This window comes from Micromys minutus (genome assembly GCF_963924665.1).
Source record: "Micromys minutus genome assembly, contig: SUPER_22_unloc_1, whole genome shotgun sequence".
In the NCBI taxonomy this organism is placed as follows: domain Eukaryota; kingdom Metazoa; phylum Chordata; class Mammalia; order Rodentia; family Muridae; genus Micromys; species Micromys minutus.
The window spans coordinates 2,352,769-2,467,354 of record NW_027667990.1 but is presented as its reverse complement, the minus strand read 5'-3'; the positions used below and the strand labels follow the sequence as shown (position 1 = coordinate 2,467,354).

At 43.2% G+C, this 114,586-nt stretch overlaps 1 protein-coding gene and 1 pseudogene across 2 annotated transcripts; one reads left to right on the top strand and one right to left on the bottom strand.

Moving 5' to 3' along the window:
- Positions 1-27,034: 27,034 nt before the first annotated feature.
- LOC308435388 (putative sperm motility kinase W) lies at positions 27,035-96,706 on the top strand (the record flags this gene model as incomplete). Its single annotated transcript, XM_080942641.1, has 4 exons — positions 27,035-27,118; positions 31,397-31,477; positions 95,399-95,590; positions 95,702-96,706. The coding sequence occupies 4 exons, from the start codon at positions 27,035-27,037 to the stop codon at positions 96,704-96,706; spliced, it is 1,362 nt and encodes a 453-aa protein (XP_080798767.1).
- A 2,279-nt stretch (positions 96,707-98,985) lies between these two features.
- LOC308435387 (cyclin-dependent kinase 4-like) lies at positions 98,986-102,602 on the bottom strand (annotated as a pseudogene). Its single transcript has 2 exons — positions 102,509-102,602; positions 98,986-99,899 (listed from the first exon to the last, which is right to left on the bottom strand). The product of its transcript is annotated as a cyclin-dependent kinase 4-like (transcript).
- Positions 102,603-114,586: the final 11,984 nt, after the last annotated feature.

The following is a 114,586-nucleotide window of genomic DNA, read 5'->3' as shown; positions in this document are numbered from 1 at the left end:
CTAGGGACCTGACTCAAGGTTAGTTCTAATTAAAACACACCTAATACAAAGAACCTGAATCTGACAGGCACTTCACAGTAAGTTGGATGTCTGTCCTACTGACTTCTCCATTACTGTGGTAAGATCTCTTGGCAAAAGACACATGGGAGACAAAGGGTTTGTTTTAACTAACAATTCTAGCTTGAAGTCTATCATTCTGGCAAAGTTTCGGTAGCAAAGGCTTGAGACATTTGGTGAGGCCGCATCCACAACCATGAACAGATAAATGAATGTGTGTAGGCTCAGTGGCTTCTCTGATTGTTTGTGCTCAGTTCAACTTCTCCACTTACGTAGTTCATTACCCTGTGTATATAGAAAGTTGCTACTGTCAGTGAGATGAATCTTCCTACAGAATTAATTTAATTAAAATAATCCCCTTTAGTCATGCTTACAGGCACAACCAATGTAGTCAGTCCCTTACTGATATGATGCTCTTTTTAGGTGATTCTGGGTTGTGTCCAATTGACAAGGCTAATTACTCACCATGATGACATTATTTTGTAGGTGAAGGACACAAAGCCTGGAGAAATAATGGGTTTTAGGCCAAGACTGCACAGGGAGCCCTCATGCTATGACTATAAACCCTCTTGCTCAGGGATTATCAACATTGTTTCCATAATACTGGTTGTGGTAGATGGAATGAAAATGGCTTCTGTTACCTCACATGTTTGAATTCTTAATTAACTGTCAGTGTTACTATATAGGAAGGATTAGGAGGTGTGGCCTCGATTGAGACAGGATTACTCTCGGGGATTGTCTTTTTAGGTTCAGAAAGACCATGCCATTCCCAGTGACCACTGGCTGCCTCCCAATAGTTTAAGCCCTCAGCTCCTGCTCCAGCACCATCACTGTCTGATTTCCTGATCTCATGCTTCCCACCATGAGGGCCCTGGACTATAATCCTATGGCACCGGATCCCAAATAACTCTTCCTTCTGTAAGTTTCATCGGTTGTGATGTCTCCACAGCAACAGAAATGTGACTAACTATGATGCAATATCTAGCTGCTGACATCCTGGCTACTCCCCTGTCTGCTTATTTAGTTGGTTGAAAGGAATTGAGGAATCCATGCATCTTGAATTTTAATCGGGAAGGTGCTTAGAATGTACAGCCAAGCATGGGATTGTGTTCCTGTCAAAGTGTTTTCATCTCCTGACCCACAGGATGGGGCCCTCCCCTATTTACCTTGCTGGAGCTGATTCTGGCTGAGACCTGGAGAAAAATTTATTAGGCCTTGAGTGTGACACGATCATCTGAAGCTTCCATGCACCATAATGATGAGCAACGCCCTCTGTCATCTGCCTCCTCTGAGGAAGAATGCAAGAACTCATAAACTTATTTTACTGGTTGCCATGGGAAATTTTTGCAGTGTCAGCAGAAATGCTCCACAATACACAAAGCTAGCAAAAAGCTCCCCCAAGTCTCTAGCTCAGTATCCCCCTCAGCCCTAGACTGAAGCACAGTATTGCAGAGCCTTTACTCTGTTATTCAAGAAACAAAACATACACTATGAGATTCTTTGCTATCAATCACCTTACTAGGGTTCAGAGGGGAAATAGATTGTAACCACCTGTCCAAGTGGAACAGGCATGGGAGTAGATGGAACTGAAAATTATTTCCCCGCTGACCATCTTTGAATAGTCTCCAAAGCTCTTTGTTTCTTTATCTCTCCAACTGCTAAAGTAGTACTAATCCCTCAGAATGGGGATGATGTGTGTTCTCAACAGCATTGTATTCCATGCTTAGCAATTTGACTGTTTTTAATTATGTGTAACTGTGTGAGCACATATTACTATGAGCATGTTATAGATGACATGTGGAGTTCACAGGATAACTCGGATGCTGGTTCATTTTCTCCTTCTACATTGTTTGACCCAGGTCTTTGTTTTCTTCTGGTGCACAAAGGCTAGTTTCTGGATATTCTTCAGAATTTACCTTTTATCCTGCCTTTCAAGCCCGAGAGTTACAGGTGTGATACCAAACCTGAACTTTTACATTAATTCTGAGGATGCAAATATAATACCTCATCCTGGTACCATTAATCCATTTTGCCATGTTATAGTGCATCTTCAATCATGTAGAGCTATTAAAGAAATTTTGAAAAATTAAGCCTTCCAATCATCTAAAAAATCTTGCTATGTATAGAAAACATAACAGTTCTACCCTTGCTGACAAGCAAAGCTGAGATATACCCCAGGAATTCCTGACCTGTAGGGAGTTAGAAACCAGGCTTTATCCACATCTTGATCAGTAGCAAACTATTCATATTGAATGTGAAATACTTGCAATATCTAAACTTTACACTAAAGAGGTTTTTCTCAAGAATAGTTTGTTATACAAAGAGCTAGCTCACTTCTTTTAGTCCTGCTAAGAACAGTATATCTGGGTTCTTTTCAAATACAAATATAATTTTCAAATGCTAATACTACCACCATCTTTGGGCGTCATATTTTTGGAATGATGAAGGAGTGTACACACATCTGTTATCATGTGTAACAGATCCGTGTTCTGCACTGTTCACTTGCTGTTGTATGAGGCAATCTTTTCTCCTGAATCCATCAAGGTCTTGGTACAAAGCAACAGAAATGGTTGGGTGACTAATACAAGACAGTGGATGCAAGCAGAGATGGAGATTCACTACAGAAAATGGTAGGGTGTGGTACAGGAGTAACCAGAAGGATGAGCCTTGACATATTGGCAAAAACCATGGGAGCCATGGATCTGACCCCCATGAGTCAGAAGTACACCGTTTAGTCTTTTATAATGCCACAGCTGTCACTGTCACACAGAGCAACCTCCTGTCGAAATTATCCTTCCTGTGCTACTTAGACTAGCATTTTGTGCTGAGACTAGAGGTAAATGGTAGATGGGGAAACTATGGAGAGTTCTGACCTGGGGAGTTGCCAAGACGTTACTCCTTGAAATTTTACCCCCATGAAGATGCTGAGGTGCAGGGACTGGAGATATGGTCCAGGGCTTGGGTGTGTTGTCCGGCTATAACAGAGGCCTGAGCTCAGTTCCATGCACCCAATATGCAGGTTCACAACAGCCTGTAACCCAACTCCAGGGAATTCTCTTCCTCTGGTCTCTGCAGGAACTCATGTTCACAAGCCTACACACACATAACTAAAAATAAGGAAATCTCTTTTTAAAAATATGTGGAAGGAAAAGTAATTGACATTTCTAGAAAGATATCTTTTACCTGGTCCTCATTTGACTGCTGACAAAGTTTCAGAATCAATAAATTGGCATGGTTCACCTCACAAGATCTTGTACAACTTACAAGACCAAGCCAGTGATTTATGAAGTCTTCCACATTTTCTCCATATTTAAACACCCTTTGAGGTGAGAACAGTAGGAGAAAAGGGATTGCTTTTTCTTGGTGTGATGACTGTTGCAGACCCTTTTATTATGCAGATTTAGTAGATGAAGATTAAAGTGCTAGGTGACACTTAACTTCGTGCATGGCAGATGAATATCATGAATGCAAACTTTTTGATGATGTATACTGAACACTGGCCACCATACACTGATGTTTCCATGGAAACCACTACAGCTCCTGCATCTAACCTCTACCTTTTCTTATTTATCGTGCAATAAAACATGAATACTTGGGCCGTAATTTGCTTGGCTTATCATCTAAACCTCTGTCCCACTCCTTCTTTCGTCATAAATGTAAGGTTCATAAAGTCATTGTCTTTAATAGCTGAGTAGTAATCCATTGTGTAAATGTACCACACTTTCTGTGTCCATTCCTCTGTTGAAGGACATCTGGGTTCTTTCCAGGTTCTGGCTTTTATAAATATCACTGCTATAAACATGGGGGAGCATGTGTCCTTGTTAAATATCAGAGCTACTTTTGGGTATATGCCAAGGGGTGGTATAGCTGAGTCGAAAAAATTACTATGTCCAGTTTTCTGAGGAACCACCAAACTGATTTCCAGAGTGGTTGTACCAGGTTACAACCCCCCAACAGTGGAGGAGTGTTCCTCTTTCTCTACATCCTCGCCAGCATATGCTGTCATCTGAATTTTTGATCTTAGCCATTCTTACTGGTGTGAGGTAGAATCTCAGGATTGTTTTAATTTGCGTTTCCCTGATAACTAGGGATGTTGAGCATTTCTTTGGATGCTTCTCAGCCATTTGGTATTACTTCACGAAATTCCTAAGCAAATGTGATTCATCATGTGAGTGAGCTAACCCAGTCAAAAAAGTACACACATGAAATGCAGACTGATAATTGGATACTAGCCCCAGAAAGCTCTGAGTACCCAAGAAACAATTTACAGACCTTATGAAGCTCAAAAAGAAGGAAGGCCAAAATGTGGAAGCCTCAGTCCTTCTTAGAAAGGAGAAAAAAACACTCACAGGAAGAGATACAGGATTAAATGGAAGAGCAAAAAGGATCTTTCAGGGGCTGCCTTACTTGGGGATGCACCCCATGTGCAGCCTCCAGGCCCAAGCACTGTAGCTCATGTTGGGCAATGCTTGCTGACAGAAACCAGATAGGGGTGCATTCTCAGGGTCTCTGCCAGAGTCATGCAGCTGAGTATGCTTACAGCTAACCATCAAACTGAGCACGGGGACCCCAGTGAGGTTGTTCGGGGGGGGGGGGGAGATAAATGAGAGGGCTGTGCCCTCAAGGGAAGAACAAGATTGTTGACCAACCAAATTCTTCACAGCTCCAAATAGACTAGAACACCAACCACTGAGCATGCGCTGAGAGGCCCAAGGCTCCAGTTGCATATGAAGGGCACATTTTCCAAATGTAGAAGAAAGCCAAGGCACTGAGGAGGAGAGGGTGCTTGGGAGCTAGTGTGCCTTTGTGAGGACATGTAGAGGGGGGAGGGGAGCAGGGTGGGCAAAGGGGATAACATTTCAAAAGTAAATACAGAGACTATCTAATAATTTTTTTTAATTTAAGGTTCTTTAGAATTGTCTGTCCTGGCAAGAATTCTGCTTCCTTTTATCCCGAGCATTTTTATTTATTTTGAACACCAGTAGTGTTTTTTAAAGTAACTATATTTATAGGTTTAGATGTTGAAGTTAGAGGTGGAATGGTGGCACATGCCTTTTAAATCAGCATTCAAAAGACAGAAGCAGGAGGATCTCTATGAATTTGAGTCCAGCCTGGTCTACATAAAAAATTTAGGCCAGGCAGAGCTACATAGAGAAACCCACTCTCATAAAAAACAAACAAACAACCGTAGAAGACAGAAGAGCTTTGATGGAGATCTGCTTTGACCTTCTGAATGTCCCTGAGGCATAGAATAGAACAAGAGACAAGGACCTGCCAAGTGTCCCCCCTGTCTGTTCTGGTTAAGCTTCTAGGTTGCCTTGTTCTCCAATCTGGATGTCCTTTAACCTTGCTGTCTTAATTCACATCTCACACATCTCCTCTGTAGAGAGTCCTGGCATAGTCGTGGCATCCCTTTTGTCGTCTTACTCCACAGCCCTCTCAGCTTACAGCAGGCTGACATTATCTTTGTATGTGTACTTGTATGTAATCAAGTCCTGCACGATCCCCACGCCAGGGTAAGAGCTTAGCTCCTTGTTGCTTCTTGTGCTTGTAGTCCTGTGACATTTGCTGACAGCAGGCTCACTGGTCTCTCAGAATCTCCTACTAAGGACCAGGGAAGTCAGGTGAGTTTCTTCGGATTATTTCTTTCTAGGATACTGAGCTTGATTATTGACACTCCCTGAGGGGCAGAGCTCCGGAGCGCCTAGGCTTTCAAAGCTTTGACTTCTGAGTTATTTAATGCAACATCCAGAAGTGTCCAGGGAAGAGCATCCTCTGGGAAGCTGAGACCACAGCAGGTGCTGGTGCTCTGCACTGAATCCCAGCACCTGCTTCATGCAGGACCCTCCGGACCTGTTGTTGCCCTGGGTCTGTGGCTCAGATCTCTTGTGTAGTCTTCTATTTCCAGCTATCCAGTGGTGAAGAAAGAAACCTTGAAGGGTTTGTTTCTCGGACCAGACAAGGAACAGGGACTAACACAGATGGAGCGCCCTGGTTATTTATTCATTACTTCCTGGGCTGGATGCCAGACACTGCTCAGCTCTAGTGGCTTAAAGAGAAGCTCAGGAGTTCTTGGGGCCCAACAAGGATGACAGGATAGGAGGGATTGCAGTGTGGTGTAGAGCAAACTGAAGAAGTGGGTGGTTCATGATGCAGCCTGGACACCTGGGTGGTCTCTATTCAATGCAGACAGCAGAAACTGGAGAGTTTGCCAGCCTGAAAACTGGGGAGGCAGGGCCATCGGTGACAGAAGAATTTCAGGTAGATTTCTGTAAGTGCAGATGAAAGAAGTAAAGAAGCCAGAATCTCAGTTGATAATTAAACAGCAGACTACGAAGTATGACCAGGACTTTCAGTAGGACATAAACTGCAAGGTGGAGGGGCTAGCCAAAATGTGCACAGGTTTAGAGATCCATGCAGCCTCACAAGTTTATTCTAGAATGAAGAGGGCTGGGAAAGAATTCCGGTTGGTCCCATGGCCACCCTACTAGTTGGGAACTACAAGTTGGTAAGCTGTGAAAAGCTGTTTTTCAGGCAACATAGCTGCAATGACTCTGGCCACTTAAGGCAAACTATCCGGTCAGGGCCCTGTAACCCTGGCTTCTGGATATGAATTCATGCAGGGAGATGCTACCATGTGATGCTTGCTTCTGAACTTTGTGTCATTGTATTGGTAGCTGTGACCTCTATCTTATCAGGGATAGCCCGAGGGGAGTGGCATAGAGCACCTGTGCTTGCTTTCTGATGCCTGATTCCTGTGTGAGAACTTCTCCCTTACCTGGTCTTATCTTTCTATCTCCCAGGAACCAGTGGGTATGGTGGGGGTTGCCATATAGAGCCTGGTATAGCAGCAATAACAAAGACTCATGGGAAGTGAGACCAGAAAGTCATTTAATCTGTTTGCCATAAAGACTTTATCAGCCTTGTGATCTCTCTCTCTCTCTCTCTCTCTCTCTCTCTCTCTCTCTCTCTCTTTCTCTCTCTCTGTCTCTCTCTCTCTCTGTCTCTCTCTCTCTCTCTCTCTCTCTCTCTCTCTCTCTCTCTCTCTGTGTGTGTGTGTGTGTGTGTGTGTGTGTGTGTGTGTGTGTGTGTGAACTGTCGGGTCTATGTCAAATATACTGAACAGTCCCATCTATTATGACAACATGCTTCCTGCACTTTTCACAAACATCTCACCTTTGAAACCTGTCAACCATAGATCTGATCTCTATCACCATGTTCTGTCTCCACAATTATGTCATATGCAGAGACATGTCTCAGTCAGTAAAGTGTGTTCTGGGCAAGCAGGAGAACCTGAGTTTGGATTCCTAGCAGAACTCTACCACTATCAGCATGACTACCAAAAAAAAAAAAAAAAAAGCTTAGAAAAGCAGTATATATCTATAATTCCAGCAATAGAAAGGAGCTGGGGAGGGTCATACAGATCCCTGAAGTTTACTCACCCTTCAGTCTAGCTGAATTGGTAAACTCCAGGTACTGTGAGAAACCATGTCTCTAACAAACAAACAAAACTGTGAAGACAGATATAGGAAGTAATGTGACATCAACCTCTGACCTCTGTCCTGCACATTTGCATACAATCACCTGTGCACACTGACACCACCACCTGTATATATGTATAGCACAAATCTGTGAGCATCTATGTGCAAACACAGAATTCTGGATTATTAGGACATGTGCTAAGGCTATGTGTAAGTTTGTGAGAAAATGTTAGCTGTTTCCCCAAAGGAGCTGTGCTGGTTTTCAGTCAATTAGCAAGGCCTGAGTATTCCAAGTAATCTCTATCCTTGTCAGCATTGGTAACGACTATTAATTATTTTGGCCATTCTACTAGCTCAGTGCTATCTCATCATGATTTGAATTCCTACATTTTGCTAGATGAGTTGTATATCTTTTCATGTGTGTGTTTGCCAATCTTATATATCTTATATATCTTTTATCCTGGATAAAATTTCTGCTATGATCTGTAACTCTGTGTTTTTTTTCTATTTGTTTTCAATTGTTTATTTTTCTTCTTGTTTGTATTTATTTATTTATTTGTTTGTTTATTTATTTATGTGTGTATGAGTGTGTACCCACAGAAGCTAAAGAAAGACATTATCTTTTGTGGCTAATTTAGAGGTGTCTTGTCTGACATGGGTGCTGGAAATGAAACATGGGTCCTCTGGAAAAGCAACCAGTTCAGCCTCTGATCCATCTCTCCAGCCCTACCTTTCTGTTTGAGATAATATCTCTCACTGAAAGTAGAGCTAACAGATTAGGTTCAGCTAACATACTGTAGTGTGTACTGTTATGTCTGACTTTTACATAGGTCCTGGGACCTGAACTTGGGTCTTTTTGTTTGTACAAGAAGCACTTTGCAGACTGAGCCCCACGTTTTAGTATTCAATAGATCTCTTGGGTGTGGTTGATTGGTCTGAAGCTGCTTGTTTTGTAATGATAAATACTGTCCCCTAAAGCCTGGTTACTCCAGAGAGGAAAGAATCCATACATAGATGTAGATCCAAGTGGTGCTACATGTCCTTGCCCTCCAAGTTATTCTTGATTGGTGAATAAGGGTACCCACAGCCTATAGCTGGGCAGAATTGAAATCAATAGAGCATGAAATTTCTGGCATTGGGGTTGGAATAGAACCAAGAAAGGGAGGAAAGGAAGGCAGAAAGAAAAGATGCCATGGTAAGACCCTTTAAATCATGGCCATGAGGGCTGACCAATTGCATTTCAGAGCAACCCAGGTGGAGCATAGTAAGTAATAGCTCAGGGTTATCAAGAGGAAAGTAAGTGTAATAACATAGAGGGTAGATATCTGCCTATCTTTAGTGGTGATAAAGGCTTTTTATAGGTTAAAGGTCATGTGTATGTTTTATCTGGCAATTGTATAACCAAAGGGGGTGGGGTTACAATCCCTGGATTGAGATTAAATATTCGACAACATGTTGGCATCCAATGGGAAGCTCAAACCCATGACCCTGAGATTAAGTCTCAGGCAAAGGCAGGATAGAAGCCCTAGATAGAAATGAACTATTTCAACAGCACTTGGGTTTCAGTGTTTTCTTGAACAGTGACTATCAGGTTCACAGCATTTTTTTTTTTTTAAATCACAGTATCTGCCAGAAAAAGCTTAAAGGTTTCTTTCAGCTCATTGTTTTCTAGGGTTACAGTCTGTCATGGCAGTGGGCACATGGGAAGAGGCTGCACATAGCAGCAGATCAGGCAGCAGGAACTAGGTCAGAACCAGGACTGGGCTCACCTTTCAAAGCCCACCCCTAGGGACCTACATTAGCTAACCAGGCCCCACTTCCTAAAGGCTACCCAGCCACTTGAAATAGCAACACCAGCTGGAAAATAAACGTTCAAACCCTGAGCCTACAGGAAAGTGTATCAGGATTCTCTAGAGGAACAGAACTGATGGAATGAATATGTATTACAAAGGGATGCATTTATGAGGGCAGCTTACATGGTATGTGCTAGGGAGTCCAACGGTGGCTGTCCTCACTCTGGAGACCCTGAGAACCATGTAGCTCCTCAGTTCAGAAATGCTTCAGCACTCCCACCCTGGTAATTCAGGTCTGGAAGATTCTTGAGGAGACATTGGTCTTTAGCCCACATTGGAATCCCAAAGAAGCTGGAAATTAGGGATGCACATAGTGACAGCCTCAATAACAAGATCAACGACTATTGGAAACACGGTGAGTGAACTTGCTGGTGAAGAATTAAGCCAAAGAGCAGAACTTTCCCCCTCTGATTTCCTTTTATCTGAACTGCCGTTAGAAGGTACTGCCCATATTTAGAGTGGGTCTTCCTGCTTTAGACAAGCTGATCCAGACCACCCCTCACAGGTGTGCCCGCAGCTTGTCTTTTAATGGATTTCATATTCAGTCAAGTTGACCACTGAGATTAATTTAAAACTCACAGAGACATTTCAGATTCAAACATGAGCAAGGGATCTGAAGCAATGGTAGCAATTCATCAACGCCTCAGTTTTTAGCAGGGACTTGCCCAGGTAAAATGTTCCAAGCAGGAGGTCCACAGAAGTGTTACTTGTGCATTCAGAGTCTAACTTGATAAGGGCATCAGAGAAAGACCTCCTGCTATGACAAAGGAGCTAGCTGCATGTGGCTGGCATGTGCAGAGCTTGGCAGAACACTGTTCCTGGTACCACTTGCAGCTTTCCATGAAGTGCCTGACAGACTCAGCACCTCCTTTTCACACATCATCCTTCCTACTCACTAAGGGTGCCAGAGCCATGCTGTAGAGTAGCTTCTGGTTTCTAACTCACTGTCTGTATGGAAATGGTAGTTTGTATGGGATCATCTAACTCTTGCTAAAATCCAGGAGATGACCTAGAATTATTATCCCTGTTGTGTGATGGGTGAACTGGGGTACACCTCAGAGTATGAGAAGAAAGAAGGGAGGACCACGAGCCATACCTTGGGGAGTAAGGAAGTAGTTACTGAGGACCTTCACTGTTTTATGCTATTTATAAGTCCCCCCACAATGCAGACACTATTTCAATAATAAAAGCAAGGCTTGAGGATCATAAGTTTTGGGTTCATCTCTAAGCAAGTTCTGATGCTAAGAGAAAGGATATGGAAATCAAGCAAATAAGACAACTTAAACCTCACTGTCATTATACCCCTTTTGTCCCCTTGTGTGTCACTATCCCTGGGGAATTGTGAACAAATACCCATCTCTGATAGGGAAGCAATGACAGACCAAAGTATGGATAATCCCAGTGTCCAACTTTGTGAACCAATGGATTGTTTTGGCATTATATACATTAGCAGGATTGACTCCCAAGACAACCATATCACCCAACATGGGTAATGGTTCATGAAAGCTGGAAAGCAGAAGTGCACTACAAAATTAATTGAAATCTCAGCAGGTTAGAGTCTCTTTCAAGCAGTTCAGCTCTTACATGCTCTGCTGGTCTCTGCTTCTTCCAACCTGGTGGGTCTGTTTAATTTCCTCTAGGCTACTTGGCTTATCTGAGTGTCTCAGCAATCCCCATTGCTTATATATGTATGAGGAGGAAGGGCCAGGTAATCTGGTCAATTTTAGGGACTTCCTGAAAATTTTGAGTTGCTTGGTTCATGAGCTGAAAAAGTATTTTTTTATAGAAAAGAATGGTTCACCTTCATTTAAAGCATTTTGTGCCTTAATAAACTTCTCTCCAAGATGGATGTTTTTATCCAGGAAAAAATTATGCAGTACCCTCTCACATCACCGAGGTTTCACTATTCCCTCTCCCTTAAGATCTTTTTTCCCTCTTCCCATCAATGAATGAACCCTTTCTTATTTTCTGGATTGTACAGGTACTCCAGTTTAAACTTACAAATCTAAGGAGTCAGTGTGAACATCCACATGTGAAGCAAGAATATTTAACATTTGTCTTTCCTGGTCTGAGTTAAATCAGTTAGTATAAAGCTTTCCAGTTTCATTCATTTATCTTCAAATTTCATTTTACTTTCTAGATGAATAAAATTTCGTTATGTGTATGCACCATATTTTCTTTAATCATTCATTAGTTGATGGATATCCCAGCTATTTTCATGTTTGATTTGTTGTGAATAAAATCACCTATGAACATAGACAAGGATGTGTGTCTGCAACAGGAAATAAATGTGTTTGGTTATATGCTCTGATATTAGATGGCTGTGTCATGTAGTGATTCTGTTTTTAATGGTCTTGAGGAACTGTCACAGATTCCACAGTGGCTACACTGATTTACACGCTGCTCCCACCACCAGAGCCTGACAGAAGAGTATGATTCTCCCTAGAATGTGTTTTCATAATCTTAGCCATTCTGGCATGTGATGGTTTATATATGCTTGGCCCAGAGAGTGGCACTATTAGGAATTATAGACTTGCTGAAGTAGGTGTGACCTTATTGGAGTAGGTGTGTCACTGTGAGTGTGGGCTTTAAGAACCCTGTCCTAGCTGCCTGGAAGTCAGTCTTCCAGTAGCAGCCTTCAGATGAAGATGTAGAACTCTCAGTGCTACCTGCACCATGCCTACCTCGATAATGGACTGAACATCTGACCCTGTAAGCCAGCCCCAATTAAATGTCATCCACATAAGAGTTGCCTTGGTCATGGTGTCTGTTCACTGCAGTAAAACTCAAACTAGGACATAGAAACTCACAACTGCTCAAAGTACAGGGAACAAGTGCCTATTAGGTGCTCAACTATTAATAGGACATCAGCATCAACCCCCTGCACTCATACACACACACACAATGCTCAGCACCATTGTGGAAGAGGGAACTGAAAAGTTGTAAGAGCCAGAGGTCAAGATGGATTTAGCTAAACAGTGTCTTCTGTACATGTCAATAGTGACACATAAACTCATAGCAGCTGAAAGGACTGGCACAAAATGAAGCTAGTGAACTATCATGGAGGGGAAGGAGCTCAGGAGCCTCCACCCGTAATGGAGGAGCTATTGGCAGCTAATGGCTTCTATGGGAGGAGAGTCAAGTATTTTTAGAAAAGATATAGGCCCTAGGAGGTGGACCACACTCTCTGACCCCATATGAACAGCACACAATGGAGTTGGTGGATTAAAAAAGACGTGAAGTTGTGAGGAGGTAAAGAGGAAACGGTAGATTTAGCAGGAGTTGTGAGAAGTAATGGAGGATGAATGTGATCAAACACATTGTACATGCATCTAATTCTCAGTATTAATAAAATGCTACATTTTAAAAAGAAAATAAGTCCAACTGGGTGTAAAGGAGAGCTGGTGGGAGGATGTTTTGGCGAGGGCTGGCCTCAGAGCTGCTGTTATTGCAGAAGCCCAGGGAACAGCTGCCAGGTGGCCGTCCACTGAGGAAAACCCCACTAGTCCATTAGGGACACTACTGGGGCTGCTGGGAAGATCTGACGCCAGGATTCCAAAGCTCCGTCTACTCTGCCTGTGGAATCAATCGCCTTTGCCCTTAGGTGTCACAGATCCCACCTGGCTGAGGCTCAGCCACGTCTGAGCTGGGAAGCCACTTGTAGGAAGGGAGGTGTCTGGAGACAGTGAGCTCCCAGTAAGAGGGCACAAATTTGCCCCTATGTTCTTTAACTTACCTACTGAAAAGGCTTTTAATGCGGTTTATTTTAGTTGCGATTTTTACTCCTATATTTTAATCTATATATTACTCCTATATTTTAATATTAATTTAATTTAATGTCTCCACTCATTATTATTATTCTTTTATAATCCCCTACACATTTTCTTATTGATATTTCCAACTACAAGGAGTGTTCCCTGCTTCATGGTAAGGCAAGAAATTCAGACAGCTCCTCCTCTGGCCCCCAGGAGGCGCTGTTTCCAAGGAAGGGTAGAGGAGCAAGAGGTAACTGAACAAAATCTAAGGACCTAGACATTGGATCCCAGCAGCCTGGTTGAGCTATGAGGTGGCTTACGTTTCATTGGTTAAATTACAAGTCCTGCTGAGATGTGGCTGCCTCTGCATAAAATCACGCAGGTAGAACCGTTTCCATCTGCTTGTTAGGAATTCATGGGAATGCTTAGCTAAGCCCTCCCCCCTTTTCTAAATGGGACAATTAAAAATAATTTCAGTAAATGTCACTACTAATTTAATATGATAAGTTTTATTAGAAATAAATATAAACAAAGGCAGAGAAATTAATGTCTTTGCTGTGCTTGGCTCTGGCAGTTGGGACTAAGAAAGACTTGCATGAAGTCTTCATGATGGCCTTTCATTTGCTGATACAAAAGAAGCTTGCAGGGTAATGGGGTAATTTGCTCAAAGGGTGGAGCAAGAAGGGGAGGAGCTTATAGTCAGAAGCCAAACTATCTCTCTTGGCTTTAGGGCATTGCCACTGGGCAAGTAGTTCTCCCTCTTCTAGCCTTTCTTCTATCTGCAAAGCAAGGAAAATGATGAAGCATTGGAGAGGAGGGCAGCACTGCCCCTGTCAGCGGTGTGAGCTTTCACAGGGGTCAAATATCAGACATCCTACATATCTGATATTTACATTATTATCCATAAGGGTAGCAACATTACAGTTATGAGATAGCAATGGAGTCAAGGCAACATGAGTCAGTGCCTTGGGCAGGTTGATCACTGCCGTCAGTCATCTCTGGGCCATTTACTGGGACCATATACTATCAAAGGACAGACTATCAGAGGAAAACTGCGTCTAAGGCATTCAGTGCACACAGACACTTCATGCAATCTTCCTGTGGTTCACCTGAGACTGTCTCATTCTAAGTGGGACTATGACACTCCTGTAAGAGTGCTTTGGTTTTCTTCATGTTTTTCTTTCTTTTTTTCCAAGCTAGCAGGGTGTGTTGTGTTCTTTTTCCATGATGCTGGGCTGCTGCAGCCAGTGGTCCAGGCAGTGTGTGGTCAGAGGCAGCGTCCCATACCCTGCGGTGTTGCAGTGTGCAGCATGGCTGAGGAATGGTGTGCACTTGGTCTGGCTTCTCTGCATTTTCCCCTTCAGATATTTTCAACTCACATTGTAGCTGTGGATCACAGCAGCGCAAGCACTCAACTGCGAACTTGATCAACTCTGAAGGGTAAATGGACCCTGAACCTTAGAACATCGAAACGTAAGAACAGAGATGTCCAGAGAACTGACAACACAGAGGAAAGGGGCTGGGTTTATCAGACAGCAAATAAGTGGGAAACTAATAGAAAAAAAACTACTTAGTAAAAATCTTATCGGAGAAATTCCTACTGTGCTGGGATGGGTGCTAAAGGATCGATGTTGTCTGGAGCAATTAACTCATGTCCTTCCTGGTAGAAATTGAGACACAGGCACTGGGGTGCCCTGGCTTTAGGCAAACAACAGATAGTAAGGTCTTCCTTTGATCTCTTTTTAAATTTACTGTGTCTATTTTATTTTTTTTAATTTTTTATTGGATATTCTCTGTATTTACATTTCATATGTTATCCCCTTTCCCCTCAGTCACATCCCCCCTCCCTTCCCATTGCCTCCAAGAAGGTGCTCCGTCTCCCAACTACCCTTTCCACCTCAGCACCTTGGCATTCCCCTACACTGGGAAATCGCACCTTTACTGGACCAAAGTCCTCTCCTCCCATTGATGCCAAAGAATGCCATCCTCTGCTACATATGCATCTGGAGCCATGGGTCTCTCCATGTATACTCATTGGTTGGTGTTTTAGTCCCTGGGAGCTGTGGTGGGTTTGGTTAGTTGATAATTTTGTTTTGCCCATGGAGTCACAGACCCTTTCAGCTGCTTAATTTCTTTCTCCAACTCCTTCATTGGGGTCCTTGGGTTCTGTCCAATGGTTAGCTGAAAGCATCTTCCTCTGTATTAGTATGGCTCTGGAAGAGCCTCTGAGGAGGCATCCATATCAGATTTCTGCTAGTAAACACTACTTGGCATCAGCAATAGTGCATGGGATTAGTGGCTGCATATGGGTTGGATCTCCAGGTGAGACAGTCTCTGGATGATCTTTTCTCCAATTTCTGCTCTTTATTTGTTCCTTCATTTTCTTCCATGAGTGTTCTGTTCTCCCTTCTAGGAAGAACTGGGGCATCAACCTTTTGACCATTCTTCTCTTTGAGCTTTATAAGTTCTGTGAATTGTATCTTGGTTATTCCGAGCTATTTGGGCTAGTATCTGCTTATCAGTGAGTACATACCATAAGTGTTCTTTTGTGACTAGGTTACCTCACTCAGGATGATAGCTTCTAGTTCCATCGATTTGCCTAGGGATTTCGTAAAGTCATTGTTTCTTATAGCTGAGTAGTAATCCATTGTGTAAATGTACCACAATTTCTGTATCCATTCCTCTGTTGAAGGACATCTGGGTTCTTTCCAGTTTCGGCTATTATAAATAAGGCTGCTATGAACATGGTGGAGCATGTGCCCTTGTTAGATGTTGGGGCTTTTTTGAGTATATGCCCAGGAGTTGTACAACTGGGTCCTCAAGTAGTACTATGTTCAATTTTCTGAGGAACTGCTAGACTGATTTCCAGAGTGGTTGTACCAGCTTACAACCCCCCAACAGTGGAGAAGTATTCCTCCTTCTCCACATCCTCACCAGCATCTACTGTCACGTGAATTTTTGATTATATCCATTTTGACTGGTGTGAGGTGGAATCTCAGCGTTATTGTTTGATCTTTCTTAACTTCATCTCAAAACAGTATTTGAGCCTAAGTTGCATATTCTATTCCCCTGCAACTATTAGGACTGATGAGTTTGTTACACAAAAGAGACTTGGAACAGGACATAGCACTGTCTAAGCTGCTGCTGTTTACATTGTCAGTGCCATCGTCCTTCTCATGAGAATGAAGAGCCTGTGGCACTAACCAGCCCAGTTCTACTCCATCACATGCATGCATGCATGCACGCACACATACACACAGTGTGTGTGTGTGTGTGTGTGTGTGTGTGTGTGTGTGTGTGTGTGTCTGTGTGTGTGTGCCTATTTCAGTTCAGAAAGGCAGTCAGCCTGCAAGATGAGAGTGTGTCCCCGATGTTGCAGCTGATTGGGTCATTCTTAATCCAGTTCCCAGACTTGGGCTTTCCAAGGTGAAGGACAAAGCAGAGCTGGGAGAATGCTGCATCTTAGACAGTTACCAAAGAGCAATCTGTTAAATCTTTGCAACAGCAGAGGAGATGGGTGGGCAGAGCAGCCCACCAGGGTGTCTCAGTGACTGAAAGTCTCCATTCTGAGATAGAGGAGAACAGCATAACAACAAATGTCCTGGCACATGATATTTCACAACTTGCTAAGTCCCATGAGCCTCAGTTTATTCATTGGTAAATGAGGTCAGTGATTGCATTTGTCCAGAGGGGTTGGGTGAGGATTAGAGAGAGGCTGCTTCTCTTTGGATTATAATCAGTGTGGTGGGTGCTATTTGGTGATTCAGAGATGATCCTGTTGGGAGAACATCAAGTAACCAGCAGGTATTCAGGATATCCTTGTGTATTAGCTAGGGTAGTCTCAGAGGCATATAAACACATTAGCTGAGGATTCAAAAGACCTGTGCCCAAGCTAACCTGTGCTTCTACTATGCTAAATGATCTTAAACCAACCAGTCTGCTGTGTTTTCTTGCTTCAGTCAGGTTTTCTGCTGTTGTAGCAGAAATCCTCAGATTGGATCTTCTGTAAAGAAGAGAAATTTATTTAGCTCACTGTACAGGAGACGAAAAAATTCAGGATCAGACTGTTACATGGGGTGAGAACCTCATGTTACATCACAACATGGTGGATGCCAACAAATACCAGAAGGACTCAGGAGCATGGTGTTTAAGCACATGAACACAAGGCGAGCGCATGGGCTGACCTATATCACCCTGCTCTTTTGAAAGATAACTCAGTCCTGCATGAGTGAGAACCCACTCATTCCTCCACCATTAATCCATAAGGACTTTGTCCCAGTGACAGAAACATGTTCTCTTAGGCTCTACTGACCAACACTGCCCAGTGAGGAATTACAAGTTTTGGTGGAAAGTGATCATACTTGAACCGTGGGACACCCCATCAGGAAAGTAGCAGGAGGAGGAGGGCCAGAATGTGGGGGTTCTGTACTGCACAGACATCTCCTCCTCTGCCCTTCCCCAGTAGACACAGACAGCTTACAAACACCCACAGACCTGTAGTCATCCAGCAGACGTCTACCCTGTGTTCAGTATGTGTGGCTTGCTCTGCGTGCCAGATCCTGGGCCAGGCAGTGAGACAGAAATTTGGGGGTGGGGCGGAATCTGGGATTGCGGAAGGGGAAAAGGCGCAGTTACATTGTTCTTGGGGACAGTGGGTGCTGGGACAATAATACAAGAATGTTCAGAGTGGTTAGAGGTCTCTGAGAAAGTGGTAATAGAGGTGGGACATGTGTGGCAAGGAGGAAGCTAGGGAAGAGGTTTAGGTGAAGTGTCTAGTAGGTGATAGTAAGGTTAAACACCTACTCTCCTGATAAGTGTTAATGGCACTGGGGCATTTGTGTCATTGTGATCAATTGCCTCGCAGATACTAGAGAGGTAAGAATTGACCCATGGTTTCAGAACTTTGATTCCATCGCCATAGAGAAGGCAGGGTGGAACCCAGTAGCTCACATCATTGTAGTCAGGAAACAGATCAAAAGAGTAAATTCTAGGACATGACACAGTCCCCAAGGATTTATCCCCTTATGGTAGAAATCCATCAGATAGGCATGTCCTCCAAAACCTCAAAACATGTCATCATCTGGAGATCAAACATGCAACATTTAATCTTATGAAGGGTCCTCATTTCAAACTGTATGGAACGGGGTTTTATTTACTGGAAATACAAAAATAGGCGGTTTGGGAGTGGACTGTGACTAGTCATGGACCTAGTCTTGTCATCTCCAGTGGTTCAAGAGGATCTTGAATTCCAAAGTGCACTCAGTGGGGCGTGGAAAAGGTCAAGTGGGGTTAGTGATATGGGGAGACTTAACAGACTGTCAGTTGGGGAGTCACAGAAGCAAATGAAGAATTGCATCTACTAGAAACGATGACTGTGGGGTTTAATCAAGCAAATAAATCAATCTATTTTAGGGTAGTGGTGACTTCGTGTGCTAAAGGAGAGGAAAACATTCAGACCCCCAAACAGCCGACCCATGTGATTCAATAGGGTCATTACTGAGGTGGAGATGGATAGGGGGGGCATGGCAGGACATGGGGAGCTGCATTTAGAACTGTTTATTGGGATGCTTTTTACCCATGCCATGACTTCTTTCCCAAGTGTATTTTCCAAATTCCTCATTAGGCTAGCAACTGGCTTCTAGGAGCATTGCCAATTGTTCATTTGCCCTGCCCTAGGCAGGGGGCTCTTGGCCAGCAATAGAAGATATAGGAGGATTGAAGGCCAAGTAGGGACAGTCTGGCTCATCAGGTACGTTCCCTGTGAGTGTGCCTCCATCTGTCTTTCTCTTGTCTTTGTTTTTCTCATTCTATGTGTGTCACCTGCTCCCTCTGTCTACATTTTTGTGTCTACCTATCTCTGTCTCTCTCTCCATATCTACCTATTAGATAGACAGATAGATAGATAGATAGATAGATAGATAGATAGATAGACAGACAGACAGATAGATATACAGATAGATGGACAGGCAGATATAAATACATAAATATATTTTCTCTGTGAGTGTTGAGTGTGTCAATGTTGACAGACAAACATAGAGACAAAGACATCTACATGGGCCCCACACTATATATGTGTGTTGCCTTTGGCAGAAGAATCATGCATATTTTCCAGATGACTTGGAATTTCTCACCCTTATATTCTTTTTATTCTCAGGAACATTCAAGGAAGCCAGATCCCTTTGTTTTTAAGAAGAATGCTTGTTTTCTTATTCAGCAGGCTGGAAGTTTATACCTGGTTTCCAGATAGTGATGATACAGGCATCTCATTGACTATTCTCTGCCTGCTCTCTCAAAGTCCACATGTGCTACCAGTCTTGGTACCTTAGAGCTCAGAGCCAAGCCCAGGATCTTTTTCTCAAATCCACAGCAATGAGTATTCATAGGACACCATAATAATCAGCTTTAGACCTCATTGGTAACTGTTGAGTAGCACCAGCATCTTTCCAGAGGAGGAAATAATCCCAGAGAGCATAAACAAAATAAATTCCCAATCAGAGTGGGGGAAGCACAGAGAAGGACAAGCCAGGGAGGGCAAACAGAGGTGAAACCACCATACAGAATAAAGGGATGGGGCCTCTGTGCCAATGGCCACACTCAATGTGAGCACCTGAAAAGCCAGATTCCAATGGGACAAGGCGCCATGGTGTTCTGGAATGATCACGGACCATGGCCTCAGGTCGACCAGGTCTCAGATACTAGAGGTATGAGGAAGTGGCACTGCTAAATGGTCAGGACTATCAGAGGCCACCAGAGTTCTACAATTGAGATATAGAACTAGAAGATTGGTGATTTAATTTATGAGCCAGAGCCCATTAAGCTGAGGGACTGTGTTGTATCTGGTCTTTGACTTTTATATCAATAAAATGGAGGTGATAGCATTTCCTACCCAAGGTTGCTGAGAAATCAAGTCGACTCTTTTGGTCTATCTCAGCAGAACCAGGATTTTAAGCCCAGTAAAGAGGCAACCCCATTCCCAGTGTGGCCATAATCACTTTTATGATTATCACCACCAACATCTGGATCACATTACACAGTCATCCCCTACTCATTTCTATTGTTGCTGACAAAAAGAAATTTAAGGAACAAACTGTTTGCATTGGCACAGAGTGTGGGTTTGCAAACATCACGAAAAACATAGCAGCAGAAGTAGAATGTCAGATTCCATCCGCAGTCAGGAAGCAGCAAGAGATGTAGGCTGGTGCTCAGCTCTCTCCTTTTTACTCAGCCTAGAAGCCCAGCCCAGTGGAGAGTACCACCTACTCTTCCCACCTTAATTAACTCAATCTAGATAATCTCTTGAAGAGGCTTGTTTCCAGAACACTTTAAAGCCCATGAAGTTTACAAGGTTAACTGTAGTAGTTGTCAACCTGTGAAAAGCCTTCTTTTTTTTTTTTTTTTTTTGTTTTTGTTTTTTTTTTTTTGTTTGTTTACTGTGATTCTTTAAATGCTGAGCCCTGAGTTTTAATTTCCAGACGGCAGTGCTCTTAACAGTCACCTGTCACATAATAGACCAGCACCCCCTCTCTCCCTCCCTCCTCCCTCCCTCTCTCTCTCTTTGTCTCTCTGTCTCTTTGTCTCTCTCTCCCTCCCTTCCTCTCTCCCTTCCTCCCTCTTCCTCTCTCTCTCTCTTTCTCTCTCTCTCTTCTGTGGGGCTGACCACTCTGGCATTCCACTCACAGGAAAAAATCTTCTAGGATTTGAACTCATCAAAAAACAGAACACACTTTCATGATGATATGTCTAGGAGGTGGGCTTTACACTCCAAAGGCCCAGGACATCTGTTAGAATCAGGGAAGCCATTCCCTTCACACGTGACCTTTTCACTTGAAAGTTAAGTGTCTGTTAGCTCCAATCCAATACGAACTGTGGGTTGCCTACCTCCCCTGAGAAACTTTCTGTACTCACAGTCATCAATATATTGGTGAAGTCCAAGCTATGCAATTCTAGCAATCATTTAACAAGCTAACCAAGGAAAATCAGGGAGAAAAAGAATTCATTTTAGTCTTCACCCATGGAGCAGAGGACAGAGTTAGGGACACTATATGAATCTGAATGTGTTGCTCAGAGGAGTGGCCACTAAAAACTGAAGATGGGTATTCCTCCAAGTATGGTGTTTAGTTAACTGAAATGTGAGTCCAGCACCTAGAGAGCTTTCTTCAGTATAATGCATTTAGTCAGCTCAGAAAACAGTGGAGGTAGTTAAACTTTGTCTCTGATGATTTTATGTAGATTTACTCGGTCAATGATTATTGCTACTCTACTACGTGAAGACACTGTCCTATGTGTTTAGGGGACACCAGGGGACAGGACACACAGTGGTATCTGATCTTGAGGCACTTGGATTTTTTCAGTACAAGCAGAGACTTCATGGAGTAAATTGTAGGCAGAATATAGGTGAGACATGCTGTCGTGTTAGAGGAATCCCAAATGTCAGACAGTGACCACCAGAAGGGAGTCAGTCCCGGAGAGGGTGTCATTTATAATAACTTAAGGAGAGAAAGACTGAGCTGGGCAGGCGTCTAGAGGAACTTCCTGTTAAGGGAACAGCCAGTGTGCATCAAGCACTAGCAGGAAGATTCAATCTGTGATTCAGTCTTTCCTTGTTGGTTAAGAAATGAGGTAGGCTTCACTTATTCCTCATCTAAATGACCCCTGCAGGAGGCCCAGGTGTCAGCTTGCAGAGCACTGTGCCAGTAACCTCAGAAGGGTGTTGTAAAGTGATCTTGTAGGGAATGATGGATCTATTCTGGGTTTTAGTGTTTATGAGAATGTATTAACACTCATAGAACTAGATAGCCAGAAAGTCCATTTTACTCCCTGTTAACTTAAAAGACAAATATTTTCAAAATTGCTTTTATACCAATTACTTTGATCTACTTTAGCTCCACAGGTCTGGGTGTTTCTAGATATTGCTAAAGATGAGCTGTTCTGATGCAAATACAGCAGCCCCCACCACAGTGCCTTCAGAACCATTGCTGGACCTTCTAGTGGTTGCTGTCAAAAAGTGAGTTATACTAGTGGGACACAGATTGCTCGTTAATGCCAGGCACTGTTTCCAACTCCTTAATTTGTCACTTGTTACTCATAAGAACCCCATGAGGTAGATGCTGGTCTATCATCTGAATTCTGCAAAGAAACCCAAGTACTGTGAGATGAGATCGTTTTGCCCAGACGTGAGCACAAAGTAGCAGAGCCCATCAGCCCAACCTTCAGGCTAACTGGTTGTGTCAGGCTGTGTCAAAACCAGAGGGTTGGCACTGTGTTGTCTTTAATCAGTGTGTTGAGAGAGGCCTGTTCTAAACAACAACCACCATTGGAGTCTGTTCACTGCACCCTGAAGACTAAGCAAGAGGATTGACAAGATAAAGTGAGCAGGAATTTGAATCCTCTTTGAGGGAATAGAAGTCGAAATATGCGGTTAATAGATGGATCCCAGAATGGGAACCCAGTTCTGTGCGTCTACCTGATCTTAAGCAAGGAAATAAGACATCTGAGCAGATATTATCTGCCTTCTTCTCTGGGCTGATGCCACCATGAGATGGCTCTTCCCACTCGACAAGCTCTTCCCAAGTTGATGCAAAATCTGTGACCCTATGATTGTCCCTCTTCGGGCTCTACTGCCAACTTGATCTGTTTTCATCCTCTCAGCATTCCTCCTTCCCACCTCAGAGTGGCAAGGCTGCCAGCCAAAAGGTTTATTTTCCAATCTGCTGTGGCCACTCCTGCCCTCTGGTGGCATGCATGTGGCAGTGCCACTGCTTTTTAACTTGGCAGCCATTAAACAAAATACTCATCACTTTAACACAAGAACTGTTATATTATGATACTAGAATTCTTGTGACCAAGATGGGGTATAAGTGACTGATGGGCAGGTAGCATATACAATGTGCATACCCTGGACAAATGGGTGGTCATTGTCTTGTATGTGGTGGGTCAGTATGAAGAGTAAAAGGTTGTCAAAGGACACTGATTCCTTGCCCTAGGGATTTCCTCTGCCGCTCCCAGGAATTCCCACCCAGGAAATCCCACTTTCTTGAGATTTGAGTTCCCAAAATACCACAGAAGGTCCGGATGTCCTCTGTGGAATGTTCCAACGCCCTAGGTGTGCCTGGGGGTGTACTGATAAAAAATGTATGATTCTTCCCCTTATGAATTTCCTCATTCCCCCTGTCCTCCCCCTCCTTTGTGATTTTTGCCTTTATAAGCCTGTTACAAGTTCAGGCCGGGGTCGAACTCCTCTACCCCTGCGTGGTGTATGAGTCTCGACCCCAGCATGCTGGCCTGAGATCTCACTCTTTCACTTTCAATAAACTTCCTCATGCGATTGTAGCAAGTCTGGTCTCGGTGCCTTACTGGGTGCGCGCCTCTCCTGAGATTTGAGTGAGGGTCTCCCTTCGGAGGTCTTTTATTTGGGGGCTCGTCCTGGATTTGCGCGACCACCTAGGGGCCCTAGACCTACTTGGAGGTAAGGATTTTCTTTCCTTTCTTTCCTTGTTGTCCTGTTGTGACTCTTTGTTTGTGGATTGTCCAGATTGTGATTCTGTGTTTGTGGATTGTCCAGATTGTGATTCTGTGTTTGTGATTTGTTCAGAGGTCTGGTGCGATCGCAGCAAACGCTCTAACCAAGTCTGCTCTTCCAAGGGAGGAGTGGAGTGGACAGGGATAGACGTGTCCAGGGTCCACCGTTTGCTCACCCTGGGAGACATCCCAGGAGGACAGGGGGAGGACCAGGGATGCCTGGTGGACCCCCACGGGAAAAGTCGGGAGATCAGTTTTTCTCCTTGACGATCTGTGTCAGAGGGCCAATTCTGGGCCATCTGGCTCTTTTCGGGATTTCGGGTCGACTCGAGGTCGGCGACTGACTTTGTCTCTCTGTTTTGTAGTATCTGTGAGTGTTTTGTGTGTGTGTGTCAGAACTAGAAATGGGCCAGACTGTGACGACCCCACTAACACTGACTTTGAACCATTGGACAGACGTTAGGACAAGGGCCCATAATCTTTCTGTTGAAGTTAGGAAAGGACCGTAGCAAACTTTCTGCTCCTCCGAATGGCCAAGTTTTTGCGTAGGATGGCCTTCGGAGGGAACTTTTAATCTATCTCTTATCTCCGCTGTTAAGCGAATTGTTTTTCAGGCTTCAGGGGGACACCCTGATCAGGTCCCATACATCATCGTGTGGGAGGACCTCGTCCAAAACCTGACATTCTGGGTGAGACCCTGGACAGCGGGGGCAGAAATGGCAACGGTGGCCGTGGCCTCGAACAAGCTGGCACCTGCTCCATCGGCCCCCACGCAGATCTATCCTGAAATTGATAATGGTTTTTTTCTCCTCGACAACCCTCCACCCCCATACCCTCAACTGGCTTCTCATGCAAGTCCCCCACAGGCGCCGACTCCCACTGACTACCAGAGGACCTCTGAAACAGGACCAGCGGCCGGGACCCAAAGCCCCCGGGTTCGAAGCCCAGGGGGAAATGGCGCGGGGCTTGGCTCTGCTATTGCCCTATCATTACGGGCTTATGGACCCACCCCAGCTCCGGGAGAACTAGTCCCGCTACAGTATTGGCCGTTTTCATCAGCCGATATGTATAACTGGAAAACTAACCACCCCTCTTTTTCAGAGAACCCCTCGGGCCTGACAGGACTCCTTGAGTCCCTGATGTTTTCTCATCAGCCCACTTAGGACAACTGCCAGCAGCTTTTGCAGGTCCTCTTTACTATGGAAGAGAGGGAGAGGATCCTTCTGGAAGCTAGAAAAAATGTTCCAGGACCAGATGGGACCCCCACCAATATCCCTAATCTTATAGATGCAGCTTTTCCCTTGATCCGCCCTGTGTAGGATTACAACTCTGCAGAAGGTAAGGAGCGTCTCAAGGTCTTACGCCGGGCTCTAGTGGCAGGTCTCAAGGGAGCCGCAAGGCGACCCACAAATTTGGCTAAGGTAAGAGAGGTTCTTCAGGGACCTGTTGAACCGCCGTCTGTGTTTCTTGAATGTTTAATGGAAGCTTACAGGGGTTATACTTTGACCCAACTTCTGAGGGTCAGCAGGCAGAGGTGGCTATGGCCTTCATACAGCAGTCAGCATCAGATATTAAGAGAAAGTTACAGTGGCTAGAGGGGTTCCAAAACCCTTGCAGGATTTGGTGAAGGAATCAGAGAAAGTGTTTCATAAGGAGGAGACTGAGGAAGAGGAGCGAGAAAGAGAGAAGCAGAAGGCAGAGGAAAGAGAGGACCAGAGGGTAGTAGACAAAAAAGGAATTTTTAGGATTTTGGCCACAGTAGTGAAGGGCCAGGGAGTTAGGAATCAAGTCTGGCACTAGGAGGGAGCCTCTTGACAAAGGTCAATGTGCTTACTATAAAGAAGAAGGCCACTGAGACAAAAAAATTGCCCCAACAAGAAAAAAAGGGGACACCAGCAACAGAAGGCCCGGACATGTGGCTCCAAAGTTTTAAATATTTATGGACTACCCGAAGATCTGTGGATCTCGGAGTGGGTTGGGTATCCCATTTATTCATTGTAATGCCAGACTGTCCCTGCACCCTGTTGGGGAGAGACCTCCTGACCAAGATGGGGCACAGATTCACTTCCACTCTGATGGACCACAGGTTAGAGGTCCAGAAGGGGAGCCTGTGCAGGTTCTAACCATCCAGTTGGAGGACAAGTACCAATTCTAAACAGCCTGCCTCAGATCAAAAGGACTGGTGGCTGCAGGCATATCCACAGGCCTAGGCGGAGACTGCAGGAATGAGGGAGGCTAAGAACCAGCCCCTGCCCATATGGAGCTGAAAGTCCAGGCTAGTGGTGCGTTAGTACCCCATATAAAAGGAGGCATGAGACGGGATCAAGACACTCATCATTCGGTTACTCCAACAACTTCGTATGTGTCCATCATCCTGAGGTGTGCCTCTCCTACTGGTGCGGAAACATGGAACCAACGACTGCTGGACAGTTCAAGATCTCTGGGAGGTAAACAAATTGGTGGCAGAACTCCACCTCACAGTACTTAACCCCTATAACCTGTTGAGCTCATTGCCCTATCCAGGACCTGGTGTACAGCACTGGACTTGAAGAAAATGCATCAATGGACTCATCTAGAGGTAGACAAACTTGTAAAGACTGTCTTGAGGTCAAATTCTTTTGTGCCAGATTTGACTAGATAACTGTGTGCCATGTTAGAAAGCAAATGTATGTAGAAGGCCGGGAGGAGAGAAGATAGACCTGAGGTTTACTGAGAAGTGGATTTTACAGAACTGAGCCAAGAAGATATAGATGTAAGTATCTATTAGTCTTTATAGATACCTTTTCTGGGCGGGTAAAAGCCTCCCCACAAAGAGAGAAATGGCAGCAGCGGTCATAGCTAAGAAGATTCCTGAAGAGATCTTCCCTAGGTTTGGTACCCCTAAGGTAATTGGATCAGACAATGGGCCATCTGTGTTGCCCAGGTAAGTTAAATATTAGCTTGTTTATTGTGGACTAATTGGAAATTGCATTGTGCTTACAGACCCCAGAGCTCAGGACAGGTAGAAAGAATGAATAGAACTCTAAAAGAGACCCTTACTAAATTAGCTATTGAGACCGGCGGTAAAGACTGGGTGACCCTCCTCGCCTTTGAGCTTCTTAGAGTCCGAAACTCGCCGGGGCGTTTCGGCCTTACCCCTTATGAAATCCTACATGGGGGACCGCCCCCCTTAATGGAGTCGTGCGGGATATTGGATCCTGGCACTAACTCCCCCTCCTCCTCTGCTCTATTTGCCCACTTAAAGGCCTTAGAAGTTATTAAAACACAGATCTGGAGTCGAATCAAAGAAGCCTACACTCCAGGAACCACCGCGGTGCCCCACAGGTTCTAGGTCGGAGACTCAGTCCTGGTCAGACGACATCGCGCTGGCATGCTTGAGCCCCGGTGGATGGGACACTACCTCGTGCTGTTGACTACACCCTCGGCAGTCAAGGTCAACGGGATTGCTGTTTGGGTACGGTGGCAGCTGGTGACAATTCTCTTAAGCTGCACCTTCGTCATAGCCCCAACCTTGGGTAATAACCCCCATGCCCCTCAAAAATTAACCTGGGAAGTGCTTAATGAAGTGGGCGACGTCGTGTGGTCAACAACCGCAGTGCACCTTCCTTGGACTTGGTGGCCTGATCTTGCACCCAATGTCTGTAAGTTAGCAGCCGGCTCTATGGCCTGGGATCTTTCCAGTTATACCAATTTAGAAAAGCCACCCCCAGAAGAACAGTGTGTCCCTCATGGCATAGGGATCACATTGGGGTGTTCAGGACAGTTTTACTGAGCCAACCTTCAGGCAGCAGACTTCTATGTCTGCCCCGGGCAGGGACACACCAGGGAAATGAAGAGAGGGGCCTCAGACTATTTTTGTAGTAAATGAGGATGTGAGACCACGGGAGAAGCCTACTGGAACCCTTCCTCCGCTTGGGATCTAATAGGGTCGTAGGCCAGGGGAGCCAGAGAAAGGGGAAAGAGATCCATCCAAATACCTGGCTTATAGGACTGGGTGTGCCTCTGAAAGCTCCGGTAGCCCTCAGGGACCGTGCAAAGACAGTTATTGTAACCCTCTAAATATCAGCTTCACCCCATAGGGAAAACAAGATCGTCAGTGGGTAAGAGGAAACCGTTGGGGATGGAGAGTCTATACTGGCAGAGGGGACCCTAGATTCATTTTTGTTATTAAGATAAAGATAGAGAGTCCGCCCACACGACCCGTAGGCCCCAATTCGGTGCTTGATAACCCTGCACCCAGGCCTGAGAGACCTCCTTGTCTCACTCTGTCACCAAAGGAGGACTCGTATCCCCTTTTGACCACACCCTCCTATCTCCCTATGAGAACTGAGGACCGCCTGTTCAATCTGCTTGATAGTGCATTTGTTGTTTTAAACTGCCACTACTTTGACCTTAGCTGTCTTGTTAGGACTTGGAGTGGCAGCAGGAATTGGAACAGGGGCAGCTGCCCTCATCCAACAACCTTACTACTATAATGAACTCAGAGCAGCTATGGACACGGACCTGGGAGCATTAGAACAGTCCATAACCAAACTAGAAGAGTCATTGACTTCATTATCAGAGGTAGTGCTACAGAACAGGAGGGGATTAGATCTGCTTTTTCTAAAGGAAGGAGGGCTCTGTGCTGCCCTAAAAGAAGAATGTTGCTTTTACATAGATCATTCTGGTGTCATAAGAGATTCTATGGCAAAGCTTAGAGAAAGACTAGAAAACAGAAAAAAAAAAAAGAGAAACATACCAAGGATGGTATGAAAATTGGTTTAACCCGTAACCCTGGTTCTCTAAGCTAGTCTCTGCTTTGGTCAGGCCTTTACTCATTTTAATGCTAATCCTAAACTTTGGACCATGCATCCTCAATAGACTGGTGACTTTTATAAAAGAAAGGGTGAGTGCTGGACAGGTAATGGTACTAAGACAACAATACCAGATATTACAAGAAGCTGAGGGATCGCTCTAAGATTAGAGCTTTTTTACAAAAAGAAAAACGGGGGAATGAAGAGTAAAAGGTTGTCAAAAGACACTGATTCCTTGCCCTAGGGATTTCCTCTGCCGCTCCCAGGAAATCCCACCCAGGAAATCCCACTTTCTTGAGATTTGATTTCCCAAAATACCACAGAAGGTCCGGATGACCTCTGTGGAATGTTCCAACACCCTAGGTGTGCCTGGGGGTGTACTGATAAAAAATGTATGATTCTTCCCCTTATGAATTTCCTCATTCTCCCTGTCCTCCCCCTCCTTTGTGATTTTTGCCTTTATAAGCCTGTTACAAGTTCAGGCCGGGGTCGAACTCCTCTACCCCTGCGTGGTGTATGAGTCTCGACCCCAGCATGCTGGCCTGAGATCTCACTCTTTCACTTTCAATAAACTTCCTCATGCGATTGCAGCAAGTCTGGTCTCGGTGCCTCACTGGGTGCACACCTCTCCAGAGATTTGAGTGAGGGTCTCCCTTCGGAGGTCTTTTAAGTACAGTGTGAGATTTTACCACACCATGTAAAGCACTGAAAAAGTTAAAGCACATGAATATCTGTCTTAATTAGGGTTTTACTGCTGTGAACAGACACCATGCCCAAGGCAAGTCTTATAAGGATGACATCTGATTGGGGCTGGCTAACAGGTTCAAAGGTTCAGTCCTTCATCATCAAGGCAGAAAGAAGCATGGCAACATCCAAGCAGACATGGTTTAGGAGGATCTAAGAGTTCTACATCTTCATCTGAAGTCTACTAGAAGACTGACTTCCAGGCAGCTAGGATGAAGGTCTTATAGACCATAACGACAGTCAAACACCTAGTCCAACAGGGCCGCACCTTATAATAATGTCACTCCCTGGGCCAAGTATATGCAAACCATCACAGATTCTTTCTGGAACTTTGAAAGAAGAAGACTTTGGATTATGGTGAATAGTGTATGTCTAAGCACACAAAACAAAGCAAAACAAAATCAAACAAATAAAAACCTGAAACCCTGGGTAAGGGATACCTGGGTAAGGTAACAGTCATATAAAGTCTTTAGAGTTCGTGTCTCAGATAAAACCAGAAAGACTTGATCATGACTCTCTTTCCTATAGACCTTCTGTAGAGTACTGCCACTGTTGTATTACAGTCAAACTCACGTTCAATATGCCTGTTTTTTAACTGGTATCTAATCACTCTTCCTCTCATCTTTCTCTTCAGAAAGGTATTTTTCCACAGCAGAACGGACCTTTTCTCTCCCCTTCAGATGTGCCAACATCTTTCCTATCATTTACATAAATACTTTCCATTCCTCATGCTTCATCTTAAAGACCCATGGCCTACAGTTAAGTACTCAAGAGATGGCTCAGAGGCTAAGAGAACCGACTTCTCTTCTAGAGGACCTGGATTCAGTTCCCATCACCCACATGCTGGCACCCAATCATCTAGAACTATAGTTGCTGAGATCTAATACCTTCTTCTGGCCTCTGTAGATACCAGGCCAGCCTGTAATGCTCATGTGTTCAAGCACAAAACACTCACATGCATAAAATGCAAATAGACAAGTGTTGGTACAGTACAGCAGCAATGGAGAAATGGATACATAGATCCAGAACAGAGCAGTGAGCTCAGGGATAAAGCTGAGCACATACAGGAAAATCACTGTGGAGATGGCTGACTATAGGCATAAAAATGACACTGGAGCCTTGTCTTACACAATATAAAAAACTGGATAAATCAGTATAAGACTGAAAATGAAAACAAGTAGAAAGACAGAAAGAGAAGGTAATCCATTTTGCATCGGTGATGAGATCTGGAATATGTCTCCCAAATCCAGGCGACATATAAGTCAAATCAAACAAAGTTTACACCAGATTGAAAGAAGCAGTAGCATGAGAGACAGCTTATGGGTTGTTAGAATAATTTACAAATATCTGTCTGATAAAAGGCTATCATCCACAAACATAAGAGAACTTAATTCAACAGAAAACAAATATATATCCTAAAAATATATAAAGTGCCTGAATAGATATTTCTCAAAATAATGCATACCAAAGATATATGAAGATAATGGTCATCACAAAGAGACACAAATGGATGCAATAAAACGCCTCACACAGGATGGAATAATGAATATAAGCAAAATGAAAACATGGCCCAGTGGGTAAAGGTGCTTGCTACTTAGTTTGATGACTTGAGTTTGATCCCTGGGAACCACACAGCAGAAGGAGAGAATTGATTTCTGCAAGCTGTTCTCTGCCCTCAACAAGCACATTATGAAGTGCACAGAGGTAAATGTAATTTAAAATGAGAAATGTAGAGCCATCAAGTGCATGGAGAATAGAGTCAATGGGAGTATAAATAAAATATATAAATATAAATTAATATAGTTGTTACACAGAACAGTATGGAATTCTTTGGAAAAAGGGAAATGGAATTACCATTTGGTCCAGCAGTCTCACTTCTGTGCACACATCCAAAGAAATTGAAATCATCATGACAATGAGCTAGAGAGAGTGGCTCTCCCATGATCATTTCGGCATGATTCACAATACCCAAGGTGTTAAATCAATCTGCCTTCATTGTCAGATCCTGTGGGACTGGTGATGATGAAATTGTATTAGACAATTGAAAAGACGAAAATCCTGTTCCTTGTAATATGTATAAAACTGGAGAATGCTATGTTAGGGCAGATAAGCAGGGTACAGAAGGACACATGACCTCAGTTTGGGCATCTAAGAGTAGAAAGCACGGAAGTGTAACATCCAATTCTGGCTACTAGAAGTACAGAGAAGGTGTGGAGCGAAAGCCGGTGACAGTGATTAAAGTTGCAACTGAGAAGAATGAGCTTCAGTCGTCCACTGTAAGGACCTCAGGTGTTAAATATTAAACAATAACATATCTCCTATTATCAAATTGCCGAAGAGGATCTTAAATGTTTGTACCATGTAGAAAATGCTAACTACAGAGCACAGTTTTATTTACATAATTGAATCATCCCACAGTGTAATCATATGTTTAAAAATCTCACATCACCTTCCAGGTAAAAATCCAGTTATGGAAAAGGTCACATCCTCAGAAAGAACTTTCCAGATGTCCTATTTAAAGACACAATGCTCTCAGAAAAGCCACCTAGCCTTCTTTACCAGCACATACCTCAAGTCATAGCTACCGGTTCATCTGTTACCAACTCTCACTTGCCAGACCTAAGTCTTACTGGGGCCCATAGTAGTAGGGATTGCATGAACACCCCTGATCATTGTTGGGGATGACCAGAAGTTTATTAGGAGGCATGCCTCTAGAAACACAAGTTCAAGGTCACCCTGAGCTACTTAGTAAAACTCTGTCTCAAAATAAAAAGTAAAAAGGGCTTTCAAACAGACAGAAACATTTTTAGGAGGTAAGTCTAGTGATAATAGTTGAATTCTTACCAGTGTGATGTTGACCAGAGTTCCCAAAAATGGGGATTGTTATATAAGCTGCATAATCTCTTCAGCTCAAATATCTCACGAACTTTTTCATCCAGAAATTGTACAAGAAGAGCACTTCAATTTCAGTAGTGACCAGTAGCTTGTTGGGATTAGGCCCCTTCGCAGATGCTGATCATGAACGTTAGACAAACATTTAAATCCAAATAAATGATGTTGCTAGAAAGAAACACAAATCAGAGGAGAACCAACCATGAGGGAGGGGAGTCACTTCAAATCTACCCTGGTGAAACAGAAAACAAGAGACTCCAGCACTAATGCAGAGGGCTTTGGTTGTAATGATCTAATTTGTAACCAGTCAGCTTATAAACTGGGGGGAGGGACATCAAGAGATGTTTCAGTTTCTCTCAAGAGGATCAGCCAAGGCTTTGCTCAGACCAGTTCCTCTTTTTCCTTCTTGCTGACAGTTGTTGATCAGGGTGGCGCTTGTCATAAGTCACTATGGAGAAAAACAGCACAGTGAAGAACCAAACAACAGAAAGTAATTTTAAGCATCTGAATTCTTGTCAAGTGTAATACACCATCATCAAATTGGATCATATTAAACCATGAAGTTGGCCTCAGGGCTACACAGTTGGCTTTGGCAATGAAGTTCTTGCTGTATGAACATGAAGACTTGAGTTGGTGTCTCTGGCACCCAGGTAAAATCCCAGGCACAGCAGTGTGCACTAGTATATCAGAAAGGTGTGGGTTGACCAGAAAACAGTATGGGAGAATTTTCAGAGGTGATAAGAACAACAAAACCCTACCTCACCTTGTCATTGAGCAAAATCAAAGAATTGTAAAGATTTTCTTAATTTTACTCTAGGTAAATTTACAAGGATAAAATATAAACATAGAGTGGAACATATACTTCAGTTCCATGACTTAAGTAGTCATTGTTCTGGATCTCAAAAAGATAATAAGGTTTTAAAAATTATTCTTGGGTTGATAAGATAGCAAAGGCTCAGCCACTAAAGGCATCTGACACCATGCCTGGAAATGTGAGTTCAGTCTCCAGCCCCACAGAGTGGAACTAGGGAATTAGTACATGTGTAGGTGTGTGTGTGTGTGTGTGTGTGTGTGTGTGTGTATCTGAGTGTGTGTGTGTGTGAGTGTGTGTTTATTAGTGTGTGTGTGTGTGTCAGAGAGAATGTGTGTGTGAGTGTGTGTGTGAGTGTGTGTGAGTGTGTGTGTGTGTGAGTGTGTGTGTATTATGATAACTGGAACACACTCTATCAATAAATAAATGCAATTTAAAAAGCACAAAATGTTTATTTTGCTTAGAAATAAATTGTGTGTATGTGTTTTATTTATCATAACGAAATGACACAGCCTGTTTCGCTTAAACAGCAGGAATTTATTTTGACTCAGTCTAGAAGCTGGCAGCAGAGCATTGCATGTGGGTTTGGCTAAGCCCACCTCCTAGCTTGCAGAAGGTCACCTTTTGCTTGTGTCCTTACGAGGTACAGAGAATGTCTGTCCTAAGAAGAGCTGTACTCCATCCCAGGGTTCCATCAATACCCACCCATCTCCAGCTACCTCCCATAGGCCTTGTCTCTAAATTTCTTCTCACTGAGGTCACATTACACCTGAACATAAGAGGGGTGTCGGATTTCACAAACTTCAGCATTATACATTCAAGGAAATTTGGAAATTACAAATAAACAAATAAATAAGTGTTGCCAGAATGCATTCACTGCTGTGATTTACTTATAATTCCTTTTGTGTAACTTGTATATGGCTGTACTTATGTCATACATATCATTTTATATTATGATTATTTTTCTTTATTCAGTGCTAGGGATCCAGATCAGAGCTTTCTGCATAATAGGCCCCTCTATTGCTAAGCTTTCTGCCCCAGTCATTTAAATTCTAATTTAGATATTTATTTGTCCACCTAATTTGGAGAGCATCTCTAGTCTTCTGCTGAGTTACTCAAGCTGGCCTTGGGTACACTAGAGTCCATTAGACCTTCTGCATTCAGTGTAGCTGGGGTTGTCAGCATGTGCCAGCAAGCCCAGTCTTGATTTACCTAATATTACAGCATGAGGCTCCGCTACTCAACATGCTTCATCTGAACTCTGTTTGAATGGACAGCAACAATTCTCCGGGTGACTGCGTCATCCTCTGGCTGAATATTGAATTGTGTTAAATCTATTTAGACATGAAATATTTACCTGTTTCTTGGATTATTTTTTTAGTATAGAATTCCTGAAAATGGAAGTTGTATGCTGTTAAAGCATATTGCCAAATTACTCTCTAACAGTGCTCCAGTTTGCACAGCCACGAGCAATGGGCTGGAAGTGTGCTTTATGTATTTGCTTTTAAATGGGAGGTAGTTGGTTCCACTAATGTGCTTGCTGGCTTCTTTTCGACAGGTAAACAGAGTGCTGTGAAGCCTTCTTCTGACAGTGCAGAAGCCCTGGGATTCTCTGACCCCAACCCTCCAGCTCCCTTTAGCTGGTGACCTGCACTTCAAACCTCATCTGCTTGATTTTGTGTGGATGGAGTCTTCCCCTCCATCACAACCATGAACTTCCTCAGGAGGAGACTGTCTGACAGCAGCTTTGTGGCCAACCTGCCCAATGGCTACATGCCAGACCTGCAACGCCCAGAGAGCTCCAGTAGCTCCCCAGCATCCCAGGCCACAGAGAGGCGACACCCCCAGCCCCTCGCTGCCTCCTTCTCTTCTCCAGGATCCAGCCTGTTCAGCTCCTTCTCCAGTGCCATGAAACAGACCCCACAGGCTCCTTCGGGGCTGATGGAACCACCAACTCCTGTCACACCTGTGGTTCAGAGACCCAGGATCTTGTTGGTCATCGGTGATGCCCACACAGACTGGTAAGCAGCTTCAGGGATAGAATCTGGGTGGGGTTGTCTCCCCTCAGAGAGTAAAGAATAAGAAGCAAATATTTAAAAGGGCTTATGTATTTTCTGAGGCTAGCTGGGAGCAGGAGGAGTTCATCAAAGACAAGCTGTGTGTCTTGTTTTTTAGGGGCCTTATATTGGCATAGACATCTGCAAATTCCAAGTCTGATAGCTCTTGGAATAAACAGAGGTCCCAAGTCTGGAAAGTTCCATGTGTATATTATAAATGTCTTAAACTTTTTGATACAGGAAGCACTTGCTCTCTGTGAGTGTTCTGGAGACAGCAGGGAAATCATACAACCTTTCTGAACAAGCAAAGTTCTTCAGCATCAAATACACCCCACAGTGTTTCCCAAGTTACCTCCCCTCTCTCTTTGTGTGTGTGTGTGTGTGTGTGTGTGTACCCTTGGGTATCCCAAGATACACCAGTCATCGGAAACTGCCCATTCTTACCCTAACTCTTGAGAACAGATTACCCATAATTACCTCACACTTCTCCATTGAGCTTGACCTCTGATAGCCCATTGGGTGGGGTTGACTAGTTCTCTGGCCTCCTCCAGACAGTAAGTTCTGAAAGCAGAGGCCTACCCACTTGCAACAGTAGTCATTCAGCAAGTGACCAATCACAGGGGACCAGGTCAAGTACAAGCTGCTAGGCCAGAGCAGGTGAGATGCTCAAGTGTGTCTGCCTCTGGGGAATAAGTCTATACCCCAAGGTTGTGGTCCTGAGAGGTGACAAATACTATAAGCCTCAACAGAAATAACTGAGTTAAGGACATTGGATGCAAATATGGAGACACTGAAGCGCTATGACCAGAGAGGAGCTGAACCTGTGCAAAACAGAGTTGTTCTGTGTTGGGAGGCAGACTCGTGTGTAAGTATCTCCAGAACTCCAAAAACTGGCACATGTCAGCACCTACTTTATCCCTGGGAAAGTAGACAGGTTGGGGGCAGACAAGCCTTTGCTTTGAAGTCAAAGTTGCTCATTTATTCAAACTGCATTCCTAATGGTCCCAATGTTTGTTGGGATTTTGTAAACCCCACCCCTCATTTACCTGGCAGTAGCCAGGTATGCTCTGCCCCCATGACCTGACACTATAAAAGGGGCTACTTGTCCCCTCCTCTCCCCCTTGCTCTTGGCTCTCTATCCTCTCTTGCTCTCCCACCTTTACCCCTCCTCTTCCCCTTCCCTTCCCCCTCCTCTCTCCATGTGCTCTTAGCTGGCCTCTACTATTCTACTTCTCGACTCCTCTTCTGCCTCTCTCTCTGCCTCTACTACCCTATTAACTCTTCTATGACTTGAATAAACTCTATTCTGTGCTATACCCTCATGTGGCTGGTCCCTCAGGGGGAAGAGATTCCTAACATGGGCCATTCAGAGGCATCCCCTTTTCCCCCAGGCCTCGCCGCACCTCCATGGGCCATATGCCTTCCACTGTCTTCATCCTTTCCCTAACAATGTTAACATGTGTTCAGGTGATTTTGGTGGCAGGCCTTATCTTTCAGATGAGAAGTGACCTCTTTACTGTCCATTGCTTTATGCCTGGAACTCACTATGTAACTGAGACTGAATTCAAACTCATGGCTGAGCTTCCTACCCCTGCCTCCTGGGTGCTGGGATTACAGGTATGAGTCCCCACACACTAGAAATAATCTGATGTTAACATCCAGGGTGGCCTGGAAGTTGTCTCTGTCTGACCCAGTCCGAGTTGAATTCTCTTTTCTCGAAGGCTTTTGACTCACAGGCTTGCCTGTTGTGTCTGCTGGCGTGTTCTCCTCTTGCACCTTCTTCAGCCACATGCTTTTGATTTTGATCAGGTTTGTGGTGTTTGCATTTTCTGAGAGCGAACTGAGACCCCAGGCCACCTTTGCTGCAGGAGTTCATGGCTGAACACTTTGAGATGTATTGTTTCTCCCAAGGGAATGGCTGTCAAACTGCCTTCCAAATATTTATGTTTACACTCATGGGCTGTTGTCAGCCTGGCACAGTTTTTACCCCCTCTCCTCAGAGGATGTTGGTTAACAGAAAGATTAATGTCTGGTCCAAGAGCTGAGAATAAGTGATTGAGAAGCATAAATCAGGAAATGGGACATCTTATTATTCCTCATGTCAAGGCACACAGGTTTTAAGAGTGTCAGGGCAGAAAAGGTTGTCATGAAGTGATATGACATTGTCACTGTAACCATGAGAACATAGACCTGTCCACACTGTGTCAGAGAGAAGAGGTGTTGCCCACAAGATCCCACCCTTTCCTGAGGAGACTGGTTGCTGTGAGGGGGTGTGTCATTTTCTCCAAGGGTGTAGCCACTGAGGGACTAGTTGGGATGAAAATTAAGGGAAAAAATAAGGTCCCTGTCCCAGAGGTCTGGCCAGTACTCAGGTGGAATTGGTTGGACCCACAGGTTTGAATGCCTACCAGCTGGACTCTCTATAGAGACCTGTGTTCCCACCACACTGTTTGCAAGAAAACCTTGTGGGACAGATTGGCCCTGGACCAATAAAGAAAGACAGTAGTTTGCAGGGCTGAGTCTGAGAAGGGTCAGGAAGCAGACAGCAGTGTGCCCCTGGGGCTGGGAGGTAGGGTCACTCTTAGCACAGACACTCTAAACCCCTTCATTATCATCTCAAAGGGGGAAGGAAAAGGCTGTGGGAGCAGCCTTCTTCTCTTTTCACAACTTCTTCCTTTCAAGATCTTCTCACAAAGGAGGAGGAGCTGGGAAGCAGCAGGATCTGGGGACAGCTGGCTCTGCCAGGATGCACTGGACCAAGGGGCTAGCCTGCCACCTGCTAGCTAAGTTCAGTAGTTGTGGCCAGGCATATTTGGAGGCTTGGATAAGTAGGACTGTGAATCTTCTGGTGTCTACAAGCTGTTTGTTCTGGAAACAGTCTCCCTATATAGCAAAGGCTGGCTTTGAACTTACAGTCCTCTCAAACTCAGCCTCCTAAATGCAAGGATTATAGCTGTGCCCCACCACAACCAGCCAGGGAACATTAATTTGGACACAGCTGGGAATGTCACTGAGAAACTGAGAGGTTAGAGAGGTCATAAAGATTTAAGAACAGAGTTCAAAGGAGAAGCCAATGAACCTGTGGTAGGAAGTCTCTCAGTCACAAACATTCAGTGAATATGTGGCTAACTCTCAGGTAAACCCATGAGCCTCAGTTTCTTTTTCCCCACCAATGGGCAGAAAGAATGCCAGAAACCAAACACTTGTTCTTAAAACCCAATTAAAGTGTGAGCAAGTGATAGATGTTTCAACACATTGAGAGACTGACTACTCAAGTCAAAATTCCCCCACCCCACCCCCTGCAAGGGAGCAGCACCTAAGATTTATAAGGATTTAATTAAAATACTTATATGGATTAAGAAGCTTGATGGCCAAAGTAAAAAATGTAGATGCTACTTCTCTGGGGCCACTAGCTGGATCTCAGCCCTGTTCACTGTGCCTTGTCATGGTACTACAGGCTCTGTTGGCAGACACAGAGCTGTAAGATCAGCTTAGCAGGGGCTAAGCAGAAGAAATGGCAACAGGAATCCGGAAACAATGGGACGAACCCCGCCCTTTCTGCACAGTCCTGGGGATGAAGACTTAAGTAAAGAATGCCTGGAAGGTGCTGCTGTCATTATGATTGTGTCTTGTCATCAGTGACACAGAGAAAAGTCCACAGTTCTCTGCCACAGTGCGTGCAGGTGTCAATGCCCCTTTGTAGCTTCTCCATGACTTTCATAGTGACTATGTAACTGAGACTGAATTCAAACTCATGGCATAAAGCAATGGACAGTAAAGAGATAACTTCTAATCCAAAAGATAAGGCCTGCCACCAAAATCAGCTGAACACATGTTAACATTGTTAGGGAAAGGATGAAGAGAGTGGAAGGCATATGGACAATGGAGGTGCATCCAGGCCTGGGAGAAAAGGGGATGCCTTTGAGGGGCCCATGTTAGGAATCTCTTCCCCCTGAAAGACCAGCCACATGAGGGTATAGTACAGAATAGAGTTTATTCAAGTCATAGAAGAGTTAAGAGGGTAGTAGAGGCAGAGAGAGAGGGAGAAGAGGAGCAGAGAAGTAGAGTAGAGGCGGCCATGAGCACATGGAGAAAGGAGGGGGAAGGAAAGGGGAAGAGGAGGGGAAGGGGTGGGAGAGCAAGAGGGGCAAGAGAGGCAAGAGCAAGAGACAGAGGAGGGGGCAAGCAGCCCCTTTTATAGTGTCAGGTCACTGGTGCAGAGCATACCTGGCTACTGCCAGGTAATTGAGGGTTGGGGTATACCTGGCTGTTGCTAGGTAACTGAGGGGTGGGGTTTACACAATCCCAACAAGCATTTCGACCATTAGGAATGCAGTTTAAATAAATGAGCAGCTTTGACTTCAAAGCAAAGGCTTGCCCCCCCCCCCAACCTGTCTACATTCCCAGGGATAAAGTAGGTGCTGACATGTTCCAGTTTTTGGAGTTCTGGAGATACTTACACACGAGTCTGCCTCCCAACACAGAACAACTCTGTTTTGCACAGGTTCAGCTCCTCTCTGGTCATAGCGCTTCAGTGTCTCCATATTTGCATCCAATGTTCTTAACTCAGCTATTTCTTTTGAGACTTATAGTATTTGTCACCTCTCAGGACCACAACCTTGGGGTATAGACTTATTCCCCAAAGGCAGACACACTTGACATCTCACCTGCTCTGGCCTAGCAGCTTGTACTTGACCTGGTCCCCTGTCATTGGTCACTTGCTGAATGACTACTGTTGCAGGCCTCTGCTTTCAGAACTTACTGTCTGGAGGAGGCCAGAGAACTAGTCAACCCCACCCAATGGGCTAACAGAGGTCAAGCTCATTGGGTAAGTATGAGGTAATTGTGGGTAATCTGTTCTCAAGAGTAAGAATGGGCAGTTTCCGATGACTGGTGTATCTTGGGATACACAGGGGTATACACACACACACACACACACACACACACACACACACACACACACACACACAGAGGGTAACCTGGGTAACACTAGGAGGTGTATTTCATGCTGAAGAACTTTGCTTGTTCAGAAAGGTTGTATGATTTCCCTGCTTGTCTCCAGAACACTCACAGAGAGCAAGTGCTTTCTGTATCAAAAACTTTAAGACATTTATAACATACACATGGAACTTTCCAGACTTCGGACCTCTGTTTATTCCAAGAGCTATCAGACTTGGAATTTGCAGATGTCTCTGCCAGTATAAGGTCCCTAGAATACAAGACACACAGCTTGTCTTTGATGAACTCCTCCTGCTCCCAGCTAGCCTCAGAAACTACATAAGCCCCTTTTAACATTTGCTTTTTATTCTTTCCTCTCTGAGGGGAGAAAACCCCACTCAGATTCTATCCCTGAAGCTGCTTACCAGTCTGTGTGGGCATCATCGATGACCAACAAGATCCTGGGTCTCTGAACCACGGGTGTGACAGGAGTTGGTGGTTCCATCAGCCCCGAAGGAGCCTGTGGGGTCTGCTTCATGGCACTGGAGAAGAAGCTGAACAGGCTGGATCCTGGAGAAGAGAAGGAGGCAGCGAGGAGCTGGGGGTGTCTCCTCTCTGTGGCTGGGGATGCTGGGGAGCTACTGGAGCTCTCTGGGCTTTGCAGGTCCGGCATGTAGCCATTGGGCAGGTTGGCCACAAAGCTGCTGTCAGACAGTCTCCTCCTGAGGAAGTTCATGGTTGAGATGGAGGGGAAGCCTCCATCCACACAAAATCAAGCAGATGAGGTTTGAAGTGCAGGTCGCCAGCTAAAGGGAGCTGGAAAGTTGGGGTCAGAGAATCCCAGGGCTTCTGCACTGTCAGAAGAAGGCTTCATAGCACTCTGTTTACCTGTCAAAAAAAAGCCAGCAAGCACATTAGTGGAACCAACTACCTCCCATTTAAAAGCAAATACATAAAGCACACTTCCAGCCCATTGCTCGTGGCTGTGCAAACTGGAGCACTTTTAGAGAGTAATTTGGCAATATGCTTTAAAAGCATACAACTTCCATTTTCAGGAATTCTATACTAAAAAAATAATAATCCAAGCAACAGGTAAATACTTCATGTCTAAATAGATTTAACACAATCCAATATTCAGCCACAGGATGACGCAGTCACCTGGAGAATTGTTTCTGTCCATTCAAACAGAGTTCAGATGAAGCATGTTGAGTAGCGAAGCCTCATGCTGTAATATTAGGTAAATCAAGACTGGGCTTGCTGGCACATGCTAACAACCCCAGCTCCACTGAAGCCAGAAAACTGTAACAGTTGAAGGTTTAACGGGACTCTTGTGTACCCAAGGCCAGATTGAATAACTCAGCAGAAAGCTAGAGATGCTCTCCAAATTAGGTGGATAAATATCTAAATTAAAATTTAAATGACTGGGGCAGAAAGCTTAGTAATAGAGGGGCCTATTATGCAGAAAGCTCTGATCTGGATCCCTAGCACTGAATAAAGAAAAATAATCATAATATAAAATGATATGTATGACATAAGTACAGCCATATACAAGTTACACAAAAGGAATTATAAGTAAATCACAGCAGTGAATGCATTCTGGCAACACTTATTTATTTGTTTATTTGTAATTTCCAAATTTCCTTGAATGTATAATGCTGAAGTTTGTGAAATCCGACACCCCTCTTAAGTTCAGGTGTAATATGACCCCAGTGAAAAGAAATTTAGAGACAAGGCCTATGGGTGGTAGCTGGAGATGGGTGGGTATTGATGTCACCCTGGGATGGAGTACAGCTCTTCTTAGGACAGACATTCTCTGTACCTTGTAAGGACACAAGCAAAAGGTGACCATCTGCAAGCTAGGAGGTGGGCTTAGCCAGACCCCCATGCAATACTCTGCTGCCAGATTCTAGACTGAGTCAAAATAAATTCCTGCTGTTTAAGGGAAACAGGCTGTGTCATTTTGTCATGCTAACTAAAACACAGACACACACAGACACACACACACACAATTTATTTTCTAAGCAAAATAAACATTTTGTGCTTTTTAAATTGCATTTATTTATTGATAGAGTGTGTTCCAGTTATCATAATACACACACTCACACACTTTCACATACACACACACTAACACACACACTCAAATTCACACTCACATACACACACATACTCACACACACATTCTCACTCTCTCTCACAAACACTCACATACACAAACACTCACACACTCACAGTCACATACACTCACACACATACACTCACACACATAGTCTCACACACACACAAACACACAAACACTCACATACACTCACACACACACTCACACACACATTCTCTCTCTCACACACCAACAGACAGACACACACACACACACACACACACACACACACACACACACACCAGTCCCCTCTTTCCACTCTGTGGGGCTGGAGACTGAACTCACATTTCCAGGCATGGTGTCAGATGCCTTTAGTGGCTGAGCCTTAGCCATCTTATCAACCCAAGAATAATTTTTAAAACCTTATTATCTATTTGAGATCCAGAACAATGACTACTTAAGTCATGGAACTGAAGTATATGTTTCCGCTCTATCTTTATATTTTATCCTTGTAAATTTACCTAGAGTAAAATTAAGGAAATCTTTACAATCTTTGATTTTGCTCAATGACAAGGTGAGGTAGGGTTTCGTTATTCTTATCACCTCTGAAAATTCTCCCATACCGTTTTCTGGTAAACCCACACCTTCCTGATATACTAGTGCACACTGCTGTGCCTGGGATTTTACCTGGGTGCCAGAGACACCAACTCAAGTCTTCATGTTCATACAGCAAGAACTTCATTGGCAAAGCCACCTGTGTAGCCCTGAGGCCAACTTCATGGTTTAATATGATCCAAATTGATGATGGTGTATTACACTTGACAAGAATACAGATGCTTAAAATTACTTTCTGTTGTTGGGAGTCTGGTTCCTCACTGTGCTGTTTCTCCCCATAGTGTCTTATGACAAGCTCCACCCTGATCAACAACTGTTAGCAAGAAGGAAAATCAGAACTGCTCTGAGCAAAGCCTTGGCTGATCCTCTTGAGAGAAACTGAAACATCTCTTGATGACCCTCCCCCCACACCAGTTTATAAGCTGACTGGTTACAAATTAGACCATAACAACCGAATCTCTCTGCATTAGTGCTGGCGTCTCTAGCTTTCTGTTTCACCAGGGTAGATGTGAAGTGACTCCCCTCCCTCATGGTGTGCTCTCCTCTGCTTTGTGTTTCTCTCTAGTAACATCATGTATTTTGATTTAAATGTTTGTCCAATGTTCATTATCATCTGCAAAGGGGCCTAATCCCAAAAAGCTACTGGTCACTACTGAAATTGAAGTGATCTTCTTGTACAATTTCTCGATAAAAAAGTTTGTGAGATATTTGAGCTGAAGAGATTATGCAGCTTATATAACAATCTCCTTTTTTGGGAACTCTGGTCAACATCACACTACTAAGAATTCAACAATTATCACTAGACTTACCTCCTAAAAATGTTTCTGTCAGTTTGAAAGCCCTTTTTACTTTTTATTTTGAGACAGAGCTTTACTAAGTAGCTCAGGGTGACCTTGAACTTGTGTTTCTAGAGGCATGCCTCCTAATAAACTTCTGGTCATCCCCAACAATGATCAGGGGTGTTCATGCAATCCCTACTACTATGGGCCCCAGTAAGACTTAGGTCTGGCAAGTGAGAGTTGGTAACAGATGAACTGGTAGCTATGACTTGAGGTATGTGCTGGTAAAGAAGGCTAGGTGGCTTTTCTGAGAGCATTGTGTCTTTAAATAGGACATCTGGGAAGTTCTTCCTGAGGATGTGACCTTTTCCATAACTGGATTTTTACCTGGAAGGTGATGTGAGATTTTTAAACATATGATTACACTGTGGGATGATTAAATTATGTAAATAAAACTGTTCTGTAGTTAGCATTTTCTACGTGGTACAAACATTTAAGATCCTCTTCAGCAATTTGATAATAGGAGATATGTTATTGTTTAATATTTAACACCTGAGGTCCTTACAGTGGACGACTGAAGCTCATTCTTCTCAGTTGCAACTTTGATCAGTGTCACCGGCTTTCGCTCCACACCTTCTCTGTACTTCTAGTAGCCAGAATTGGATGTTACACTTCTGTGCTTTCTACTCTTAGATGCCCCAACTGAGGTCATGTGTCCTTCTGTACCCTGCTTATCTGCCCTAACATAGCATTCTCCAGGTTTATACATATTACAAGGAACAGGATTTTCGTCTTTTCAAATGTCTAATACAATTTCATCATCACCAGTCCCACAGGATCTGACAATGAAGGCAGATTGATTTAACACCTTGGGTATTGTGAATCATGCCGAAATGATCATGGGAGAGCCACTCTCTCTATCTCATTGTCGTGATGATTTCAATTTTTTTGGATGTGTGCACAGAAGTGAGACTGCTGGACCAAATGGTAATTCCATTTCCCCTTTTCCAAAGAATTCCATACTGTTCTGTGTAACAACTATATTAATTTATATTTATATATTTTATTTATACTCCCATTGACTCTAATCTCCATGCGCCTGATGGCTCTACATTTCTCATTTTAAATTACATTTACCTCTGTGCACTTCATAATGTGCTTGTTGAGGTCAGAGAACACCTTGCAGAAATCAATTCTCTCCTTCTGCTGTGTGGTTCCCAGGGATCAAACTCAAGTCATCAAACTAAGTAGCAAGCACCTTTACCCACTGGGCCATGTTTTCATTTTGCTTATATTCATTATTCCATCCTGTGTGAGGCGTTTTATTGCATCCATTTGTGTCTCTTTGTGATGACCATTATCTTCATATATCTTTGGTATGCATTATTTTGAGAAATATCTATTCAGGCACTTTATATATTTTTAGGATATATATTTGTTTTCTGTTGAATTAAGTTCTCTTATGTTTGTGGATGATAGCCTTTTATCAGACAGATATTTGTAAATTATTCTAACAACCCATAAGCTGTCTCTCATGCTACTGCTTCTTTCAATCTGGTGTAAACTTTGTTTGATTTGACTTATATGTCGCCTGGATTTGGGAGACATATTCCAGATCTCATCACCGATGCAAAATGGATTACCTTCCCTTTCTGTCTTTCTACTTGTTTTCATTTTCAGTCTTATACTGATTTATCCAGTTTTTTATATTATGTAAGACAAGGCTCCAGTGTCATTTTTATGCCTATAGTCAGCCATCTCCACAGTGATTTTCCTGTATGTGCTCAGCTTTATCCCTGAGCTCACTGCTCTGTTCTGGGTCTATGTATCCATTTCTCCATTGCTGCTGTACTGTACCAACACTTGTCTATTTGCATTTTTTGCATGTGAGTGTTTTGTGCTTGTACACATGAGCATTACAGGCTGGCCTGGTATCTACAGAGGCCAGAAGAAGGTATTAGATCTCAGCAACTATAGTTCTAGATGATTGGGTGCCAGCATGTGGGTGATGAGAACTGAATCCAGGTCCTCTAGAAGAGAAGTCGGTTCTCTTAGCCTCTGAGCCATCTCTTGAGTACTTAACTGTAGGCCATGGGTCTTTAAGATGAAGCATGAGGAATGGAAAGTATTTATGTAAATGATAGGAAAGATGTTGGCACATCTGAAGGGGAGAGAAAAGGTCTGTTCTGCTGTGGAAAAATACCTTTCTGAAGAGAAAGATGAGAGGAAGAGTGATTAGATACCAGTTAAAAAACAGGCATATTGAACGTGAGTTTGACTGTAATACAACAGTGGCAGTACTCTACAGAAGGTCTATAGGAAAGAGAGTCATAATCAAGTCTTTCTGGCTTTATCTGAGACGCGAACTCTAAAGACTTTATATGACTGTTACCTTACCCAGGGTTTCAGGTTTTTATTTGTTTGATTTTGTTTTGCTTTGTTTTGTGTGCTTAGACATACACTATTCACCATAATCCAAAGTCTTCTTCTTTCAAAGTTCCAGAAAGAATCTGTGATGGTTTGCATATACTTGGCCCAGGGAGTGACATTATTATAAGGTGCGGCCCTGTTGGACTAGGTGTTTGACTGTCGTTATGGTCTATAAGACCTTCATCCTAGCTGCCTGGAAGTCAGTCTTCTAGTAGACTTCAGATGAAGATGTAGAACTCTTAGATCCTCCTAAACCATGTCTGCTTGGATGTTGCCATGCTTCTTTCTGCCTTGATGATGAAGGACTGAACCTTTGGACCTGTTAGCCAGCCCCAATCAGATGTCATCCTTATAAGACTTGCCTTGGGCATGGTGTCTGTTCACAGCAGTAAAACCCTAATTAAGACAGATACTATTCATGTGCTCTAACTTTTTCAGTGCTTAACATGGTGTGGTAAAATCTCACACTGTACTTAAAAGACCTCCGAAGGGAGACCCTCACTCAAATCTCTGGAGAGGTGTGCACCCAGTGAGGCACTGAGACCAGACTTGCTGCAATCGCATGAGGAAGTTTATTGAAAGTGAAAGAGTGAGATCTCAGGCCAGCATGCTGGGGTCGAGACTCATACACCACGCAGGGGTAGAGGAGTTCGACCCCGGCCTGAACTTGTAACAGGCTTATAAAGGCAAAAATCACAAAGGAGGGGGAGGACAGGGGGAATGAGGAAATTCATAAGGGGAAGAATCATACATTTTTTATCAGTACACCCCCAGGCACACCTAGGGCGTTGGAACATTCCACAGAGGACATCCGGACCTTCTGTGGTATTTTGGGAACTCAAATCTCAAGAAAGTGGGATTTCCTGGGTGGGATTTCCTGGGAGCGGCAGAGGAAATCCCTAGGGCAAGGAATCAGTGTCTTTTGACAACCTTTTACTCTTCATTCCCCCGTTTTTCTTTTTGTAAAAAAGCTCTAATCTTAGAGCGATCCCTCAGCTTCTTGTAATATCTGGTATTGTTGTCTTAGGACCATTACCCGTACAGCACTCACCCTTTCTTTTATAAAAGCCACCAGTCTATTGAGGATGCATGGTCCAAAGGTTAGGATTAGCATTAAAATGAGTAAAGGCGGGACCAAAGCAGAGACTAGCTTAGAGAACCAGGGTGACTGGTTAAACCAATTTTCATACCATCCTTGGTATGTTTCTCTTTTTTTTTTTTTTTCTGTTTTTTAGTCTTTCTCTAAGCTTTGCGATAGAATCTCTTATGACACCAGAATGATCTATGTAAAAGCAACATTCTTCTTTTAGGGCAGCACAGAGCCCTCCTTCCTTTAGAAAAAGCAGATCTAATCCCCTCCTGTTCTGTAGCACTACCTCTGATAATGAAGTCAATGACTCTTCTAGTTTGGTTATGGACTGTTCTAATGCTCCCAGGTCCGTGTCCATAGCTGCTCTGAGTTCATTATAGTAGTAAGGTTGTTGGATGAGGGCAGCTGCCCCTGTTCCAATTCCTGCTGCCACTCCAAGTCCTAACAAGACAGCTAAGGTCAAAGTAGTGGCAGGGTTAGTGCGGTTTAAAACAACAAATGCACTATCAAGCAGATTGAACAGGTGGTCCTCAGTTCTCATAGGGAGATAGGAGGGTGCGGTCAAAAGGGGATACGAGTCCTCCTTTGGTGACAGAGTGAGACAAGGAGGTCTCTCAGGCCTGGGTGCAGGGTTATCAAGCACCGAATTGGGGCCTACGGGTCGTGTGGGCAGACTCTCTATCTTTATCTTAATAACAAAAATGAATCTAGGGTCCCCTCTGCCAGTATAGACTCTCCATCCCCAACGGTTTCCTCTTACCCACTGACGATCTTGTTTTCCCTATGGGGTGAAGCTGATATTTAGAGGGTTACAATAACTGTCTTTGCACGGTCCCTGAGGGCTACCGGAGCTTTCAGAGGCACACCCAGTCCTATAAGCCAGGTATGTGGATGGATCTCTTTCCCCTTTCTCTGGCTCCCCTGGCCTACGACCCTTTTAGATCCCAAGCGGAGGAAGGGTTCCAGTAGGCTTCTCCCGTGGTCTCACATCCCCATTTACTACAAAAATAGTCTGAGGCCCCTCTCTTCATTTCCCTGGTGTGTCCCTGTCCGGGGCAGACATAGAAGTCTGCTGCCTGAAGGTTGGCTCAGTAAAACTGTCCTGAACACCCCAATGTGATCCCTATGCCATGAGGGACAAACTGTTCTTCTGGGGGTGGCTTTTCTAAATTGGTATAACTGGAAAGATCCCAGGCCATAGAGCCGGCTGCTAACTTACAGACATTGGTTGCAAGATCAGGCCACCAAGTCCAAGGGGGGTGCACTGCGGTTGTTGACCACAGGACGTCGCCCACTTCATTAAGCACTTCCCAGGTTAATTTTTGAGGGGTATGGGGGTTATTACCCAAGGTTGGGGCTATGACGAAGGCGCAGCTTAAGAGAATTGTCACCAGCTGCCACCGTACCCAAGCAGCAATCCCGTTGACCTTGACTGCCGAGGGGGTAGTCAACAGCACCAGGTAGTGTCCCATCCACCGGGGCTCAAGCGTGCCAGCGCGATGTCATCTGACCAGGACTGAGTCTCTGACCTAGAACCCGTGGGGCACCGCGGTGGTTCCTGGAGTGTAGGCTTCTTTGATTCGACTCCAGATCTGTGTTTTAATAACTTCTAAGGCCTTTAAGTGGGCAAATAGAGCAGAGGAGGAGGGGGAGTTAGTGCCAGGATCCAATATCCCGCACGACTCCATTAAGGGGGGCGGTCCCCCACGTAGGATTTCATAAGGGGTAAGTCCGAAACGCCCCGGCGAGTTTCGGACTCTAAGAAGCTCAAAGGGGAGGAGGGTCACCCAGTCTTTACCGCCGGTCTCAATAGCTAATTTAGTAAGGGTCTCTTTTAGAGTTCTATTCATTCTTTCTACCTGTCCTGAGCTCTGGGGTCTGTAAGCACAATGCAATTTCCAATTAGTCCACAATAAACAAGCTAATATCTAACTTACCTGGGCAACACAGATGGCCCATTGTCTGATCCAATTACCTTAGGGGTACCAAACCTAGAGAAGGTCTCTTCAGGAATCTTCTTATCTATGACCAAAGCTGCCATTTCTCTCTTTGTGGGGAGGCTTTTACCCGCCCAGAAAAGGTATCTATAAAGACTAATAGATACTTACATCTATATCTTCTTGGCTCAGTTCTGTAAAATCCACTTCTCAGTAAACCTCAGGTCTATCTTCTCTCCTCCCGGCCTTCTACATACATTTGCTTTCTAACATGGCACACAGTTATCTAGTCAAATCTGGCACAAAAGAATTTGACCTCAAGACAGTCTTTACAAGTTTGTCTACCTCTAGATGAGTCCATTGATGCATTTTCTTCAAGTCCAGTGCTGTACACCAGGTCCTGGATAGGGCAATGAGCTCAACAGGTTATAGGGGTTAAGTACTGTGAGGTGGAGTTCTGCCACCAATTTGTTTACCTCCCAGAGATCTTGAACTGTCAGCAGTCGTTGGTTCCATGTTTCCGCACCAGTAGGAGAGGCACACCTCAGGATGATGGACACATACGAAGTTGTTGGAGTAACCGAATGATGAGTGTCTTGATCCCGTCTCATGCCTCCTTTTATATGGGGTACTAACGCACCACTAGCCTGGACTTTCAGCTCCATATGGGCAGGGGCTGGTTCTTAGCCTCCCTCATTCCTGCAGTCTCCTCCTAGGCCTGTGGATATGCCTGCAGCCACCAGTCCTTTTGATCTGAGGCAGGCTGTTTAGAATTGGTACTTGTCCTCCAACTGGATGGTTAGAACCTGCACAGGCTCCCCTTCTGGACCTCTAACCTGTGGTCCATCAGAGTGGAAGTGAATCTGTGCCCCATCTTGGTCAGGAGGTCTCTCCCCAACAGGGTGCAGGGACAGTCTGGCATTACAATGAATAAGTGGGATACCCGGCCCACTCCGAGATCCACAGATCTTCGGGTAGTCCATAAATATTTAAAACTTTGGAGCCACATGTCCGGGCCTTCTGTTGCTGGTGTCCCCTTTTTTTCTTGTTGGGGCAATTTTTTTGTCTCAGTGGCCTTCTTCTTTATAGTAAGCACATTGACCTTTGTCAAGAGGCTCCCTCCTAGTGCCAGACTTGATTCCTAACTCCCTGGCCCTTCACTACTGTGGCCAAAATCCTACAAATTCCTTTTTTGTCTACTACCCTCCGGTTTTCTCTTTCCTCTGCCTTCTGCTTCTCTCTTTCTCGCTTCTCTTCCTCAGTCTCCTCCTTATGAAACACTTTCTCTGATTCCTTCACCAAATCCTGCAAGGGTTTTGGAACCCCTCTAGCCACTGTAACTTTCTCTTAATATCTGATGCTGACTGCTGTATAAAGGCCATAGCCACCTCTGCCTGCTGACCCTCAGAGGTTGGGTCAAAGTATAACCCCTGTAAGCTTCCATTAAACGTTCAAGAAACACAGACGGCGGTTCAACAGGTCCCTGAAGAACCTCTCTTACCTTAGCCAAATTCGTGGGTCGCCTTGCGGCTCTCTTGAGACCTGCCACTAGAGCCCGGCGTAAGACCTTGAGACGCTCCTTACCTTCTGCAGAGTTGTAATCCTAGTCAGGGCGGATCAAGGGAAAAGCTGCATCTATAAGATTAGGGAGATTGGTGGGGGTCCCATCTGGTCCTGGAACATTTTTTCTAGCTTCCAGGAGGATCCTCTCCCTCTCTTCCGTAGTAAAGAGGACCTGCAAAAGCTGCTGGCAGTTGTCCCAAGTGGGCTGATGAGAAAACATCAGGGACTCACGGAGTCCCGTCAGGCCCGAGGGGTCCTCTGAAAAAGAGGGGTGGTTAGTTTTCCAGTTATACATATCGGCTGATGAAAACGGCCAATACTGTAGCGGGACTAGTTCTCCCGGAGCTGGGGCGGGTCCATAAGCCTGTAATGGTAGGGCAATAGCAGAGCCAAGCCCCGCGCCATTTCCCCCTGCGCTTCGAACCCGGGGGCTTTGGGTCCCGGCCGCTGGTCCTGTTTCAGAGGTCCTCTGGTAGTCAGTGGGAGTCGGCGCCTGTGGGGGACTTGCATGAGAAGCCAGTTGAGGGTATGGGGGTGGAGGGTTGTCGAGGAGAAAAAAACCATTATCAATTTCAGGATAGATCTGCATGGGGGCCGATGGAGCAGGTGCCAGCTTGTTCGAGGCCACGGCCACCGTTGCCATTTCTGCCCCTGCTGTCCAGGGTCTCACCCAGAATGTCAGGTTTTGGACCAGGTCCTCCCACACGATGATGTATGGGACCTGATTGGGGTGTCCCCCTGAAGCCTGAAAAACAATTCGCTTAACAGCGGAGATAAGAGATAGATTAAAAGTTCCCTCCGAAGGCCATCCTACGCCAAAACTTGGCCATTCGGAGGAGCAGAAAGTTTGCCACGGTCCTTTCCTAACTTCAACAGAAAGATTATGGGCCCTTGTCTTAACGTCCGTCCAATGGTTCAAAGTCAGTGTTAGTGGGGTCGTCACAGTCTGGCCCATTTCTAGTTCTGACACACACACACAAAACACTCACAGATACTACAAAACAGAGAGACAAAGTCAGTCACCGACCTCGAGTCGACCCGAAATCCCGAAAAGAGCCAGATGGCCCAGAATTGGCCCTCTGACACAGATCGTCAAGGAGAAAAACTGATCTCCCGACTTTTCCCGTGGGGGTCCACCAGGCGTCCCTGGTCCTCCCCCTGTCCTCCTGGGACGTCTCCCAGGGTGAGCAAACGGTGGACCCTGGACACGTCTATCCCCGTCCACTCCTCCCTTGGAAGAGCAGACTTGGTTAGAGCGTTTGCGAATACCGAACTGCGATCGCACCAGACCTCTGAACAAATCACAAACACAGAATCACAATCTGGACAATCCACAAACAAAGAGTCACAACAGGACAACAAGGAAAGAAATGAAAGAAAATCCTTACTTCCAAGTAGGTCTAGGGCCCCTGGGTGGTCGCGCAAATCAAGGACAAGCCCCCAAATAAAAGACCTCCGAAGGGAGACCCTCACTCAAATCTCAGGAGAGGCGCGCACCCAGTAAGGCACCGAGACCAGACTTGCTGCAATCGCATGAGGAAGTTTATTGAAAGTGAAAGAGTGAGATCTCAGGCCAGCATGCTGGGGTCGAGACTCATACACCACGCAGGGGTAGAGGAGTTCGACCCCGGCCTGAACTTGTAACAGGCTTATAAAGGCAAAAATCACAAAGGAGGGGGAGGACAGGGGGAATGAGGAAATTCATAAGGGGAAGAATCATACATTTTTTATCAGTACACCCCCAGGCACACCTAGGGCGTTGGAACATTCCACAGAGGACATCCGGACCTTCTGTGGTATTTTGGGAACTCAAATCTCAAGAAAGTGGGATTTCCTGGGTGGGATTTCCTGGGAGCGGCAGAGGAAATCCCTAGGGCAAGGAATCAGTGTCCTTTGACAACCTTTTACTCTTCATACTGACCCACCACATACAAGACAATGACCACCCATTTGTCCAGGGTATGCACATTGTATATGCTACCTGCCCATCAGTCACTTATACCCCATCTTGGTCACAAGAATTCTAGTATCATAATATAACAGTTCTTGTGTTTAAGTGATGAGTATTTTGTTTAATGGCTGCCAAGTTAAAAAGCAGTGGCACTGCCACATGCATGCCACCAGAGGGCAGGAGTGGCCACAGCAGATTGGAAAATAAACCTTTTGGCTGGCAGCCTTGCCACTCTGAGGTGGGAAGGAGGAATGCTGAGAGGATGAAAACAGGTCAAGTTGGCAGTAGAGCCCGAAGAGGGACAATCATAGGGTCACAGATTTTGCATCAACTTGGGAAGAGCTTGTGGAGTGGGAAGAGCCATCTCATGGTGGCATCAGCCCAGAGAAGAAGGCAGATAATATCTGCTCAGATGTCTTATTTCCTTGCTTAAGATCAGGTAGACGCACAGAACTGGGTTCCCATTCTGGGATCCATCTATAAACCGCATATTTCGACTTCTATTCCCTCAAAGAGGATTCAAATTCCTGCTCACTTTATCTTGTCAATCCTCTTGCTTAGTCTTCAGGGTGCAGTGAACAGACTCCAATGGTGGTTGTTGTTTAGAACAGGCCTCTCTCAACACACTGATTAAAGACGACACAGTGCCAACCCTCTGGTTTTGACACAGCCTGACACAACCAGTTAGCCTGAAGGTTGGGCTGATGGGCTCTGCTACTTTGTGCTCACGTCTGGGCAAAACGATCTCATCTCACAGTACTTGGGTTTCTTTGCAGAATTCAGATGATAGACTAGCATCTACCTCATGGGGTTCTTATGAGTAACAAGTGACAAATTAAGGAGTTGGAAACAGTGCCTGGCATTAACGAGCAATCTGTGTCCCACTAGTATAACTCACTTTTTGACAGCAACCACTAGAAGGTCCAGCAATGGTTCTGAAGGCACTGTGGTGGGGGCTGCTGTATTTGCATCAGAACAGCTCATCTTTAGCAATATCTAGAAACACCCAGACCTGTGGAGCTAAAGTAGATCAAAGTAATTGGTATAAAAGCAATTTTGAAAATATTTGTCTTTTAAGTTAACAGGGAGTAAAATGGACTTTCTGGCTATCTAGTTCTATGAGTGTTAATACATTCTCATAAACACTAAAACCCAGAATAGATCCATCATTCCCTACAAGATCACTTTACAACACCCTTCTGAGGTTACTGGCACAGTGCTCTGCAAGCTGACACCTGGGCCTCCTGCAGGGGTCATTTAGATGAGGAATAAGTGAAGCCTACCTCATTTCTTAACCAACAAGGAAAGACTGAATCACAGATTGAATCTTCCTGCTAGTGCTTGATGCACACGGGCTGTTCCCTTAACAGGGAGTTCCTCTAGACGCCTGCCCAGCTCAGTCTTTCTCTCCTTAAGTTATTATAAATGACACCCTCTCCGGGACTGACTCCCTTCTGGTGGTCACTGTCTGACATTTGGGATTCCTCTAACACGACAGCATGTCTCACCTATATTCTGCCTACAATTTACTCCATGAAGTCTCTGCTTGTACTGAAAAAATCCAAGTGCCTCAAGATCAGATACCACTGTGTGTCCTGTCCCCCAGTGTCCCCTAAGCACATAGGACAGTGTCTCCACATAGTAGAGTAGCAATAATCATTGACCGAGTAAATCTACATAAAATCATCAGAGACAAAGTTTAACTACCTCCACTGTTTTCTGAGCTGACTAAATGCATTATACTGAAGAAAGCTCTCTAGGTGCTGGACTCACATTTCAGTTAACTAAACACCATACTTGGAGGAATACCCATCTTCAGTTTTTAGTGGCCACTCCTCTGAGCAAGACATTCAGATTCATATAGTGTCCCTAACTCTGTCCTCTGCTCCATGGGTGAAGACTAAAAGGAATTCTTTTTCTCCCTGATTTTCCTTGGTTAGCTTGTTAAATGATTGCTAGAATTGCATAGCTTGGACTTCACCAATATATTGATGACTGTGAGTACAGAAAGTTTCTCAGGGGAGGTAGGCAACCCACAGTTCGTATTGGATTGGAGCTAACAGACACTTAACTTTCTAGTGAAAAGGTCACGTGTGAAGGGAATGGCTTCCCTGATTCTAACAGATGTCCTGGGCCTTTGGAGTGTAAAGCCCACTTCCTAGACATATCATCATGAAAGTGTGTTCTGTTTTTTGATGAGTTCAAATCCTAGAGGATTTTTTCCTGTGAGTGGAATGCCAGAGTGGTCAGCCCCACAGAAGAGAAAGAGAGAGAGAGAGAGAGAGAGGAAGAGGGAGGAAGGGAGAGAGGAAGGGAGGGAGAGAGAGACAAAGAGACAGAGAGACAAAGAGAGAGAGAGGGAGGGAGGAGGGAGAGAGAGAGGGGGGTGCTGGTCTATTATGTGACAGGTGACTGTTAAGAGCACTGCCATCTGGAAATTAAAACTCATGGCTCAGCATTTAAAGAATCACTCTAAACAAAAAAAAAAAAAAAAAAAAAAAAAAAAAAAAACAGAAGGCTCTTTCACAGGTTGACAACTACTACAGTTAACCTTGTAAACTTCATGGGCTTTAAAGTGTTCTGGAAACAAGCCTCTTCAAGAGATTATCTAGATTGAGTTAATTAAGGTGGGAAGAGTAGGTGGTACTCTCCACTGGGCTGGGCTTCTAGGCTGAGTAAAAAGGAGAGAGCTGAGCACCAGCCTACATCTCTTGCTGCTTCCTGACTGCGGATGGAATCTGACATTCTACTTCTGCTGCTATGTTTGCCGTGATGTTTGCAAACCCACACTCTGTGCCAATGCAAACAGTTTGCTCCTTAAATTTCTTTTTGTCAGCAACAATAGAAATGAGTAGGGGATGACTGTGTAATGTGATCCAGATGTTGGTGGTGATAATCATAAAAGTGATTATGGCCACACTGGGAATGGGGTTGCCTGTTTACTGGGCTTAAAATCCTGGTTCTGCTGAGATAGACCAAAAGAGTCGACTTGATTTCTCAGCAACCTTGGGTAGGAAATGCTATCACATCCATTTTATTGATATAAAAGTCAAAGACCAGATACAACACAGTCCCTCAGCTTAATGGGCTCTGGCTCATAAATTAAATCACCAATCTTCTAGTTCTATATCTCAATTGTAGAGCTCTGGTGGCCTCTGATAGTCCTGACCATTTAGCAGTGCCACTTCCTCATACCTCTAGTATCTGAGACCTGGTCGACCTGAGGCCATGGTCCCTGATCATTCCAGAACACCATGGCGCCTTGTCCCATTGGAATCTGGCTTCTCAGGTGCTCACATTGAGTGTGGCCATTGGCACAGAGGCCCCATCCCTTTATTCTGTATGGTGGTTTCACCTCTGTTTGCCCTCCCTGGCTTGTCCTTCTCTGTGCTTCCCCCACTCTGATTGGGAATTTATTTTGTTTATGCTCTCTGGGATTATTGCCTCCTCTGGAAAGATGCTGGTGCTACTCAACAGTTACCAATGAGGTCTAAAGCTGATTATTATGGTGTCCTATGAATACTCATTGCTGTGGATTTGAGAAAAAGATCCTGGGCTTGGCTCTGAGCTCTAAGGTACCAAGACTGGTAGCACATGTGGACTTTGAGAGAGCAGGCAGAGAATAGTCAATGAGATGCCTGTATCATCACTATCTGGAAACCAGGTATAAACTTCCAGCCTGCTGAATAAGAAAACAAGCATTCTTCTTAAAAACAAAGGGATCTGGCTTCCTTGAATGTTCCTGAGAATAAAAAGAATATAAGGGTGAGAAATTCCAAGTCATCTGGAAAATATGCATGATTCTTCTGCCAAAGGCAACACACATATATAGTGTGGGGCCCATGTAGATGTCTTTGTCTCTATGTTTGTCTGTCAACATTGACACACTCAACACTCACAGAGAAAATATATTTATGTATTTATATCTGCCTGTCCATCTATCTGTATATCTATCTGTCTGTCTATCTATCTATCTATCTATCTATCTATCTATCTATCTGTCTATCTAATAGGTAGATATGGAGAGAGAGACAGAGATAGGTAGACACAAAAATGTAGACAGAGGGAGCAGGTGACACACATAGAATGAGAAAAACAAAGACAAGAGAAAGACAGATGGAGGCACACTCACAGGGAACGTACCTGATGAGCCAGACTGTCCCTACTTGGCCTTCAATCCTCCTATATCTTCTATTGCTGGCCAAAAGCCCCCTGCCTAGGGCAGGGCAAATGAACAATTGGCAATGCTCCTAGAAGCCAGTTGCTAGCCTAATGAGGAATTTGGAAAATACACTTGGGAAAGAAGTCATGGCATGGGTAAAAAGCATCCCAATAAACAGTTCTAAATGCAGCTCCCCATGTCCTGCCACGCCCCTCCTATCCATCTCCACCTCAGTAATGACCCTATTGAATCACATGGGCCGGCTGTTTGTGGGTCTGAATGTTTTCCTCTCCTTTAGCACACGAAGTCACCACTACCCTAAAATAGATTGATTTATTTGCTTCATTAAACCCCACAGTCATCGTTTCTAGTAGATGCAATTCTTCATTTGCTTCTGTGACTCCCCAATGACAGTCTGTTAAGTCTCCCCATATCACTCACCCCACTTGACCTTTTCCACGCCCCACTGAGTGCACTTTGGAATTCAAGATCCTCTTGAACCACTGGAGATGACAAGACTAGGTCCATGACTAGTCACAGTCCACTCCCAAACCGCCTATTTTTGTATTTCCAGTAAATAAAACCCCGTTCCATACAGTTTGAAATGAGGACCCTTCATAAGATTAAATGTTGCATGTTTGATCTCCAGATGATGACATGTTTTGAGGTTTTGGAGGACATGCCTATCTGATGGATTTCTACCATAAGGGGATAAATCCTTGGGGACTGTGTCATGTCCCAGAATTTACTCTTTTGATCTGTTTCCTGACTACAATGATGTGAGCTACTGGGTTCCACCCTGCCTTCTCTATGGCGATGGAATCAAAGTTCTGAAACCATGGGTCAATTCTTCCCTCTCTAGTATCTGCGAGGCAATTGATCACAATGACACAAATGCCCCAGTGCCATTAACACTTATCAGGAGAGTAGGTGTTTAACCTTACTATCACCTACTAGACACTTCACCTAAACCTCTTCCCTAGCTTCCTCCTTGCCACACATGTCCCACCTCTATTACCACTTTCTCAGAGACCTCTAACCACTCTGAACATTCTTCTATTATTGTCCCAGCACCCACTGTCCCCAATAACAATGTAACTGCGCCTTTTCCCCTTCCGCACTCCCAGATCCCGCCCCAACCCCAAATTTCTGTCTCACTGCCTGGCCCAGGATCTGGCATGCAGAGCAAGCCACACATACTGAAAACAGGGTAGACGTCTGCTGGAGGACTCCAGGTCTGTGGGTGTTTGTAAGCTGTCTGTGTCTACTGGGGGAGGGCAGAGGAGGAGATGTCTGTGCAGTACAGAACCCCCACATTCTGGCACTCCTCCTCCTGCTACTTTCCTGATGGGGTGTGCCATGGTTCAAGTATGGTCACTTTCCACCAAAAATTGTAATTCCTCACTGGGCAGTGTTGGTCAGTAGAGCCTAAGAGAACATGTTTCTGTCACTGGGACAAAGTCCTTATGGATTAATGGTGGAGGAATGAGTGGGTTCTCACTCATGCAGGACTGAGTTATCTTTCAAAAGAGCAGGGTGATATAGGTCAGCCCATGCGCTCGCCTTGTGTTCATGTGCTTAAACCCAATGCTCCTGAGTCCTTCTGGTATTTGTTGGCATCCACCATGTTGTGATGTAACATGAGGTTCTCACCCCATGTAACAGTCTGATCCTGAATTTTTCCATCTCCTGTACAGTGAGCTAAATAAATTTCTCTTCTTTACAGAAGATCCAATCTGAGTATTTCTGCTACAACAGCAGAAAACCTGACTGAAGCAAGAATACACAGCAGACTGGTTGGTTTAAGATCATTTAGCATAGTAGAAGCACAGGTTAGCTTGGGCACAGGTCTTTGAATCCTCAGCTAATGTGTTTATATGCCTCTGAGACTACCCTAGCTAATACACAAGGATATCCTGAATACCTGCTGGTTACTTGATGTTCTCCCAACAGGATCATCTCTGAATCACCAAATAGCACCCACCACGCTGATTATGATCCAAAGACAAGCAGCCTCTCTCTAATCCTCACCCAACCCCTCTGGACAAATGCAATCACTGACCTCATTTACCGATGAATAAACTGAGGCTCATGGGACTTAGCAAGTTGTGAAATATCATGTGCCAGGACATTTGTTGTTATGCTGTTCTCCTCTATCTCAGAATGGTGACTTTCAGTCACTGAGACACCCTGGTGGGCTGCTCTTCCCACCCATCTCCTCTCCTGTTGCAAAGATTTAACAGATTGCTCTTTGGTAACTGTCTAAGATGCAGCATTCTCCCAGCTCTGCTTTGTCCTTCACCTTGGAAAGCCCAAGTGTGGGAACTGGATTAAGAATAACCCAATCAGCTGCAACATCGGGGACACACTCTCATCTTGCAGGCTGACTGCCTTTCTGCACTGAAAATAGGCACACACACACAGACACACACACACACACACACACACACACACACACACACACACACTGTGTGTATGTGTGCGTGCATGCATGCATGCATGTGATGGAGTAGAACTGGGCTGGTTAGTGCCACAGGCTCCTCATTCTCATGAGAAGGACGATGGCACTGACAATGTAAACAGCAGCAGCTTAGACAGTGCTATGTCCTGTTCCAAGTCTCTTCTGTGTAACAAACTCATCAGTCCTAATAGTTGCAGGGGAATAGAATATGCAACTTAGGCTCAAATACTGTTTTGAGCTGAAGTTAAGAAAGATCAAACAATAACGCTGAGATTCCACCTCACACCAGTCAAAATGGATATAATCAAAAATTCACGTGACAGCAGATGCTGGTGAGGATGTGGAGAAGGAGGAATACTTCTCCACTCTTGGGGGGTTGTAAGCTGGTACAACCACTCTGGAAATCAGTCTGGCAGTTCCTCAGAAAATTGAACATAGTACTACTTGAGGACCAAGTTGTACAACTCCTGGGCATATACTCAAAAAAGCCCCAACATCTAACAAGGGCACATGCTCCACCATGTTCATAGCAGCCTTATTTATAATAGCCGAAACTGGAAAGAACCCAGATGTCCTTCAACAGAGGAATGGATACAGAAATTGTGGTACATTTACACAATGGATTACTAATCAGCTATAAGAAACAATGACTTTACGAAATCCCTAGGCAAATCGATGGAACTAGAAGCTATCATCCTGAGTGAGGTAAACTAGTCACAAAAGAACACTTATGGTATGTACTCTCTGATAAGCAGATACTAGCCCAAAAAGCTCGGAATAACCAAGATACAATTCACAGAACTTATAAAGCTCAAAGAGAAGAAAGGCCAGAAGGTTGATGCCTCAGTTCTTCCTAGAAGGGAGAACAAAACACTCATGGAAGAAAATGAAGGAACAAATAAAGAGCAGAAATTGGAGAAAAGATCATCCAGAGACTGTCTCACCTGGAGATCCAACCCATATGCAGCCACTAAACCCATGCACTATTGCTGATGCCAAGTAGTGTTTACTAGCAGAAATCTGATATGGATGCCTCCTCAGAGGCTCTTCCAGAGCCATACTAATACAGAGGAAGATGCTTTCAGCTAACCATTGGACTGAACCCGAGGAATCCAATGAAGGAGCTGGAGAAAGAAATTAAGCAGCTGAAAGGGTCTGTGACTCTATGGGTAGAACAAAATTATCAACTAACCAAACCCACCACAGCTCCCAGGGACTAAAACACCAACCAATGAGTATACATGGAGAGACCCATGGCTCCAGATGCATATGTAGCAGAGGATGGCATTCTTTGGCATCAATGGGAGGAGAGGACTTTGGTCCAGTAAAGGTGCGATTTCCCAGTGTAGGGGAATGCCAAGGTGCTGAGGTGGAAAGGGTAGTTGGGAGACGGAGCACCTTCTTGGAGGCAATGGGAAGGGAGGGGGGATGTGACTGAGGGGAAAGGGGATAACATATGAAATGTAAATACAGAGAATATCCAATAAAAAATTAAAAAAAATAAAATAGACACAGTAAATTTAAAAAGAGATCAAAGGAAGACCTTACTATCTGTTGTTTGCCTAAAGCCAGGGCACCCCAGTGCCTGTGTCTCAATTTCTACCAGGAAGGACATGAGTTAATTGCTCCAGACAACATCGATCCTTTAGCACCCATCCCAGCACAGTAGGAATTTCTCCGATAAGATTTTTTCTAAGTAGTTTTTTTTCTATTAGTTTCCCACTTATTTGCTGTCTGATAAACCCAGCCCCTTTCCTCTGTGTTGTCAGTTCTCTGGACATCTCTGTTCTTACGTTTCGATGTTCTAAGGTTCAGGGTCCATTTACCCTTCAGAGTTGATCAAGTTCGCAGTTGAGTGCTTGTGCTGCTGTGATCCACAGTACACTGTGAGTTGAAAATATCTGAAGGGGAAAATGCAGAGAAGCCTGACCAAGTGCACACCATTCCTCAGCCATGCTGCACACTGCAACACCGCAGGGTATGGGACGCTGCCTCTGTCACCACACACTGCCTGGACCACTGGCTGCAGCAGCCCAGCATCATGGAAAAAGAACACAACACACCCTGCTAGCTTGGAAAAAAAAGAAAGAAAAACATGAAGAAAACCAAAGCACTCTTACAGGAGTGTCATAGTCCCACTTAGAATGAGACAGTCTCAGGTGAACCACAGGAAGATTGCATGAAGTGTCTGTGTGCACTGCATGCCTTAGACGCAGTTTTCCTCTGATAGTCTGTCCTTTGATAGTATACAGTCCCAGTAAATGGCCCAGAGATGACTGACGGCAGTGATCAACCTGCCCAAGGCACTGACTCATGTTGCCTTGACTCCATTGCTATCTCATAACTGTAATGTTGCTACCCTTATGGATAATAATGTAAATATCAGATATGTAGGATGTCTGATATTTGACCCCTGTGAAAGCTCACACCGCTGACAGGGGCAGTGCTGCCCTCCTCTCCAATGCTTCATCATTTTCCTTGCTTTGCAGATAGAAGAAAGGCTAGAAGAGGGAGAACTACTTGCCCAGTGGCAATGCCCTAAAGCCAAGAGAGATAGTTTGGCTTCTGACTATAAGCTCCTCCCCTTCCCACTCCACCCTTTGAGCAAATTACCCCATTACCCTGCAAGCTTCTTTTGTATCAGCAAATGAAAGGCCCTCATGAAGACTTCATGCAAGTCTTTCTTAGTCCCAACTGCCAGAGCCAAGCACAGCAAAGACATTAATTTCTCTGCCTTTGCTTATTTTTATTTCTAATAAAACATATTAAATTACTAGTGACATTTACTGAAATTATTTTTAATTGTCCCATTTAGAAAAGGGGGGAGGGCTTAGCTAAGCATTCCCATGAATTCCTAACAAGCAGATGGAAACGGTTCTACCTGCGTGATTTTATGCAGAGGCAGCCACATCTCAGCAGGACTTGTAATTTAACCAATGAAACGTAAGCCACCTCATAGCTCAACCAGGCTGCTGGGATCCAATGTCTAGGTCCTTAGATTTTGTTCAGTTACCTCTTGCTCCTCTACCCTTCCTTGGAAACAGCGCCTCCTGGGGGCCAGAGGAGGAGCTGTCTGAATTTCTTGCCTTACCATGAAGCAGGGAACACTCCTTGTAGTTGGAAATATCAATAAGAAAATGTGTAGGGGATTATAAAAGAATAATAATAATGAGTGGAGACATTAAATTAAATCAATATTAAAATATAGGAGTAATATATAGATTAAAATATAGGAGTAAAAATCGCGACTAAAATAAACCGCATTAAAAGCCTTTTCAGTAGGTAAGTTAAAGAACATAGGGGCAAATTTGTGCCCTCTTACTGGGAGCTCACTGTCTCCAGACACCTCCCTTCCTACAAGTGGCTTCCCAGCTCAGACGTGGCTGAGCCTCAGCCAGGTGGGATCTGTGACACCTAAGGGCAAAGGCGATTCCACAGGCAGAGTAGACGGAGCTTTGGAATCCTGGCGTCAGATCTTCCCAGCAGCCCCAGTAGTGTCCCTAATGTACTAGTGGGGGTTTTCCTCAGTGGACGGCCACCTGGCAGCTGTTCCCTGGGCTTCTGCAATAACAGCAGCTCTGAGGCCAGCCCTCGCCAAAACATCCTCCCACCAGCTCTCCTTTACACCCAGTTGGACTTATTTTCTTTTTAAAATGTAGCATTTTATTAATACTGAGAATTAGATGCATGTACAATGTGTTTGATCACATTCATCCTCCATTACTTCTCACAACTCCTGCTAAATCTACCGTTTCCTCTTTACCTCCTCACAACTTCACGTCTTTTTTAATCCACCAACTCCATTGTGTGCTGTTCATATGGGGTCAGAGAGTGTGGTCCACCTCCCAGGGCCTATATCTTTTCTAAAAATACTTGACTCTCCTCCCATAGAAGCCATTAGCTGCCAATAGCTCCTCCATTACGGGTGGAGGCTCCTGAGCTCCTTCCCCTCCATGATAGTTCACTAGCTTCATTTTGGACCAGTCCTTTCAGCTGCTATGAGTTTATGTGTCACTATTGACATGTACAGAAGACACTGTTTAGCTAAATCCATCTTGACCTCTGGCTCTTACAATTTTTCAGTTCCCTCTTCCACAATGGTGCTGAGCATTGTGTGTGTGTGTATGAGTGCAGGGGGTTGATGCTGATGTCCCATTAATAGTTGAGCACCTAACAGGCACTTGTTCCCTGTACTTTGAGCAGTTGTGAGTTTCTATGTCCTAGTTTGAGTTTTACTGCAGTGAACAGACACCATGACCAAGGCAACTCTTATGTGGATGACATTTAATTGGGGCTGGCTTACAGGGTCAGATGTTCAGTCCATTATCGAGGCAGGCATGGTGCAGGTAGCACTGAGAGTTCTACATCTTCATCTGAAGGCTGCTACTGGAAGACTGACTTCCAGGCAGCTAGGACAGGGTTCTTAAAGCCCACACTCACAGTGACACACCTACTCCAATAAGGTCACACCTACTTCAGCAAGTCTATAATTCCTAATAGTGCCACTCTCTGGGCCAAGCATATATAAACCATCACATGCCAGAATGGCTAAGATTATGAAAACACATTCTAGGGAGAATCATACTCTTCTGTCAGGCTCTGGTGGTGGGAGCAGCGTGTAAATCAGTGTAGCCACTGTGGAATCTGTGACAGTTCCTCAAGACCATTAAAAACAGAATCACTACATGACACAGCCATCTAATATCAGAGCATATAACCAAACACATTTATTTCCTGTTGCAGACACACATCCTTGTCTATGTTCATAGGTGATTTTATTCACAACAAATCAAACATGAAAATAGCTGGGATATCCATCAACTAATGAATGATTAAAGAAAATATGGTGCATACACATAACGAAATTTTATTCATCTAGAAAGTAAAATGAAATTTGAAGATAAATGAATGAAACTGGAAAGCTTTATACTAACTGATTTAACTCAGACCAGGAAAGACAAATGTTAAATATTCTTGCTTCACATGTGGATGTTCACACTGACTCCTTAGATTTGTAAGTTTAAACTGGAGTACCTGTACAATCCAGAAAATAAGAAAGGGTTCATTCATTGATGGGAAGAGGGAAAAAAGATCTTAAGGGAGAGGGAATAGTGAAACCTCGGTGATGTGAGAGGGTACTGCATAATTTTTTCCTGGATAAAAACATCCATCTTGGAGAGAAGTTTATTAAGGCACAAAATGCTTTAAATGAAGGTGAACCATTCTTTTCTATAAAAAATACTTTTTCAGCTCATGAACCAAGCAACTCAAAATTTTCAGGAAGTCCCTAAAATTGACCAGATTACCTGGCCCTTCCTCCTCATACATATATAAGCAATGGGGATTGCTGAGACACTCAGATAAGCCAAGTAGCCTAGAGGAAATTAAACAGAGACCCACCAGGTTGGAAGAAGCAGAGACCAGCAGAGCATGTAAGAGCTGAACTGCTTGAAAGAGACTCTAACCTGCTGAGATTTCAATTAATTTTGTAGTGCACTTCTGCTTTCCAGCTTTCATGAACCATTACCCATGTTGGGTGATATGGTTGTCTTGGGAGTCAATCCTGCTAATGTATATAATGCCAAAACAATCCATTGGTTCACAAAGTTGGACACTGGGATTATCCATACTTTGGTCTGTCATTGCTTCCCTATCAGAGATGGGTATTTGTTCACAATTCCCCAGGGATAGTGACACACAAGGGGACAAAAGGGGTATAATGACAGTGAGGTTTAAGTTGTCTTATTTGCTTGATTTCCATATCCTTTCTCTTAGCATCAGAACTTGCTTAGAGATGAACCCAAAACTTATGATCCTCAAGCCTTGCTTTTATTATTGAAATAGTGTCTGCATTGTGGGGGGACTTATAAATAGCATAAAACAGTGAAGGTCCTCAGTAACTACTTCCTTACTCCCCAAGGTATGGCTCGTGGTCCTCCCTTCTTTCTTCTCATACTCTGAGGTGTACCCCAGTTCACCCATCACACAACAGGGATAATAATTCTAGGTCATCTCCTGGATTTTAGCAAGAGTTAGATGATCCCATACAAACTACCATTTCCATACAGACAGTGAGTTAGAAACCAGAAGCTACTCTACAGCATGGCTCTGGCACCCTTAGTGAGTAGGAAGGATGATGTGTGAAAAGGAGGTGCTGAGTCTGTCAGGCACTTCATGGAAAGCTACAAGTGGTACCAGGAACAGTGTTCTGCCAAGCTCTGCACATGCCAGTCACATGCAGCTAGCTCCTTTGTCATAGCAGGAAGTCTTTCTCTGATGCCCTTATCAAGTTAGACTCTGAATGCACAAGTAACACTTCTGTGGACCTCCTGCTTGGAACATTTTACCTGGGCAAGTCCCTGCTAAAAACTGAGGCGTTGATGAATTGCTACCATTGCTTCAGATCCCTTGCTCAAGTTTGAATCTGAAATGTCTCTGTGAGTTTTAAATTAATCTCAGTGGTCAACTTGACTGAATATGAAATCCATTAAAAGACAAGCTGCGGGCACACCTGTGAGGGGTGGTCTGGATCAGGTTGTCTAAAGCAGGAAGACCCACACTAAATATGGGCAGTACCTTCTAACGGCAGTTCAGATAAAAGGAAATCAGAGGGGGAAAGTTCTGCTCTTTGGCTTAATTCTTCACCAGCAAGTTCACTCACCGTGTTTCCAATAGTCGTTGATCTTGTTATTGAGGCTGTCACTATGTGCATCCCTAATTTCCAGCTTCTTTGGGATTCCAATGTGGGCTAAAGACCAATGTCTCCTCAAGAATCTTCCAGACCTGAATTACCAGGGTGGGAGTGCTGAAGCATTTCTGAACTGAGGAGCTACATGGTTCTCAGGGTCTCCAGAGTGAGGACAGCTACCGTTGGACTCCCTAGCACATACCATGTAAGCTGCCCTCATAAATGCATCTCTTTGTAATACATATTCATTCCATCAGTTCTGTTCCTCTAGAGAATCCTGATACACTTTCCTGTAGGCTCAGGGTTTGAACGTTTATTTTCCAGCTGGTGTTGCTATTTCTAGTGGCTGGGTAGCCTTTAGGAAGTGGGGCCTGGTTAGCTAATGTAGGTCCCTAGGGGTGGGCTCTGAAAGGTGAGCCCAGTCCTGGTTCTGACCTAGTTCCTGCTGCCTGATCTGCTGCTATGTGCAGCCTCTTCCCATGTGCCCACTGCCATGACAGACTGTAACCCTAGAAAACAATGAGCTGAAAGAAACCTTTAAGCTTTTTCTGGCAGATACTGTGATTTAAAAAAAAAAAAAAATGCTGTGAACCTGATAGTCACTGTTCAAGAAAACACTGAAACCCAAGTGCTGTTGAAATAGTTAATTTCTATCTAGGGCTTCTATCCTGCCTTTGCCTGAGACTTAATCTCAGGGTCATGGGTTTGAGCTTCCCATTGGATGCCAACATGTTGTCGAATATTTAATCTCAATCCAGGGATTGTAACCCCACCCCCTTTGGTTATACAATTGCCAGATAAAACATACACATGACCTTTAACCTATAAAAAGCCTTTATCACCACTAAAGATAGGCAGATATCTACCCTCTATGTTATTACACTTACTTTCCTCTTGATAACCCTGAGCTATTACTTACTATGCTCCACCTGGGTTGCTCTGAAATGCAATTGGTCAGCCCTCATGGCCATGATTTAAAGGGTCTTACCATGGCATCTTTTCTTTCTGCCTTCCTTTCCTCCCTTTCTTGGTTCTATTCCAACCCCAATGCCAGAAATTTCATGCTCTATTGATTTCAATTCTGCCCAGCTATAGGCTGTGGGTACCCTTATTCACCAATCAAGAATAACTTGGAGGGCAAGAACATGTAGCACCACTTGGATCTACATCTATGTATGGATTCTTTCCTCTCTGGAGTAACCAGGCTTTAGGGGACAGTATTTATCATTACAAAACAAGCAGCTTCAGACCAATCAACCACATCCAAGAGATCTATTGAATACTAAAACGTGGGGCTCAGTCTGCAAAGTGCTTCTTATACAAACAAAAAGACACAAGTTCAGGTCCCAGGACCTATGTAAAAGTCAGACATAACAGTACACACTACAGTATGTTAGCTGAACCTAATCTGTTAGCTCTAGTTTCAGTGAGAGATATTATCTCAAACAGAAAGGTAGGGCTGGAGAGATGGATCAGAGGCTGAACTGGTTGCTTTTCCAGGGGACCCATGTTTGATTTCCAGCACCCATGTCAGACAAGACACCTGTAAATTAGCCACAAAAGATAATGTCTTTCTTTAGCCTCTGTGGGTACACACTCATACATACAAAAATAAATAAATAAATAAATAGAAACAAGAAGAAAAATAAACAATTGAAAACAAATAGAAAAAAAAAAACACAAAGAGTTACAGATCATCGCAGAAATTTTATCCAGGATGAAAGATATATAAGATATATAAGATTGGCAAACACACACATGAAAAGATATACAACTCATCTAGCAAAATGTAGGAATTCAAATCATGATGAGATAGCACTGAGCTAGTAGAATGGCCAAAATAATTAATAGTCGTTACCAATGCTGACAAGGATAGAGATTACTTGGAATACTCAGGCCTTGCTAATTGACTGAAAACCAGCACAGCTCCTTTGGGGAAACAGCTAACATTTTCTCACAAACTAACACATAGCCTTAGCACATGTCCTAATAATCCAGAATTCTGTGTTTGCACATAGATGCTCACAGATTTGTGCTATACATATATACAGGTGGTGGTGTCAGTGTGCACAGGTGATTGTATGCAAATGTGCAGGACAGAGGTCAGAGGTTGATGTCACATTACTTCCTATATCTGTCTTCACAGTTTTGTTTGTTTGTTAGAGACATGGTTTCTCACAGTACCCGGAGTTTACCAATTCCGCTAGACTGAAGGGTGAGTAAACTTCAGGGATCTGTATGACCCTCCCCAGCTCCTTTCTATTGCTGGAATTATAGATATATACTGCTTTTCTAAGCTTTTTTTTTTTTTTTTTTTTTTTGGTAGTCATGCTGATAGTGGTAGAGTTCTGCTAGGAATCCAAACTCAGGTTCTCCTGCTTGCCCAGAACACACTTTATTGAATGAGACATGTCTCTGCATATGACATAATTGTGGAGACAGAACATGGTGATAGAGATCAGATCTATGGTTGACAGGTTTCAAAGGTGAGATGTTTGTGAAAATTGCAGGAAGCATGTTGTCATAATAGATGGGACTGTTCAGTATATTTGACATAGACCCTACAGTTCACACACACACACACACACACACACACACACACAGAGAGAGAGAGAGAGAGAGAGAGAGAGAGAGAGAGAGAGAGAGAGAAAGAGAAAGAGAGAGAGAGATCACAAGGCTGATAAAGTCTTTATGGCAAACAGATTAAATGACTTTCTGATCTCACTTCCCATGAGTCTTTGTCATTGCTGCTATACCAGGCTCTATATGGCAACCCCCACCATACCCACTGGGTCCTGGGAGATAGAAAGATAAGACCAGGTAAGGGAGAAGTTCTCACACAGGAATCAGGCATCAGAAAGCAAGCACAGGTGCTCTATGCCACTCCCCTCGGGCTATCCCTGATAAGATAGAGGTCACAGCTACCAATACAATGACACAAAGTTCAGAAGCAAGCATCACATGGTAGCATCTCCCTGCATGAATTCATGTCCAGAAGCCAGGGTTACAGGGCCCTGACCGGATAGTTTGCCTTAAGTGGCCAGAGTCATTGCAGCTATGTTGCCTGAAAAACAGCTTTTCACAGCTTACCAACTTGTAGTTCCCAACTAGTAGGGTGGCCATGGGACCAACCGGAATTCTTTCCCAGCCCTCTTCATTCTAGAATAAACTTGTGAGGCTGCATGGATCTCTAAACCTGTGCACATTTTGGCTAGCCCCTCCACCTTGCAGTTTATATCCTACTGAAAGTCCTGGTCATACTTCGTAGTCTGCTGTTTAATTATCAACTGAGATTCTGGCTTCTTTACTTCTTTCATCTGCACTTAAAGAAATCTACCTGAAATTCTTCTGTCGCCGATGGCCCTGCCTCCCCAGTTTTCAGGCTGGCAAACTCTCCAGTTTCTGCTGTCTGCATTGAATAGAGACCACCCAGGTGTCCAGGCTGCATCATGAACCACCCACTTCTTCAGTTTGCTCTACACCACACTGCAATCCCTCCTATCCTGTCATCCTTGTTGGGCCCCAAGAACTCCTGAGCTTCTCTTTAAGCCACTAGAGCTGAGCAGTGTCTGGCATCCAGCCCAGGAAGTAATGAATAAATAACCAGGGCGCTCCATCTGTGTTAGTCCCTGTTCCTTGTCTGGTCCGAGAAACAAACCCTTCAAGGTTTCTTTCTTCACCACTGGATAGCTGGAAATAGAAGACTACACAAGAGATCTGAGCCACAGACCCAGGGCAACAACAGGTCCGGAGGGTCCTGCATGAAGCAGGTGCTGGGATTCAGTGCAGAGCACCAGCACCTGCTGTGGTCTCAGCTTCCCAGAGGATGCTCTTCCCTGGACACTTCTGGATGTTGCATTAAATAACTCAGAAGTCAAAGCTTTTAAAGCCTAGGCGCTCCGGAGCTCTGCAGGGACTAACAGCAGCCTGGGACCAGAGGGTGGCACTCCAGGCCCACAGAGCACCTGCATCCCACAGCCATGCAGCATCAACATTCTGCTAACAAAAGAGAAGGAGCTTATGAGGATGTATCACCTTGGGAGGACGAACCAGCAGCTCGGATTCGGGGTGAGTGCTACCTATGGCCAGAAAACCCACCAAGTTCACTTTGCTGTGGCTTACCGGCCATGCCAGCTAAGGTGGCCCATGTGTAGCTCGGACTGGCACCTCCAATTATGGGATCTGAGGAAGTGCTGCAACCTCAGAGCCCTGTTGCTGCTCTGCACAGTGAGAGAGCACCTCCTCTGGGCAGCCTGGTTCCCCACGCGGGAAAGCCCATTGGCTGGGGCAAAAAGGGCCCCGCACCTAGACCCGCCCCTCCAGCCCCTCCTACCTCACTGGGTAGGCTTTCCCTCTCCAGCCAAGGAAAGTTGCTATAGCAGGCATGCTTTGCTCTTGCTGCCCTCAAGTGGCCAAAAGAGTGATCTTTATCCATTCCAGGAGGGTGAGATGTCCTTCAGGGAGTGTCAATAATCCAGCTCAGTATCCTAGAAAGAAATAATCCGAAGAAACTCACCTGACTTCCCTGGTCCTTAGTAGGAGATTCTGAGAGACCAGTGAGCCTGCTGTCAGCAAATGTCACAGGACTACAAGCACAAGAAGCAACAAGGAGCTAAGCTCCTGGCGTGGGGATGGTGCAGGACTTGATTACATACAAGTACACATACAAAGATAATGTCAGCCTGCTGTAAGCTGAGAGGGCTGTGGAGTAAGACGACAAAAGGGATGCCACGACTATGCCAGGACTCTCTACAGAAGAGATTTGTGAGATGTGAATTAAGACAGCAAGGTTAAAAGACACCCAGATTAAAGAACAAGGCAACCGAGAAGCTTAACCAGAACAGACAGGGGGGACACTTGGCAGGTCCTTGTCTCTTGTTATATTCTATGCCTCAGGGACATTCAGAAGGTCAAAGCAGATCTCTATCAAAGCTCTTCTGTCTTCTACGGTTGTTTGTTTGTTTTTTATGAGAGAGGGTTTCTCTATGTAGCTCTGCCTGGCTTAAATTTTTTATGTAGACCAGGCTGGACTCAAATTCATAGAGATCCTCCTGCTTCTGTCTTTTGAATGCTGATTTAAAAGGCATGTGCCACCATTCCACCTCTAACTTCAACATCTAAACCTATAAATATAGTTACTTTAAAAAACACTACTGGTGTTCAAAATAAATAAAAATGCTCGGGATAAAAGGAAGCAGAATTCTTGCCAGGACAGACAATTCTAAAGAACCTTAAATTAAAAAAAATTATTAGATAGTCTCTGTATTTACTTTTGAAATGTTATCCCCTTTGCCTACCCTTCTCCCCTCCCCCCTCTACATGTCCTCACAAAGGCACACTAGCTCCCAAGCACCCTCTTCTCCTCAGTGCCTTGGCTTTCTTCTACATTTGGAAAATGTGCCCTTAATATGCAACTGGAGCCTTGGGCCTCTCAGTGCAAGCTCAGTGGTTGCTGTTCTAGTCCATTTGGAGCTGTGAAGAATTTGGTTGGTCAACAATCTTGTTCTTCCCTTGAGGGCACAGCCCTCTCATTTATCTCCCCCCCCCCCCGAACAACCTCACTGGGGTCCCCGTGCTCAGTTTGATGGTTAGCTGTAAGCATACTCAGCTGCATGACTCTGGCAGAGACCCTGAGAATGCACCCCTATCTGGATTCTGTCAGCAAGCATCGCCCAACATGCGCTACAGTGCTTGGGCCTGGAGGCTGCACATGGGGTGCATCCCCAAGTAAGGCAGCCCCTGAAAGATCCTTTTAGCTCTTCCATTTGGTCCTGTATCTCTTCCTGTGAGTGATTTTTTCTCCTTTCTAAGAAGGACTGAGGCTTCCACATTTTGGCCTTCCTTCTTTTTGAGCTTCATAAGGTCTGTAAATTGTTTCTTGGGTACTCAGAGCTTTCTGGGGCTAGTATCCAATTATCAGTCTGCATTTCATGTGTGTACTTTTTTGACTGGGTTAGCTCACTCACATGATAAATCACATTTGCTTAGGAATTTCGTGAAGTAATACCAAATGGCTGAGAAGCATCCAAAGAAATGCTCAACATCCCTAGTTATCAGGGAAACGCAAATTAAAACAATCCTGAGATTCTACCTCACACCAGTAGGAATGGCTAAGATCAAAAATTCAGATGAGAGCAGATGCTGGCGAGGATGTAGAGAAAGAGGAACACTCCTCCACTGTTGGGGGGTTGTAACCTGGTACAACCACTCTGGAAATCAGTTTGGTGGTTCCTCAGAAACCTGGACATAGTAATTTTTTCGACTCAGCTATACCACCCCTTGGCATATACCCAAAGTAGCTCTGATATTTAACAAGGACACATGCTCCCCCATGTTTATAGCAGTGATATTTATAAAAGCCAGAACCTGGAAAGAACCCAGATGTCCTTCAACAGAGGAATGGACACAGAAAGTGTGGTACATTTACACAATGGATTACTACTCAGCTATTAAAGACAATGACTTTATAAACCTTACATTTATGACAAAAAAAGGAGTGGGACAGAGGTTTAGATGATAAGCCAAGCAAATTACGGCCCAAGTATTCATGTTTTATTGCACGATAAATAAGAAAAGGTAGAGGTTAGATGCAGGAGCTGTAGTGGTTTCCATGGAAACATCAGTGTATGGTGGCCAGTGTTCAGTATACATCATCAAAAAGTTTGCATTCATGATATTCATCTGCCATGCACGGAGTTAAGTGTCACCTAGCACTTTAATTCATCTACTAAATCTGAATAATAAAAGGGTCTGCAACAGTCATCACACCAAGAAAAAGCAATCCTTTTTCTCCTACTGTTCTCACCTCAAAGGGTGTTTAAATATGGAGAAAATGTGGAAGACTTCATAAATCACTGGCTTTGGTCTTGTAAGTTGTACAAGATCTTGTGAGGTGAACCATGCCAATTTATTGATTCTGAAACTTTGTCAGCAGTCAAATGAGGACCAGGTAAAAGATAGCTTTCTAGAAATGTCAATTACTTTTCCTTCCACATAGTTTTAAAAAGAGATTTCCTTATTTTTAGTTATGTGTGTGTAGGCTTGTGAACAGGAGTTCCTGCAGAGACCAGAGGAAGAGAATTCCCTGGAGTTGGGTTACAGGCTGTTGTGAACCTGCATATTGGGTGCATGGAACTGAGCTCAGGCCTCTGTTATAGAAGGACAACACACCCAAGCCCTGGACCATATCTCCAGTCCCTGTACCTCAGGATCTTCATGGGGGTAAAATTTCAAGGAGTAACGTCTTGGCAACTCCCCAGGTCAGAACTCTCCATAGTTTCCCCATCTACCATTTACCTCTAGTCTCAGCACAAAATGCTAGTCTAAGTAGCAAAAGAAGGATAATTTCGACAGGAGGTTGCTCTGTGTGACAGTGACAGCTGTGGCATTATAAAAGACTAAACGGTGTACTTCTGACTCATGGGGGTCAGATCCATGGCTCTCATGGTTTTTGCCAATATGTCAAGGCTCATCCTTCTGGTTACCCCTGTACCACACCCTACCATTTTCTGTAGTGAATCTCCATCTCTGCTTGCATCCACTGTCTTGTATTAGTCACCCAACCATTTCTGTTGCTTTGTACCAAGACCTTGATGGATTCAGGAGAAAAGATTGCCTCATACAACAGCAAGTGAACAGTGCAGAACACGGATCTGTTACACATGATAACAGATATGTGTACACTCCTTCATCATTCCAAAAATATGACGCCCAAAGATGGTGGTAGTATTAGCATTTGAAAATTATATTTGTATTTGAAAAGAACCCAGATATACTGTTCTTAGCAGGACTAAAAAGAAGTGAGCTAGCTCTTTGTATAGCAAACTATTCTTGAGAAAAACCTCTTTAGTGTAAAGTTTAGATATTGCAAGTATTTCACATTCAATATGAATAGTTTGCTACTGATCAAGATGTGGATAAAGCCTGGTTTCTAACTCCCTACAGGTCAGGAATTCCTGGGGTATATCTCAGCTTTGCTTGTCAGCAAGGGTAGAACTGTTATGTTTTCTATACATAGCAAGATGTTTTAGATGATTGGAAGGCTTAATTTTTCAAAATTTCTTTAATAGCTCTACATGATTGAAGATGCACTATAACATGGCAAAATGGATTAATGGTACCAGGATGAGGTATTATATCTGCATCCTCAGAATTAATGTAAAAGTTCAGGTTTGGTATCACACCTGTAACTCTCGGGCTTGAAAGGCAGGATAAAAGGTAAATTCTGAAGAATATCCAGAAACTAGCCTTTGTGCACCAGAAGAAAACAAAGACCTGGGTCAAACAATGTAGAAGGAGAAGATGAACCAGCATCCGAGTTATCCTGTGAACTCCACATGTCATCTATAACATGCTCATAGTAATATGTGCTCACACAGTTACACATAATTAAAAACAGTCAAATTTCTAAGCATGGAATACAATGCTGTTGAGAACAGGCATCATCCCCATTCTGAGGGATTAGTGCTACTTTAGCAGTTGGAGAGATAAAGAAACAAAGAGCTTTGGAGACTATCAAAGATGGTCAGCGGGGAAATAATTTTCAGTTCCATCTACTCCCATGCCTGTTCCACTTGGACAGGTGGTTGCAATCTATTTCCCCTCTGAACCCTAGTAAGGTGAGTGATAGCAAAGAATCTCAGAGTGTATGTTTTGTTTCTTGAATAACAGAGTAAAGGCTCTGCAATACTGTGCTTCAGTCTAGGGCTGAGGGGGATTCTGAGCTAGAGACTTGGGGGAGCTTTTTGCTAGCTTTGTGTATTGTGGAGCATTTCTGCTGACACTGCAAAAATTTCCCATGGCAACCAGTAAAATAAGGTTATGAGTTCTTGCATTCTTCCTCAGAGGAGGCAGATGACAGAGGGCGTTGCTCATCATTATGGTGCATGGAAGCTTCAGATGATCGTGTCACACTCAAGGCCTAATAAATTTTTCTCCAGGTCTCAGCCAGAATCAGCTCCAGCAAGGTAAATTTGGGAGGGCCCCATTTGTGGGTCAGGAGATGAAAACACTTTGACAGGAACACAATCCCATGCTTGGCTGTACATTCTAAGCACCTTCCCGATTAAAATTCAAGATGCATGGATTCCTCAATTCCTTTCAACCAACTAAATAAGCAGACAGGGGAGTAGCCAGGATGTCAGCAGCTAGATACTGCATCATAGTTAGTCACTTTTCTGTTGCTGTGGAGACATCACAACTGATGAAACTTACAGAAGGAAGAGTTATTTGGGATCCAGTGCCATAGGATTATAGTCCAGGGCCCTCATGGTGGGAAGCATCAGATCAGGAAATCAGACAGTGATGGTGCTGGAGCAGGAGCTGAGGGCTTAAACTATTGGGAGGCAGCCAGTGGTCACTGGGAATGGCATGGTCTTTCTGAACCTAAAAAGACAATCCCTGGGAGTAATCCTGTCTCAGTCGAGGCCATACCTCCTAATCCTTCCTATATAGTACCACAGACAGTTAATTAAGAATTCAAACATGTGAGGTAACAGAAGCCATTCTCATTCCATCTACCACAACCAGTATTATAAAAACAATGTTGATAATCCCTGAGCAAGAGGGTTTATATTCATAGCATGAGGGCTCCCTGTGCAGTCTTGGCCTAAAACCCATTATTTCTCCAGGCTTTGTATCCTTCACCTACAAAATAATGTCATCATGGTGAGTAATTAGCCTTGTCAATTGGACACAACCCAGAATCACCTAAAAAGAGCATCATATCAGTAAGGGACTGACTACATTGGTTGTGCCTGTAAGCATGACTAAAGGGGATTATTTTAATTAAATTAATTCTGTAGGAAGATTCATCTCACTGATGGTAGCAACTTTCTATATACACAGGGTAATGAACTACGTAAGTGGAGAAGTTGAACTGAGCACAAACAATCAGAGAAGCCACTGAGCCTACATACATTCATTTATCTGTTCATGGTTGTGGATGAGGCCTCACCAAATGTCTCAAGCCTTTGCTACCGAAATTTTGCCACAATGATAGACTTCAAGCTAGAATTGTTAGTTAAAACAAACCCTTTGTCTCCCATGTGTCTTTTGCCAAGAAATCTTACCACAGCAATGGAGAAGTCAGTAGGACAGACATACAACTTACTGTGAAGTGCCTGTCAGATTCAGGTTCTTTGTATTAGCTGTGTTTTAATTAGAACTAACCTTGAGTCAGGTCCCTAGATGTAATATTTTCTGTTGAATCTATTTTAACTTTTCTCTTACACATTTTAGCTTCTCAGGTTCTTTGGCAAAAAGACCCAGCAAACAGGTTATCTTGCTCATATGTCTGCCTTCCATCCTAAAACACACATATAATTGAGTCTGTGTAGGATGCTCTCCATAGGGTTATCTATCATTTCAACCTAGCTCAGTTGCCAGAGGAACATCTGTCATGAGTGAAAATGGTCATTTCTTCCTCATCTGCACTGAGCCCCAGAGGTGCAATGTCATTGCAGCACTGAAACCATCCCATCTTCATGGCATCTCTGTTCTGCTATTTGACATTTAGGCAACTTGAGCAGCTTAGGCACACCATGGACAACAATAAAATCAAGAAGGGACCTTGTGTTTCCCTGATGATAAGTTTCCCTAGCAGCATCTCACACTAGCAACATGGAACTGTTGTTCAAATCACATCAAAATTTCTACACACAAGGCACATGTTAACCATCTCTATAGCCATGTGACCTTCACATTTTCTCAGCTGCCCTGAGTGGTGCTTATTCCCCTGCCTCAGATTGTAGAACAAGAGGCCTGAAGAGACTTACACATTGTTTAAGGTGACACAACTTTTGAGTAAATGACCAGACCCATCAGCACATCATTCCACACCCTTAAGTATCATGCCCTCTGTCAGTTATGCTCTGGATCAACCCCTGTAATGTGTAGTCTCTCCCTGGCAAAGATCCACTGCCTATTTCTTGCCGTTTGGTTGTGAGTCTGTTTTTCATATCCTGTGATTCTTTCCTTCTCAGTGTAGACTAACATTTTCTCTCTGTGATCATTTTCTTTCTGTGTTTCTCTTCTGAAGCTGAACATGTCCACCTCATAGAAATTTTCTGTATAGTTCTGGAACTTTTTATCAAAGCAGTGTTATGCTCATGGGAGCTCACACATCCTCTTGTAGACTTAGGGGTTATGTTTTGGGTTAGGACTATGGGCAGCATGCAAATATTTTTTTTTGAACACAAGCTATGGCAGTTCTGTCATGATTTTCTATATCCATCTGTTTGGGGGCATGTTTCATCATTTAATAAAGAAAATATTTTCTCTGGTATCCAATTTGGTAAAGACACATTTGGCATGAGAACCTACCAAGAAATTTTTAAGCACCAAGTAAAATTTGGGCCCATGGCCTCCTGGGAAATGCTTGTATCTCATGATCCATCTATTTTTCTCTAGGAATCTCATTATCTGGCATGTTCCATGATGTCCTGAAGAACGGGTGACTGAGGTGAAGGCTTTTCTTGTAGCACTGTTTTAAACCATGTCTGTTCATGACTGGTAGAATGGATGAGTAAGCAATGGCATCTCCATGCATGGGAAATATTATAAAAACTGAAAAAATATGTGGATGATTCACATGTACTAATAAGAATTGGTTCATCTTGAACTGTATATGCTAAATTAAAAAATGTAAAAGAAAGTGCTACAAATTCCTATCTTCAAGTAAAGCAAGGAGAAACTTTCTATTTGTGTATTTGCATAGGTGGGTTCAAAAGTGATTAGCTTTATTCTTTAGACTTGTGTTGTTATGAAATTATGTCAATTTTATTGATATAATTAAAGTATTATTCAAATAATCAAGGCGCCATTCTCATGGATTTTCTTAATTAAACATGACAATGAAATATTTACTTTCAGGAACCTGAAAAAGTTTTAAATAGGTGCAATGCAGAAGAAACACTGGGTTAAGAAGCCTCTGTTACCTTGTTTAACTTCCTGGATTCTCCATGGCTTCTCAACAAAATGAGGGGTTTTCTGTCATATATACAACTCCTAGGAGTTCCTTGAGGTTGATCACCAGGCACTGTAGTGTGTGTGTGTGTGTGTGTGTGTGTGTGTGTGTGTGTGTGTGCATGTGTGTGTGTCTGTGTATGTGTGAGTGTGCATGTGTGTGTGCATGTATATATGTGTGTGTTTGTGTGTGTGTATTGGTGGGAAGAAGAACCTGGGCAGGACAGGAATGGTTTGGGTTTTTGAACCTATGAAACCAACACAAGGTACATAGCTCTTCCTCAAGATGCACTTCCTTATTATTCTTTTTTGTATTTTTATTATTTTAATTTAAAAAATTTATTTTAAATCAGAGATAAATGTACAGATTTTAAAAGCATTTTGACATAACTAATATGAAATCTTTTTTGTCAGTACTTAATTCTTTTAGAAGTTTGATAGTATGCATTGAAATCTTACTAGTTACCATAAGCATTAAACACATGTAGAACAGAACATAACATGGGAGCAGCAGAGTTTTCTAGCTGTATATAGATTAAACATAATGATTCTTAAATCAAAAATTGTTACAAAGCTAAACTTTTAGCTCTTGAATTATTAATGTTTTAAGGTCCTGGTATACCTCATCTTAAAAGGTGCTTTACACCAATTTTTTTTTCCTAAGAAGGAACGAGGATTTCAATTATGGCCTATGGTTGTTGTTTTTTTTTTCTTTTTTGTTTGTTTGTTGAGATTCATATGGTCTGTGACTTGTTTCTGGGGTATTCAGAACTTTCTGGGCTAGTATCTAATTATTAGTGACTGCATGTTATGTCTGTTCTTTTTTGAACTGGGTTACCTCAGGATAATATTCTCTAGATGAATCCATTTTCCTAGGAGTTTCGTGAAGACATTGTTTCTAATAGCTGAGTGGTATGCCATTGTGTAAATATACCACAACTTTTTATCCATTCATCTAGTGAAGGACAACTGGGTACTTTCTACTTTCTGGCTATTATAAACAGGCTGCTATGAACATGGTGGAGCATGTGTCCTGACTGTATGTTGGAGTGTCTCTGGGATATATGCCCAGTAGTGGAATAACTGGGTCTTCAGGTAGGACTATGACCAATTTTCTGAGGAACCAACAGACTGATTTCCAGACAGGTTGTTTCAGCTTACAACCCCACCAACAGTGGAAGAGTGTTACTCTTTCACCATCATCCTTTCCATTATCTGCTGTCAGGGGTCTCGCCCTACTGTGGGCTGCAGGGGCAAGTCCTTTGTGAGCTCTGCCCAGCCCTCTCAGCACCAAGGTCACTCACAGTGCAATATCGCCAGGCTTATATCCTCTCACTTCTGAATAGAGGCACAGAATATATAGTTGTCATACCAAATTCATAGGACATAGAAGGCCAATATGGTATGGCCTGTAGAAGTCTCACTTGAAATAGTCTGTGAATTTTTCTCATTCATATTTGGTGAATGATGGAGTTTCTGAATATCTTTTAGCAGGTGCCAACTCTGGGGCAGCTGTAAAAGTCAGTACATGAGGGATTTTAGTTCATAAGAGATGGGACATTGAACTTTGTGGATCCCTGTGAGGATGTTGTCCTGAAGTTCACCTTGTGTGTTCCCTTGGATGTTTCAGTCCTGCATTGAGAGTAATAGGATTATCATAGGAGGTGAAGGGAGAGGAGGACCTTGGAAAGAGAGGAGGCAAAGGAAATGAGGAGTTAGAATGAGGTCCTGGAGGAGATGGGAGAAAGGTGTAGAACATCAGAACATCAAAAAATATGTAGCTAGGGAGGGGGAGTGTTGAGGAATTGGAAATAGCCACTGGAGGGCCTCAGACAACAGGAAAATGAGAGGCTCCTAGGACTCAGTGGGAAGGATTTTAGCCGAAATATGCAGAGATTATGGAGATAGGACCTTTAGAGAACTCCTGCAGTAGATAGACATGGCCCCCAATCAAGGGATGGGCCACCCATCTCAAATATTTTAACCCTGAAATATTCCTATCCAAAGAAAGAGTAAGGACAAAAAATGGAGCAGAAACTATAGGAAGGGCCATCCAGGGTCTTTCATACCTGTGAATCCATCCTGTCTGCAGACATTAACGTGATGCTGTTGCCTTTAACTAGAGGTGTTTTCTGACAGTGACTGGTTGGGCTGTTCCTTGGAAGGTCTGGAAAGCAATTTAGATGTAGATGCTTGAAGCTAACCTTCAGACTGAAATCAGGGACACCGGTGGGGGAGCTATCAGTAGGACTAGAGCAGGAAAGGGGATTGCAATGGAAGGAAGAACAACATCAGCTGACCAGATGACCCAGTGCTCCCAGAGACTAATTATACTTAACAGTATCATGGGAAATGAAGTCCCAAGCTAGCAGAGAAAATGGCCGACATATATTCAACATCTCTAAGCATCTGGTGGCCTTGATGTTCTCCCTGTTCTGTCCTCCAAGATTAAAAAATTGATTTCCTGGACATAAGCTTCAAGTGTATCTCCTCTTATCTTTCCATGCCTCAGTAAACTAGGAAATCTGCCAGTATAAATCTGGCCTGACTTGACTCTGCCTTATAGGGAAACTTTCACAAAAGCAGACAAAATGGCTCCAGAAAAGGCAGGTGGGTCTAATCTCAGAAAAGGCACAAAGCTGCCTTTTGGTAAAGCCTTTTGAAGCCACACAGAAATTGGAACCCAAGCCCGGCATGATTGTGAGAATCATGGGTATGAGTCATCCTCTTACTTCCTGAAAATACATTCCTACCCACTAATCCGTGTTCCATCCATCTAGAGGTTTTATGGCACTCTGGATATTGATATTGATGTACTACTTGGTAGAGCTGTTTGAGCTCCGAGATCCAACCATGCTCAAGATCAGGAGAGTAAGCAATAATTTCCTATTTCTCTCTATACAGAGACATATAAAGAGGGATTTCAAATAATCCACCCAAATCTTACAGGCCCAAAATATTCCATATGGTTACTGACCTTATACCACGCATTAGATGCCAAACCCAGTTTCCCCAGGCCAGCAGACAATAGGATAGAAAACCTATAGTCCAGTTCATCATCAGAGAATGTGATCCTTTCACTCATTTTCTGTTCAAACACAGATTAGAGCCAAGCCCCCTCTCAGATGTTTTTCTGAACAAGTGAAGCATTATTTGGGATAAACAACATAAAGAGCCCTGAGCCAAAACTGTGAGTCATACAACTGTTCACAAACTGACAGACACAGGTAATCTCAGGTTCCAGCCTCACATCCATTTCATACTTGAAATATCTTATCAGTACCTACTCTACGTGACTTCCTGTCTTGGGAGTTAGAATATCTGAGGTAAAAGTCTGGTATCCCACCCAGTAAAAGAATTCTAATAACTAGGTTTTAAACCTCAGATGTTTTTGGCAAAGCCTTAATATTAAGCATTATTTGGGAAGCTATAGAGAATCCCCTGGTCAGTGAGCGACATTTGGTAGATAGAGGACCTGTGAGAATTCTTTCCATGCCAAGTCAACAAGGGGAGGAACCATAGCGAAAGCTACCAGTAGCACTGTCCACGTCAATATTCAGAGGCCCACAGACCTTCTCCTTGACAAACATGTCAGCCTTCCAGTCTTGTGCACATATACCTAGGAGAAGAAGCACTCCATCCTTCCAGGTCTCATGTTGCATGATGTTCAAATAATGGGGCTTGTCTTTTCCACCTGCAGCAGCTAAAGAGATATTCACTAAGAGGTACCATGGCTCCAATACAAGCTGAAAACAAACTGCTATTCCCATCTGGATGAGCTGAGCTACAAGGTCGAGCAGCTAGAACTTAAGTGACATGCCCTGGGGAAGAAGGTAGAATGTATCTTTCCCCCAGAATGCTTCATGGCTAGACAACTTGTCTGCACCCAGTGCAGCATCACAAAGACACTGCCTTATGTCTCCCCATCTAGGTTGAGGGAATTTGATGGCCACAGTTCCTCTGTCCTCTCAAAGAGGCTCTGTCAAGTTAATGTCTGGCAGCAGGCTGGCTAGGCCAAAGTTAACAGTACTAGATATGCTGCTATTCCAAAAAAAGTGCCTGATTATTTGAGCATTGTAAATCCATCGCTGTTGCTACAGAGAAAGGCCCACTCAACAAGCAATTACACCCTCTGTAGTGTCAGTGTCATAGGACCAGTCATCCATCTGTCCTATTTCTTGCCTGGTATCTATGGCTTCTCAATCTGAGGTCTATTTTATTATTTCTTTGCTTTTCTCTTTCACACTCATGGTTGTTTTAAACCTTTTGAACAATCTCCAGTTTTCAGGACCTACTTAGATGCTCAAACTGTTTAAACCTTTGAAGATTCATTCCCAAGAGCTGAGGCCAACCTCACAATAAAAGCAACATTTTGAGCCCCCCAAAAATTCTATTTTGATCTGGACAAACATTTTCTGGGGCCTCATAATCCTGGTAAGTATTGGGCATAAATCCAGGTTAAAAACAAGCCTGGGGAATGGTGAAAATACACTCTTTTTTTGCGGCTTCACTCTCTGGTTTAAAACAAGACAAATACCAAAAAGTCATAGTTGGGAAGCAGAACTCACCATGCAGGAGGGAGGAATGTCAGTGTTACCAAGTGGGGCTAAAACCAGGTACAAGTTTTGTTTTTTCCTGAGCGATATGACTATCCAAAGTTAGTAAGACCCCTGAGAAAAAGGGCAACTTTAAGTTAGCTGTGTTCTGGGCAAGTATGAGTGGTCTTGCACAAGAAAGCTACTCTTCAAAAGAGAAAAACTGGTCAGTATAGCTGGTTTAGCCTAGTCATAAGGTTCAAAATCATCAGTGGGGTATCTGACTGCAAAACAAGGACAATCTGTTTCAAACAAGGTCTGGAGATTTTCCTGCTAAAAAGAATCATCATATGCATGCTGTCCAGGAAAACTCCCCATGGGGTATGTCAGGTACTGCACAAGAGTGCCTTGTGGCATTCTTTATAGCCATCTGCAAGAGCTCCAATGATAAACCATATTCACAGTTGGGGAGAGTGTGTGCCCTCAGTCAGAGAAAGTGTGGGAGAGGTGGCGCTGCCACCTGTTGCCAATCTAGTGCTGTGGAAAAGAAATAGACACCCTGCTCAGTCCTTGTACCTCACCACCTATGGCAAGGACAAGACTTGATTCTGGTGTGACTAGAGCAAGAGAGCTGCCCCTGCCACTCACTTCCTACAACACTGGGGAGTTCAGGCCCCGGATCGTGCTCGGGAAGTTCATCAGAGCTAGCCCTGTACATAAAGATTGTGTATGAGCAGCCCCCAAGGGTCTTGCTTCTTGTATACTATGCAATAGTAAAGATGAGGGAGAGACCCCTCTCTGCTCATTCATCCACTGACATCTATGGCAGGCAGGAGAGATGGCCCTGTGGTCACTGTCAAGGAACATCCATGTCCTCCTTAACTGCAATACTTGAAACACTGGGACTGGCACCTCACATAGGCAGTAGGGTAGAGCTCTCCCTCTTTGCAAGGAATACTGCATAGGCACTGCCATTGAAGGGGGCTAGAGCTCACAACATGACAAACTCAGAAAATTCTCATGCACAGATCCAGGCATTTGAATTGTCCCACACCAATATCTAGATCATTGGTGAACTACTGTAGTACATGAAGTGGCCAGTTCTACACGTCCAGAACTCCAGGATTTATATAATATAGATAATCTCCATGACAATAAGATACCAGAGAAGAGTCCCATTGAAATTCCAGTGTTGGCAGTTTAGCTGAAATAGCATACAATGCCAAACAGGCATCATAATGAAAATGTGCAGGCAAAAATGTGTGGAGCAAATGGTGACATACTACAGCTTCCACAGAAAAATACTGAACCTGAGATTGAAGAACGTGGGTGAGGGTGAAGAATGGACCAGGGAGGAATGGAAGTTAGGAGGATTGTGGCATGTGGAGGGACATTCACTCACTCACTCACTCACACACTCACACACATGCAAACACACACACACACACACACACACACACACACACACACAAAGAGAGAGAGACATACACCAAAATATTATAATGTCAACCAGGATAAAGCTCAGACATCTTTGGGATGAGAGCTAGAAAGACTGTAAATGCCACAGTTGTAGTTAACATCAAGGACACCACCAAGTTGTTAGAAGTAGAAACACACAGTGATGGTTACAGCATGCATGAGAGCTAAGCAAGCTCACCAGGAAGAATCTCATGAATAGGGAACTGAGGACTTGGACAAGAAATCCAATTACAAGGTGAGAAATGGCTGGCACTTGACAGGGGATAGGAAAGGGAAAGTCTTTTCTTTGATGCAATCCCTGAGAGGGCAATGATCCCCAACCCAGACTTCATGACTTAGGTTTATTGGGTAATAAAATATGGACCTGAGAGAAAGACAAGAAGAAACATGATGAGGAGGTAAGGAATGAGGAAAGGAGCAGGAGGAGGAACTAACAGGAAGGTGAGGGAGAGGAAGAATATGAATATGAAGAGGAGAAGTATAGGAAAGGGTGCTGAAGAGGAAGACCACACAACTTGTCAGAGTTGAGTGGTATCAGGTATGTGTCTTCTGTATCCTTTGCCTGAGAGATTGAAATATTCTTTTCTGCAGTGAATTAACCTGGAAGGGAAACAATGCCAAATAGCTCCAGGAAGTTCCTGAAACTGACCAGATTCTTTAGATCTCTTCTTTTCAGGATGTAATCAACCCAAAGCCCTCAGAGTCTCTCTCACACACCAAGGAACAAAGACAACTGAAACCAGACCACCTCTTGCCATGCTGCCTGGAAAAAGTTTAAACAAACTGCTACTTGTAACAGGTACTCATCTACCTATTAAGCTACTCTCAGACTGTGAAGTGTGCTCCAAGTTCCCAGCTTTAGTAAGCTTGTAACCCATTCAGGGACTAGCTTTGATGATGATTCTGTCTTTGATTCTCTCTTCCATTGAGTCACCTTCCACTCCATATTCCTTGGAATAATTGTCATTGCATCACAAAGCTAGACTTTGTGGTATCTATACTATGTTCTTTGTTTCCTATATGCAGTGGGTAGATTTATGTTTTGCATATTCACAGGGAATGTTTTGAAGGGAACAACACACAGGAGGAATAGAGAATGCTCACTACAGGAACAGGATTAAACTGAGACCACAAATGCACACTTAAACACGCATGTTTTTCACTGTTGATTTAAAGTGGCTAATTTCTGACTCACTCAGGCAAAGCAGCAAATAATCAATATCTCAGATTTTCAACAGGAAAAGATTACAATGGGTAGAATACACTGGATTGTTGTTACTGGGCATGGCAAATAGGTGAGTTAAAAGCGGATTCTGATTGCTGAAGTTCAATTCTATGATAACTGGACCTGGGTAGGAGCCTCAGAAAGAAGACAGAGTGAAATAAGCTAATGGAATTGGTTGCTAAACTAAAGAATGGAATGTAAGGATTTAACAAGAGAGGAGAAATTAGTAAAGGCACAGCCCACCAGAAACATATTTGTCATGCTGGGACTGGAATTCAAGAACCCCCTCTGGTTATGTCACAAAACAGAGGATGTTGGGTAGGAATGCCAATGCATTTTTGGTAACACTTGGAAGAAGGGGAGATGAATATGTTTGAGACATGCCCTTTGAACTTTTAAATATTAACCAAATTATTGTTTACTAAGAAAACAGAACAATGAATGCTGGTAATGTGGTAGACAACAGGGCCTTAGACACTGGTAATGCTAATGTGAGCTGGTCTAGTGACTGTGTGAATCAGGATGCAGGTTTCTCAGAACACACAGATTGTCAATATGACCTAGCTGTACTACTCTATGGTATATAATGGATGCCAACATAGCACAGAGGTAGGTATTGCATATCATTGCTCACTACACTACGAAGTATGACACCAAACAATTGAAACCAGACACCCATCTCCAGAGCTGTGGACAAATGAAATATAGTACACATACAAGATGGGATTAGCAGAAGTCATTATCTGGACAATGGAAGCAGTCATGGAAAATCACATTAAGTATATCAAACTAGCCACAGTCCTGAATTCTATATGAACATATTAAGTCATCATACATACATAAAGGTGACGTAATCTTGTGTAATATGGAGACAATGGAACCAATGTGATGGGAAGTGGGTGACAAAGGGAGGTGAGTGAGGTAAAAAAGAAATATATTCCACAATATTCACGTGCAAAACCTTTTCTGAACATTTGTGGGCAAAAGAAATGGTTAAGTTTTTAAGAGCTATCATTGTTCTAATAAAATACCTGAGTTTAGCTCCTAACCAAATGTTGACTAAAGATCCAAGTCATGCATCAGGCCATCCATGAACCCTACATTGTAAGAATTTGAGAGACACCTCAAGAGTGAAAAATACTGTCTGCTCATGCCAACGACCTGGGTTGCAGTATCAGCACACAAGTAGTGACTCGCAATCATCAGTGACTCCCGTGTAAAAGAGGAAACTTCCTCAGAACAAGTAAAATGGGACTGCTGGTTGATCCATCAATATGAAGCAGGGATACTCAGTCATACAGGCTCATTGCTGCACTGTTTACTATAGCTCAGAAAAGAAATAAGCTAGGAAGAGCTCCAACACATGAGTGGGAAGAGGAAATCAGAAACTTGCCCTGTACATTTGTCCCTATTAGTATAAAGTACTTTGTTGTGGCTCTAACAAAGCAAGGAAAGATCTGTATGACAAGAACTTCAAGTGTCTGAAGAAAGAAATTGACGAAGATCTCAGAAGAAGAAAAGATCTTCCATGCTCATGGACTGAAAGGATCCACATAATAAAAAGTGCATGATCTTGATACACAAACAGGCAGGAAGATCCGTGGAATAGTGTTGAAGGTCCAGAAATGAATCCACATACATATAGTCAGTGGATTTTAGACAAAGGAGTTAAAATCATCCAAAGGAAAGCATTTTCAATAAATGGTGCTGTTTAACTGAAGGTCAGCATGTAGAAGAATGCAACTATCCTCATCCAAATTTCAAGTTCAAGTGGGTAGAAGACTTCCACATAAAGAAGATACACTAAAACTGATAAAAAGAAATTGGGCAAGACCCTGAAACACATGAACATGGGGGAGGATTCCATTAACTGAATACCAATGGCTTATCCTATAAAATCAAGAATTAAGAAATTGGACCTCATAAAATTGCATCACTTCTGTAAGGCAAAGAATGTCAATAAAACAAAACAGCAATCAACAGATTGGGAAAGGGTCTTCACCAATCCTTCACCCAATCGAGGCTAATATCTAATATATACAAAGAACTCAAGAAATTAGATTTCAGGGAACAAAATAATCCTAGTAGAAATGGGATGCAGAGGTAAACAAAAAATTTTCAACTGAGGAATAAAAAATGGCTGAGAAGCACCTAAGGATGATTCAACATTCCTAGTCATCAGGGAAATGCAAATGAAAACAACACTGAGATTCCACTTCACTCCAGTCAGAATAATTAAGATGAAAAAAAAATCAGGTGACAGCAGATGCTAGCAATGATGTGGAGAAAGATGAATACTCCATAATTGCTGGTTAAATTTGAAGCTGCTACAAGCACTCTGGAAATCCCTCTGGTGGTTCCTCAGAAATTTGGCCATAGTACTACATGAGGATCCAACTATACCACTCCTGGAAATATACCCAAAAGATGCAGAAACGTTTAACAAGATTATGATCTCCACTACAATCACAGAAGCCTTATTTATAATAACCAGAAGGTGGAAAGAACCCAGATGTTATTCAACAGGAATAAAGACAGAAAATATGGTACATTTGCACAATGGAATACTACTCAGCTCTTAAAAACTATGACTACATGAAATTCTTAGGAAAATGGATGGAACTAGAAAACATCATCCTGAGTGAGGTACCCCATTCACAAATGAACATCCATGGTATGTACTCACCAATTAATAAATATTAGTTCAAAAGCTTGGGATACCCAAGAAACAATTCCCATACCATATGAAGCTCAAGAAGAAGAAAGACCAAAATGTGGATCCATCAGTCCCTTTCAGAAGAGAGAAGAAATACTCACAGGATGAATGACATTGACCAAAATGGGAGCAGGGCCTGAAAGAAAGGTCACACTGAGACTGCTACATCTCGAGATCTATCCTATATGCAGCCACCAAAATCAGTCACTATTGTTGAAGTCAAGACATGCTTGATGATAGAAGCCTGATAGGTATGTCTCCAGGGATAAGGATGATTGCAGTTAATCATTGAATTGTACAAGGAGACCTAATGGAGGAATTAGAGAAAGGTTAGAGAAAGGACTGAAGTAGCTGAAGCGATTTACAGCCCCATAAAAAAAAAAAAAAAAAAAAAAAAAAAAACAGTATCAACTAACTAGACCCACCCCCAGAGCTCCCATGTACCAAACAACAAACCAATGAGTACACATGGAGGGATCCATGGATCAAGTGACATATTTAGCATAAGATGGCATTGACTGGCACCAATAGAAGAAGAAGCCCATGGTCCTGTCTGTGAAGGCACCTTTTTGCCAGTGTGGTTGAGGTGGGATTGTGTGACTGGGATTGGGAGCACTTTTACAGAAGCATGTGAGGGGGTTACAATGAGCCTCCAGGGGACAGGATAAGAGAACAGGGAAAGGGGATAACATTTGTACTGTAAAGACATAAAATATCCAATAAAATTGTCTATGAAGAAAATCGGGACCAATGGTTTGAAAATGTGAAATTCTTATGAAAATGGATGCATCTAGAGAACATCATCCTGAATGAGGTAACCCAGTCACAAAAGAAGTAACATAATATGCAGTCACTGATAATTAGATACTAACCCCAGAAAGCTCTGAACACCCCAGAAATAACCCACAGACTATATGAAATTAAAGGAAAAAAAAGAAGAGGAAAAACCTTTATGCTTAATCTTTACACACCGGGAAAACTTTGACTATTTCCAGGTTACATCTGGTTTTACAGGTACTTTATGCTCATTGTAATTACTAAGATTGTAATGCATCCTATCAAATCTTTAAAAAAAATCAAGTACAGACAAAAATGTATTCTCATACTTTTATGCATAAATGCTTAAAATCTGTACATTTGTCTTTGATTTGTAAAATAAAGTTGTAAAAGAACAGAAAATATGTTCATAATAAAGAAGAGAGTAAGATACAGAAGGAATAAACTCACCATATATACATGTGCATATATTTTCAAAGAAAAAAAAGAAAGAAAACAGGGTTGGGGAAATGACTATGTGGTTAAGAGCTCTCATTGCTCTTGTGGAAGACCTATGATTGGCTCCTTTGAACATATTGTCTTAGTCAGGGTTTATCACCTGCACAAACATCATGACCAAGAAGCAAGTTGGGGAAGAAGGGGGTTTATTCAGCTTACACTTCCATATCACTGTTCATCACCAAAGGAAGTCAGGACTGGCACTAAAGCAGGTCTTGAGGTCAAGAGTTCTACAAGCACTAATTGATCTTTGTTAGATTTTTCTGTAGGTGAGAGGTAATGTGGATAAGAAGGGGAGTACCCAGGAAAAAGCCATAGGACTGACATGTCCTCCTCTTAACCTGTTTGCTTTCTAGTAGTCAATGTTTCTTTTATTCCTGCCCATTAAGGCAGGAACTTATGTTTTTTCTTTACTTTTTAATTTTTTTTTTAATTTTCACTTGGCATCAATGAGTGTTTTCCTTGCCTACATGATGGCAAGCCATTCCAGCCCTTGGTATGTGAGGACAATAGAGGAATGTCTTCATCCACTGGACCTGGAGATTAAAGATGTTGTTAGCCACAATGTAGGGCCTGGAACCACCATGTGAGTCCTGTGAAAGAGCATCCTGTCTTTCAACTGCATTGTCTTGCTAGCACACCCATATCATCTTATAGGAATAAATTGAAATTCAAGATTAACTTATCGGTTATCTCTGTCCATTTTGATTAAATATATTCTTCCTGCATGGACAAATGCTTGTTCAGTGGATGAAATGTAGCCCCTATGAAAGACCCCCGCTTAGCAACAATAACGCCATTTCTTCAAGGCTGTGCACACAGGGCGGGCCAGGTCATGGACCCAGGTGGCCAAACAAGATACTGATGGGCAGCCAGCTTGCAACAGACAGAGAACAGAAAGCCCCCAAATAAGCCCTATAAGGCAACTGCTCTCAGAGAAGCCCAAAGCAGCTATTCTCAGAAAAACCGCAGCCCCAGCTGACACCAGGAGCAGTGTCTTTGGAACCGTGTCCTTAGACTCACTCCTTGACCACATTTAAACTAACCAATTAGAACCCTGTAGCTACGCTTCTGCTTCTGTCCCTCACATCTGCCCCACAAGCCCTATGAAAAGAAAACTGTCCCTTTGTCCGGCGCACCAGTCCTCCGATAGGCTGTCGCACACGGACACCCATGTAAGAGCAATAAACCCTCTTGTGACTTGCATCCAGTGGTCTCAGCTGGTTCTTGGGTCCTGGGGTCTCCTCAGGTAAAGGTCCTCTAGATGAGGGTCTTTCACCTAGTTTGCTCCATAGAATCTCATGGGACAGTGTGATTTCTCACCATGCCACACAGATTGGCATAAAATTAAAAATATATAAAGTGCTTATTTACAGAACTTTACACTAAATGTCTATTCCTTTGTTTCCAAAACATTATATTTAGTTCTCCCTCTCGTTCTCTTTCTGACTCTCTCTGGCTGTGTCTATGACTCTTTTTTAAGCTATTCATGAAAGTGCAAGCAAGAATGACAACCAGTGGAGGGCAGTAGGTCATCCTAAAGCTGGAATGACCAGTGATGATTAATCCTGGGACAGGAGATCTGGAAACCAAAATAAGATCATCTCCACTAACAGAAATGATCTTTCCAGGAGCCCTTTCTCTAGATGGTCCTACCCTGCTTCAAGAGAATCTATTGATGAACAGCACTATACTGTGGAGAGAGTTGTGTCAGGAACTTCTTCACAAAAATAACTATTTAGGCTCTGACTACATACTTCGTACATCTTTAGCATGGGAGTCTGGAGAGAGACATTAAAAAAAAAAAGAGAAAAAAAGAAAGAAAAAAACACTCCCTGAACATTGATGCCCCAAAACAAAGTATTCCACACTCATAAAAGAAACTTTACTGAAGGTCAAAACACACATTGAATCTCACACAATAATACTGGGAGACTTAAATACCTCACTCTCATTAATGTCCAGGACTTTGATACAGAAATTAAACAGAGATACCATGAAACTAAGAGAGGTCATGAACCGAGTAGATTTAACAAGTAGACACTTCAACCTAAAACCAAAAGAAATATCTCCCTCTTATCTGGCCATGGTTTCTGTTTAAAAATTGACCATATGATTGGTCACAAAACAAGCCTCAAACAATACAAGTTTATTGAAACAGTCCAGTGCATCCTATGAGATCACCACTGACAAATACTAGATATCAACAATAATGAAAATACCAGAAAAACCCACATATCTATGGAAACGGAACAACTCTCTACTCTGTGGTAAATTGGCCAGAGAAAAAATAATGAAAGAAATTATAGACTTACTGAAATTTAATGAAACTGATGAACCACCATACCTACACTTATGGGACATAATGAAAACAGGGCTAAGAGGAAAATTAATAGAACTATGTACCTTGGTAAAGAAATCAGAGAGATCTTAAGCTAGCAATTTAACAGCACATCTGAAAACTCTTGAACAAAAGGAAGCTAACACACACAAGAGTAGTAGATGCCAGGAAATAGTCAAACACAGGGCCAGAACCAACCAAATAGCAACAAAGAGAATGAAAGAAAGAATCAACAAAACCAAAAACTGTTTCTTTGAGAACAACAAGAGAGATAAATCCCTAGCCTAACTTAAGGACCCAAAGAAGGTATCCAAATTAACAAAATCAGAAATGAAAAGAGTAACACAAGAAACCCAGAAAATTCAAATACATCATCAGATCCTAAAACAAAAGTCTGTACTAAACAAAATTGGAAAATCTAGATGAAATATATTATTTTCACGACTGCAAGTTCCAAAGTTAAATCAAGAGCAGATAAGCTATATAAACAGTCCCATATCCCCTAAGGAATAGAAGAAGGTATTAAAAACATCCCAACTCAAAAAGCCCAACAGAGATGGCTTTAGAGCAGAATTCTACCAGTCCTACAAGAAAGACCTAACATCAACACTCCACGTGTTCCATAAAAAAGAATTCCAGAAAATAGAATCATTCCTTAAAGTAGAATTAGAAGGAACAATACCTAATTCATTCTATGAAAGCATGATTACTCTGATACCTAAACCACACAAAGACCCAACAAAGGAAGAAAACTTCAGACCAATTCTGATTATGAATGTTGTTCCAATAATACACATTACTATTCTTACAAACTCAATCCAAGAAAACATCTCACACACCATTTACCATAATCGATCAATTAGCCCTAATCCTAGGGATGTAAGAGTCATTCAATATATGAAAATATATTAAATTATCCCACTACAAACATGAACCAAAGGAAAAAAATTACATGGTTCTCTCCCTAGATGCTGAAAATGCATTTGACAAAATACTGCAGGCATTCATGTTAAAAGTACTAGAAAGACCGAGAATTGAAAGCACAAACTGAAACATAATAAAAGCAACATAGAGCAAAGCAACAGGCAAGATCAAATAACATGGAGAGATACATGAAGCAATCCCAATAAGATGAATGAGAAGTCAACAAGACCCACTCTCCTGTATCTATCCAAAAAGGCCTCAATCTTCTACCTAGAGCAATAAGACAACAAAATGGAATCAAGGGGATACAACTTGTCAGATAAGTAGTCAGGGTATCACTATTTGCCAATGATATGATAGTATAGATAAGCAACTTAGAAAATTCTACCAGAAAACCTCTATATCCCATAAAGAACTTCAGCAACGTGATAAAATTAACTAAAATAAATATGCATCCTTCCTCTCTACAAATGAGAAATTTGTTCAGAGAGAAACTAGGGAAACAACACATTTCACAATAGTCAGAAATATATAAAATATATTGGGGGTAAAAATAACCAAATAAGTAAAAGATCCTTAGGACAAGAACTTCAATTTGCTCAAAAAGAAAATCAAAGAAGACCTCAGAAAAATTAGAAATCTCTCATATTCATGGCTTGATGTAGTTAACACATAAATATATATACACAGACACACAGAGACAAAGACAGACACAGACACACACAGACACAGGCACAGACACAGACACAGACCCAGACACAGGAACAGGCACAGGCACAGGCACCAAAACAGACACAGACACAGACACAGGCACAGACACAGACAGACACAGACACAAGAAGGCAAAGGAGTAGAAAGTGGAGCCTCAAGACAACTCTGCTTCTAAACGCAAAGTTTTCAGGAAGATAAAGGAGCCCTTGGGAAGAAAGCAGCCACTGCTAAAACCAGAGATACAAACAAAGGAGCTTTCTCATCAAGAGGCAACCATTCCTGAGACCAAAGGAAAGAATAAAGGGAAGGAAGCCAATAGAAATGTGGGATAGAAAATCCTCAGGCTGAGGAATGGACTCTGCCATTCTAAAACAAACTCAAACTCAGTGAAGCTCCCAGTGAAGAAAGTAATAGTGAGACAGAAAAGGAAATACCCATGGGGCACAAAGAAAGAACTCTCTTTTAAGTTTTCACTATCTGAAGAGACTTTTAAAGATTGTGGGGTGAACTTCCTATTTCCTTCACAAGCCAGGACACTCCACCATGTGTACAGTGGGAAAGAATTAATTGCCTAGCCATGTACAGTAACCAAGAAGACATTCTCCTTTGCTATTCCTTTGAGAAACTTCATGGTCTGCAACAAGAGAGGAAGTGAAGCCAAGCCCCTCAGGTTCTATTCCTGGACCTAGAAGAGAACTAGCAAATCAAATGACCAGAGGCTACAGTGACATCAGCAAAAAGCTATCAGTAAATTGTTCTTCGGTTGGAACTACCTAAGGTGGTCATTTTGAAGGAGTGCATAGTGGGGGTGATTTATGTTCGAAACCCCAGGTTGTGGTAATACTATTTGGATACGGGTTTTGCTAATCAGGTGGAAGAAATTTTATGTGTGGCAAATAAGAAAGCTTTTGAAGACAACTCGCAAACACTGCCTTTTCTCTGAAACTTGACCTCATGGGATTTTAATGTTTTGAAGAAATACACAAAATGTGCACACAAACAGCTGGACCTGATAGGGATGAAGACTCAGGAAGCAGCCATAACTGTGGACACCTGGAGATTAAGTGTCACAGGACAGAGAGGGCAGTGAGGATTAGGGATGTGATCTGAGTGCACAGTGGTCATCTATGGCACACACCCATCTTCTCTGATAAAAAGGAGGAGGTCAAGGAGCTGTTGCCTAACACATTCATAAAGCACGATGTCCAGTCTGTACATGGCTACATTACAAAGAAGCCAAAGGAAATCACACTGAAGGGTGTTTCAATGGCAATTTTCGAGTCTTGGTGGCAACCACTGGTACTGCCTAAGGTAGACATGGTGGTTCAGAGCTGTTCATCAGAGAATGAGGAGTCTTGACGAGGACCAGCAGAGACCCAGAGATACAAGCCTGAGGAGAAGGGGTTCCGACTAGCCAGGGGGCAGAGAAATCTCTGCAGAGAGCACACAGAAAGTGCGCCCCTGCCCTGCCTGATCCAGGGACCAGGAACCCATCATTGGGAAGGAACTCTGGAAGAATATCTAGATGACAGAGGTAAGCAGGATGGCAGACATGGTGCTTTCAGGGGACAGCATTGTGGATGCAGGAACTATCAGAAACACAGGCAGGAACAGTGAAGAGGAGGAGGAACTTCAGACAAAGTTCAGAGGAAGAATGGGAGGTTGCAACAAAAGAAACAGATCCCAGAACAAAGGCAAGAAGAAGAGTTTTGGTAAAGTAGTAGAGGCAAGAAGAAACTGTTCCCACTGGGGAGTCCAGGGCCCTTCCTGCTCTGAGTCCCAGTGCTTCCTTCCTGTTTGATCATTGCACTTTGATTGGGCCTCCTTATTTGCAGAGGGAGGCTTCTGAACTGTCCCAGCACTCATCATTAACTGTCTTTATTTTGGAAAGTGATAGGAATAAATAAATTAATCAATAAATAACCTGAAGAGGACTAAACAAGGGCTCTCTTATTGGACCTTCAGTGCACCTCCCAGGTGCTGCTCCTCTAACTGGAGGCTCATGAGCCTAAAGAGCTGGAGGGTGCAGAGCTGACCAAAGCTCTCTCTCTGGCTGCAGCTTTAATGCACTTCCCTTGTGCAGCAGATGCCCTCTGCAGCCTGTAACTGCTAAACAAGTAAATATCTGTCTTTTGATCTGCTGAAGAAGATGATAGAGGATAGTCTCATTTTCATGAGAGTAGAAATGTCCCTGTGGCTCAGAGAGGAAACAGCCACACTGCAGGATAACCCTATCTTCATGGTGAAGTTCATGCTCTGACCTCACAAAGAACCACTGTGATAGAAGAGTGAATGTCCTCAGTATAAGACTGTGGACTGGCCTGTGAGTTTTGTCCAGATAGAGCAGGAAGCTGATTTGGGTGACCTGTGGGACTCGTTCAGAGTTGACTAGATTGTTCATTTTCAGGTTGTATTATCTCACAACCACTGTGCACCAGAGCACAGGGAACAGTCTCATGGACAGCAATTTCAAAACAGAGACTTTGAGAAGTCAGTATAGTGTGGGTTTCTTACTTGGCCAGGGTACATTTGGCACTGTGAAATTGGCCTGGCACCAGAAAACCAAGGCCAAGGTTGCCATCAAAACGGTACAGATTAATGAGAACAACATCAGGTGGATCCGGACTGAAAGAGCAATATTGGAGACACTACAACATCCTTACATCATTCGCCTTTTCCAAGTCTTAGAAACAGCAAGTAACATACATTTCATATTGGAATATGTCCCGGGAGGAAACTTACTTGAAATAGTAAGAGACCAAGGCCGACTGTCGGAGGAGGAGGCAAAAAAAACATTTGGACAGATAGTTTCGGGAATAAAATTCTGCCACCAACGAGATATTGTACACCGAGATATCAAGCCGGATAACATAGTAAGAGACGCCAAAGGTAACATCAAAATAATAGATTTTGGCCTAGCCAGGAGATGCAGACCTGGGACATTACTGAAAGTACCACGTGGAACCAGAATATATTTTGCCCCAGAGCTTATATTAAGTGAACCCTATGAGGGAAAGAAGTCGGATGTGTGGAGTTTGGGAGTACTGCTCTTTTTCATTACTACTGGGTTGTTCCCCTTTAGAGGAAAGACTATTAAAGAGATCAGTAAAAATATTGTAACGGGGTCCTATGCTGTTCCACGTTTCCTCTCTGGACAACTGGAGAACCTGATCCACCAAGTACTCACGGTTCCCCCAGAGATGAGGCCTTCCATCGAAGAAATTGAAAACCATCCATGGGTGAGGAAGTGCGAAATAACCATCTCGACCAAGATAGACCCAGACTTCAAAATCATTGATATGCTGTGTGACATGGGATACAATGCCATCCAGATTTTGAATTCCCTGCACAAAAAGAAATACGATGCACCAATGGGTGCATATCTAACATTAAAAGCACATGTAGACCTAGGGCATAAGCATGGATCTCCCTCTTCAGCCAAGGCTGTGGATCCCTGTCCTACACCATCCGCATCCCCAACACATACTCTTCCCCTAAAGAGAAGGGCCAGTGAGCCAAACTTTGGCCTCCTCCACATCAGGCCCTCAGGAGAGCAGGGGCCTGTTCCACTGAAACCATCGGGACACAAGTTGGCCAGGAGTGTGTCCCTGCCTCCCATTGCTCTGCATTACCCCTGTAAGCAGAGCAGAGCTTCTAGCAGTGTCCCACATTCAAGAGCAGTGGCTGGCCCATGTGTGTGTAACAACGTATTAGAAATCGAAACACTCCCGACTACTTCACAAGACTCTGAAATTGAAATAACATCTCCCTGTCAGAAGATTGGGCGACTGAAGAAATTTCGTAGGTGGATACGGAATCGCTTCTCCAACATCTGCTGCTTTCCCTGTGCACGAAGGAAAAAATGACAACATCCATTCTCCAAAAAAATGGCTCCCCTGGAAGAGATAGTGAGAAAAACCCGATGAGAAGGTAAGCAAGTTTGCCAGGTGGGGATGCATCTCAGCTCTGAATTTTATTGTCTCTGTTTTATTCATGTCTTCTTATTGGAAAAAAATCAAAAAGATGTATTTTTTGGAGTCTGTCGGGATGACAAGATTTCTTTCTTTCTCTTTTTTATTTGCAATTGATTTTCAGGTCTTTTAAAAAATAAACAAACTTATTTTAAAAAAAAAACAGATAAATATACAGATTTTCAAAGCATTTGTGCATAAAACTATATGAAAATATTTTTTCAGTACTTAATTGATTTTTATAGGTTTGATAGTACTCTAAATTTACTAGTTATGATAAGCATAAAATACATATAAAATAAATGTAATATGGAAATGTCGAAGTTTTCTTGATATGTAAAGATTAAACATAATGATTTTTAAATACCAAGGATTGCCACAAGGCTGCATTCTTAGCTCTTGAATTATTAATGCTTTAGGGTCTAGAGGTTTACCACACTCTTAGAGGGTGCTATAAGCTTATTTTCAGAAATTATTTCTATCTCAGCTGGATTAAACCCTGATCCTTAACATCTGAGGAAAAAACCTTTTTGGAGAATGCCTAGGTGGGATCTAAGGCAACTGAACTAGCAGTAACCATCAAGTGTCTGTGGGTACAGCCAGAGTGAAAGGGGGCATGTATACCTGTCGTCTGTGGGGAAAATATCCAGGTAGAGATTATGCTTGGAGACCTAGTGCTTGAAATAATGACAATGGTTGAGGTACAAGGTGGCCATATCAATGTCTTTCTATAATTCAATTGGAAGGCACAGTGTACTAAGCCCTGTGAATTCTCACATTGCTGCTATGTTTCTTACATTGGGTATCAGATGTGGATTCCCAGTTTTTAGGTGTCTTACATTGCTCAGAGATGAAATGGTGTCAATGTCACCTTATTCTCCACTGTGGCATTCAGAGCCTAGGCAGACAGCAGCATTCTAATCTTTCAAACCATCTTGAAACCAGGGCTGAGGAGCTGCCAGAGGATCTTCACAGTCAACAAACTCAAGGCAACAGAACTTCAAACTGACTCTCCCAGCACACTCACCTCTCACATTCTACACTGTCCTTTCGTCCCATCATTTGCCCTAATACCAACAAGAAGAAATGTGCTCCCCATGAGCACAACAAATGCCTGCTCCAGAACACAGAAATGTGAAGCCTCCTGACACAGCAGCATTGTTGATGGCTTACCTAATCATTCAGTAAATGTGCTGTCTCAGGCAGCTACTGTGCAGGCCACAGGACACTCAAAGTGTCTCTATTCAGATTCCTACACATGTGCTCACCTAGGATGCACCTTCATGGTTTCTCACAATAACCAGTTGCCTTAGGTATCACTCTAAAGGTGCAGCAACATTTGAACTAGCCATCCTCCTGAGAGTCAGCCCCAGAAGGATTGGGACATTGTATGTAGCTGACAGCAGTGCCATTGGCGGACATAGAAAGTGGGCTTCAGGTGTGAGAGAAAGTCCAGGCTTCTGTCTTCCTGACAGTGTTAGGAAACTCGTTGCTGGGCTCAAGAACCGTGCACTGAGGTTTAGAGAACACAGAAAGTCAGAGTGCTTCCATCATGGAGACCACTCAGCCTGTGTGACCTGCTTTCCTGTGGGTTTGATGGGAGTAGTTACACAGCACATCTTTTGCACTTTGCACAGAAAAGCTGTAAATCTTTTGAATGATCCAAAAAGGCTTTTATTCCTAAGAATCTTGAAGATTTGCATCCTAACCATTGCCATCTTTCTAACACTAAGTCTTCTTCCAGCAACAGCTGTGCTCCAGGTTCCTCCATCTCTGGCACCCCTGACTGCCCTAGCTGAGGCTTTCTGGGGATATAGGCTCCTTGAGATTGAGATACCTCTGGAGGCCAGTCATACCTACAAAGGGGCATGATTATACTGATCTGGCTAATTTTTTCTCCTTCACCTGCCATCCCATATCTCTGTAGAACAATTCATCTTGGACTTTGTTTTGTTTTGTTTTGTTTTTTGAAGACCATACTTCATTGTCTGCTTTTATTTTTCTTGTATAAAAACTATACCAGTATGATTCAGGAAGAGAAGAAAACAAATACACTTGACATTTAGTGTAGAAAAAAGGGAGGTACGGGGGGGTAAACCTATAAGGAGAAGTTAGGGATTGTCATTTAAGGCTGAAAATGATCTCTGTAAAAAGTTGGAGGACTCTGCACGGCCTCAGGAGTAGGCAGAGCCTGCCACTTCATCCAGGTCCTCCCACCAAGTGTCTGGAAACTGAGGCAGGCAGCCCCTCTTCTCACTCCAGTCGCTTTCCTCCTTGTGCAGGTCTTGGTGCTGCAGGGATGCCTCGGAAGGCACAGACTTGCTTCTGTGGGTTAAAGGTCAAATTTTCCAGCAGCAGCTGTCCTCCAGATTCCTCCATGTCTGGCACCCCTGACTGTTCTGGACAAGGCTCTCTCGGGGCAAAGGCTCCTTGAGGAAGAGATACCTCTGGAGGCCAGTCTTCTTCTTGAGGATATCAAATAAGTTCAAAGACTTTGCCCAACTGGTCAGCTTCAATTTCCACAGAAGAGAGGCTTCTGTTGAAACATCTCTCTGATGATACAGCCAATGATCCACATGCCTACAGGTGTTGCATAAGTAGACGGCAGAACTTCATGAGCCCAGCACCAGAGGGTAACATCCACAGACACGAGGGCCATCTGGAAGCTGAACATTCTGGCTAGGCCAAAGTCAGCCATCTTGACTGTCCCATTACTTATCACTAGAATGTTCTCTGGCTTCGGTTCCCAGTGAACAATGCAGTTTCCATGAATATAATGGAGGCTACTTAGAAACTGGTGCATCAGATCTAAAGGTCTCAAATGGCAAGCATAGTGGCGTTGCTTTGTGCAGGTATGTCCTCATGTCCTGATATATATGTTCAAATGCGAGGATTAACTTGATGTCCCCATCAGTTCAGGAAGTAGCACAGATATCAATCAGCCATGCAACACTGGGATGTTCAAAGATCTTCATCATCTTTAACAAGGCTGCCTCATGAACGGTGCTGAGAGAAAGGACTTTCCCAGCTGCTGTTCCATTAGGAACTCTCAAATACTTGAAGGCCACACAGTGGCCACTGTGGGGATCTCAGGCTTAGTGTACCATCCCATAAGCACCAACACCAGACATGGGTACATATCAAATGGTCGCCATTCATGTAGAAGGGGATCTTAAGCTTGGCCACGGGCAATGAAGGTGTGCTTTTATCTGGGCCTGGGAGCCAGTACCGGAGGCTTTGTACCCAGCTGAGATTTTTTTTAATAATGTAGGAAGCTCCCATGAGACTTCTGTGATAAGACTGCCCTCAGCTAGAGCTACAATTCAAAAGGTGTTTATCAAAGCCTTTCCCTCTACATTGCTGAAAGAAAGAGAGAGAACAGTGGGGTGTGTTTGGCTGTGGGGAAAGGTTTTTAACTTAAAACTCATGCATACAACCATCCTGAGGGAAGTCAAGTATAGTAACTGAAGGTAGAAATTTAGTAACAGAAACAACAATAGAGGCCGTGAAGGGTGCTCTCTATTGGCTTCTTTATGATTTCTGTGTCCTGTTTCCTACTCCCAGCTAAGCTCCAATCCATACTTTCCTAAACACTTACATTCAGTAAATAATGAGGAAAATGTACATCAGGTGGAGTCGAGAAAATGAATAGGGCATAATTTAAAATAAACAATGTATGACTTAAATTTGACCAAATTGTCAGGAAAGTATCCAACCCAGAGGGACAGAGGCAGTCCCTTACTGGCATGCATGCAAGACACTTCAGGGTGTGAGCTCCTCCTCACTCTTGGAACAATGAAGAACTTGAACTTGTCTCCTTTCACCTTTTAACTCATGCATCTATCAGGAGGCTCAGCCACTTTCCCTCCCCCAATCAATTCTATTCTCCATTTGTTTCAGTTCTAGGACTTGTTGCTGCTGTCTTTATCTGTACATGGTGGTCATTAGAGTCATCCTGAACCAACTTCAGACAGGGAATAGAGGGTCTGGACTCTCTATATCCCAGAGTCAGCATGAGACAAAGACCATTGGCACAACTGAACTCTCCTCTCTCCATGCTAAAGTCCCGGGTGTTCCTTTAGGTTTCAGACACACAACATGCTGACATCCAGTAGTCAATGGACTTGACAATTTTTAGTAGTCACTGGCTGTCTCATGTGCAGTTTTTAGTCATTCTGGAAAAGGTAAAGGGTCCATTGCTTCTCTCATCTCTGAACTTGTCCCAGTTCCCTGTTCTCCTGAGCCCTTGGCAGTTATCCTAGTTGTAATCTTCCAAGGAAAGTCACATTCAGTAGTATATTCTCAATAGGGATGATCCTGCCACTGTCCAATGTGTCCTGTGTTTAAGTCACCTCACATCCAATGCCTCTCTCTCCTTCAGTGTCTCCTCTGCAGATGATGGTGCTGTGCTACAGAAGCTTGTTCTTGTGAGTCCAGGATGGTCATGGATTCCTGACTATGAGGGCTGTGGTTCATTGTTGCTAAGGATCACATCTCAAAATAACAACACTGAACTGGAAATACAAACTGAAATTCTGCTACCTGAGCAAGTTATGCAGAAAATAAGGAAGGATGTTTTACACAGGGACAAGTGTCCAAATGGAATCTATAGTGTTGATCTGGTGCCTGGAAGAGGAACAATGATCAAGTCTCCAATGGGCCACCTCAAAACCTCCCTGTAGTTCAGAGGAACACCAAGGGCCCGAACTCTGTGGTTGTGATACCAGTGTGGAACATCTCCCAAGCCTTGACACCAGCATCTATAGATAAACAAAGGACTGGATTTCTACACTTTTGTTCTGCATGCTAAAACAGTAAAACAACAGGTATATAAGAAATGACATACAAGAACAGGGCCTCTTTGATAGCTGCCCAAACCATCTGATACACAGTCCTTCAATTCCTGTACCCCAAGAACAAGCAACTCTCATTCTCATAGAACACATAAGCTGGCCCTTGTTTCTCTTCCTTCCCCCATTTGTTCTTTCCATCAATAGGAAGACATTTCCTTCCTGTGCTGACATGGTATTAGGATATGGTTCCCACAGACAACAGAAGCTCCTGAGAAATCTAATGCTTGTATGAGTAAACCTAGAGATGAAAGTGTGGATGGACATGTTCCCCTTCACTTCAAGCTGCAGTGATGTCACCATCTCACGCAGAAGTCCATGTCTTAGTGGAGTACCCGCTGACAAGGTTTTTCTGCCATTGAAACTCAGGTAATGATTGCTTTGTATCCATAGAGGAGACCTGGCCGTACAATTAGCTCCTGGCACTGAGGAGGCAGAAAGGAGGATATACCTGTGACAGTGGAAGGCTGTATGCAAAAATTAATGTGAGGCCAATCTGGAAGCTACATGGTGCATCCCCTGATCTTTTCTTCAGTTTTTCATTGCAAGCTGGTGTTTTCCTAGTGACAGGACTGTTATCTCCCTGACACTCACCCAGCCCTCCTTCTCAGTCTTTAAAATTTGGACAATAGAGAAGGACCTCTAGAAATGAGTCAGTGGGTGAAACCCTGACATCTGTCACTGCATTTCCTAGCAATTCTTTCCTAAGTGTGGGATGTCTGCCAGAGATAGGCTCTCAGTTCTTGCCTTGCAACCTGTTGAGTTACTTCCTGGACTGTGCCTACTCCAATCTTCCTCTAGCACCATGGAAGCCATTTTCATTTCACAGGTTTGACTTCATTCTTACCCACAAGGAGCAAGGGTGAAGACTGGCTCTGAGATGTGTTCCCAGCTTCTAGACTATTTGAAGTGGTGTGATCTCTTCTTTTGTCAGTTGCCATTCAATAACCAGAGTGAGGTGCAAGGATTTCACTACGTGCTAGATCCCAGGATCATCAGTGTGATACACATGCCTTGTCCGAGGGGCTGACAGACTGACAGAGCCCATTGCATTCAGGAAGATGAAGGTGGTGAGGTAAGTCCATATCAAAAGAGGTAAGAACAGTAATGAAAATGGAGTTAGCATCCTAGTCCTGGTGGTTGGGAAACAGTGTCCCTGAGAAGACAGCTCTGATTGGCTGAGCCTGCAGAGAAAGAAGGCATGAAACTGAGGACATTGAGAGCAACCATGTGGCACTCAGCCATCATGAACACGTGGAACTGAGGAGTGTTTGTGATACTGTGCACACCCTAAAGGGATTTACTCTATTTCATCTCTTGGTGAAATTGTGTTCTCTACACAGATCACAGGCCCTGGGAGAGTTGACTGTCACAACAAGCCAAAAGCATGAACTGTGCACTCCTCTTGTCCTGGTGATGGGAAAGTCAGAAGACGAGGAGGCCATCCTGACAGAGGGAAAATGTAAGGATGCTGTGTTCCTGCATGTGGTTCCGCCTTTTTCACATATTCATGTTGAGCTTCTAAGCTGGTAAGGGTGTAGATAAAAACTGTCACCAGAGGTAAACCTAGACCTTACTGTTCATCAGCCTTTGGTTTATTTATTTCCCATGCAGACTCTCAGTCCCCTTGAGCACAACAACTTACTCTCCCTGACTTTATTAACTATAGAAATAAGCGACTGTGTGGTACAGGTAGGTTGAGCTGCCTAAATCACGTATGCTTAGACCTTCTATCAATGCTGTCTTTTCAGACATCTCCAGATAAGTTCCTGACATTCAGTACAGCATTCAAGGGTCAAGAGTATCCCTGACCAAAGCAACACAGGCTGGAGCCAAATTGCTGATACTCTGCACCAATGTCCTTCCCTGTTTGTTACTGCCAAGGACAGTCTGAACTGAAAGTCTGTACCTGCTCTCTCAGTGAAGTCACAACCACTTGAAATCTGAATTTGAACTGGCTTTATAGCTAATACTGTTGACCCCAAAATCTAGTTAAATGTCTGAAAATATGAGTTTCCCATTTTCCAACCTGGAACATTCTGTCTCAGGGAAGACAGTGTTTACACGTGAAAGGAGAGACCTGGTGAGGAAGGAAAGGTGCCATGTGGCTTTCTCACCATGGCTTCATCTTAACCTACGTCCCAACATTTCTTCATTCCCGGCCCAAGTAAGTAGTATTTCTAGGATGACTAGAGCTCTGAAGTGCTGATAGGGCCTGAGGGATCCCTGGGTGTCATGCCCCATGAGGAGACTCTTCAGGATCTTCTGTGAAGGCCTACTTCTCTTCATTCTTCAAACAGCATGTGGGATGAATGCTTCTCTTGAACACTCGATGCTCACTTGTCAGTTTGCAGATCACTTACAAAAAGTTTTCTCACTATGATTGTCTTCTAGATTCCAGCTTACTTTTCCATAGATGGTGTTTAGTGTGGTCACACATGAAACTGACTAATGCAGTGCATTGACCAGCTAGACTTCTCTAATGCCTAGAGGACGTGCATGATGGAGCCACAGGATAGAGTCATTTCTATTTCTCTCAGATTTTATTATCACTCATCTGCACAGAAAGAATATTCTGGGCTTCCATCCACAGTTTTCTAAATCTTTTCTGAATGGCATTAACCTAGAATTGACCTACATGTCTAGAAACATGGGAACATCCTATAATGTTCTTCCATATTCACAAACTCACTGCTGTCCTCTCCTTCTGAGCACTGAACCTCTGTGGTTATTGCTAGAGAACTTCCTTTGGTCTGCATATACTTCTTCTCTCCAGAGACTCAGTACAGTGGCAGGATGTCAGGAAGCAATGGGCAGAATCATGACTAAGGTACTGGGAACTCTGTCCTTCTCACCCCATTGTATTCCATCCTCTCGCTTCTCTTTTGCAGATCATGAGGCTTTCCCACAAGAAGTTACCGAATGTGGCTACCTGGCAGGCCAACCAATAGCCCCTATCTGCCAGACCGGAAGCCACCATCAATGAGTCAAGCAACCTCATCTGCACCATCCCAAACATCTGTAGCATGAAAGTCTGGTAAATGCAGTATGGCCCTCTCCCTTATCTGGTTGCCACCAACAAGTATCAAGTAGCCATTTATTTCAATGTGTAAACCTTGAACTCCTCTACAGATTGGGGTTTGGAAAAGGGTTATGTGCATATGTTATGGTGGTTCATGTCATTGGTTATTTCTTAAATGTAACAAATTTGGGTATTCACCAGTTACTGAGTGCTTTCTTTCCTTGTTCTTCACCCATGTTTCACCAATTATGTTGCTCACTAATTTTATGTCAGTGAAATGGTGGCACAATGTTTGCCTCTCAATATGATAGGTATTTCCTGGCAGGTCATTAGTGGATGGGTTTTAAGAGTCTCTGAAATCTACTCTGTGCTGTAATTCGACATACAGCACACACAGAAAGAAGTTTTTCTGATTCTTGACAGAACTCTTTGAGGGAGAGTCTTAGATTATGAGTGGGAATCAGAAAATTGGAGTGAGGCAATATGCACCTGGTCCCATTCCTCATGACTAGGGAGCCACATTTTAATGACTTTGACTGAAAAGTGAACCACCAGATGCCTTCCACTGTTGTCTGTGGATTGCTTTAGAATCATGGAGACTATCTGAAACAAAACCTTTTAGTGCAATTTCCAGGTGACTTTACATGTCCAGATTTTACTGCATTAACTCAGTGAAACCGAGGCATACATACAAAGGGGCTACCTATGTCATATCCACAGTAAACCGCGGAGAGAGATAATTGCATGCATGTAAACTTGCAGGCTTGTGCTCATCTAAAGCTCTCTGCATTTATGTGTTCTGTACCCAAGCCTATGGAAGGCAATGGCAAAGTTGTTGTTTTCTTCCCATATCAATTAAGATAATCAAACAGATCCTCTATAGATATGCTCACATGAGAATTTCATCTACAGGATTTCTCTGTGAAGATCCTCCCTCCAGGTCACTTCTCCTGCTCTATTGAGAGTTATATGAGCAAAATGTGATCCCAGTGGCAAGTACAGCTCCCAACACTGAGAACTATCAGACTCAACACTAAAGGCATCAGCTTCTGATTTTATCTAGACACAAAGACAACATCTTAAACTGTGAACTCCTTGGCCTGCTCAGTTTCTCCCCATATTACACATATCTCTGTTTTCATTCAGGCAAAAGCTCATCACTGGGATGTCTCTACAATGACCTTGACTAATTCTTTCTATACATAGATTAAGATTTCATATCAAGCTTCTTTGCCTCAAGGTTGATCCTTTTGCTATTTTTTTTCTGCTAGGTCCTTTTCCAATTATGGAGTCCCTCCTTCCACAAAAGGTAAAAAAGTGGTCAGCCTTTCATGCCATTTCCTATTAGTCTGTGCCTCTTTGAGTAGAACCAGTTCAGTATTGCTAGGTATGTATGATGCTTACAGAACTTACCCTAATCTGAACAGATTATATGGGCACTGAGAACATCTAACCTTGCTAAGAATTTTAATTGTTTACTTATTTTTCTCACTTAGTTTTCATTGTCATTCTTTATACTGTGTCTGTCTGTCTGTTTCACTGTTTCTATATCTATCTGTTATTTCAGTTTGGTTTCTATCTCTACATTTGTTTCTAACTCTCTCTTTTTCTCTTCTGTCTCTTAGCTTTTTTATTCCTTTTGTCTGTGTGTGTCTTTCTTTCTGTATCACTAACAATCTCCATTTCTATCTGTTTCTATTTTTTTCTGAATCTTTTCCTCTCTGTGTGTTTGTGTTTGGTGTGTGACTCTGTGTTTCTCTATGTCTGTGTGAATTGGGGGATAGCTTATTTATTTCCAGGGTGGCCTGTGAATACAGACAATAACTCTACTGCGGTATTTCTCAAACCCTTTATAGGTCCCAGGGATTGAACCTTATTGTGAATTCTTGGAAAAGTTTTTCTAAGGGAAGAAAATGAAGAATCTGTGACTGTGCCATTACATGCTGGGGAAATAATTGTGGGAGTCTCGGCCTTCACCCACACCTGTGCTGTTCTTCCTTGGAATCCAGTCAGGACAATGGGGTCTATTATTTCCCACATAATTGTCTTGGTTGTTTATTTCAGAATCCCCACACTCTCAGCTTAGTTCTCTAACATTAAGTCTTACTGGATCTTAGCATTCTACTTTATTTTCCCTGTCCTTTCTGCCTATATTTATTTTATCAAAATTTTCTATGGGTAAAACAGTTCATCTGTAACACTTAAAAATGGGAAATCCAACATCAGGGACACAGAGCCCATACACAAGGTGCTCATATTTAACTACTAGAAATCCAAGCCAGTAAACTTAATCTTGACTCAGTGGTGAAAATGAACTTAAAACTCGAACAGCCCTTCCATATTGTAGTTCCTGATGTCAGAGTTCCTACCTTCACAGTTGAAACTTTTCTATTCCTTTGTAGTTAGTGTCAACAACAACTTCTGCAGAAGCTGGGGATCCAGAAAGCTAGGGGAGGGGGTTTGTGCAGGATGTTGACCCATCATGGGTCATGGTTATGCCTTCCACCTCCATCTTCAACATTAAATATACCTTATCTCCCCAAAGGCCACGCCTGCCTAAGTATCCTGAACTAAGTGAGGAAGATGGAGTGAACGTCAAATGAGTGAAGGTCAAGGTCTGGCTGTTATCACAGAATCTAAACTATACTGTGGATGCTCTGAAAAACGGCCCTGTTCTCGATGGGATCTTCATTGGCTGTTAATAAAGAACAACCTCTTAATGGAATAATGTGCCTCTGCCATGATGAAAACCATGTAGACAGTGAGTCTACAGAAGAAAATAGGACTGAAGTCTACCAATTAATACTTCCAAATCTATCTTCTATGGATCACTAAAAAATAAGCACCATGTTACCTCCCTGAAGATGAGTCAAGATGTTGCAGTTAGCGTGGCTTATGACATGAGGTACTCAGAAGCTCACCACAGATCTCAAATACAAATTTAGATTACCCTTCATATGTGATACCCATAAAAACAGAAGGGAAACTTATTACAGCCTTCATCTGGTAGATGCAGGTAAGAGGATTACCATAGATAACCTAGATTTCCACGCTCAGACATTGAGACTGCAAACAACTATGAGAGGTAAGGGCACAAAGTAGAGCTGAGTCCTGCATCTCATACCACACATAGCTGAAGTTCCGGGGTTCTGTTCTCAGAGGGCATCTTTGGAAAATGTCTATTTCTTGTAAAACTCTCAGGTCTCTGAACCTAGAACAGAAGCTTTGTTCATACCATATCCTAAAGCAAGTGAGGTTGGAAACATAGATGCACATGACAAGTCCTACCACTCTCACCGAAGCTGCTGTAAGGGATGTTTCTCATACATCTCTATCAAATGCCATCCAGGTATGATTTCTTGCTGGAATAACATCCCAATGATACAAAATTGGCAATATATGGAAGGACAGGCTATTTATTGTGTCTTTGTATATGTACCCATCTCTGTACATGACTGAGATCATAAAACTATGTCATTGTGAGAAAAAAGAAATCCAGGTAGAGTAAGGTCTCTCCTGAGGATAACTGCCTTGACAACACAGAATCTCATCAAGGCTCACAGGAAAGACACACATATGAAGACCTGTTTGTCATGAGACAGACTCAAGATCTATCCCCCCCCCCTTGCTTTCTTTGTTAAACAACTCTCACACTCCAACAAACCTGGCTCAGTATTTCTTACAGACATCACCTTGGCACACCATCTGGATGTCATTCAATTGAAATCTCTCCCTTTGTGTGACATGGAAAGGCCTTAGTCATGTCCAGTGTCATAACAATTCTTGAGTAATCCTGTTTTAATGCACATTTAGACCTGTCAGAGCAGGCTTTGCTCTTGTGTAACCTGGGCAGATGTTGGCCATGTCCACTGTTTCTGCAGCTCTATAATGAGGCAACATCACAATGAGGCCTGTCACAGCAGGCTTTAATGTGAGCCATGTGGGAATCTTTATCACATCATGTCTCACCCCCAAACTACACAGAGAACTTAATCCATCTCTCAATTCTCTATGGTCTATGTGAAGAGCTGACATTTTCAAGAATTTCAGAGGTGAAGATCTTGCCTTGGTCATCTTCATAGAATTTTAGCTATTCAGACCCACATACAGGGAAACCACGACTGGAAGACTTGTGCGCACCATATCCTCTAGAAACATGAAGCAATGGCATTGGGATTCCTCTAAAGTTTCAGTGACCCATACTCTCATAGCAGAGTGTTGTGTTTTTTAAATCTTAGGGAAGAGATGGTCTCTTTTTCCCACAGATATGAGCTGGTTCACTACTGCTCATACTGGGAGATGAGCATGATCAATCATAAGATATTCTACTTCTTCTTTCCCAACATGGAGCCGTATATCACCTCTCTGATTCTTTCTGCTCTCTTGAAATCCTAGAATACTCTGATTTAAGATAGAGAGATCATTGGTTTAGAGGCAGATGCTGTTTATGATGCAGAACTGCATCCACTTACTGCATATTCTTGCCAGACACCAAAAATGCTCTCTAGATTCACAAAATGCTATAGTGTTACTAAGATTTCACAGTCTCTAGGGGGAAGTAAATCTGGCTTGTTATTAACAGTTCTTGTGGAGGATGTCACCTGAAGAGCCATGTGCTTTTATTATTGTCATTGTATGCTTTTACTATTTGTTTGATACATGTGAACAGCCATGAAGATCAACTTAAAACCCTACCGAAAACATGAATTTAGGAAAGTGTCATTGCTGTTTCCCCAAGGTATTATGACCCCAAGCCCTGCTCTGCTGAGAAATTACCTTATCCCTAAAACTTGCTCTGATTTTTTTGTACTTGCTCACTTGCATCTTGTTCATCTTTCCTGGAGATGTTTCCTTTTGGTTTCTAACAATTTAACTGGTGCATTTATCTGACAGGCTGTCTAATTTTTCTCAGTTGCTTGTTGTGTAGACAATTTCCCTTGTCTTGTCTGATATACAGTTAACATCATGAGACAGCTTCAAATGTGTGATGCTGAAGATTTTTCTTGAAGTTTGAAGAACTCACTTGGTACTGGGAAGCCTAGACTTTTCTTAGCAAAAGACTATACTTGTGGCTAGACTTCCAGAGTCCAAAGAATTTCACTTCAGGATTTCAGTTTACAAATGACTAAAAGAAAATTCTAATAGCATCTACAATTCCCACAAATATGATAAAGCAGATGCTACTACAATATGTTATGAATAACAATTTTCTTCTAGCTAACTTATCATCCTTTAGGCATTTAGCTTCCTTTTCTGTCATGCATGTTTGCTGCCTCTTACTCTATACCTTGCTCTGTTCTTTGCAGAATCAGCCTTCCGCAACAATCTGGGACATTTCGATTGTATGATGTTGCGATGAGTGGTCTGCTGGCATATCCCCAAAATAGAAGCTGAGTAAGTTGTGGGGTTTTCCTTAGTTTAAGGTACCTAAGAAGAGTAAGGCAGAACATGTACACACGATCTGTAAAAAGTGGTCATCATTTATCCATACACTGCTCTAATATGGAAGACAGCACAGAATAAGAACTTGACACTTAGCTTGCTTGCTCCTCATTGAACACTCACATCTTTTCAACTAGCACCATATTGTTTTTTGCTGGTCAAAGGCACAATCTAGTGAATAAGGTTCTCTCTTCTTCTTGGTAGATAAGTTAGGAAGCTCAATATATACTGTTTTATCGACCCTGCTGTGTCTCCATTTTAAGCCCTGCTTTTGGTATAACCAGGTCATGTGATCTCTCCAGAGTTCATGCCAATATTTATCATCATAAATGAACATTCCATCAAGCCCTGACCATTCTGGGATTGCAGTGACAACGGTAGGCCCACGTAAGCCAGTTATGGTGGAGGGTAGAGGTCTGTAAGTCTCTGGAGCAATGAGTATCTGCATGTCCATGATGAGTAGATTCCAGAAAACTTTCATCAAGTTGTAGTGAAATGTTCTCCACACTTGCACTATTAAGTAAGTGTTCTGAATGGTTCTTAGACATCCCATTTGCATAAAGGAGGTAAAAAATCTACTTGAAATCTTTTGGGGCATTTAGACCCTCCTTGTGTCTTTAACAACATAGCTGTCTGGAGGACATGTCTGGAGGATGGCATATCTGCAATGTCTCACTATTTCTACATGATGCTTCCCTGACACTAGGAAATGGAAAAAAACACAGTCACATTAAAAGTAAGTATCTGTTGTATCAAGTTTTGTCTGTGCTCAGTACAATGGGAACTCATCAGAAGTAAAATTTGTATGTTTTTGCAGCAATGCAGGAAGAATCTTTGGACATCAACTACACCCCAGGATGTGTTATATTTGGATTCCAGCCTGTTACCTTTTGATTCTCCAAAAAAAAAAAAAAAAACAAAAAAAAACAAAAAAAAAACAGTCTTTTGCTGGGTTTTCTGAAGGATCTACATGTGAGTCTCTTTGCTTGTGTTCGATACACAGGTGATGTTTTATGTAACTGGGCATATTATCCCTGAAGCTATACTTGTGTTTGTCTCTCTCCCTTGAAATAGTCAGGATGTTCACATTCTCTATGTTCCCTTACCCCATTCTTGAAGCTCTCCCACACCTGCTTCCCAGTCATTGTCTGACCACATTAGATTTTTGGTGTGTCCATGACAACACACTCCTGTCTGGATGTTTCCAATCTTAGACCCATGGTAGGGAGGAAAACAAAGGCCTGGAGATTTCATGCTCTTTCCCATTACAGGCTGTGAAGAACAAGAGCATGTAGACAACACCATAACTTCTGTCACTTTCCGCAGGTCATCTGGGTTGCCTCCTGAGTGGCTTTATGGAAGAAGTCAACTTTTCCCAAAAAAATCCTGACTGACATAGGGGAGACATGACCCACAAGCTCCCATCTCAGTCTCCTTCAGTACTTGTGCATCTCCTTGTCTAACACTTCAGAGATATTCTAATTATTCTGAAATTAAAACTAGCTCAGACATTAGCTTAGAGGGAGAAGTATAGATGTGAGTGAGGATTTTCTTATGCACTGGTACAATTCTAGAAAGTCTAGTGGTGCACAAACTTGTGGGAAAGAGCTGGAACATATCTTCTGCAAGAAAATCATTTTTTCCTCAATTTACAGGAGCTTCTTCATTTTGTTCAGCATATTCAGCCTCTTCATACTGAACCCAAAGTAATAGCTGATGTGGCCAAGCTTAGAAGATGAACTACAGCCAAGAAACCTGGTGACCATAAGAACAAAGCATATCTTTGGGAAATATTTTAAAAGCATTTATGCACAGGATAAAATTACAGGGACAATAATCTCATCAGGCATGTAGTATAAAAAGGCTGACAGTCTCAGGTCTGAGGACACCTTCAATTCCTATAAGAGGGAGAATTCTCCTCTCCACAGAAGAAGCCTCTTGAGGATTCTGTAGAAACCAGGCCTCCAACTGTGAAACTTGTGTTTTTTGGATACTACGTTCAGGACTCTTGTGTGCAGGTATCCACACTCCTGCTCTTATACCTCATTTGATAGTACTTTTCCTGTTCTGACATTGGAAGTGTCTTGTGCTGATGGTATCAAACTTGACACATGAGACAGAAATTCTTTTACCCCTTTAAGGGGCTGGAAATGGGCTGTACACACAGTTGATATTAAAAATGCATTTTGTTCTTTGAGCTTGTTGACACTTTTCACACTTGTTTGACTGGGAACAAGGCTCAGAGTATGATATTTTCAAGATTCACCACAATGAATTTCATAATCTCACACCTAAAATAGGGTAGATACCACACTGGAGTGAATCCAAGGACAAGTTGTCTGACAAGGGAATTTTACAGAATTAATTATAGGCCCTGGATTTAGAAATACTAAACTTACAGAGAATTGTTGGGAGATTCCAAATTTATAAATTAGAGCATACCATTAAAAATGAACCATGTCAGACTTATATAGGCACATTAATGCCTCTTTAACCCATAGTGCTGTGATTGTCATACTCTCTGTCAACCAAATAAAGTCTCCATCTAGAGAATGACAGTGCATGACAGCAGAGCAGTACATTGAGGGTGCTGCAGTAGGTCCAGGAGATACTGCATCACTCCATCCACCACATCTAGGATGAAATCAATAGGAAAATGGGAAGGATTGTGTGAGGGTGAGATCTGTGTGCCAAATGCAGCCTAGGTGTCATATCCCAAGTTTGGAAGAGCACTTCTGCCCCTGTATAGAGGTTCAGGTCCACAGTGTTACCAAGGACAGTATAGTCAATGGCTGCCCCATGAAGGACCTTTACCTGTCTTCTTGAACTATAACAGAACAAAGAATAGATAGCTTGCCAGCACAGGAAGTGGCACAGGGCTGCCACAGGGGGATCTCTGGAAGGGGCAGGACTGGTTAAGTGTACAGGAGAGCTGACAGGACAGAAGAAGTGTAGGGCACACATTGAGATCATGTGCCAGGGAGCATGAGCTATGTAGCCACACAGCTGAATAGATGGGCTTTTGCTCAGACTAAACAGAAATGTGGCATGGCAGACTGAGCCTCCATTGGTACCTATGGTTCCAGGTGCATCTCTCACTTGCAATTCACAAGCATTAGGCAGCACTGTGATTGGCTGCCAGCATCACGTTCTTCCCTTTGCAGCCAGGGCATGCAAGAATCTATTCTCCTACCTATGAGCTGGACATAGTGTGTCAGGGGAATATCTTAACCTTGGAGTTTCTGCTCTTGGAAGACAAACCTGTCAGTGCAGCAGTCCTATTAAGGATGATACTCTGGGAGTCAACAGCGCCATGCCTCTTACTCAACCATTCTTCCTGGCTATTACATGATTAGTCACATTTCCTCTGGTGTTGGAGAAGAGCAGGTAGCTAAGCAAGGACCTCAAAGTCATACTAAGTCTACATCCTGATTTCATACCCTGAGAGGTACTCAGATTGACCTGAGACCACCTTGAGAACACACACTTTGGAGTGAGCATGGGGACACACATATAAAAATTACAGAAAAGAGTAAAGCAGTCAAAAAGTTTTGCAACCACATAGAAGAACAAAATCAACCACAGACCCCCTCATAAGCTTTTAGAAACTCAAATACCAAACAATGAGCACATATGCAGGAACTTAAGATTTCAGCCACTTATGCAGCAGACGATGCCCTGTCTGGCAGCCATAGTAGTAGAAGCCCTTGGTCCTGTGTATGCTGATACCCCAATGTAGGGGAATACAAGGGTGATGAGGTGTGAGTTTGTGGGTGGGAATGGGAACATCTTATAGTGGCAGAAGGACTGGAGAAAAAGAAAGGAGGAATGAGGATGACATATGAAATGTAAATATATAAAATATCCAATAAAAAAAAAGTGGGCCCAAATGAGAAGAATTGGACAGACAGCAAATTCCTCTTGTGAAGCCCTGCTGTGGGCTTATGGTTGATGTGGGAATGTGGCAGCCTAGAGACTCATCTCTGGGGACTTGGCAGCCCTATTGCAGTTCAGGAAAGCTGCAGTAATATCTGCTTTTATCTCATAAAATAGAGGAACAGTTAGCACAAGTGGAGCAGAAAGCTAGAATTAAATTTGGACACATAGGTGTTCCTTCCACAACAGAAATCATAAATGTCTCTAGCAAAAATGCCATCAAGCTTTTGGATTCTGTGCCTATCACGGCCACTAGCCATTTCAAGTAGTCAGATGAGAAGCTCACTGAGGAGAAGGGAGCTGTGAGGCCCGGGAGCTGCTCAGGTCCACATATCAGGGACCATATCTGTCAACCTTGCTCCCTGATAAACTCATAAGCATGCTATGTAACCCTGTTCCTGCAGTGCTCCATTGAGATACCCCTGTTAGTGATGCTTGGAAAGAAATTAAGGAGAAGCTAGGGAGAGCATTGATGATAAGGGTGATGCGCCTGAAAATAAACTGAGTACCATTGGATGTCTGCAC